Source organism: Myotis nattereri (assembly GCF_964212035.1).
Source record: "Myotis nattereri genome assembly, chromosome: 8".
NCBI lineage: Eukaryota > Metazoa > Chordata > Mammalia > Chiroptera > Vespertilionidae > Myotis > Myotis nattereri.
The window spans coordinates 33,855,190-33,993,808 of NC_138083.1; the positions used below are offsets into that span (position 1 = coordinate 33,855,190).

The 138,619-nt window shown below is 47.3% G+C and overlaps 5 protein-coding genes across 7 annotated transcripts; 2 read left to right on the forward strand and 3 right to left on the reverse strand.

Moving 5' to 3' along the window:
• Nucleotides 1-4,582: 4,582 nt before the first annotated feature.
• On the forward strand, nucleotides 4,583-65,690 carry TPX2 (TPX2 microtubule nucleation factor). Of its 2 annotated transcripts, XM_081098021.1 has the most exons (19): nucleotides 4,672-5,357; nucleotides 6,873-6,955; nucleotides 7,514-7,709; nucleotides 23,065-23,164; nucleotides 25,867-25,959; nucleotides 33,239-33,365; nucleotides 37,367-37,495; nucleotides 38,585-38,713; nucleotides 41,005-41,126; nucleotides 42,723-42,874; nucleotides 44,115-44,286; nucleotides 46,159-46,300; nucleotides 46,933-47,149; nucleotides 55,836-55,928; nucleotides 57,978-58,154; nucleotides 58,736-58,882; nucleotides 61,204-61,315; nucleotides 61,978-62,159; nucleotides 64,569-65,690. In XM_081098021.1, the coding sequence occupies exons 4-19, from the start codon at nucleotides 23,074-23,076 to the stop codon at nucleotides 64,677-64,679; spliced, it is 2,196 nt and encodes a 731-aa protein (XP_080954147.1). In that variant the 5' UTR covers nucleotides 4,672-5,357; nucleotides 6,873-6,955; nucleotides 7,514-7,709; nucleotides 23,065-23,073; the 3' UTR covers nucleotides 64,680-65,690. The 2 variants fall into 2 exon arrangements, with proteins under 2 accessions (XP_080954146.1, XP_080954147.1); XM_081098020.1 differs by lacking the exons at nucleotides 4,672-5,357; nucleotides 7,514-7,709 and adding an exon at nucleotides 4,583-4,669.
• A 14,366-nt stretch (nucleotides 65,691-80,056) lies between these two features.
• Nucleotides 80,057-93,575, forward strand: MYLK2 (myosin light chain kinase 2). The gene is made up of 13 exons (XM_081097648.1): nucleotides 80,057-80,154; nucleotides 80,249-80,348; nucleotides 80,806-82,549; nucleotides 83,418-83,719; nucleotides 85,610-85,715; nucleotides 86,239-86,332; nucleotides 88,678-88,787; nucleotides 88,865-89,006; nucleotides 90,422-90,492; nucleotides 90,605-90,733; nucleotides 91,297-91,449; nucleotides 91,602-91,734; nucleotides 92,630-93,575. Exons 2-13 carry the CDS (start codon nucleotides 80,297-80,299, stop codon nucleotides 92,708-92,710), a joined length of 3,117 nt encoding a protein of 1,038 aa, XP_080953774.1. The 5' UTR covers nucleotides 80,057-80,154; nucleotides 80,249-80,296; the 3' UTR covers nucleotides 92,711-93,575.
• A 9,117-nt stretch (nucleotides 93,576-102,692) lies between these two features.
• On the reverse strand, nucleotides 102,693-103,923 carry FOXS1 (forkhead box S1; the record flags this gene model as incomplete). Its single annotated transcript, XM_081096754.1, has 1 exon — nucleotides 102,693-103,923. One exon carries the CDS (start codon nucleotides 103,921-103,923, stop codon nucleotides 102,928-102,930), a length of 996 nt encoding a protein of 331 aa, XP_080952880.1. The 3' UTR covers nucleotides 102,693-102,927.
• Nucleotides 103,924-105,943: 2,020 nt separating this feature from the next.
• Nucleotides 105,944-114,872, reverse strand: LOC308523080 (interferon regulatory factor 4-like; the record flags this gene model as incomplete). The annotated part of the gene is made up of 8 exons (XM_081096751.1): nucleotides 105,944-106,840; nucleotides 107,079-107,197; nucleotides 107,792-108,163; nucleotides 108,868-108,933; nucleotides 109,037-109,148; nucleotides 110,170-110,267; nucleotides 110,577-110,766; nucleotides 114,639-114,872. The coding sequence occupies 8 exons, from the start codon at nucleotides 114,870-114,872 to the stop codon at nucleotides 106,748-106,750; spliced, it is 1,284 nt and encodes a 427-aa protein (XP_080952877.1). The 3' UTR covers nucleotides 105,944-106,747.
• A 2,540-nt stretch (nucleotides 114,873-117,412) lies between these two features.
• On the reverse strand, nucleotides 117,413-125,958 carry DUSP15 (dual specificity phosphatase 15). 2 transcript variants are annotated; one of them, XM_081096755.1, is made up of 8 exons: nucleotides 125,719-125,958; nucleotides 125,026-125,059; nucleotides 123,414-123,496; nucleotides 121,362-121,411; nucleotides 120,328-120,402; nucleotides 119,046-119,217; nucleotides 118,746-118,770; nucleotides 117,413-117,969 (listed from the first exon to the last, which is right to left on the reverse strand). In XM_081096755.1, the coding sequence occupies exons 1-8, from the start codon at nucleotides 125,737-125,739 to the stop codon at nucleotides 117,482-117,484; spliced, it is 948 nt and encodes a 315-aa protein (XP_080952881.1). In that variant the 5' UTR covers nucleotides 125,740-125,958; the 3' UTR covers nucleotides 117,413-117,481. The 2 variants fall into 2 exon arrangements, with proteins under 2 accessions (XP_080952881.1, XP_080952882.1); XM_081096756.1 differs by lacking the exon at nucleotides 118,746-118,770.
• Nucleotides 125,959-138,619: the final 12,661 nt, after the last annotated feature.

Here is a 138,619-nt window from a genome sequence, read left to right on the forward strand (position 1 = left end):
GTACAGCAACCAGAGTTATTTCATTAAAAGCAGAGAGTAAATCAATGCTCGAAATGCTCCCAGGACTCCCATTTCATTCAGAGTAAAAGTCCAAGTCCTTCTAATGGCCTAGTTGGTCTGCATCCTGCTCCAGAATATCTCTGGGCGCGTCTCCTGATAGTCCCGTCCTCATCCATGTGATCCAACCGCCCTGACTTCCTAACTACTTCTAAAACATGTTTGCTATGCTCCTGCCTTTGCACTTGCTGTTCCTTGTGCCTGGAACACTCTTCCTTCAGTTATCTGCGTGACTCACTCATTCATCTTCTTCAGGTCTTTGCCCAAATGTCCCTGTCCTGCCCTATGAAAATTACAAAACTCTTTTACAGAGATAATGGCAACGCAGTGATGGCTGAAATTGTGGGTAGGGTGGACCAGATGTGTCTATGCTTCCTTCAGCTCTAAAATTCTGCTTTGGTGGTTTCAGACCTCGAAGTCTCCCATTCACGAAGTATGGGAACTTGAGACTCAGCCTAGGATGTAATCGATGTAGAAACAACGACAAAAGAGGAATCCCTTGGATCAGGCTTACGTCTTGTTAATTTGGAAGGACTTGGGAAGTTCCTGCTCCCATCCTGTACTTCTGGCCTTGCCTCATTCACTCACGCACTGAGTCACTGAGCACCTTACGCCTCGTAGGCCCTGGAGAAGGACAGGTCTCATGACCTCTCACTCCTAATGTAAAGCAAGCTATCTCTGCCTCCACCCTCATCTCAGGCCTGGCTTCTCCGTGGTTCTAGAGGTCTGGTGACATTTGCTAAAAGTGGCAATCACAGCCCAAGCAGACCCTGCCCTCCCTTGGTCTGATCAGTCCCTCCTTCCTTCTCTTATTGTCATCCACCCTTCAGGGCCTGCGAGCAAATGACTTTGCATTTATCACCTCCCAAGACACTACATCATTTATTTATTTACCTGATTTAGGATCTGTCCTCTTCACTAGAATGCCAGCTCTCTCAGGTCAGTGATTTTTCTGTCTTTTCACGGCTGCATCCCCACACTTAGCACAGGGACTGACACAGGGTGGGCCCTCAATTGCTGGAGTGACTGTGCCTCTGTGCGAAAGCGGGGGAGTGTGTCTCTTGGAACGAAACCTAAGAAACAGAAATCCTAGGTCACAGGTATACGTGTTTTGTCATTTTAATAGATGTTGTCAAATTTCCCGCCAGAGCAGGGAACCCACCCATTCTCCCACCTGCTGAGTTACCCTGCAAATCCTGATACTTTCCAAATTTAAATTCTGGTCAATCTGATGGGTGAAAAATGGTACCTCTTTGTTTAAACTTCCCGTACTAGTGAGACCAAGCACCTTTTCCCATCTTTAATGGCCAGTTTTGTTTCTTCTTCTAAGAATTGGCTATTTTTCCAATTAAATTTTGTTTTGGTTCTTGTCTCAGGAGATTCAAAGGAGACTTTTTGTTTGTTCGCATTCTGGGTTCTAATCCTTTGTTACATGTGTTGGAAGTATTCCTCCTTTAGTCTTTTTTTTTTTTTTTTTTGTCAAACAGAATTTTAAAATTTTGGTTTGGTTGGTCTTTTCTTTTGTCTTATTTTTTTCCTATGTCTTACTTAAGATTTTCCTACCCCCATGTCATCAACATATCCTTTTAAACTGTAAAATTTTTAATTTTTAAATATCCTTAGGGTTTTAATTCCTTTGAAACTTGTTTTTGTAACTGGTACAGAATAAAAATCTATTTTCCCCAAATGAAAAGCAAATGTCCCAGTTCCATTATTTGTTTGTCTCTATCTGATTTCAATTCTATGCAGCACTTACTAAATTCTGATATGCATGGGTATTTTTCTATACTCTTAAACTCTTCTACTGATTAACAAATTTCTCTATGGCAATTCCCTACTTAAAAAACACACACACGTTTGTATAAAAATAAAACCAAAAAGACTTTTGCAAGCTGGACCTGTGCAGCTCAGTGGTTGAGCGTCAACCTATGAACCAAGAGGTCACAATTTGATTCCTGGTCAGGGCACATGCCCGGGTTGTGGGCTTCATCCCCAGTGGGAGGCGTGCAGGAGGCAGCTGATCTATGATTTTTTTTAAAATATATTTTATTGATTTTTTACAGAGAGGAAGGGAGAGAGAGAGAGAGAGAGTCAGAAACATTGATCAGCCGCCTCCTGCACATCCCCCACCGGGGACGCGCCCGCAACCCAGGTACATGCCCCTGACCGGAATCGAACCTGGGACCCTTCAGTCCGCAGGCCGATGCTCTATCCACTGAGCCAAACCGGTTTCGGCAATGATTTTTTATCATCATTGATGTTTCTATCTTTCTCTCTTCCTTCCCCTCTGAAATCAATGAAATATAATATATATTTATATATATGACTTTTGTGGAAAATTTCAAACATATATCTGTATATCAGTATGTGTATGCATATATGTCACTCAGGTTCAACAATAATCAATTTGTGGCTAATCTTGTTTCATTTATATTCCCACCTACTTTCCTCCCCTACAAACTTCCAACTATTATTATTAATCCTCACCTGAGGATATTTTTCTATTAATTTTTTAGAGAGAGAGGAAGGGAGGAGGAGTCTGAGAGAGACACATACTTCCATTGGTTGCCTCCCAACATGTGCCCCAACTGGGGTTGGGGACTGAGCCTGCCACCGAGGTATGTGCCCTTGACCAGAATTGAACCTGAGACCCTCAGTTGTCGGGCCAACACTATCCACTAAGCCAGCGGTTCTCAACCTGTGGGTCGCGACCCTTTTGGGGGTCGAACGACCCTTTCACAGGGTTGCCTAAGACCATCGGAAAATGTATATAATTACATATTGTTTTTGTGATTAATCACTATGCTTTATGTTCAATTTGTAACAATGAAATTGGAGTCACTACAAGATGAGGAACTATATTAAAGGGTCGAGGCATTAGGAAGGTTGAGAACCACTGCACTAAGCAAATCCGGCTAGGACACTCCCAATTATTTTGAAGTAAATTCAGGAGTCATTGTATCCCTTCCGTTTCTATACATATCTCTATAAGTAAGGAGTACTAAAAAAACCCCCCAAAAAACCAAATTGAAGCAAACAAAAAACCTTGCAGTTTATTTTTTTTGAAGAAACTAGATCTTTTGTACTCATCTGGATTTGTTGTTCTTGCTTATTTTTGTTTATCCTCACCTGAGGATATATTTTTTTAAATATACTTTATTGATTTTTTTACAGAGAGGAAGGGAGAGGGATAGAGAGTTAGAAACATCAATGAGAGAGTAACACCGATCAACTGCCTTTGCACACTCCCCACTGGGATGTGCCCGCAATCAAGGTACATGCCCTTGACCAGAATCAAACCTGGGACCCTTGAGTCTGCAGGCTGACGCTCTATCCGCTGAGCCAAACCGGCTAGGGCACCGAGGACATTTTTTCCACTGATTTCTTAGAGAGTGGAAGGGAGGGAGGGAGGAAGGGAGAGAGAAACATTGGTGTGAGAGAGACAAATCCATTGGTGGCCTCCAGCATCAGCTGACCTGGATGGGGATCAAACGGACAACCCAGGTACCTGCACTTAAAAAAGAAAAAAGAAAAAAAATAAAAAATCCAGAGAGGAAGAGAGAGAGAGAGAGAGAGAAACATCAATGATGAGAGAGAATCATTGATTGGCTGCCTCCTGCGCCCCACACTGGGGATGGAGCAGGCAACTCCGGCAGGCGCCCTGACCGGAATCGAACCCTGACCTATTGGTTCATAAGTGGACACTCAACAACTGAGACACGCTGGCAGCGCTTGTTTCTCTCTTTATTTTTATTTTTTTAAATTTACTATTATTATTATTATTTGGTTCTCTTTTTAAATAGATTTTTTAGAGCGAGAGGAAGGGAGAGGGAGAAACAGATGCCCAACCAAGTGAGCCACACCAGCCAGGGCCAGACATTTTTAATTCAAATCCTATCTCCTCCACTTATTACGTGATTAGACATGTGTACTCAACTTCTTTGAGTTCTTGTGGTTTTTCCTACAATACAAGGATAACAACACTCGAGACGTAGTTGGAATTAAAACTGAAAAAACAAGGAACCCAATAAGCCGCTGTTTAAACCAGTAATATCAGGTCGTGGACTGTATTAAGAATTTGAGGGCCTCCTTCATTGGCAGAGAAGCTGAGGGCGAGTCTATGTTGCAGGCAGGGGATTCCATATTAAAATGGAAGTGAATTCCTACGAATATAAGGCACAATGCACAATTACAAGGAGAAAAAAATAAAATTATAATTTTCCTCCGTAAAGGTTTTGGGGAGGTCCAGGACGGGCGCTGTTTTGTTACCTAACTCGACTCCCCGTCTTTTCAATTGGTACCACCTTCCCCAAAGACTTTGGAGCTGAGCATTCTGGGCTTTGTAGTAAATCCTTATTAGCCCTGTTCCAATGGGCTCCCGAAAGCTCCTGAGACTACATTTCCCAGGAGCCTTCCGGAGGGTGTTTGCTCTTCCCTTATCCTGACTTCCGGCATCAAGCGATTTGGAGGGCCAATCGGGAGGCTGGGATTGCCAAGTTCCGGCAGTCTGATTGGTGCATTCGGCTGGAGAGCCTGGGTTCAAATTTTCAACGGCATTGAATAAATCCCGCGGCGGTTCTTGCGGGCGCTTCGCCGTTACCGATGAGAGGAGGTGAGCCGTGGGGAGAAAAGGGAAGCCGCTGGGGCGCGGGGGTGCCTTTTCCTGATTTTCGAACGGCTGGAGGTTGCCTCCAAGCCCGCAGTTCGGTCCGCGTTGCTAAGCCCGGGCTTCTGGAGGCTTTTGTTGTGGGGCGCCGTCCAGGCAGGGGCGGAGTGGGAGCCGGCCTTCCGGCCACCCTTCTCCTTACCGGATTTCCCCGAGAAGCCTGCCTGGGCCGAGTCTAGCGGGCTGTGTCTGGAAGTGGAGATGGAGACCGACCGTGGGAAATAGGGGAAGAAGGATGGGCGGGAGGCCGTAGGCTGGTAGCAGTGGTGTCAGTGTTATTCCATACGTGAAATAAGCATTTACTGGGCTAAGCACTCTGCGTGCGCTTTCTCATTTAATTTCCACATCAAGCCAAAGAAGTGCTATTCGTTGCTCCGCCTGTAGAAGGGGAAACTGAGGCCCACAACCTAGACAAACGTAGAGAAATGGGTGAAACAAGAAGAGCGGCTTTTGGGGGAGGGAAATAGCGGTGGTCACAGACAACCACATTTCAAAACGAGATCATCGAGGTGGTGTGAGAACATACTCAAGGGAGAGTTCAATTCCACTTGGAGTTGTGTGTCTACTTGGGATTTTAAATTAATTCCGTACTATCTGCATTTGCCTGGCCATCCCCTTTGGATCTAAAAACTAGGTATTAAAGCCTTTCCAATTTCTGCCTCTAACCTAGGACATTTATAGGTAGGAGAGGAAAGAAGTGTGAACCAGGCTATAGTATGGTAGGATTGGTTTGCCCCCTTTTTCTTGATAATGTGGTTTCTTTTTATCACGACCGTTTTCGTAATTAAGTACCAAGGACTTACTCCCCAAATCAGTCCTGCTGAGGACAAGACGGCATCTGAGTGCTGTACTGCTTTGTATTGTAAGTGCCCTGGCAATTTAGAGGCGGGGGAGATCAATGAAGCTTAGAAATGGACAAGGGTGGCTTTGTGAAGCAGGTGGGACATACACTGGCTCTTGATAAGCACAGTTTGTGAGACAGGAACTAGAACAGTCTTGGTGCATAGAAATCACCCACTTAATATCTACTGAACTGAACAGGCAGATGGGCATTTTCTAAATTGACTATAAACAGAGAAGTCCAGACTTCTTCTATATCAGTGATGGCGAACCTATGTCACCTCTGACACGCGAACTCATTTTTTTGGTTGATTTTTCTTTGTTAAATGGCATTTAAATATATAAAGTAAATATCAAAATTTTAAGTCTTTGTTTTACTATGGTTGCAAATATCAAAAAATTTCAATATGTGACACGGCACCAGAGTTAAGTTAGGGTTTTTCCAAATGCTGACACGCTGAGCTCAAAAGGTTCGCCATCACTGTTCTATATCCATATTTTTTTTCTCCAGCCTTTCCTGGGTCTCTTCCCTAATTCTTTCTGACTTGCTGGGGAAGAAAGGAGGAGAGGTTCAAGTGCCCCTTGGCAGACTTCATTTTCTTTGCCATGGGTAAAGGTAGGAAGCAGAATTGACGACAGGGAGCAATTTTATGAATAGATCTGTGTTTGCGACAGGGACATAGAGATCAGCAGCCCAAGGTATTCTGTGAAAATCAAGGTGTAGAAAACTGGAAGGGGTTCTGCCTTTGTCTGTTTTGGTAGATAAACTTGATTAGGAGGGCATTAAAGATTAGTGAGAAAGGTGTAAAGTTGTATGTAGAAGCTTACTTTGGAAAATTTTAAAAGAATGCTAGTTCTACTTAAAGAAATCCAACACACCTAGGAAAAGTGTTTTTCATATTTTAAGTGTGCCTGCTGTTTGTCCTATTTGAATAGGATAGAAGTGCACACTACCACCCCTTGATGTCAATGTTCCTAAATTGCAGGTTTTGGGAAGTTGCTCTAAAGTGGGAGTAGGTAATATGAAAGACACCAGGAGACAGCAAATATGTCCTCCCAAAATTTAAGAACACTTTTACACTGATGGAACAACAGTCTGTTAAGAAGTTTGGTGTTTGGGGGATCCTTGCTATTTGGACCTTAACTCTCAGAGAACTCTGGTTTGGAGAGTGGGTATCCTTGATCTTAGAGCTCCTTCCTGTTCTCTGTTAACCTTTTTTACTACAGAGAACTTGAAACTGTTTCTTCATCTTTCTGCTTCTCCCAGGCTCTTGTTTCTTTTTCTTTATTATTATTATTTTTCTCTCAGGTTCTTGATAAGAAGTACTTGCTAGACTTCAAGATATCAGAAGAGAGGTGAAAGTATATTGCAACTTTGATTGGACTTAACAGGTAAGTTTGTGTCCACAGTGAATTACATTAAAAAAAATAAAGGAACATTAATATATTAGCTTCAGAAGCATTTAAGTAAGTTTAATATGTCTTTATAAAATAACATGTTTTGGAAGAAAATTTATTTAATATTGGGAAAGCAAAAGAAAACAATATAACCCATTGTCCCATCTCATAAACTGTGGCTAACATTTTGATAGATTTCTTTCCAGTGTTCTTTGTGCCTATGTTTGGTTTTAAAAAATTATTCACTGAAAACCTTTATTCTCCCCAACCCCCAATAGTTATGAACATTTTTTTCATGCCATTAAAATTCTGTAGAACATATTTTAATGGTTATGTGTTATTCCTTTGGTACATAACACCAAATTGCCTCATTGGAAAATTATGCTGATTCACATACCCACTGACAGTATATATCCATACAGGCACAAATTTATATTTTAAAAACATGTAATACATTTGCATTGTGCAAAAATCAAAATAATGTAAAAAGATTTGTAGTATTTAAAAATCTTTTGACCCTATCACTGTTGACCTCACTCCCTGTCACCTTAGATGATCACTTTTTTAGGTTCTGCTTCCCAAACCTTTTGAAGAATATAACTCTCTACAAGATGGAGTGATTGAGAATTGATGAGGATTACAACCTGCAACCCCACTGTCAATCCTTACAAACGCTTTCAGCTTCTTACTCTTGGAATATCAGAACACTAACATTTTACAAAGATTTGTGTCATTATTTGGCCTAGAGGTAAATGGCATTGAATTCTATCCAGGTTCTATTAGTCATATAAGAGTGGATTATGGTTTATAGAATCAATGGATAAATAAAGCAGAACTGAATGTACATCTTCAAAGAGAGTGATCTGAAACACAAGTTTAGGAGAGAAGTGATAGAAAAAAATATATTTGTTTGAGGTGTCTGGACAGTGATGAATTAGAACAATTGTCTGTGTATTCTGTGCTGATTTCAGAGTGCTTGGACAGGGAGGGATTGCCATTGGGTTTTAAATTGACCCAATTTTGGAAGCTTCATAGATCTGTTTCTGTAAATAGATCCAATTTCAACACAGAAATTAGTAAACATAAATGTGGAAACACAAAGTCCATTAACTTCCTTCAGACTTAGTTTGTGACTTAGATTAACAGTTACAATTGCACGCTGGATTATGTTCCATTTACTGACTCCTGCTGATCTCTTATGCACAAAAAAAAATGTAGGTGTTTTCTTTCTGGGTAAGATGAAAATAACTCAACTCTATTTAACTTGTGGTATGTAATAGGATATCGTATCCCTTGTGAAAGTAGGAGAGGGTGTCCCTGGGGAAATGGCACTGCCTGGGATGGGACCATCTTAACTAACTACGCTTCTAATAAAGTCTTGAGTTGCTCTGTTTACTCTATGATATTTCTATTTGTTTACCTCATGATTTTTCCTGCAATAGAAATAGGCAAGACACAGCTCGAAAGCTGGATATTGAGATTCTCAATTGAGAACATCTATCACACCAAAGTGTTTGTTTTACTTAGGAGCTGCCAGTTCACTATTTCAGCCTTGCTTAGAATGCACCCTTTTGACACTTCCTTCCACTCACTTCGGAACCTGCACCTTTTGATTTATAGAGCTTGTCAAGACTAGTTATTTTTGGTTTAGAGTGAAGAAAGGTAGACAGGAGGTAACAGAGGTTAATATCAGATGACTGTGGAAACAGGTAGCATTGCTTCTTTTGCAGTCTTCCTCAATTGTGTACCCCCCCCCCCCCCCCCATTTGTTTCCTCTTTCCATTTATCTCTTCCCCTATAAAAAGTCGCCATTCATCCTTACCCGGTAGAACTGTATTTTTTAGGTATCACTTCCACCAGGAAGCATGCTCTGACCCTTCTTCTTCTTCTTTTTTTTAATATATATTTTTATTGATTTCAGAGAGGGAGAGGGAAGGAGAGAAACATCCTTGATGAGAGAGAATAATTGATCGGTTGCCTTCTGCATGCTCCATACTGGGGATCAAGCCGTGACCTCCTGGTTCATAGGTCGATGCTCAACCACTGAGCTACACTGGCTGGGCTCTGACTCTTTTTTACTCTGTTATGCTTCTCTGCACTTCTGTAGTTTATCCTTAGTTGTTCTTGGTTTATCCCCTATTATAGCAAGGATCACACTGTGTTATAATTGTATTCTCCACTCAACTATGAGTTTCGTAAGGGAGGGCATTATGTATATCCTTTTAGTCTTTATTTTTTGGAAACAAAAATAAGGTATATGACATGATGGGTGGCACTTAGTAGGCAGTTTTTAAAAGGAAACTAGTTCATAACATACCGGAGAGGCTTTTTTCTCTATTGTAGGAGTTATTGGTCAGAAAGAGCTATTTTTTTCACTTACAATGTTCCTAGGTTTGCAGGACTCTGAAGCTATGGTGGATTTAGATAATTTTGAAATGTGATGCTGATTCTTTTGCTTGGCAGTTTAATTTGTTTGGGGGAATGTGTTTGACGCATGTGCCTCCCCCTGCCCCTCCCCTGTGAGACGTGTTGACAGAAATTCAATCTTGATTAAGGGGTGCAGGAAGGCATCCAGTTCCCACCATGTATGGGCTCTCTCATTTAAACAGTTGGCTTTAGCCCTGGCCTGCTCCATTTCCTCTAGGCTTTGTGCGCTTCAATTTTTGAAGGTTTTACATTCTGTATTTATTATTATGGGAGAGGCAGTGCGGTGAAAGTGGCAATAATCCTTCGTTACTTTTGACTTTGTTCATGTACTTGTGCTATCACCCTTGGTTGAGGAAAGTCAGACTTCTCAGTGAATGTGCATTTGCTTTTAAAATTTCACCCAAATAAAGATCAGCTGCCTCCTGCACTCCCCCTACTGGGGATCAAGTCCACAACCCTAGCATGTGCCCTGACAGGGAATGGAACTGTGACCTCCTGGTTCATGGGTTGACGCTCAACCACTGAACCACACCAGCTGGGCCCTTTGACCCTTTTTAAATTGGATTGTGGTTAGTTTGTTTCTTGGTGTTGAAGTTTATAAGTTATTTATAAATTTGGTATATTAAGCCCTTATCAGAACAGAATATGTTCTCTCATTCAGTGGATTGTCTTTTCATTTTGTTGATGGTTTCCTTTGCTGGGCAAAACCTTTTTAGTTTGATGTAGTCCCATTTGTTTATTTTTTCTTTTGTTTCACTTGCCCGAGGAGATATATCAGAAAAAATATTGTTACATGAAATGTCTGACATTTTACTGCCTATGTTTTCTTCTAGGATATTTATGGTTTTGAGTCTAACATTTGAGTCTTTAATCTGTTTTGAGTTTATTCTTGTGTATAGTATAAGAAGGTGGTCTAGTTTCATTTTTTTGCATATATCTATCCAGTTTTCCCATCACCATTTACTAAACAGACTCTCTTTAGCCCATTGTATGCTTTTGCCTCCTTTATCAAATATTGACTATAAAGATGTGGGTTTATTTCTGGGTGCTCTATTCTGTTCCATTGATCTATATGTCTGGTTTTTGTTTGTTTTTTAATATATTTTATTGATTTTTTTTTTTACAGAGAGGGAGAGGGATAGAGAGTTAGAAACATTGATGAGAGAGAAACATTGATCAGCTGCTTCCTGCACAGCCCCTACTGGGGATGTGCCCGCAACCCAGGTACATGCCCTTGACTGGAATCGAACCTGGGACCTCAGTCTGCAGGCTGACACTCTATCCACTGAGCCAAACTGGCCAGGGCTATATGTCTGTTTTTATGTCAGCATCATGCTGTTTTAATTACTAAGTTCTTGTATAGTTTGATATTTGGTAGCATGATACCTCCATCTTTTTTCTTCTTTCTCAAAATTGTTCTTGCTATTTGTGGTTCCATATGAAATTTTGGAATATTCTAATTCTGTGAAATATTGCATTGGTAACTTCATAGGAATTGTGTTGAACCTGTAGATTGCTTAGTATGGACATTTTAATTATGTTCATTCTTCAGTGTCTTATAATTTTCTGAGTACAGATCTTTTACCTCCTCGGTTAAATTTATTCCTAGGCATTTTATTTTGTTTTGAAGCAATTATGAATGGGATTGTTTTCTTAGTTTTCCTTTCTGATATTTCATTATTTGTGTATAAAACTGCAACTGATTGCCCTGCCAGCATTTCCCAGTGGTTAGAGTATCAGTTTGTGCACTGAAGGATGTTGAGTTCCATTCATGGTCAAGACAAGAGCATGTACCTGGGTTGCACGTTCTATCCCCCGGCCCTGGTCGAGATGAGTGCAGGAGGCAACCAATCGATATGTCTCTCTCATCTCTCTCTCTCTCTCTCTCTCTCTCTCTCTCTCTCTCTCTCTCTCTCTCTTTCTCTTCCTCTCCCCCCGCCCTTCCACTCTCTCTCTCTGAAAATCAATGGGGAAAAAATATCCTGGGGTGAAGATTAAAAAAAAAAGCAACTGATTCCTGTATATTTATTTTGTATCCTGCTACTTTACTGAATTCATTTATCAGTTCTAGTAGTTTTTGTGTGGAATCTTTAGGGCTCTCTATACACAGTATCATGTCATCTGCAAATAATGACAGTTTTACTTTTCCAATTTGGATGACTTATTTTTTCTTGTATGATTGCTGTGGCGACGACTTCGGTACTGTGTTAAATAAGAATAGTGAAAGCAGACATCCCCGTCTTGGTTCCAGTTTTAAGGGAAACACTTGTAGTTTTTGCCCATTGAGTATGATGTTGTTTGGGGTTTATCATATACCGGAGGCCCAGTTTGCGAAATCGTGTGAGACCCCAGACTCCGCTGTGCCACCGCAGGTAGGACCTATCAGTACGCCCCCTGGTGACGGGTCGTTTGGTCGTTACGGTGTTACGGCCACTGGCTATATATACATATATATGGCCTTTATTACTATGAGGTATGTTTTCTCTATTCCCACTTTGCTGAGAGTTTTTACTATAAATGGATGTTAGATTTTATCAAATGCTTTTTTTGCATCTACTGATAGGATCATGTGGTTTTAATTCTTCATTTTGTTTATGTGGTGTATCACATTAATCGATTTGTGGATATTGTACCAACCTTGCATCCCTGGAATAAATCCCACTTGGTCATGGTATCTGATCTTTTTAATGTACTGCTGGATTTGGTTTGCAATATTTTGTTAAAGACTACCTCGTTTTTGAAGAAATATTTATAGGAAAATCTTGCATGTTATAATAATTCCAGATTTTGGAATCCTATGGACCTGGTCTTAAAACTCAACACTGCTATACTAGTTGGTAATTGGAGTAGCTTAACTTCTCTGAGCCAGTTTCCTTATTTGTAAAATCGTGATGATGATGATGATGATAGCTACTTTCTATATTGTTTATTCAGTTTAAATGAGATGATTTATATGAAGTGCTTGATAAGGTGCTTGGCCTATAGTAGACAGCAGTATTTGAAATATATTATTACTTACAAATGGTTTTGTCTCTTGCTCCTTGACATTTGATATTGATCTATACAAATACCTATTTTAAAATAAATATGAAAGGTAGTGGGTGGTGCAGTAGATAAAGACATACCCTTTTGAGCCTGTCTGGATTCAGATTATGGTTCTACTACTTCTTAGCTGTGTTGTGACCATGAATAAGTAATAAATATCTTTGCCTCAGTTTCCACTTCTGTAAAATGAAGGTAATAGCAGTACCTACTTCATAGGGTAATTGTGAGGATTTAGTGATTTAATGTAAAACACTGCCAACAGTGCCTGACATGTCATAAATACTCAGTAATTAATAGCTATTATTATTTTTAGCTTTTTTCAAGTTTGCATACCTTTTTATTAAGTCATTGCCCGGGCCAATTTAACTTTTATACAGAAACATTACTAAAGAAAGAGAATATGTAACATTTGTATATGTGAGAGTTAGTAGTTAATTTATAGACCATGTAAATGGGAAGCATTATTTAAAAAAATCAAGAGTTTTAACAGTTATTGCTGGATTTAAGAATGCTTAATAAAAATTCCAGAAAGCCCTAGAAACATAGATTTAGGGGGAGATAAATACTGTTTAACTAGTTCTTTAAACTGAAATGGTATGCATTTATATAATAAAACCTATTCAGAGAGTATAAAAGTTCATATAATAGAAAGTCTTCTGACCCCAAACTCCCAGCTCTCTTCCCAGACCCAAAGACTGTTAACATTTTTGAGTCTCCTTCCACAACAGTCTGTATATGTACTAAGGTATAAATGAGTATATATTACTCTTTTCTCTCTTTTTGACATGAATGGGGGCACACATTTCTGCATTTTGCTTTTCTCATTCAGTAGCTCTTGGAGCTTATTCTGCACATATAATCACATATAAAGTTACCTAATATATACGTTTGTGCCATAGTTTATACAACAAATCTTTTATTGGTGGAATTTGAGTTTTCAGTTTTTTTGGCTTTTATGCACAATTCTATAGTGAATGTTCTTATACTTACATATATGCATAAATACATACCTGTAAGATAAATTTTTGTTTGGCAAGATCTCTCAAAAAGAAAAATGCAAATTGCCCTCCAAAGAGGTTAGCAGTGTAGCTCCATAAGTAAAAAAAGAAAAAGGGGTGTTAGGGGTTAAACTTGAATACTTTCCAGGTGGTTTTCAGCAGCATGCTTTGGTGGAATCATGGTTTTCAGGAGGGTAAGTGGGGTTGCTGCAAAATTACATTCCTGCCTCTTCCCTCCCCCAACTTTAGTTGTCTTCATTACATTCCTGCCTGGGAAGTGTTCCCAGTGACCTGGGTTAGGCATTAAAGATCATGGGAACCCAACATTTTCCCATGTCTTCAGCATGTTTGTTCACAAGAACAAGAAAACTTTCTCCTTGTAGAAGGGGAATTTTAACCACTGTCAGTCACTGGGGAATCTTTCAGTAAGGGTCCTTTGAATAGAAATCAAAGAGAAGAAAGGTATCAGTAGGTCAAAGGCAGTGATAATGTTATGGTAATATATTTCATAGCACTGGGAAATATCTTTTCATTTGTTTATGGGAAGTAGGTAGGCAGAAAGGTAGATGAGTTGCCCGTTGGCCATATACATCTGGTAAATGCCAAAGATGGCTAGATTTCTGGACTTGTATGTTACTTGGAATTACTTTCATCTTTTTGTGACAGAAAGTGTAACTCTAATGGCTTATACAAAAAACATACTACTGTCTGAGAGGAAGGGAGTGGGAGAGAGAGAGAGAAACATCAACGATGAAAGAGAATCATTGACTGGCTACCTCCTGCACCCCCCCCCCCTCCCGGAGATCGAGCCCCCAACCTGGGCATGTGCCCTGATCAGGAATCGAACTGTGACCTCCTGGCTCATAAGTCAACCCTCAACCACTGAGCCACACCGGCGCTGGGCGGTTACTGATATTTAGTCATCAGTGATCAGTAGCTCAGTGATATCAGAGCCAATGTTATATTCTTAGCCATCCACTCATGTGTACATGATGGGTGTTATAGCTCTAGTCATTTATATCTTCTTTGAAGGCAAGAAGGAGGGTGAACGAAAAGGGCAGGACCAGGGGCTGTAGCTGTATTAGGAAAAATAAGAATTTTCTTATGAATCTGTCAGCAGATTCTGACTTTTTCCTCATTGGCCAGAACTGTCCCATGGTTACTCCAAGCTCAGAAGGTGGCAGTATAGGTCAGCGGTTTCCAACCTTACGGACCTCCGTGGACCACCAGTTGGCAACTGCTGGTCTAGATGACTTCCATTATATTGTGCTTCCTACTGTTTTGATGATGTTCAATTAAAAATACTTAACAATGGCGTAAGTTATGTTAATCTCTAATTCTCTTTATATTTATAGTTCATACTATATAAATATTGTATACTGTTTTATTTATTGAGAGTATAGGACTTCAGCTACTGTCTAGATTTTTAAATTCCTTTGTGTCTGAGACTAGATCTATTTTTTGTATGAGACTTGGTGTTTCATCCTTGAATATTTTTGAGAAAGGAGCTCCGATATCACCAAAACCCACATCTTATGAACTACTAAGAAATAGCTTGAGTTAAATTGAATACTGAACGTAGAAATGAGTGAGAGTAAAAAAGTTAGACTGGGGTAATGAAGACTCTATTTAGGGTAAAAAACTATGGAGAATGGATCTACTTAGAAATAAATACAGTACTACTTTCTATAAAAATATAAACCTTAACTGCATTAATATGCTTCTCTAGTTCACAGGGTGAGAGGGAAGAATGATATGGAAAGAACATTTTACTGAAGTCAGGGACCTCAGTTGTAGATCTAAATCTGCTTTACATAACTGTGCTATTGGGCAAGTCATTTAATCTCTTTTACCTTCAGCTTCCTCTTCTGGGACCGGGATAATAATTGCAGCTTTACAGATTGTTGAGAGTATTAGGAATAGTACATATTTAGTACTTCACGGCACCTGGCATGTATAAGCACCTTTGGTAACTGTTTTTAACATGATCATTAGTATTAATTGTGGGGTTATTTTGAAGGACCCCTTTTTGCATCAATTAATTCTTATCTATAAACTGCAAAAGTTTATATCACAGCTTTTCTATCTATTGTCTACTGATGGGCACTTGGGCTGGTTCCAGATCTTAGCTATTGTTGTCTAAGATTCCTCCCAATTAAAAAATGTCGTGTTTCTAAACTAAGTCCTTCAACTGAGGCATTATTATAAAGGTTATCTGTGGAGGTCTGAGTTCATACGAGACCAGGGGAAGGTGAAGTTTTCTACTGTGTGGATTGATGTCAACATATAAACCAAATGTGTCAGAACAAATGTTTCTGAGGCACTGAAATACCTTCTGAATTATCCCAGGCCACTGAGAGAAACTAATGAAATGCTGACCAAACCACTGAGCATCAGTGAAATTGGGTGTAACTAATCTTATGCTTTCTCTCAGTGTATACCTATAGTGGTATAATATAGAGAAAAGGAGTACTGGGGGCTGTTCGTACTCAGAATTGGTGACAGTTTGGGGAACTAGCACACCTCTCTGGCAATGTAAGTGGGTATTACTTCTGAGGAACATTTCACAGTATGTAGCAAAAGGCAGCAATTCCATTTTTAAGAACTTATCTTAAGGGCGCAATTATGGATGTGTACAGAAATTTAGTTCCAAGAATATAGTACTATCTTTAACGTGAAAATACTGGGAAAAGCCTAAAAATAAGGAGTAAGTAAATTATGGTATAACCATCATCTGATTATATATCGATATTTATTGACATGGAAAATATGTCTGTGAAACATGCAAAATGTCAATGATCCTATTTTTATTTATTTTTTAAAATTTATTTTTATTAATTTCAGAGAGGAAGGGAATGGGAGAGAGAGCTAGAAGCATCAATGATGATTATCATTGACTGGTTGCCTCCTGCATCCCCCACACCTGGGATTGAGCCTGCAACCAGGGCATGTGCCCTGACCGGGGATCAAACTGTGACCTCCTAGTTCAGCCGTGGGCAAACTACGGCCCACGGGGCGTATTCGGCCCGTTTGAAATGAATAAAACTAAAAAAAAAAAAAAGACTGTACCCTTTTATGTAATGAGGTTTACTTTGAATTTATATTAGTTCACACAAACACTCCATCCATGCTTTTGTTCCGGCCCTCCGGTCCAGTTTAAGAACCCATGGTGGCCCTCGAGTCAAAAAGTTTGCCCACCCCTGATCCTAGTTCATAGGTCAATGCTCAACCACTGAGTCATGCCAGCCGGCCAAGCTGATCTCATTTTTAAAAGTTAATATATATATGTGATAGCAGAGACAGGCTGGAATAGCACTGCGTTTTAGATTTTTTTTAAAAAATAAAAGCTTTTTTTGTGCTCTAATTTTTATTTTTAAAAAGTCTTTATTGTTGAGCCCTAGCCAGTTAGGTTCAGTGGATAGAGCATCGGCCTGCAGACCAAAGGGTCCCGGGTTCGTACCTTGGTTGCAGGCTCCTCCCCTGCCCAGACCCTGGTCAGGGCAGGTGCAGGAGGCAACCAATCGATGTGTTTCTCTTACATTGATGTTTCTCTCTGTCTTTCCCTCTCTCTTCCACTCTCCCTAAAAATCAATGGAAAAATATCCTTGGATGAGGATTAACAACCCCTCCCCCCCAAAAATAAATCTTTACATACATATATTACATATGTCCCATTCCCCCCCGCCCCCCCCTTAATCCCCTCTAGCCCTTCCTGACCTCCACCCCAGGCCTTCACCACCCTATTGTCTGTATCCATGGCTTATGTATATATTCATACAAGTTCTTTGGTTGATCTCTTCCCACCCACCCACCCTCCCCCACCTTTCCCCTGAGATTCTGCACTCTGTTTTATGTTTCTGGATCCACTCTGTTAATCAGTTTATTTGGTTAGATTCCATGAGTGAGATCATGTGATACTTGGCTTTCTCTGACTGGCTTATTTTGCTTAGCATAATACTCCCTAGGTCCTTCCATGCTGTCTCAAAGGGTAAGAGATTCTTTTTTTACTGTTGCATAGTATTCCATGGCAAAAATGTGCCACAGCTTTTTTATGTACTGGTTTACTGATGGGCACTTGGGCTGTTTCCAGATCTTAGCTATTGAAAATTGTGCAGCTATGAACATAGTGGTACATATATTCTTTCTGATTGGTTGATTTCTAATTTCATTCCATTGTGATCTGAGAAGATGCTTGATATGATTTCAATCTTCTTGAACTTGTAGAGACTTGTTTTATGTCTTAACATGTGGTCTATCTTTGTGAATGACCCATTGCAGTTGAGAAGAATGTATATTCTGCAGCTTTGGGGTGAAATGTTCTATAAATATCAATTAAATCCCTCTGATCCAGTGTGTCATTTGAAGTCCCTATTTTCTTGTTAATTTTTTTGTCTGGAAGATGTATCCAGTGAAGTCAGTGGGGTATTAAAGTTCCCTACTATGACTATATTGTTGTTGATCTTTTCCTAAAGTCTTCTAGATGATTTTTTTATATATTTAGGTGCTCCTATATGGGGTGCACATATGTTTACCAGGGTTATAGCCTCTTGTTGGATCGATCCCTTTAGCATTATGTAGTGATCTTGTTGTCTCTTATGATGGCCTAAATTTTTAACAATAATTCTTTATTGTAGAAAGTATTACATATGTCCCCCCCTTTTCTCCCATTGATCCCCTCCAGCCCGCCCTCCCTTCGGCATGATGACCTTCATTTTGAAGTCTACTTTGTCAGATACGAGTATTGCTACCCCAGCTTTTGTTTTTTCCATTTTCTTTCTTTTTTTTTTTTTTTTAATATATTTTATTGATTTTTTACAGAGAGGAAGGGAGAGAGATAGAGTCAGAAACATCGATCAGCCGCCTCCTGCACATCCCCCACTGGGGATGTGCCCACAACCCAGGTACATGCCCTTGACCGGAATCGAACCTGGGACCCTTCAGTCCGCAGGCCGACGCTCTATCCACTGAGCCAAACCGGTTTCGGCCCATTTTCATTTGCATGGGAAATCTTTTTCCATCCCTTCACTCTCATCCTATGTGAGTCTTTTGTTCTAAGGTGGGTCTCTTGTAGACAACATATAATTGGGTCATGTTTTTGTTTCCATTCAACTACCCTGTCTTTTGATTGGAGCATTTAATCCATTTACACTTAAGATTATTGATAGGTATTTATTTATTGCCATTTTCATTCTGTATGCCTATGTTTCTTTCTCTATTCTTCTCATTACAGTAGTCCCTTTAGCATTTCTTGCAGTGCTGGTTTGGTGGTGAAAAACTCCTTTAGCCTTTTTTTTTTTTTATAATCTGGGAAACTCTTTATTTTACCACCTATCCTTGCTTTTCATTACCTTGAATACTTCATGCCATTCCCTTCTGGCCTGTAGAGTTTCTGTTGAGAAATCAGTTGACAGCCTTATGGGAGCTCCTTTGTAGGTAACAAATTGTTTTTCTCTTGCTGCCTTTAAGATTCTCTTTGTCATTAATTTTTGGCATTTTAATTATGATGTGTCTGGGCGTGGGCCTTTTGGGGTACTTTCTGCTTGTGACTCTCTGTGCCTCCTGTACTTTGTGCCAAGCCAGCTCAGCTAAGGGTTTGCAAGCCTGAGGGAGGGCGGTGAAGGATGAAGAAAAGACAAAGAGAATAAGCTGGGTCTAGGTCAGCGGTTCTCAATCTGTGGGTCATGACGCCTTTGGCGGTCGAACGACCCTTTCACATGGAACTACAGACATGTTAACATTTTAAAACTTAAACATCAAGAATAAAGCTCTGGCTATTAACAAAATAATGCCAGTGCAACACAGCAGTAAGTGAGAAATCAAACTACAGTAACATTTTTCTACTAAATGAAAGTTTCTTTTGCTGATTTACTCAGAGTTCTTGCTAACCAATGCTAGCATAGCCAGAAACATGATTGAGGGAGTAGCTTCCACATCTTGTTTTTCTACCATCTGTTGGGCCTCAGTTGTTAACTTCTTCATCTGACACCATGTTGGCACTTCAGTCCCTTGCATAGCCTTCCTTTTCTTCTTTTCTCTGCTTTGCTGTCATCGGGGCCAACTCTCAGTCTTTGGAACGAAGGGACAAGGAGCTTCTCTGGGTCCATTGTGGTGACACACATAATGCTCTGGTACCCAAATTGGCTGCACTGCTCCTCTGGAAAGATACAAAACACAGCCTCTTCCCCACGTCATTACTGATTCTGGTAAAACTCTTGTCTGGTTTGTGCATCCTTCCACCAGGCTAACCCAGCAGAGGCTATTGTACAGGAGGTCCGATGCCTTTCGGCCGCTGTACAGCTCTCTGCATTGTAATTCAAAAAGTTTAATGCTTAATATTCTTCTCCACCTTTTTTTTTGCATTTTATAGTTGCATTTTAAGAGTAGGATTGGCGCTTTCCACCATTGCCTGAGTCCTGATCCATCACCCCAGGAAGAACTTGCCAATCCTGTGCTTCCTGGGGTGGCATGATGATGGTTTACTGAGCCAGCTGGAAAGGCTGCAGTGGGGTTAAGGATAAGGCCCCTACTGTTTGGTGGGACCGGGGCTGGCCCCACATGAAGTTTTCCTGCCGAGGGGGCATTGGTTGCCACAGTTAAAGCAGCCTCCTTTCTTTTTCTGCTGACCAGCAAGTAACATCTCCTTTAATGAGGCAGCTAATACTGCTTCTTGAACATACGCTGGTCCAGTGTCAGCACAAACACGAATATAATACTTCCATAATAACTAGTCGCTGGATGAGAGACAAGCCTTTGCGACAATATTAAGCCTCTGGTAACCTTCCACTGTATAACGATCTCTAAGTGGTTTTCCTACCTTCTCCCATGTCTCTACATTTACCTTTCCTTCCTCAGAAAATCATGGGCAGGTTTTACTTACAAAATCCAACAAATCGAAAAGCTGTTGATACTTCACAGAACAGCCCTGTGCTTGGAGCATAGCCTTAAGCATGGATATGTATATACGATCCTGAATTTCTCATGTTTTACACCTAGTTATTACTAAACTTCGCTCCTTACCTTCCTTTTTACTTTCTGCACGTGCTTCACTGGAGCGTCCTTTCACCTTACAATTGCAGTTCCCCTGAACTCAGGCCCCGCATTGGGCGCCACATGTGCCGAGTCAGCTCAGCCAAGGGTTCTGGGAGCCTGAGGGGAGGGGTGGCGAAGGATGTAGAAATGACAAAGAGAATAAGCTGGGTCTAGGTGGATCGTCTTGTGCCTGTCTGAGGCCACAGAGAGAGATCCAGACAGCAAGCTGAGCCTTTATTTTATAGCCGGAGGTAAACAAGGTAGTGGTCACCATAGCCACAATGTTCTTGTGAGTTTCACTTGTTTTGGCAGCACTTGCTACATTTTCCTCAACCCATTAGCCACCCAGATAAGATCTAGGGAGCATCATAAGGTCAAGCCTAATTATGCTAAGAGGGCTGTGCCCTCTAAGCTGGGCCAACAGGTCAGTCCGAGGCTTAACCCTATATCTGCTCCCTACAGTACTTGAGTGACTTTTTCCTTCATGAGGTTAGGGAAGTCTGCCATTATTTTTTCAAACATATCCTCTATCCCTTGCTCACTTTCTTCTCGGGCACACTTACTACATTTTATGTTGTCCCATAGCTCCCTTAAGCTGTCCTCCTGTTTTTAAATTGTTATTTCTTTTTGGCTCTGTGATTGAGTAATTATTTTTCTACCCTGTCTTCTAATTCAGTGATCTGATCCTCAGCTTTCTCAAATACATCTGTGTTCTTTATTAGTCTATGTCATTCTTCAGAGTTATCTTTCTCATGCTGTTGAGCATCTTTGCCATCATTATTCTGAACTCTGTGCCTGGTAAATTTATTACCTCCATTTCATTTAGCTCTTCCTTTGGAGAATTCTGTTGTTCTTTCATTTCAGGCTTGGCTTTTTTTTTTTTTTTTGTCTCCCCATTTTAGCTGCCTGTTTGGGTTTGTGACTGTGTATTAGGTAGATCTGCTATACCTCCCAGTCTCTAGTGCAGGACAGTATCAAATGATGTTTCTGATTAATTGGCTCAGGCAAAGACTCAAAGCCTCCAGAAACCCGCCTCTGCCTGCAGACGGATTGGATTCAGTCTTGAGTAACCTCAGGAAATCATCCACAGGTGGGGTGAGAGGTTTTCCAACATAGTGGGGCAATTGATTCTGCCTGGAGGCTAAAATTGCTATTCTCAGTCTCTTAATGGCCTCAGAAACTCCACAGGGTAGGGTAGGGGGTTTTCCAATAGGATGGGGCAACTGCCACCCCTCCAGGCAAAAACCGCCTGGATAGCAAAGGTCTGCCTGGAAAAGATGTCCTCCACAGTGTGAGGGAATGACTCAGCACAGGAACCTGGGATGTCTGCCTTCTGAGCTCTAATCCCAGAGCCCCCAACCCTGGCTTCTGCTCACACAGCTCCAGTCCACTCTGCCCTCCCTCAGCTGGAGCCCAAGGTGAATTGTGCGTTGGCCTTTTAAGAGGGTGCCTGAATTTCCAGCCATCTGTCCCTGGTAGAGAACAGCCCTGCTGCTTTTCACAGCCAGATGTTATGCCAGCACCTTTCTCAGTTCTGGTGCTCTCTGCTGGGGAGCCCAGCGTGGTGTTTAGATTCCAGATGTTATTTTAGTTGTAATTCCAGTTTGGTCCTGGGAGTGTGTCAGTGTTACTTACTCCACCACCATTTTTAATCTCCTATATATTTTTAAATTCCCATTCAAGGATTTGTTTATTGATTTTAGGGAGGAAGAGAGAGAGACAGGGAAACATCACTGGGAGAGGGAAACATCAATCTGTTGCCTCCTGTACAGGCCCTGACTGGGGATTGAACCGGCAACCTAGGTATGTGCCCTGACCAGGAATTGAACCTGCAACCTTTTGTTGGATGATGCTTCAACCACCTGAACCACCTGGCCAAGGCTTATATATTTTTTAAGTCTTTTTTTTTCATGCCCAGGAACAATATTTTTATGAAAATAAGGAAAGAAAACCTAAACTTGGCAAAACTGTATTGAGCTCTTACAATGTATAAGATACTGTTCTAAGCACCTTGATGGATGAAGCATACACAAATGAGTAAAATCCATCCTTATCTTCAGGAACTTACAGTCTACTAGGAGAGACATTTGTGTAGGTTATTAATATAAAATTGGAGGGTTAACGAAGCACTGTGGCGTTGGAGAAGCAACAATTATGTATGATGGGTAGAAATTGGGAAATAATTTGTAGAGAATTGAATTGGACTTTGAATGATGAGGAAGATTTTGGTCAGTAGGTATGAAATTTAATGTATGCATTTCAGAAATTGGGCTTTGTGGGGCAGAGAGAGAGAGAAAATTGGATTGGGTTATTCAGGGCAGAGAGAGTAAATTGGGTGAGAAGATGGTAGATTGAGGGGGAAATAAAATAATGAATGTAAAACAACTAGCACAGTGGATGGCATGTTGTAGGTACTCAAACTTGGCCATTTTCTAATTCCACCATATTTATCTCAGGGAGTATTTTCAAGTTACCAAAAATAACTTGATTTGATTTGAAAAGTATGACATGTGCAGTCAAGTTTTTGAAACTTTCTTTACTTACAAGTTGACCTGTTGAGAAAAGTGACACTAATATTGGAAAAACCTGCTCTTCTGTGCCAAGGTGGGGACGATGTCTTACTCCTATGATGCTCCCACGGACTTCATCAATTTTACATCTTTGGATGAGGAGGAAGACCCCCAAAACATAGATTCTTGGTTTGGTAAGTGTCTGCTTTCTCTGCCATTTTAAGGGTTAAGTGGCTTGCTTTGTTCTGAAGATCTTAAAAAAAAGAAGGGTTGAAAGAAAATAACTAAAATGTAAATTCCTATCTGAATCAAGATACTTTGTCATCCATGATAGGAGAGAAATAATTGAAGTGCCCAGTATTTTGGGAATGAACTATCAGTATAAGACAACGTTATTTTGCAGTTAAGAATGACAAATAATTTAAACTTAAGGGATATATGGGAAAATCCAGAAATTCATATTTTCTTAAAATATGATGAAGCAAAGTTGAGTGAAACTCTAGGACTCAAAACCATGTCTATAGTGATGGCAGCCACCTAAAAATTTGCTCTACTTGTCATTGGACATAGAGTATAATATTACAGCTATGATATTGACATTGATAAAATCCACAATCTTGCTCAGATTTCCTATTTCACTTATACGCACTTTTGTTTACGTGTATTAAGTTCTATGCAGTTTTATCGCTTGTGTAGGTTTGTGGATCTACCACCAGTCAAGATACTGAACAGTTATAACATCACAAGGAGCCTTGTGATGCCCTTTTATAACTATATTTGTCTCCTTGCTAACCCTCCCCAATTTCCAATTTGTTTTTAAATGGGAAGGATTATGCTACTCAGAACCCAGTGCCTAAACAGAGATAGGATTGCCTGATATTGGGTCGTGTGATGTGGCACAAACCCTGAACCAGGCCAACAATAAGTAAGGATGATTATATTTTTATATTACTTTGGAGTAATATATGAGACCAGTGATAGTTGCTGGGGCCCCTTCATTTTATTGTTTCGCATGTCCTTTTTAGTCCTTAAGAGAAATCAGTGTTGATAGGAAAATGACTCCATTGAAGCTGTACTTAGCACTGATAATGCAGAATCCAAATATAAGGGCATAAGCCATTCTCCTGGAAAAGGACTTTAATGGTGTCCAATCCGGATTCCAAGATGAGAGGTTTCTTGCAAGTGGTATGGGAAGAAAGATAGACAAGAGTGCCAACTGCCCAACAGGGGTCTTTCCATACCTTTGCTCTACGGAAATTCTGAGGAAATGATTGAGTTGTCTGTTACCTCTTTTTCACAGTTTTTCTTTAAATCAAAAAAGGAAATACTAGTATAACAATACTTTTACATACTAGAGGCCCGGTGCATGAAATTTATGCATTTGCAGGAGGGCGGGCGGTGGTCCCTCAGCCTGGCCTGCACCCTCTTGCAGTCCGAGAGCCCTCGGGGGATGTCCTAAGCTGTCAGTTGGACATTCTTAGTGCTGCCGCAGAGGCGGGACAAGCTCCCGCTACCGCCGCTGCGCTCTCCAGTCGTGAGCCCGGCTCTGGGCTTCTGGCTGAGTGGTGCTCTCCAAGTGGGAGCGCACTGACCGTCAGGGTGCAGCTCCTGTGTTGAGCATCTGCCCCTTGGTGGTCAGTGCATGTCATAGCAATGGTTGTTCCGCTGTTTGGTCGATTTGCATATTAGCCTTTTATTATATAGGATAGTTGGGAAGAAAAAAATTAATCCCACTGTTTTTTCAAAACTTTAGTTCTTATATGTTGCTTTCTAATTTGTTCCAAGTAATCACATCTTTTTACACCAGAGGTCCTCAAACTTTTTAAACAGGGGGCCAGTTCACTGTCCCTCAGACATTCCACACATGTGCACTGTGGGCCCGGGACGAGTCTGCTGCTAAGCAGGACAGGCAGCGGTGGCAAAAACACCCGGCGGGCCGGATGAATGTTTTCGGCGGGCCGCATGTGGCCCGCGGGCTGTAGATTGAGGACCCCTGTTTTACACAGTTGCAATCAGTTTACGTGCACCATGTTTTTTGCTGGGGCTCACCACAATCTTTTTTTAAAATTATTTTTAAAATATATTTTTATTGATTTCAGAGCAGAAGGGAAAGGGAGAGAGAGAGATAGAAACATCGGTGATGAGAGAGAACCATTGATTGGCTGCTTCCTGCGCACCCCTTCCTGGGGATTAAACCCACAACCTGGGCATGTGCCCTTGACTGGAATCGAACCTGGGACCCTTCAGTCTGCAGGCCGGCACTTTCTCCACTCAGCCAAACTGGCTAGGGCATTTTCACCACAATCTTGATACTTCTGTCAGTAGACTAGGGTACAACAGGTGTTTCACTGCTATGTGCTGACTGTTAGGCACAGCAGAACCTAAGACAAGATTACTGCGTAAAGCCTCTTCCTTTGGGATATGGGGTCTATGAGAAAGTTCTCTTCATTTCTCACATACCCCATACTCCCCTCTCACTATTCTTAGTTAAGGAATAACCTCAACTCAGACTATAAGATTTCTCTTGTGAACCCTGCAGAGCTTGGTGGCTACAGTTTTCTTTAAAAGGAACATGATGTATTTAGGTGGTAGATAAGGCCAGTTCATGCTTGCATGGTCCTAACTGAATCAAGCCGAGACACGGAGCTTTTCACAGTGCAGTCTGTCCTTCTTTTCCAAAATGCATTGTCCACTGTTGCCAGTGTTTTAGTGATAGCTTTTACAGTCTCTGTCTCTGACGTATAATGTGTCCTCATTTTTTTTAACCACTAGAACTTTGCTTGTACTTGTCCAGTGAGTTAGAAGTGTACTGGTTGGGGGCTTTAGGCCCCATTTTAAGTGCATGGCCCTGACTTATTTTGCTTGTTTAGATAATGACACTCCTATCGTTTCACAGAAGAGAAGGCCAATTTGGAGAATAGGTTTCCTGACATGACACCTATGAGAAAAGCAAATCCTCCGCAAGCTATTGTGACACCTTTGAGACCAGGTAAGAGAAAATATTAGAAAAAAGCTTCTTTGCAGAATGGTGATACAGTGTGTTAGGAGCCTGAGGGGTCTGGAGGAATTACCTAAATGCTATATATATCCCTTGGTTTATTTTTGGTGAAATGGGCTAATTCATCATGGTGAATGTGAAATTAATGATGTGCTACACTTTTAAAAAAATAATCTCTTGGAAATTAAGCTAACATAGAATTATTTTTTCCAACTAGAATTTGTTTGCCCAGATATGTAACGATCTTTTTATGACAGTATTTAATGTAACATATGGGTCTGGCTCAGGGGTGGGCAAACTTTTTGACTCGAGGGCCACAGTGGGTTCTTAAACTGGACCGGAGGGCCGGAACAAAAGCATGGATGGAGTGTTTGTGTGAACTAATATAAATTCCAAGTAAACATCATTACATAAAAGGGTACGGTCTTTTTTTTTTTTTTTTTATAGTTTTATTCATTTCAAACGGGCTGGATCCAGCCCGCAGGCCGTAGTTTGCCCACGGCTGGTCTGGCTGGTAAATAAACCAGTAGGAGAGAAGAAGGTACTGCTCTATATTATACAGGAATTCTTTGAGTTGTCTGTCTGATTTTAAAAGATGATTGACATTTAAACTGGTGGTTACTAAATCTGTAGAATAGTCTATTTGATCAGAACAAAAGAGGCATCCTTTAAGAGGTCACAAATCTGTGGGCAGTGCTTTAGAGCTTGCCCACCCTCTACATCCTGGAGGCTGTATTAATTCCCCTCAGTTCACAATAAAGTCTTATGCTCACGTTTATACTTCAAAAAAAAGAGTCAGATCCTTAAAAATGATCTTTTTTTGAAGTCATAGCTATATTTAGACATAATTCACACATAGAATTCACCTACTTATAAAGTGTACATTTCCTGCTCTTTAAAAAAATATTTTATTCATTTCAGAGAGGGAGGGAGAGGGGGAGAGAGATAGAAACATCAATGATGAGAGAGGATCATTGATTGACTGCCTCCTGCATGCCTCACACTGGGGATCAAGCCCGCAATCCAGCCATGTGCCCTGACCGGGAATGGAACCATGACCTCCAGGTTCTTAGGTTGACTCTCAACCACTGAGCCATGTTGGCTGGGCTGTGTCCTTGTTTTTTATAGTATGTTCATAGAGTAGTGTGCAACCATCACTGCAATCAATTTGTCATTGATTTTCCCCCCCTATTTTTCTGTTTTCTATTTTATAGATTTCCATTCTGATCTTTAATATTTAACTTATACTTACTTTGGGCTCAATATGCTCTTTTTGTTTTATTAAAAATTGATTTTGTTTTAAATTGATTTCGGAGAGGAAGGTAAAGGGATAGAAACATCAGTGATGAGAGAGAATCATTGATCGGCTGCCTCCTGCGTGCCTCCTACTGGGAATGCAGCCCTGACCCAGAATCAAACCGTGACCTCCTGGTTTATAGGTCAGTGTTCATCCACTGAGCCACATGGGGTGGGTTTTTTTTTAGTGTCTTAAAGTGGCAACTGAAGTCATTATTTGAGATCTTTTTTCTTTTTTTACTGTGTTTATTGCTATAAATTTCCCCTAAGTACTGCTTTAGTGCAGCAATTTTCAACTTTTTTTTAATCTCATGACACACATAAACTAAATCACTAAAATTCTGCAACACACTAAAAATATATTTTTTGCCAATCTGACAGACAAAAAAGGGTAGGATTTTGATTGGTTTACAAAAAAAATAATAAATAGTAATTATCCTTTTTCCTCCAAAGTGACTTTTTAAGAAATCAGGTGCCTATCTTCTATATCTATAAAAGTCTAAGCAACTGGTTGACTGGCTGACCAGTTGACTGGCCAACCAGCCAACCTGCTGGTAGCTGTGATGCACAATGACCACTAGGGGGCAGATGCTCAAGGCACAGGCATGGAAACATGGAACAGACTGAATCTCAGAGGGAAGGGGGCAGTGGGGAGGGCTGGAAGAGATTAACCAAAGACCTTATATGCATACTAGAGGCCTGGTGCACGTATTTGTGCACTGGTAGGGTCCCTTGGCCTGGCCTGCGCACTCTTGCAATCTGGGACCCCCTGGGGGATGTCAGAGAGCCAGTTTCAGCCCGTTTTCCGCAGCCAGGCCAAGGGACCCTATTGGTGCACAAATACATGCACTGGGCCTCTAGTATATGTATATAAGGATTTTTGGTACCAAGAATTAACCAATCAGATGCAACCTTATTTTGTGAAGTAACTTAGAAGGTGCAGCTCTATTATGTGACTTATATATTTATGGGTCAAGACAGGGCATTCACACCAGATGGCTATTGTTGTGTTGGCTATTGTCATTTTTTTATTTGACAGTTTAAGGGAAAACAGGTCAGGACCCCTGACAAGATAGTCATGATAGTCAAATTCTTGCCGCACTCTGAAAATCATTGCTTTAATGGCATCCCACAATTTGATATATTGTGTTTTCATTTTCATTCCATTAAAAAGAGGCTGCCTGCGGCACACCCCCTACTGGGGATTGAGCACCCAGGCATGTGTCCTGACTGGGAATTGAACCATCAACCTTATGGTACGTGACTCCCAACCAACTGAGCCACACCAGCCAGGGCCCATTCAAGATACTTTAAAACATATATATATATATTGATTTCAGAGAGGAAGGGAGAGGGAGAGAGAGAGAGAAACATCAATGATGAGAGCGAATCATTGATTGGCTGCCGCCTGCACACCCCATACTAGGAATTGAGCCCTCAACCCAGGCATGTACCCTTACCGGGAATTGAACTTGTGACCTCCTAGTTTATAGATAAACACTCAACCACTGAGCCATGCGCTGGCAAGATACTTTTAATATTCCCTTTGATAGTTTATTTCACTCATTTTTTAAAATTGAGGTATAATTGACATGTAACATAAGTTTAAGGCGGACAACTTGATATGATACATTGATATATTGCAATGTGATGAACAATACACCAGTCTTACTCAGATTTTCCAATTCACTAGTACTTGTTTTTGTTTATGTGTAGTAAGTTCTATGCAATTTTATCATCTGTGTAGGTTTCTGGGTCTACCATCAGAGTCAAGATGTTGAACAGCTCTAACATCACGAGGAGCCTTATGCTGCCCTTTTATAACTATACTCACTTCTCTCTTGCTACCCCACCCCAATTCATTTTTATTTATCTATTTATTTTTCTTCTTTTTTTAAATGTATTTCATCGATTCTTCACAGAGAGAAAGGGAGAGGAATAGAGAGTCAGAAACATCGATGAGAGAGAAACATCGATCAGCTGCCTCCTGCACACTCCCCACTGGGGATGTGCCCGCAACCAAGGCACATACCCTTGACCAGAATCGAACCCGGGACCCTTGAGTCCGCAGGCCGATAATCTATCCACTAAGCCAAACCGGTTAGGGCTTTATTTATTTATTTTAAATGTTTTTATTGAAACATTTTTTTTGAGGGAGAGGGAAAGAGATAGAAACATTGATCAGCTGCCTCCTACATGCCTTCCTACACACCCCCTACTGGAGAATTAGCCTTCAACCCAGGCATGTGCCCTGGTAATAGAACCGGCAAACTCTTGGTGCATGGGATGGTGCTCATGCAACTGAGCCATACCAGCCTGGCTTCCTAATTAATTTTTAAAAAATATATGTATCTTTTATTGATGTCAGAGAGGAAGGGGGGGGGGGAGAGAGAGGGGAGAGAGAGAGAGAGAGAGAGAGAGAGAGAGAGAGAGAGAGAGAGATAGATATCAATGATGAGAGAAAATCATTGATTGGCTGCCTCTTGCATGCCACACACTGGGGATCCAGCCCACAACCTGGGCATGTGCCCTGACCAGGAATTGAATCGCTACCTCTGGTTTCATAGGTCGAGGCTCAAAATGGATGGATTATGCTACTCAGAATCTAGCCCTAAACAGAGATAGGATTGCCTGATGTTGGGTCTGTGATATGGCACAAACCCTGACATGAGACCAACAATAAATAAGGATGGTTATATCTCTTATGGATCTTATATCCCTTATCTCTGTCACATCACATAATTCTTTTCTGTTTTGAGAGCAATTAAGATCTGGTCTCTTAACAACTTTGAAGTTTATATACAGTATTGTTGACTATAATCTCTATGCTATGCCTAGATCTTCAGGACTGATCTACTAGTTGCAAATTTTACTTATATGTTATTTAGAAGTTTTAATTTCCAAATATTTGCAGGGGTTCCAGAATTGATTTCTTGATGGATTTAATTCCATTGTGGTCAATAATGGAATCCTTGTAAATGTATTGAGATTTGTTTCATGGCCAGAAGGTCTGTCTTGGTAAATGTTGAGTGTGCACTTCAAAAGAATGTGTATTCTGCTGTCATTGGGTGGAGAGTTACGTAAATGTTAATTAAGTCAAGTTGGTTGATAGCATTGCTTAAGTCTTCTATTTCCTTATTGACCTTCTAATTGTCCTATCCATTACTGAAAGTGGGGATATTGAAGTCTTCAGCTGTAATTGCTGAATTGCCTATTTTTTCTGTCAATTTTGTTAGTTTTGCCTTTATGTATGTATCTGGGGCGCTGTTGTTAGGTACATATGTGTCTAATTGTTACATCTTCTTGATGAGTTGACTAGAACATATTTATGTAAAAAGTTTTATTGGAATATAACTGTGCATATTCACGCATATATTATTTATGGCTATTATATTCTTACTGATTTTCTGTTAGCTTCTTCCATCAATTAGAGAAATACTAAATTTCAGACTATAATTATGGATTTGCCTATTTCTTGTAGTTTCTGCTTTGTGTATTTTGAAGCTGTGTTATTCGGTACATAAATACTTAGGTTGTTAAGTCATCTTGATGAATTGACCATTTTATCATTTTGAAATTATCTTCTTTATCTCTAGTAATATTCTTTGCTCTGAGATCTACTTTGATATTAACTTCAGTTTTCTTTTGATTAGTATTAGCATTTAGCACTGTCTTTATATTTCAAGTACATTTTTTTTGTAGGCAGTGTAAATTGGGTCTTTTTAAAATGTAATATCATAATCTCTTCCTTTTAATTAGGAATAAGTGTCTCTATTATAGCCTTGTCATAATCTATCAGTTTTTGTTTTTTTTGATGTCTTTATTTTCCTTCCAAAAAAATTTCTTTAGTCGGTGAGCCCAGTTACTGTCCTCTGGAGTAAATAATGCATGGAATCTGTTTTTATGGCCTTTTCTCCCCTGTCATACAGTTTTTTCTTTTATCAAGGCTCAGTTCATAAGCTGTACCATCAAATGCTGTTTCTTCCATGAAGCCTTTACTTGATTATTCCTTTCTCAGTATTCTCAGCACTTTTTCTCTGTTTCTGTTTCATGATGGCCATGGTGATATCTTGATGCTTAATAATAAAATACCTTCTTTCGCCATGACCGGTTTCGCTCAGTGGATAGAGCGTCGGCCTGCGGACTGAGGGGTCCCAGGCTTGATTCCGGTCAAGGGCATGTGCCTTGGTTGCGGGCACATCCCCAGTGGGGAGTGTGCCAGAGGCAGCTGATTGATGTTTCTCTCTCATCAATGTTTCTAACTCTCTATCCCTCTCCCTTCCTCTCTGTAAAAAATCAATAAAATATATTAAAAATAAAATAAAATAAAATACCTTCTTTTCTTTCACACCCCTATACCTAGTCCCATTCCTCAAATGCTTCATCTTTAAACTTTTACTGTTTTAAATTGTGGTTATACACATAATGCCTGAAAATTTGATTGTATCAGCAATATTTACATTATGTTTATGTAAATATTATTTGATGACAGGTCAGTTAATGTGATGTGCGGCTGCATTTCTTCTTGGCTCTCCTTGGTTCTCCACAGTTCCATTGTCAAAATCTGTGGGCCACGTAAAGATGATCCTGACATCAAGGTCAGGAAGATTCTCTTTTCTTTAAACTTCATCAGTTACGTAAATTACTGTCATACTTTAGCTTGCTTCATATTGGACAATATCCTTGGAAGTTATAACTGCTTTTTAAGAGAGGACATTATTTTTCCTAATATCTTTTGAGTATCTTTGCTGATATTTTCTGGATCCTATGTTTCTTTCTTATGCTCTTTTATTTGTCCTTCATTTTGTTGGAGTACATATTCTGGGAACTTCCCAAGATTAGGTGCAGGAGAAGAGAACTTTGAGTTCTCTCATGTCTCAAAATTTCATCATCCCACATTCATAATACAATTGGAAGTTTGACTTAATGTAGAGTTGTAGATTTAAAAAAGTTGTTTTGACTACTATGAATGAAGGCATTGTTTTTTTTTTTTTAAATCTTCTATCATCCTGTGTCACTGATGAGGAATTCAGCTTATCTTATTTTCCTTGCATCTCAGGTGTTTTCTTTTTCTCTGTGAAAGCTTTAACATTTTATCCCTTTCAAATATCATGACCTGGCTGGTGTGACACATTGGTTAGCGCGTCAGAGCATGAACGCAGGGGCCTCAGGTTTGATTTCCCGGCCCTGGGATTGGGCACTCGTGGGAGATTACCGCTCTAGGTGTCTCACATTACTGCTTTTCTCCCTCTCTCCTTCCTTCCACTTCAAAAGAATTAATGGGAAAAAATATCTTCGGGTGGAATTAACAAAAAATAAAAATAAATAAGATGTCATGAGGATGTGTTTGGGATTTTTTTTCTGAGGTGGTGCCTAAGGTCTTCCGTGGAACATTTCACTAGAACTAAAGGTTCAATTGCTTAGGGCTATATGTATACACACACACATAAAATTTTCAATCTAGAATCCTATTTTAAGCATATATATACATGGTGGGGGGGGGAGCGGGTTTACAGTTGTGAGTACGCAAAACACAGTGTATTCTTGTGTTATTAATTATTGCATTCTTTTTCCATATGAACAACTGTAAACCTACTTTTGCCCCACTGTTTATCTTATTTTTAACTTATTTTCTTGAGATTTGAGTACTGACTAGTTTTGTTTGTTTGTTTTACTTTGACTTATTTTTTTTAGAAAGAGGAAGGGGGGGGGAGAGAGAGAGAGAGAGAGAGAGAGAGAGAGAGAGAGAGAGAGAGAGAGAAAGAGAAATGTCCATGTCAGAGAGAAATATCACTTGGTTGTTTCTCGCATGTGCCCCCAACCAGACAACCAGACTGGGGATTGAACCCACCACCTGGGTACGTGCCTTGACTGGGAATTAAACTTGCCACCTTTTGGCGTACAGGAGGACGCTCCAACCAACTGAGCCACACTGGCTAGGGCTGAGTGCTGACTGGTTTTTACTCTCCTGCAGTTGACAACACTTACTACAAAGAGTCAGAAAAAGAAAATCTGGTGCAACAGTCCATTCCCTCAAATGCTCGTTCTGCCCTGGAAGTCAAGGGAACCACCTCAAGAAATACTCCATCTCTGCCTCAGAGGTAAGATTGTTTCAGAGTCAAAAGTGGTAGTTATATTAATGATGTTCAAAGAGTAGTTACTGGACAGAGCATCTACTAGGTGTGCCATACTTTATTAGACAATTTATGTTACTTTATTTAATCTTCATAACATTTATGAGATGTAGGTAATATGTTTCATTTATGATAATGGTTCAGAGGTTACTAAGTTACTTGTCTATGGTAACTTTATTTCAGAGCCAGGATTCAAACTGATCAGTTTGGTTCCAAAGCCCTTGCTGTTTGCACCACCAACACTAGTTGCAATTTTAGATTTATTTTTATGGCTATTTGACAGAATTTTTTTTTTTTTTTACACCACATTGTAAGGAAACTTTCTAAGGGCAACTGTAATGTATCTTTAATCCTTACCAGTGTCTGGCTGGAGCAGAAGCTCAATAAATTCTTGATGAATGCATGGGTGGGTAGATTAATCTGCAATCTTTACTAGCAATCTCAGAGCGTTCACCATCTAATAATTAGCCACCCACCCAGAGTTTAAATTGCAGGACTATTAATTGCTTTATACTTTGACATCACCTAGAATATCTCAAGGAAGAAGAATGGTAGAGTATTTATAATATTATTGCTCAGAAATAATGAAATTAATTACCTTTTGCAAAGCCTTATGCTGGCATAAGGGTATCACTTTTGAGGATATCACAAGCTTATACTAATCTTTTCTGGTAAAGAAGCCCATTTTAATCAAGGAATTCTATGAAATCTCAACCTTGTATGTATATATTACAGGCTGAAGAGATTGCTATTGGCTGATTCAGTGGTTTCTGTTCCATGTTTAGATTGTGAAGTAGGACTATGGAAAAGAGACCCAGTGTCCTATAGATTCCTTCAGAATTCAAGGAACTGTTAGTGTCTTGGCTTTTCTGTTTTGTATATGTATATGATTACAAAAATTGTTCCTCAACCTGACTGAATTCTAGAATGCTTTTTAGAAATGATGGTATGATAGAAGACAGCTTCTGTCAGAAGATCTGCCTGAATGTTTTTTTTCTTAGGGGCATGTACCCTCAGCTATTCAAAACCTCAGTTTATTGAGAATAAGGGAGCTAATTGTAAAAAAGGTCCAAATAAGATAATATGTACTTAGTAAATTATATTGCGTTATGAAAATGCATAATAAGCCCTGGCTGCTATTGCTCAGTGGTTAGATTGTTGGCCCATACACCTACGGGTCTCAGGTTCAATTCCCCATCAAGGGCACATACCTGGGTTGCAGGCTTGATCCCCAGCCCTAATTGGAGAGTGTGTGGGACATAACCAATTGATGTGTCTCTCTCACATTGATGTCTCTCTCTTTCTCCCTCTTCCTCCCTACCCTCCTTCCCTTCCACTCTCTCTAAAAATCATTGGAAAAAATATCCTCAGGTGAGGATAATAAAAAAAGAAAATGCATAATAAGAGGTAAAATGTTAGTGCCATTATCTCAGATCTTAGATTTAACTTAGAGATGCCCAATCTAGAAAGGAACAGCATATGAAATAAAATGGTGTAGCCCAGCGGTTCTCAACCTGTGAGTCGCGACCCCTTTGGGGGTCGAACGACCCTTTCACAGGGGTCGCCTAAGACCATCGGAAAACACATATATAATTACATGTTGTTTTTGTGATTAATCATTATGCTTTAATTATGGTCAATTTGTAACAACGAAATTGGGGGTCACCACAACATGAGGAACTGTATTAAAGGGTCGTGGCATTAGGAAGGTTGAGAACCACTGGTGTAGACAATCATACAAGTTCCCTACTATTTTATTTCACACTAGAGGCCTGGTGCATGAAATTTGTGCATGGGTAGGGTCCCTAGGCCTGGCTGGCAATCAGGGCCTTCCTTCCCCTGGCTGCCTGCTGTTAGCAGAGGCCTTCCTTTGTTCCATGCCGCCCCATGGTGGTCAGTGCATGTCATAGCGAGCAGTTGAACTCCCGGTTGGTCGAACTCCCGAGGGGACAATTTACATATTAGCCTTTTATTATATATGATGGTTTAGATGGATAGGCTGAAAGATGGCCAAAACTACTTTGACAGAGAAGTTAAGAATCAACAAGTCTGTAATAATATTTTTTCCATGGAGGTGTTACTTTACCAGTGAGACCAGTGAAATAGAATAGAAACTCAGTTTCCCATGTATGGGCATGGTATATGACAAAGAGAGTACTGCAGACCTGTGGGGAAAGTGGGTTTTTTTTCTCCTTTTTTAAGTTCCCTTAATTAAATACTTGGACAGTGGATATCCAAGTAGAATAAAAATGAAACTTGGTCTCTACCTCACTGTATATAAAACGGTCAGTTCTACGTAGATTACAGATCTAAATCTAAACTAAAGCTAAAACTCATATAAGGCAATATAGGAGAATATAGTTATGAGCTTATATAAGGAAATATAGGAGAATATAGTTATGAGCTTAGAATAGGGAAAGATTTTTTGACTAGGATACACATAGAAAAGCACTGACCATAATGGGGGAAGGGGTTGATGTATTTTGAGCACTGTTAACTAAATGATACTATAAAGAGTAAAAAAGCCAACCCCCATAGTGGGAAAAGATACTTGTAACATAACATTTACAAACAACTCATTTGTAGTATACAAAGAGTCTCTACTAATCAATTAGAAAAGGATTGATAACCCACAGAAAGCAGGCAAGAGACTTGAACTACTTAGCACTTTATGAAAAAGGTTAACCAAATGGCCAATGAACGTGAAAAGTTGCTCTGTCCACTGGTAATCAGGGGAAAGAAAATAAAACCACAGAGAAGTTCTACAAATCATTTAATATGGCTATAATTAAATCATCTGATAATACCTAATATTTAGGTGGATGTAGACTCTTATAAACTTGCCAGTGTAAGCATAAATTGATTCAAGCACTTTGGAAAAATGACTTGAGTTGTTTTAACCATTGTCCTATGACCCAGTAATCTTACACCTTAAGATATCCAACAGCAGCATGTGTACTCTGCACCAAGAACTTGAGAATCAACAGTAGACGGGATAAATAGTGGTACATTCGTGCAATGAATGCATCATTGAAAACTGAGTTAAAGCTACATGAATCAATGTGGATGAATCTCACAAACATAATGATGGGTGAAATAAACGAGACAGAAAAAAATACTTGCAGCAGTCTGATTGCATTACATAAAGGTTTATAGAGAAAAAGTAATGATAACTATAAGACAAGTCAAGATAGCTGCTTCCAGTGTTCTGTTTCTTAGGTTAGGTCATGATTTCATTTTGTAATCTTTTTTTTTTTAAATATATATTTTATTGATTTTTTTTTTTATAGAGAGGAAGGGAGAGGGATATAGAGTTAGAAACATCGATGAGAGAGAAACATTGATCAGCTGCCTCCTGCACGCTTCCCACAGGAGATGTGCCCGCAACCAAGGTACATGCCCTTGACCGGAATCGAACCTGGGACCCTTCAGTCCGCAGGCCGACGCTCTATCCACTGAGCCAAACCGGTTAGGGCTCATTTTGTAATCTTTTAACTTAATTTTTGTTTTGTGCATTTTTTTGGTATGTGTTATATTTTTACTGTGTGGCTATAAGTAAAAGGAGAAAATAAATACTATGGTCAGTTTCCAGGAGCTCTGATCTCTGATTTCAGTTCTGACAGCAGTTAGTTATGTAACAGGATTGGTCAAGTCACCTCATCTTTTTTTACTTTTCTCACTTATGAAAGAAAGAATTCTGCTAGGTGATTGCCAGTGCCTTAAAAAAATCTCAGCTTTATTGAGGTCTAATTTACAAGTACAAATGCATTTAAGTACTAATATTTATGATGAAATTTTTATAACTATCAGTAAAACAAGAGATTAGACGTTTAGAGTTGAAATAATACCACTAAACTTTTTATAGCTCTTTGTAGTTTGACATACTTTCACATTTCTGAAGAACATTTTATATATCTGTAGAAGATAAATTCATTTCAGATAAATTTTTGTCAATTCCTTTCCCATAGACGATCTGTTAGACTCTCTGCTCAGAAAGCTTTGGCACAGAAAGAAAAACACCATGTGAAAACGAAAGCCAAGAGATGTCCTACTTCTGTAATAATCAGTGAAACTCCACCCTCCAAAAGAATGAAAGTGTAAGTAGCCACAGCTTTTGACAGTTGGCATAGGTTTTACCTCTGTTTGCTCCTGAGGTTAATAGCAAGCAGAATATATGGTGCTCTTATTTTTATCAGTTAGGAATGCATTTTACCTGTTCAGCTAGAGTGGTTTACAGAATAGTTATTTATTTGCTTCACAGAAGTTTACTGTTGGCTTTGGTTCAGTGGTTGAACAATGCTAGGGCAGCATCTCTGTGAGTCAGCTTTTATTCCTTGCTTGTTCCTCAAGATGGCTGCTCTGTTTCTTAGCTTCTTCCTTGTGTTTGTTGCCTTGTTCCCACAAGATAGCTGCTATATCACCAGGTATCAAGAGAAGAAGGAGGCAAAGGAAGAGGGGCAGCACCACCTATATCACAAAAGTAAAATATTTTCCAGAAACTCTTGTTTTATCTTAGTTGCCCACCTGTGTCATGGATCCCTCCTAGGTGCAATAGAGACTATTGATGCAAGTACAATACTTTTGCCTTTTTCCATCGTCGCCCCAAACACAATTGGCGTTCTGTTAATAAAAAAGAAAATGGGATCGATATTGGAAGGCAACCAGCTGTCTGGCATTTGTGCATTGGATGATGAACAGTTGGAATCCCTCTTATCCTCTTGAACCTTCACCAGACAACTCTTATATTGATTTCTATTGGTGTTCTTAAAGTTTACTTCTTATAGATGATCTGATAACCACTAGTTACCTACCAATAGAAGAATCTTGTGGTTGAAGTATGCTTGTTGTCTTAGAGTAGTGGTTCTCAACCTTCCTAATGCCACGACCCTTTAATACAGTTCCTCATGTTGTGGTGACTCCCAATTTTATTGTTACAAATTGAACATAATTAAAGCATAGTGATTAATCACAAAAACAATATGTAATTATATATGTGTTTTCCAATGGTCTTAGGCGACCCCTGTGAAAGGGTCGTTCGATCCCCAAAGGGGTCTCAACCCACAGGTTGAGAACTGCTGTCTTAGAGAGTGAAAATTAAAGTCATATGTGATAGATTTGGGGAGGAGGCTAGAGCAGGGTATAATTTAGGGAATTAAGAGGATATTTTTTGTTCTTTTGAACTCAAGTTCTAATCAAAAGAAGTCAGAGGAAGAGAAAGATGGCATTGCTTCTTGTCAAGATACTTCTGGAAAGAGTGAGTCTTCCCCAGAGAAAGCCAAGGAGAGACGTACTATGCCTGGTATGCCACCTGTAAGGTATGCTGCTTTCCTGAATTTTTTTTTTTTTACCTTTCCTTTCTTTTCTTTTTTCTTTTTTTAAAAAAATATATTTTATTGATTTTTTACAGAGAGGAAGGGAGAGAGAGAGAGAGTTAGAAACATCAATAAGCTGCCTCCTGCACATCTCCTACTGGGGATGTGCCCGCAACCCAGGCACATGCCCCTGACCGGAACCGAACCTGGGACCTTTCAGTCCGCAGGCCGACCTCTATCCACTGAGCCAAACCGGTTTTGGCTGCTTTCCTGAATTTTAAACAGAGTCAATAGAAGAAAATTGCAAATGGGTACATCTCCAGTCTGTTTGTTGTACGTGGAGCTTGGGAAATGCTTGAGGCTATAACCACGGTGAGGTGAATTGTTTTATAACCTGGTGGGTACCCAAGTCTTAAACATTGGGAAAAATATATTATTAAAGCAAATTGATAGAAATATAAAAGGAAAAAGTAAAGGTTCTTACTATCCAACTTGAATAGTTTTATTTCACCAAGCTCCCTTCTAGTTTTATTCAAGTAAAATACCTATTTTCCCAATCAGTATGTAAACAACCTTTGGGTTTGCTTTATTCACTCACTATGAGACTTTACTTTATTTATTTTTCGGTACTACTATAAAATCTTTACATTTACCTCTTTTGGTAGATTGTTAATATTCTCATTATATTTAAACATTTTCTGTTGAAAATGTAGTTTCTAATTTTTTATTATTATAAGTAGTTAATGAACATCTTTGTAGGCAGAGCTTTTTCTTTAGAGTAATCTCAATGACTAGTTTTATGGTTATTCATATAGCCAATTTTATTTTAGAAAAGAATATATAAACTTACAGTGCCATCAATTTTGAATATTATTATTTCCTTGTCTCATCTGCATTGAATGTTTTTACTTTAAAAAATGTTCCTGCTGAAACCGGTTTGGCTCAGTGGATAGAGCATCGGCCTGCGGACTGGAAGGTCCTGGGTTCGATTCCGGTCAAGGGCATGTACCTGGGTTGCAGGCATATCCCCAGTGGGAGATGTGCAGGAGGCAGCTGATCGATGTTTCTCTCTCATTGATGTTTCTGACTCTCTATCTCTCTCCCTTCCTCTCTGTGAAAAATCAATAAAATATATTAAAAAAAAAAATGTTCCTGCCACCATAGCCAGTTTGGCTCAATGGCTAGAGCATTGGCCTACTGAGTGAGGGCTTCCAGGTTTGATTCCGGTCAAGGGCACATGTCTGGGTTGTGGGCTCAGTCCTCAGTAGGGGGCGTGCAGGAGGCAGCCGATCAATGATTCTCTCTCATCATTGATATTTCTGTCTCCCTCTCCCTCTCCCTTCCTCTCTGAAATCAATAAAAATATATTTAAAAAAAATGTTCCTGCCCTGCCCTGTGCGGCTCAGTTGGTTGAGTGTCATCCTGTGCACCAAAAGGTGTCTGTTCGATTCCCTGTCAAGGGGAACCCCGATCATCAGGGTGCATGTGGGAGGCAACAGATTGATGCTTCTCTCTCACATTGATATTTCTCTCTTGCTCTCTTTCTCTTCCTTTCCTTCCCCACCCCTAAAATATCAATAAAAAATGTTCCACATTTAATTGCTATATTGTTGATGGCATTTAATTATTTTAATTTGTATTTACCTGATTACATTGTAAACAACATTGTATTACTGTTATTGTAACATCTTTTCCATATTTCCTCTTGGGTGAATTTTCTGTTTCCTTTTTTGTTTGTTACTAAGAATGGCTACTCTAACTGGAATGTTTACTATGTGTCAGGTACACAGAAACATTATTTGATTTAATAGTTACAAACATTCTGTGAAGATGAGTATATTCCTCATTTTACAGTGGAGATACCTTAGGCTCAATGACAGGGCTGAGATTTGAACTCTCTGGCTTTACTCCTAAGTCTATTCTCTCTATCACAGTATATGTTCTGTATATATTATTAACCTTTGGTCATATTTGTTGCAAAGATTTTTCCCATTCTAGTGGCATTTTAATTTTAGCTTTTCTGGTGGCAAAAAGCTAATCATGACATAGTCCAATTTGTGGATCTTTTGGAACATCTTGTCTATTTTAGCTATTTTCTGAAAATTTGTTCAGTATTAAGGTATAAATTGTGCACCTGGATTATTTTTTTCCATAGGTTATCTAATTAAGTTTTTGTTTGGGTAATTATTGTATCACAGGTTTAAAATCTAATCTATATAATGCCTTTAGATTATTTTGAACCATTGAGCCTCTTTCTCCTCTCCTCTCATCTCCTTTATTGATTTGCCCTTTAGACAGAAACTTCTAAAAAGTACTGAGGAGCAAGAGTTGGAGAAGAGCATGAAAATGCAGCAGGAGGTGATGGAGATGCGGAAAAAGAATGAAGAATTCAAGAAATTTGCTCTTGCTGGAGCAGGTCAGCTTGGCTTTGGTTGAGACTGATTTATGAGGGGGTGCTTCTCATAATCTTGGTAGGGTTTTTTGAAGTCTCTGTCTTCCTTAGCCTTAGTTGGCATAAAATAACGTTTATTGAGAAGGCTGGACCATCTCTGTGATTATGCCCTATAACATGTTACATACATTGACCCTTTCTTAAAGCATGCTGTTCCTTCTCTAACTGTAGAAGTCACACCCATCTTTTTATTTTTATTTTTTATATATTTTATTGATTTTTTACAGAGAGGAAGGAAGAGGGATAGAGAGTTAGAAACATCGATGAGAGAGAAACATCGATCAGCCGCCTCCTGCACACTCCCTACTGGGAATGTGCCCGCAACCAAGGTACATGCCCTTGACTGGAATCGAACCTGGGCCCTTGATTCCGCAGGCTAACGCTCTATCCGCTGAGCCAAACCGCTTAGGGCAAACCTATCTTTTGAGACCTTTTCCCATGCCTTCATTTCGTCAAGTAGAATTGATTTCCCCCTCCTTTTTCCTACGAATTCTTTTTGTTTATAGTAGAAAAAGAGGGACTAGGATTAAGACAGGAGATAAAGCAATAGGGCAGGCCAGTTGTCCCATTTTATCCTTGGTAGAGGAAGAGGAAGTGGAATGATTTCAGTTGTGGCTATGGAGGAAAAGCATGACTGAGGGAACTGAAGGATCAGAGCTCTGCTTTGCTCTTGCATGTTTTGTTTTGTTTTTTTAAATATATTTTATTGATTTTTTACAGAGAGGAAGGGAGAGAGATAGAGAGTTAGAAACATCGATTAGCTGCCTCCTGCACACCCCCCACTGGGGATGCGCCCGCAACCCAGGTACATGCCCTTGATCGGAATCGAACCCGGGACCCTTCAGTCCACAGGCCGATGCTCTATCCACTGAGCCAAACCGGTTTTGGCTTGCATGTTTATTGGAGTTGAAGCTATAAAGCCCTGCTTACTGGGTTGAAGGAAGCACCCCTGGAGGTTATAGTGTTTCCTTCTTAGAGATGTTTAGTTAAGTGTGCCTTTTTAAAAAATATATTTTTTGGTTTTTACAGAGAGAGAGAGGAGAGAGAGAGAGAGAGAGAGAGAGAGAGAGAGAGAGAGAGAAACATTGATTGGCTGCCTCCTGCATGGCCCCCACCTCAGATCAAGCCTGTAGCCTGAGCATGTACCCTGACCAGGAATCAACCAGTGACTTCGTGGTGCATGGGTAGCCGCTCAGCCACTGGACCACACCAGCAGGGCTAGTTAAGTGTGATTTTAAAGTCAGTTGGGATCTTTGTCTATCAAAAATACTCCAGCTACACATTGTCTTCAGACCTATGGCCACACCTGGGAGATGGGGTTTTTCTTCCTGTCCTACCTTTTTAACAGTTGGCATCTGACCAAAGGGCCTCACCTCCACAGTACTCAACTTAATGAATAAGGCACATATATTAGTGTCCTTAGGACTGTTTCAAATATTGGGTTACATGTAAAGAGTGAACAAAGTTAGATCCATGGTAATAGACCAGAAAGACTGGATAAAGGGAGATTTACTAATGTTCTCTGTGTAACCTGAGTCTTTTGCTCTGCTCCTCACTCAGGACAACCTGTGAAGAAAACAGTGAGCCAGGTAACCAAATCAGTCAACTTCCACTTTCGCACAGATGAGCGAATCAAACAACATCCTAAGAACCAGGAGGAGTATAAGGAAGTGAACTTTACATCAGAACTGCGAAAGCATCCTCCATCTCCTGTAAGTTGATGGACTAAGTGAATATTCCTCTTACTGATTTAGTGAGGACTTTAGCTGTACCATTTGTGGTCACCACTTACAATAATATAATTGAATTAAGATCTGAATTCTCACTTTGCCTCCTGTTAGCTCTGTGATCTTGGATTAATTACTGTCTCTTTGGGAACCATCTTGCCAAGTTGCTGTGCAAACTGAATTGATAATATACACAAAACACATAGAATTATGGGTGGCAAATCATAAGCACAGGCTTGTTACAGTTTGTGCTGTTACAAAATTCTTGAAAAAGTTTTGTTTGCAAAGCTGTGTACAAAATATAATACCATTTATGGGGAAAATGGCTTTGGGGCAGACGACTCCAGTCCTATGCAGTGTTGTTACCAGAGCACTAACAAAAACTAACAATCCTAAATAAAAATTCTAAGAATCTCTACTTGCAATTTCAGTCATCATCATCATTTGTTGAAGTTAGTCTTTCAGTCTTAAACCCTGGGTGTGTTCTTTCTTTGAGATGTAGGTTCTGGAAAAGTGTTGTTTTCAGTCAGAGACCAATTTAATCAAAATCAGCGTCCCAAGGAGGAGGCTTCTTCACTCAGTTTTTGGGAAGGGTGTATAAGAGTCTGATTCAGACTTTTACACACTTGACCTGATCACTCCCAGAATCCTAATCAGTTTTTAAAAAATGGATTAGGGATAGAGTACCTTTTAAGCATTTTTGGTTCCTTCTAATTCTAAGAAGATTTGCTCTTGATTGCTTTAAAAGATTAACATACTTGTAAAAGATCACTTTATGTACTATTGTAGAACAATTTGCTAAGTGCTAGGTTATTTTATTTTTTTTAAATATATTTTATTGAGTTTTTACAGAGAGGAAAGGAGAGAGATAGAGAGTCAGAAACATCGATGAGAGAGAAACATTGACCAGCTGCCTCCTGCACACTCCCCACTGGGGATGTGCCCGCAACCAAGGTACATGCCCTTGACCGGAATTGAACCCGGGACCCTTCAGTCCGCAGGCCGACGCTCTACCCACTGAGCCAAACCGGTTTCGGCAATTTTATTTTTTTTAAAGATGGGAATAGACTGGTAACCTGTGCTCAAAGACTGACAGATTTAAGAGTAATAATTCTTAAGGTTTTACACGAGCTCTTTTCCTTTTGATTCTCTGCTGAATACGTGACTTGTGGTACATCTGAGCTTCTATAACGTTTCATTTGGGGAACAACTTCTTTCTTTATAGGCCCGAGTGACTAAGGGATGCACCATTATAAAGCCTTTCAACCTGTCCCAAGGAAAGAAAAGAAAATTTGATGAAACAGCTTCTACATATGTACCTATTGCACAGCAGGTCGAAGCCTTCTATAAAGGAACTCCTAACAGATATCACTTGAGGAGCAAGAAGGATGATATTAGTAAGTTTCTTACCGATATCATAGCTGGCTGGAGTCTCCCCTCGAATTCCTTTTGCTGCATCTTAGGCACAAATTTGCCTTTAGTTGATATCCTAGTTTTTGAACTAAAGTATGATATGTACCTATATGCAGACAACTAATTTGTTGAGCATTTTCTCAAACCACCCAGCTATCTGTCCACTTATGCCTATCAATCACTTGATCCTTCTGGTCAGTAATAAGGGGAATCAAGGATATCTTTGCTATATATTCAGGTGTCATGGTGCATTTATTTACTGATAGAAAATGAAGGCATTCCATTCATTCAAGGTTGTGTGCTTTTTGTTCAGTGATTCAACAGTTTCTTTTACTACTACAAACCAAGTACTTTGTTGGGTGTTGAGGGTATAGAAGTGAACAAAATGTACGTGGTGCTACTCAACGTCAGGTTCTAATTCAGTGAGAGAGATGAACAAATAGATCACTACAAATTATTCTCAATGCTATGAAAATGAAAGGAGATGTCAGAGTTAAAAGATGTGGAAGATAGGTAGAGTGTGCCTGCGTACTAAGAAGTTCCTGGCAGAGAAGTTGAAAATAGAGGAGAAAAAGAAGATAACCAATGGATAAATCCCTGCACAGGCAGGTAGAGGAGGAGTACTATCATAGCTCTCGTTCTTTGAAAGGAGGATGGAAGAGTGAGAAGAATGAGTGCAAATGCTGGTGGGTGTATAGATTTGGTGGTGAACAAATGAGAGAATTCTAATCTAATAGTTTCTATTTTTTATGAAAATAATTTCTATAAGAAGGAAGGTAAAAAAAGTTTAAAAATAGTGGTATAAAATAGTGCAGTGTATAAAGCTAGCATTATGGATAAAGCAGAATCTGGTCATTTTGCCTTTGAAGGTCTCAGTTTTTTCTGCCCTTACATAGGCATTGTGTAGTGCTGTGTCAGGTAGCCAGACAAGCTTAATACTGCTCATTTGTCAGATTTTATATTAATGAAAATAATAATTTTTTTTTATCCTAATGGAAATTTAAATATTAAACATGACTTTTCAAATAATATATGACTTTTAGACTTGGATATGTCCTGCTCTTATAATCTCAGTACTGACAAATTACAGAAAGTAATTTTTATTTAAAACTTTTTACAGTGATAGCTAAATAATGGTTATGTATATACTTGAAGCCTGGCTTCTTTATAAAAGAAATATATTTGGTTTCTACCTTCTTATCTTATGTGATAAGTTCTAAATTAGAGAACTCATTCTACATAATAAAACTGACATGGTTGCCCCTGACCCAGCAAATCAGTATTTTCTATGAGTAGTAACAACGGTCTTTTTTAAATTTTTATTTTTATTGAATTTATTGGGGGAACATTGGGTGATGGTCTTAATATTGATGCTTTGACATAGTTTACTTTGTCCATTTAACTTTCTGTGCGAGGTAGTCTTGATACTTCGATATAGATGCTTTTAGGGAGTTTATAAAATTGGGAATTGTTACTTGGTCTTTAGAAAGGCCTTATTTTTAAAGTGGGAATAAGTAAAAATCTTACTTGTCAATTACAAGCAAAATAGTTGGCATTGCCAATAGAAAGGCAGTATAGCCTGTGCAGTGATAAGGAATTCATCAGACATGGGTGGTTTTTAAGTTCAGAAGACAATAGAGTTTACCAAAAGTTTGCCTTCATCAATCATACTCCTCAGTAAAGAGTGATAGGGAGGAAGGGGCTGCATATTTGTCAGGTTGCCTAATGTGAACTGAGCTGAATATGGAGGGCCAACCACTCTGGTTGGGCCTCTCTGGGTTGCCAAGATGAGGTAGCACCTACAGGTAAATGGGGTCTTGAGGAGCCAGGTGAATGTCTCTGATCTCGGTTTACAGCTCTGTTACCCACCAAATCTACTGTGGCCAAGATTGTCACAGAACCACAGACTCCTGTGTTGCAAACCAAACAGCGCACAAGGCCTGTGACCTGCAAAAGTGCAGCGGATCTGGAGGCCGAGGAGCTCGAGAAACTGCAGCAGTAAGTACCACTGGCAGTATTTGAGGAAGAGTTTAAGAAACCGCCTGCTCTCTTTTCAGTTCTATAAGGGGACAGTTGCTATTTTTCATGCCATGGGAATTTACAGCATTTGAGTTACCAGCTCTGTAGGCTGTGTCCCTGCCTCTATGATTAGTCCTGAAAGTGGGAATATGGAGATGCCCTGGAGTGTAAACTGATAAAAAGCTAATGCAGAGGTTGGAGTGGGAGAACTTAGTTATGATTTCAGTTAGGGAGTGTCCTCTGAGGTTAGTTTAGGTAGATCCTACTCTTTCATGGCTACCCAAGGGATTGTTCATGGGAGGAAACTGGAACTTAATATGGTTAGCACTGGATTTGTCTCCTGTATCCTCTTTCCATTTCTTTTGTACTTTTGAGAAGGGGGAGCTTCCCCTGTGAAGAGAAACCCCAATCATTAAAGTGGTGGGAATGTTAGGATTTTCTTATTCTTTGCTCTAGAGGTAGAAATAATGGCTATGGAGAGAAATTTTGCTCTGCATGATGGCTAAGCTTAATGATTATTGTTTTTCTGTTTGGCCTACTTTGTTGTTTATGTATTTTTTTTTAATTATTAAAATTTTTGGGGGGATGGCATTTAAATTCTCACCTTACAGATATAAATTCAAAGCAAGGGAACTGGATCCCAGAATTCTGGAAGGTGGGCCCATCTTGCCCAAGAAACCGCCTGTGAAGCCACCCACTCAGCCTGTTGGCTTTGATTTAGAAATTGAGAAAAGAATCCAGGAGCGAGAGTCAAAGAGGAAATCGGAGGATGAGCACTTCGAATTCCATTCCAGACCTTGCCCGACGAAGATCCTGGAAGATGTTGTGGTAAGAATGGTTGAGGCCCTGCATGCTGACAAAATTGTCCTGCTTATGACCAAATATCTACCCACGTATACATATTTGAATATATACTATGATCAGGGCATCATATTAGGAGTTGTAGGTGATAAAGAGACATATCAGAGGTAGATTTTGTTCTCAGGAAACTTAAAGTCCGATAAGGGAGACAGCATATGTGTAAGTAATATAAAATGAGACAGAAGCGTTCTCCGAGAGATGGCAGTTAGAAGAATTATAGGAATTCAATGGAGATAATGATTTCTCCTAGGTGAAAGGTTCAGGGAATGATTTTGGGAGGAAGAAGCATTTGACTTCATCCTTGACAATATTGAGTAACAGTCATCCTCATCATGTTGTCACTGTTGTAGTAGCTGACACTCAGTATGTGCCAGGCACTGCCCTAAGCCTTTTTCGTATATTAAGCCATTCATGTTGACCATGGCCCCTCCAGGTGGTTTAGTCTAGTTATCTTTAGTTTGAGATGAGGCAGTTGAGGCCCAGAGAGGTTGAGTAGCATTCCTAGGACACTCAGTAAACAGTGGAGCAAGGATAATAATTCAGGCACTCTGGCTCCAGAGTCTGTGATCCTAAACTGTCATTATATTGCTTCTCCATTACAAGGTAGAATTTGTACTTACAGAAATGCAAATGAACTCACGAGGCATTCCAGGCAGTGGGGGTGACAAAAAAAGCCTGAAGGTAGAAAACGGGACAGCTACTGGAAACTTGGTGGGTCAGTTAAGCTGGAAAAAGGAAGTCTATATATTAAGAGGAGCAACTGGAAACTAGATGTGAAAAGTGGGTTACTTTATTTTGATGGTGGGGAAGAGATGCCACAGTCCAAGAATAAGTAATGGAGGTCAGCACCGGCTGAAGTGCAAAGATGGGTTTTAGATGAATTTCCGTGCAGGTGAAGAAGCACCCTCTTCCCTTGGTTTGGACCTACTTATGTTCAGGTGCTAAACATTGTTCCCCTGTCCTCTTTCTTGTTTACCCTTTAGCATCACCGTGGTTTCAAGTGAAACTGTTCACCAGTGTTTATTACCTTCCACTTTTGTTTATTCTGTTTCTTAGTACTAAGTCAGAAGCAATTTGAAGTTATATTTTCCAGGCTTTAAAAAGCATGATAATGCTTAGAAATGGTTCTTCCCCTCTTCCTACGCGATGTCTTTCAGTTGAGAACTTTCTGCATGAGACCTCTTTTCTACTCACAGTGGTTGTTATTTTTTTCCTTTTCCTTTTTTTGGTATGATGCACATCTATACTATCTATACTAATAAAAGGGTAATATGCTAATTAGACCAGGAGACTTTCTGGACGTCCTTTCGGACAAAGCCATGGTGGTGGGGCCAAGGCAGAGGCAGTTAGGGGTGATCAGGCCGGCAGGGGAGGGCAGTTGGGGGCAAGCAGGCTGGCGGGGGGGCTGGGGGGGCGCAGCAGTTAGGGGTAATCGGGCCAGCAGGCAGAGTGGTTAAGGGCGAGCAGGCAGGCAGGCAGGCAGGTGAGTGGTTAGGAGCCAGCTGTCCCAGATTTCGAGAGGGATGTCCGACTGCTGATTTAGGTCCGATCCCGCAGGGATTGGCAGTCGGACATCCCCCGAGGGGTCCTAGATTGGAGAGGGTGCAGGCCGGGCTGAGGGACACCCTTCCTCACCGCGCCCGCCCCCCCCCCCCCCGCACAAATTTTGTGCACCACTAGTTTACTACAATGTCAAACTCTGTCACAAACTTTATTTTACTTTTAAATAATTCTTTATTGTTGAAAGTATTATATATGTCCTCTTTTTCCCTCATTGACCCTCTCCAGCCTGCCCCCAGCCTTCACCACCTCTTGTCTGTGTTCATGAGTTATGCATATATGCATACAAGGTCTTTGGTTGATTACCTCCCACCCTCCCCGCCTTCCCTCTGAGATTCCACTCTTTTCCATGCTTCCATGTCTCTGGATCCACTCCATTCATCAGTTTATTTTGTTACTTAGATTCCACATATGAGTGAGATCATGTGCTACTTCTCTTTCTCTGACTGACTTATTTCACTTAGCATGACACTCTCCAGGTCCTCTAAAGGGTAAGAGATTTTTCTTTTTTTACTGTTGCATAGTATTCCATGGTATAAATCTACCACAACTTTTTTATCTACCCATCTGCTGATGGGCACTTGGGCTGTTTCCAGATCTTAGCTACTGTAAATTGTGCTGCTATGAACATAGGGGTGCACACATTCTTTCTGATTGGTGTTTTGGGTTTCTTAGGATATATTCCTAGGAGTGGGATCACTGGGTGAAATGGCAGTTTCATATTTAATTTTTTGAGGAAACTCCATACTGTTTTTCATAATGGCTGCACCAGTCTGCATTCCCACCAGCAGTGTTTCACAACCTTTAAAGAAAACTTTCCAACCCGAGGACTAGTCTGTAAGAGCTGTGCCACCGTGGTCATAACTGCTGAGCAAACAGTGTTCTGACTAGAGCGGGGGATGCGGATTTACATGCAGACTGCAGAATCTTAGCGCCGGGTGGGCTGGCTCGGTGCTTCATTCACACATAGAAAACTGGGGCCTAGAGGAGAAGACGGCTTTCCCAGGGCTTCTGTCACCCTCGTTTGTTACCCTGCTCCTCATACATCGTCTCCTAGGCTCCTGGCTTCCCCTGCCACAGGTTTGTTGTTTGTTTGTTTTGTTTTTAAATATATTTTATTGATTTTCCACAGAGAGGAAGGGATAGAGAGTTAGAAACATCGATGAGAGAGAAACATCGATCAGCTGCCTCCTGCACATCTCCTACTGGGGATGCGCCCGCAACCCAGGTACATGCCCTTGACCGGAATCGAACCTGGGACCTTTCAGTCCGCAGGCCGAAGCTCTATCCACTGAGCCAAACCGGTTTCGGCAAGTTTTTGTTTTTTTATTTAATTCATATACTACCCTTTCAATTTTTGCTATATCCTTATATCTCATACACTAGTGTTGACTTTATATATTCTTAAAATCAACTCATTTTTAAAAAGAATACATTTTATTGATTTTTACAGAGAGAAAGGGAGAGGGATAGAGTTAGAAACATTAATGAGAGAGAAACATCAACCAGCTGCCTCCTGCACATCCCTACTGGGGATGTACTTGCAACCAAGGTATATGCCCTTGACTGGAATCAAACCTGGGACCCTTCAGTCAGCAGGCCAACGCTCTATCCACTAAACCAAGCCAGTTAGGGCAAAATCAACTCATTTTTAAAGTGATTTTAAAGGAAACATTTAAATCATCATGTAAGTGGAAAACCAGTACTTTTTGCCATGAATAGCAATAGTAGCTACTAATATACAGCTTATTATGAGCCATGTTTTATTCTAAACTCTTTATATAATACTTAATTCTCATAATAACTGTATGTGGTAAACATTATTGGTAGTATTATCCATCCATTTTATGGTTAGGAAATATAGAGGTTAAATAACTTGCCCTAGATAATAAACTAGTCAATGCCCGAGCTAAGATATAAATCTAGGTAGTATGGTTCCAGGGTCCATACTCTTGGAGCATCTATATACATAAAACCCTAAGGCAGTGATTCTCAACCTGTGGGTCACGATCCCTTTGGGGGTCAAACGACCCTTTCACAGGGGTCACCTAAGATTATCGGAAAACACATATATAATTACATATTGTTTTTGTGATTAGTCACTATGCTTTAATTATGTTCAATTTGTAACAATGAAATTGGGGGTCACCACAGCATGAGGAACTGTATTAAAGGGTCTCGGCATTAGGAAGGTTGAGAACCACTGCCCTAAGGGATCAGGTGACCGGCTGGTCGCTATGACGCGCACTGACCACCAGGGGGCAGAACACAGGAGCTGCCCCCTGGTGGTCAGTGCGCTCCCACAGTGGGAGCACCACTCAGCTGACTGTTGGGTTCCAGAAGCCGGGCTCATGGATGGTGAGCGCAGCTGTGGCGGCGCGAGCTTCTCGTGCCTTTGTGCAGCACTACCAAGAGGCAGCGGCAGTGGCTGGTGGGGGCGGGGGGAGGGGGGCGGGATAAGCAGAGCAGCAGGCCTGGGCTTGGGCTCCTCCCCCGCCACCTGCCGATTTGCGCACTCTACATCCCTCGGGGGATGTCGGACTGCCGGTTTTGGGCCAAAACCGGCAGTCCGACATCCCCCGAGGGGTCCCGGATTGCAAGATGGTGCAGGCCAGGCTGAGGGACCCCACCAGTACACGAATCCGTGCACTGAGCCTCTTGTTCTTGAATAAAATAGAAGGTTCTTAAGGAAAATATGTAATTATTAAAAATTAAAAAATGACTATATCCCATCTAACATCCTCTTCCATATCACCAGTCATACCTGAACTCCACTTTTGGAAACATTGATTTAGGAAATTGGTTTGGCAGTTTGTTGTGCTTTGGAGATAACTCGGGAGAAGTGCTAATTGGAGGAGGTTGACTAGAGTTCATTAGGAGTTAGTTGAGATCTTAGAGTAGTGTTGTACCAGGTTATGCCTTGTTGAGAATTCTGGATAAACAAATCAGCAAAGCACTAGGTTAAGCAAGTATGCAACTGAATTGAAGTGCTATGCTGCAGGAAAGTGTTTGCCAAATCCAGCTAGTTCTCAGAATCCTCTGGGGATCTTATTACGTAAACAGATTCCTGGGCCCCACCCCTGGAGCTTTTTATTTGTTAGGTGCAGCAAAGATTAGAGCCCAGTGAAGAATTTAGTGTCTGACACACTAAAGCAGTCACATTGTTAATAGTAATAACTGTTTTATTGTATGCATACATTGTACTGAGTGTTTTTTTCCTGAGTGTTTTATGTCGATTATCTTATTTCTCATAACTCTTTAAGAGGTAGGTTCCATTTTTTAGGTGAGGAAAGAGACACTAAGAGGTGTCTAGTATGCAGAACCAGGATTTGAACGGTCATATTTTTAAAAAATATATATATATATTTATTGATTTCAGAGAGGAAGCGAAAGGGAGAGAGATAGAAACATCAATGATGAGAGAGAATCATTAATTGGCTGCCTCCTGCACACCCCCTATTGGGGATCGAGCTCACAACCTGGGCATGCGCCTTTACCAGGAATTGAACTGTGACCTCCTGGTTCATAGGTCAACTGAGCCACACCGGCTGGACTGAACTGTCATCTTCTTAAGCACTGTCATCCTGCCCCACATGCTGTTATCATTGTTAATTTTGGCAAACACAGTTTTTGAGTTTGATGCTAGCTGTTTTCAGCTCTCTAAATTTCCAGTGACTTCACTTTAACTGATGGTTTCTAGAGAAGCAAAGCATAGGGAGATGTTAGATGTATTCTCTTTCACTCTTCTTTGCTTTTTAGAAAGGGAAGCTCTGGAAGAGGAATGTGGCTTGCCGGTTTTTGGAAGTTGTTAGCAGAACTGAGATTAGGTCTCTTAATTCTAGTCTTGGACTTTTATGATAGCACAAAAGAGCCTGCCTTCCAGAGCCCAAATGCATCTTGTCTGTCTGCCACCATTGTTCCCCATTCATGTCCTCTGGGTGCTTAAGCTGCACCTCTGTCTCCTTATGGTATTTCTCAGGCGCTCCCGCCTATGGTTGATAGGTGGCAAGGAGACAGCGGGCTTGGGCAGCAGTGGGCCATGAGGCAGAGATGAAATAACGGCTCTTGGGAGAGAGGTGGAGTGATGAAAGCCTTGAGCTCCAGGGTGTGAAATGTGAACTTGGTGCCGACATCTAGTGGGAGAGCTGGGGCACCACAGAGGTGGATATAGTGTCAGTGAGGCCAGTGAGTAATTTTAGCAGTGATATTTTAGGGATGACTTGGGGAGACCAGCACAATTTCACCCCTACCCCCTCTTATCCCTGAAATAACATTGCTTCACAGTAATTTCCTAACTGCTCTGGGACAGGCCTGAGATCTTGTCCTAGGGGCTTGGGGGGCATATCCTGCCTTACAGAGACATGCTTACCCCCATTATACTTTAGCTGCATTCCTGCTAGGTTTCTTTATAGTACATGTGAAAACCTGGAAATAATTGATTTATTACTTTTTCATTCTCTTTCTTCCACTAGAATGTGAGTTCCCTGAGAGTAGGGGCCGTGAATATCTGTACTGTTCACTTCTGTATCCCTAGAACCTAGCATCACAGCATAGGCACTCCAATGTGGATAACTGAGTGAGTGACAGTACAAGCTGAAGTGCTCCAGCCTGTGTTTCTAGTGTGGTAGACACTGGGAATTCAGAGATGGAATGTGAAACAGCCCTGGTCCTGATAGCTTTCAGTCTGGCTGGTAGAGCAGATTGACATGTAAACAAATTAATCAACCTTGTGTTCATTGAACAATTACTTATGTAGGTTCCTTGGAGAATGCAATTGGCGACCTCCCTGCCCTTAAGGAATTTATAACTAAAAAAACTTAAAATGGCAAAACAAGAAGCCTTTGTTTCTAAAAACCCAGTTTTCTTTTCTTTATTTCTGATTGAGCCCCCAGTTGGCTTTGATTGCAGTGGAGAATGGGGTGTGGGTAGATGGTTGCTGCGAAGTTGATTTTCATAAATCACCTTTCCCTCTCTCCCAACAAATTATGAGGATTGATCCCATTGGTAAACATCTCTTTCATGGCTGACTTGTTAGAGGTTTCCATTGCTTTTCTTTTACAATGCATGTATCTCTGGTGGGTGGATTCAGAGAGAGGGGGAAAATAGGAAAAGAGACATTATTTTAGAACGAAATGAGTCCTCAGATATTTATTTCCAATACTTTGTTTAATGAAAAGAAAACAAATAATCTGAGGTCTGAGGCTATGTGATGCACCTAAGGTTACAGCAGTTGGAATCAGAGTTGGGTGAAAACAGATTTCTGGCTCCTTGTTCAGTGTTCTTATTCCCATATGTCATAAGTGTGTTTAGGCAAGAGGCTGGTGTTCACATGTCCAGGATGTTGTACAACAACAGATTTTGTTGTTTATGGTAAGCATTATTTGAAAATCCCATTTCATGGACTTTTGTCACTCAGATACATTGGATTTCACTGTGCTGGAGATCTTGACTTTATTTAGGAAACATAAGAACCTTCACATCAGAATGAGCATTCCCCTTGTAGTGGTCACCATAGGAGGGTATACATTTTTTCCAATGATTGATACTGTGCAAAACATTTTGGAAAAGCCACTTGTCTTAGATCCTGTGGCACAGTCTTTTGGATCTCTTCAGGGATGGCAAATCTTCATATTTCAAAGATTAATTTGCTTTTAGAAGCTGGTGTAAAGTTATTTGGAACTAGAACTTCAGAGTAGTCCAAGATAATAGGTCTGGAAGCAGTTTTGTTTAATTAAAAGTAAAGATTGAGTTCTACCTTGCTTGGTCCCAAAATTGGCTTTGAAAACCACTCAAGAAAGATATTCCAAAGATGTGTTGAGCAGTTGCAGCATTGTTGGAATTAAGGAGAAGTCTCTCAAGATGTAAATTTGAGTCCAGGTTATAAATTCTGTTATTCTTACTATATTCATTCAACAAACATTTGCTGAATGTTTGGCTTTATACTTGCCAAGGTTAGGGATTGATGAAATGCAAGTCCCCACTCATGGAGCACTCATAGGCTCACACAAGCAGATGAACATCTATATAAACAAGTGCAATGAAGTTCTGTATGTACTGTGATAGAGCTCTACACAGGGAGAGAGTGCGTCAGTTCTGTAGGTTCTGGGAGTTTGAGTATCTTGAAAGGCTTTATGAAGAAGAGATGCTTCTGTGGAGGTTTGAAAAGAAGGGTTAAGTACTTCAAAGCGGCTGAGAGAGAGTGCACAAGGAAAGACACTGAGGTGAGAACCAGTGTTAATTTTGGCAGTTGCCAGTAGTTCATTCATGAGTAGGAGGGTCAAGAGATAAGACTGGAGAGTCAGGCAGGGTATCAGATTATAAAGCACCTTGTACTTCATGCCAGGGCATTTGTTATACTGTTGTAGGTAAACAGTAAGAGGGAGCCATTAAAGAGTTTTAAGTCAGGAAGTAATATATCAGATGTGTTTTGAAAAATAATTCTGACTATATACAGAGGATGGATTGGAGGAATGAGATGAGCTGAAAAGCCTCTTAGAAAGCTGGTGAATGGTATAGGCAATTGATGATGTGGCCTGTGGTAAGGCAGTGAAGAGTTAGAGAGGAGGCAGAGTAGAGAGCTGATGGGCAACATTAGCATGTGAGAGGATTTTTTTTAATTGATCTGGTTATACATTTCGTTCAAAACAACAGCCCAAGAGCTAACATTTTGTAGTTAGTATTAATTGCCAGATTTGTGATAGAGTATAAGTGCTTATAAAAATGAACATTTTTAAAAATTTTGTTTTTGAGGGATTGGGGTATAGAAAGGAAGAGACACATCAAAACATTGGCATTAGTTTGTTTTCTGTTGTCAGTAGTATTTTTCATAAATTCAAAAGTAAGATTTTGATGAATTCTGTTTTTACTGAATATACAACTCAAACTAGGTCCTTATTGCCTCTCTTCTATTGTGATATTCCACCTTTGGAGTGCTACTGCAGATCCTTTGTCTTAGTTGGGTAAATAACGACATACTGAAACACTAGCTTTTTTTTGATTCCTGGTTTTGTGAATTTCCCTTTAAGACAAGGATTTAATCTTAACTAGTGGAGATTGTCCTGGGATGTCTAATGGAGTTGTTTATTCCTTCCAGGGTGTTCCTGAAAAGAAACTACTTCCAATCACTGTCCCCAAATCACCGGCGTTTGCATTAAAGAACAGAATCCGAATGCCCATCAACGATGAGGTGATTCCCTGGGATGGGGATTCCTTCTTCCTTCTGCATCATCAATCTAAGCATTACTCTTTCTTAAAGCTTAATGGAACTCAAAGGCAGTCATTCTTGTCCGGAGTTGTCTTTAACAGTGGGCATAAACATTTGATCATCTCTTTTGCTCCTCCAAGAGCAAAGTAATTGGTGTGAATTTTCTGGCTTGCAGTGGTAATTCTTTGCAACTTATTGGAGGCCTGTCCATTTGTATAACATTGACAGTTAGCCTACCATTGTTACATGGATTAAAAGTTGCTGATCCCTGTCCTCTATTTTGCCTGAGTTGTTGTCACCATTCACTGAGGGACTTTTTAAAAATTTATTTATTTATTTATTTATTTTTAGAGAGAGAGAGTGATTGTTCCACTTATTTATGCATTCATTGGTTGCTTTTTGTATGTGCCCTGACCGGAGAGTGGACCTGCAACCTTGGTGTATTGGGACCGACACTCTAACCTACTGAGTTACCCTGTCAGAGCACTGAGGGACTTTAAAATTCACACCAGGCCTAGGGATTGGGGTATAGAAAGGAAGAGAAACACCAGGCTGTTAACATTCACCCTGTCCTATCTCCATTAATCCAAGGGTTGCAAAGGTGACTGTGTGATGATGGATCATGAAACTGGAATACATAAACTGTCATTGATCAGGCTAGTTTCCTGTTACATCTTCATCCTATATAATAAAAGCCTAATATGCAAATCGACCAAATGGCTGAACGACCGGTTGCTATGATATGCACTGACCACCAGGGGGCAGATTCTCAACGCAGGAACTGCCCCCAGGTGGTTAGTGTGCTCCCACAGGGGGCGTGCCACTCAGCCAGAAGCCAGGCTCACGGCTGATGAGTGCAGTGGCAGTGGTGGGAGCCTCTCCCTCCTCTGCTGCAGGTGGGTGGTAAGAAGCAAGGGGTCCCAGACTTCAAGAGCCCCGGACTGTGAGAGGGATGTCTGACTTCCAGCTTAAGCTGGCATGCGGACATCCCCCGAGGGGTCCTGGACTACAAGAGGGTGCAGGCCAGGCTGAGGGACAACCTCTTCCCCCTAACCCCCTTCCAGTGCACGAATCTTGTGCACAGGGCCTCTAGTTTTATTAGAGGCATGGGTAGGGTCCCTAGGTCTGGCCTGGCAATCAGGGCCATTTGGGGCCTTCCAGCTGCTGGCTGGGGCCTTCCTTCGTTCCACGCAGCCCCCTGGTGGTCAGCGCACGCCATAGTGAGCGATTGAACTCCTGGTCTCCCGGTCGAACTCCCGAGGGGACGCTTTGCATATTAGCCTTTTTTTTTTTTTTTAAATATATTTTATTGACTTTTTACAGAGAGGAAGGGAGAGAGATAGAGAGTTGAGGAACATCGATCAGCTGCCTCCTGCACATCTCCCACTGGGGATGTGCCCGCAACCCAGGTACATGCCCTTGACCGGAATCGAACCCGGGACCCTTCAGTCCGCAGGCCGACGCTCTATCCACTGAGCCAAACCGGTTTCGGCTGCATATTAGCCTTTTATATATATAGATATCCAGAGATGGGGTAAGTTCATAGCAGATCTCAAGCATAAGCCATTTTATGTGAGTTCATTTGAAACTAAAATACACAGTAATCTTACGTTACCAGTTTGAACCCAAACAACTTACTTGGTCCTATTCTGGGTTTGACGACTCATTAACTCCCAGTCACATGTTTTAGTGGAGTCTAGATGGAGGGTGGGTCAAAGAGGAGGCCAAGGTGTGTGTGTCTTCTGTTCTTCATTTTATTCACACTGATTGATCTCATTAGTTTTTACAGCCTTCCTGTGAAAGACTTTACATCTTTACGAGTAATTGTGTTAGACCTTTATCAAATACTTTCACATTGGTCTCACCCCAGTGAGTTGGTAGGTAACTTTGCTACATAGGAAACTAAGACACCTAAGAGGTTGAGTGACTTGCCTTAATTAATGACTTCTGTCATATAATGTCTTCCGACTCTCCATTCTGAGGAGGTAAGAGTGAGCAGTCTTGTTTTTAAACTGCATATTTTTCTTGTAGGAAGAGGAACCAGTAGTGATAAGAAGAGCTCAACCTCGGGCACATTTGGGGGTACCTTTTAAGCCCCAAATCCCAGAGGCAAAGACTGTGGAAATATGCCCTTTCTCATTTGATTCTCGAGACAAAGAACGCCAGTTACAGAAGGAGAAGAAAATAAAAGAACTGCAGAAAATGGAGGTAGGTGTTTTCATTTCTGTAAGTAGCTTAACACTATTCTTTGATCCCTCAAAGATAATCTTTGATGTTGCATTTTTATAAAAATCACTGACTTCCTTTGATCTCTTCATGACAACCTTATGAAGTATAAAAAGGGCAAGTAATTTTAATAAGCTTTCTGGCTCAAGGGTGTTAAGTGACTTGCCCATGATTATGTTCCCATTGCAGGCAATACCAGTATTGGGAGGAAAACCTGGGTTCCTTTTAAGCCCATTACTCTTTATTTTTTTTAATATGTTTTTATTGATTTTAGGAAGAAGGAGAGAGAGCGATAGAAACATCAATGATGAGAGAGAATCATTGATTAGCTGCCTCCTGCGCACCCCCTTCTGGGGATCAAGCCTGCAACCTGGGCATGTGCTCTTGACCAGAACTGAACCCGGGACTCTTCAGTCCACAGACTGACGCTCTGTCCGCTGAGCCAAACCAGCTGGGGCCCTTTTCTCTTTTTTAGATTTAGATTCATCCAAATATTCTGGTGTAGCTATTGCTTTCTGGCTAGAAAGGCCTTGTCTTAAATCTCATGTTTTCTTTTATATCAGGTGCCCAAGTTCAAGGCACATCTTTTGCCTGATTTTGACACTGTTAACCTGCCAGAGAAGAAGGTGAAGAGTGTAACCCAGACTGAGCCTTTCTGCTTGGAGACTGACAAAAGAGGTGCTTTAAAGGCACAGACTTGGAAGCACCAGGTGAGGGGTTGGGACAGCAGCTAATATGTAAATGGTTGTTTGTTGGTTTGTTAGAACGGGTAGGCCCACTACATTGAAATTCATCTCAGAACTAACACACTGAATTATTTCAGAGTCTCTGCTCTAAATTGGGTCAGCAAACTTTTTCTATTAAAAAAAAAAAAAAAGATTGTAAATACATATTTTAGGTTTTGTAGGCTGTATACGATCTGTCATATAGTGTGTGTGTGTGTGTGTGTATTTTAATTCTTTAAAATTGTAGAAACCATTCTTAGCTCAAAGAGGTTGTAAGCTGGCTGAAGTTTGCTGATCCTGGCTCTAAGTGCTCATCTGGGGAATGTGAGAACTGATAGGCTTTCTTTGCATCTGGAGTTTCTTTATATATTAGACTTGTTTATTACACGTTCACTCATTTCTGTGGGTGCTTTGATAAGAAATAGAATAGTGAGAATAGATTCTCAATAGGGTGTGCTGTTTTGTCAGCATAGTGTGCTCTTTGCTCTTTATAGATGACAGATAGTTAAAAACAATCAACTGGTTGTTGGCTGGTTTAGTTGGAATCTAATTCTGCCCTATCTGGAAAAAATTTTTCCCTGAATCCCTGAGTTTGTTGGTATTTTTATATTGTCACTTATCTTACACTCTGTCCAAAAGGAGCTCTGGACTAATTTTTTATAGGAAGTCACCCTTCTTGAAACCCAAGAAATGTGACTGCTAACCTGACTGAGTGAGCGTAGGCCTCTTGTTGTTGTTATATTCTAGGAAAACTTGAGACTGTTGCTTTGAAAGTACTAGTGAATCTCTCTTTCAAGGTCCGTGACATAGAATGTCTGTGGGGTTATTTTCCATAATAAAAATTTTTTTCAAGTTTTTCAGACATATACAAAGTAGAATAGTATAATGAACTTGCATTAACCTGTAACCTGGTGCTATAGTGATCAAAACATAGAAAATCTTACTTTATCTATGCTTCTATCTACTTATCTCTACACTGGATACTGTTACCTACACAGGGTTACTTAGAAGCAAATCCTCATCTCATTTCTTTTTAAAAAAAATATATCTTATTGATTTTTTACAGAGAGGAAGGAAGAGGGATAGAGAGTTAGAAACATCGATGAGAGAGAAACATCGATCAGCTGCCTCCTGCACACTCCCTACTGGGGATGTGCCCAAAACCAAGGTACATGCCCTTGACCAGAATCGAACCTGGGACCTTTCAGTCTACAGGCCGATGCTCTATCCACTGAGCCAAACTGGTTAGGGCCCATCTCATCTCATTTCGTCCAAAATACTTCAGTGTGTAACTTTAAAATATAAGGATTAAAAAAATATAATCACAATATTATTGTAGTAAAACATTAACAGTAATTACTTAATAATGACAGGTAGTCAGCATTTATATACCTTCAGATCTCATAGTTTTTTTCAAGCAGTTGAATCGCTCAAATCAAGATTCAAATAAGGTCCACATATTACAGTTGTTTAATAAATCCAAATCCCTTTCAATCTATAGGCTTCTCTACTTGCATTTTATTTGTTGAATAAACTGGATTATTTGTCTTACTGGTTTTCCATAATCTGGATTTTGGTCATTGCATTCTGTGGCGTTGCTTAATATGTTTTTCTGTCTCCTGTGTTTCCTGTTGATGAGTAGTTATATTAAGAGACTTGATTAAACTCTGCTTAGGTTTTTTTTTTTTTTTTTTGAGGGGGCTTGGGAGGGAGAATACTTTACAGATGATCACATCTGAGGCTATATAATGTCTGTTTTGGGGGTAGGTGTTAAGATAAGGTCTTAAAATTACAATTGATCCTTGAACAACACTAGTTTGAACTGCACAGGTCCATTTATGCATGGATTTTGTCAATAAGTACTGTGAATGTATTTTCTCTTCTTTATTTTCTTAATAACATTTTCTCTAGCTTAATTGTAAGAATACAGTATTTAATATATATAACATACAAAATATGTGTTAATTTACTATTTGTGTTATTGGTAAGGTTTTCAGTCGAGAGTAGGCTATTATAGTAAGTACATTTGGGAGGAGTCAAAAGTTATATGAGGTTTTCAACTGTGTGGAGTGTTGGTGCCCTAATCTCCATATTTTTCAAGGGTCAAATGTATCATAAAGATACTTTCTAATTCTCAGTGGGTTTAGATGTTGTCATTCTGATCTACTCATTGTAAAGGGGGTTTTAATTGGGGTTTAGATGAAATCATTTGCTGTCTTTATTGATGAAACAGTTAGAAACACTAGTACTTGAGTCATGGAGGTGGTAGTCATGGCACGTTATCTGACAGGCTTTCTTTCTAATAGCTGGAAGAAGAACTGAAACAGCAGAAAGAAGCAACTTGCTTCAAGGCTCGTCCAAACACTGTCATCTTCCAGGAGCCCTTTGTTCCCAAGAAAGAGAAAAAATCCATGACTGGTAGTATTATATGTATTCTTGGGGGATTGGGGCAACATCGTCAGTCTTCCCAGGGGCATTGCCTGGGACTCAGTTGTGTCCGTATAATGCTGTGGCAACCAGAAGCATTTGTCTGTAGAGGATCTAGTTTTTTCTCTCCTTGACCCAGACTTTTGCCTTTGTTGAACCCAGCAGCTATGTTGAGTTTCAGAATATGTTGGGGCCAGATTCATAGAGCAAGATCCTGGGCAGAGGCAGCTGGCATTTCAGTAATAGTTATAGGCTTTGCCCACCTAAAGAGTACCAGGAAGTGAGGGAGGGATAGCCAGGACCTCTTTCTGGAGTTCACCCTGAAGCAAGCCTTAATTACAAAACATTTGCTTCCTTAAGCACTGGGTAGGTTGTCAGATAATTGGGATTCTTCTACATCTATCTGTCTTAAAGTCACAATGTGGTTTTAAGCAAGCTACTTCACCTATGTGGGTCGTGCTTTTCTCCTAATTAGTTGATTTTCAGGGGCCCTTCCATGTTTTAAACTTCTAAGACTCCAACTTTCAGTAAGGCTTCCTTAGTGCTTAGCCGTTCTATTGACATGCATGTCTGTGCCTCTTGCTGGCTCTATGGGGGCCAGGTTTATGCAAGTCCTGCTTGTGTGCCAATATTCTCTCTGTTTCTGTACTCAGAGAGCCTTTCACTAGTTCAAGAACCTTTTCAGCTGGCCACTGAGAAGAGAGCCAAAGAGCGGCAAGAGATGGAGAAGAAAATGGCTGAGGCAGAAGCCCAGAGAGTCCAGAAGCTGGAGGAAGTGAGGCAGCAGGAGGAAGAGCAGCAGAAGGAGGAGCTGGCCAGGCTACGGAAAGAACTGGTAACGGGGCAGCAGGAGTGCTGACTAACCCATGATTGTCTCTGCTTTGTTTTCTCTGTACCTTGTCTTGTTTCAGAAAGAACCTGCGGTGGCTACAAGGACACGTCAAAGACAGGGGAAGCGGGAAACCACACAAATCAAGGGTGATGACAAAGTGGAGATGTGAATGAGGCTTAAGATCTGTACATTGTGATCCATGTATCTGCTAATTTGAGTCATAATTTTGGCCCTTTTTAGGAGCCAACCTGCCAGTTACATAACTCACAATGTTCATGTGATAAAAGCAAGCTACTTGTTAAACAATACATTTATCCTTAGTATTGCACTCAGATTCTTCCAGGGGTCTTCATAAGGAGGAAATCATGGCATAACTGTTCACAGTGATCATTAGCTTATTTTTATTATTTAAGGCTTAAGAGAACCAATGTATTTTACAATTAGACAAGAATACATAATTAGGGAAAGACTTGAGAATTGGGCAGTAACTCTATTTTCATTTTCCTCTTAATGCTTGACTCAAATTCCTTGGAGTTACAGTGCATATCGGTTCACATGAACCTCTGTGCTAACACTAGCATAATGATTTAAATATTAGTTACCCAAAAAGAAAGCTTAATTCACATTTAGGACCCTTTCACTAGAAGGGCAGCAAGTCACATTAACTGCATCAGTGAGGAAGAAGACAGTTTTAGCTGAAGCTTCATACGATTAATAAAAATGACTATGGAAATACATAAATTGTTGAGGTTTTGTCTAAAAGTGCTAAGCCAACAGCTGATACAGCAGTTGGCAGAGGTGACTGTGGCTGCAGGAAGGGACTAAGCACAAACTATTAAAGGGACTAGCTTCTCAGCGAAATTCAAGCTACCATTTTCTGATTGAATGAAAAAACAATACATTCCCCACTCCAGATACACTCACAGAACCAGCCTTTCTTCCATCCTCAGGCTCTGTGATTTTTCTTCAACACTTGGTTCCTGCTGCTTCTGTTTGTCCCCATCATGGAGCTGTTTCTTACTGAGTCTCAGTGTAGGCTGAGCACGCTGTCAGTGTAGTTAGCTCTCTGTTAATCTGGCTTGATGTAGGATTGATTGTAGACGAACCATGTTAAACTCTCGGTCCACAACGAATATTTTTGCGGCCCAGCCAATATAACGGTATATAAGAAACATTTTAATAAAAATTTCGTAACTTAATTTTTACAATATCCTGTTACACATAATTATTAACACATTGTTTGCGGGTAGTTTTTATCACGTGCTAACAGGTGAGGTGGCGCGGGCCATTTTTGCAGTTGAATAGATTGATTACCGTTATACCTGGAAGTACATACATAATTCACCATTGTATGTGTTAGAGACCCACATTTTGTCCTTTGGAATTCGTATATCTGCATGTTAGCATCCCTTTAGAGCAATAAAAAAGTATAAAAATAAACGTATTTATACGTTACCCGCATTCTACCGCTAGTCTATAAAAAACGTATTAATACGTGTCCCACGCTCTACTACCAGTCAACGTAAAACGTATAAATACGTTTCCCGCATACAATGTGTTAATAACGAACTACAACATTTGCTAATGACTGGTTACTATAATTGTGTTGCATTCATTTCCCTTACGCGAAGGCGCACCATTTCTCTCCACTAATACTAGCAGCAAATATTTGAGCAGCTGATTGCCACGTCATTAGTCTTGGACTAACTTGTTTGGTGTGCGCAACAGCAAATGTTTCGCTTTCAGAGAAGAAGAAAAATAGGTTTATTTGCGTTATGCTTATTAATTTGTGCAGTTATTCAGTGTCTCGTAGGTTAATGTTCAAGAAAAAATATTAATTTTTATTAAAACGTTCTATTATTTTATGTCACCAGTTACTCATTTATTTCAGCCCTTTGCATTCAGCATGTCTCTATCAAAATAAACCTACGTTTCTATGAAAATTGAAGCTTTTTTTTTTGCGGCCCACATAAGCTGAAACCTTATTTGGCTTCTGTTAGCCTTTGAGTTTGACATGATTGTTGTAGACTGCCCAGAGGATAACAGGACCAGGCATTCTTTCAGCAACCCTTCTTGGTTACTGTTTTTTGTTTGTTTTTGTCTGTGCTTTTGGCGAATATTAAGACTCAGTAAGCTTAAGGCTGTACTTTAGCCAATTCTTAACATGTATCTCTTCTCTGCTACAATTGAGTACTGCCCCATTACATCCTAGCAGTAAACACTCAAACTGGAGATAGGCCTGGCATTCTTTAGTGTAAGCTGAGGGATGTAGCAAGACATGAACAGAAACCTACTTGGACTCCAAAGCTCATGTGCTTTTCCATTATACTGTGTTGCCTCCCTGCCCCCCCCCCCCCCCCCCCCCCGCCGCCCGTCATTATCAGTGATGATTTTATTTTCCTTACTTTGCAGGTGCACAAGGCAAACCCAATACGCAAATACCAGGGTGTGGAGATCAAGTCAAGTGACCAGCCTCTGACCGTGCCTGTATCTCCCAAGTTCTCCACTCGATTCCATTGCTGAACTCAGCTGTGGGCTGCAGACACTACCTGGGAACAGGAGCTGCCTTTTCCATCAAAGCTTTCTTTGTCACAGTGGTATGGAGAGGACACATTTCTTCAGACTTTACCTACCCATGCCCGACAGAGCACACCTAACAAGTGTGGACTCTGATGTTGAGAATTGTTATCTTGCATTATGGAGGCAAATAATGAGGCTCAACTCACATATATCTCGATCAGACTCCATGTAGTTATTTCCTTTGGACCATCAGTTGACCTTTAAAATGGGTTTTAACTTCGACTAGAATTTAAAGTCTTTATATCAGCACTATGTAATTTCTATTGCCCCCCCCCCCTTTTTCTTTTCTATTTTATGTCAGAAAATAAAGATAGTTAATTACTGAGATAGGATTTGAGTCATGGCTTCAGTGAGGTACAGTCAGTATATCAGATTCCTCTTCTCTGCACAAAATGAATTTCAAGTTGAGCCCTTTGCTACAAGGGCAAAGGAAGAAGACGGTGTGGACTGCTGGTAGCCATCAGCAAGCTTTGGCAGAGCTGCTGCTATGAAGGCACATTCTTCCCTTATCGGTGCTGATAATAATGGCAATGCCGTGCTGCCCACGTTTTAAGTCCTTCAGTAACCTGGACTGGCAGAAATGTTTGTCTTCCCCTCCCTGGTTCCTTATAAGTGTCAGCTCAAGTAACCTTTTTTAAATAAATCCTTCCTTGACCTTCCCAGATAAGGATGATCACTTATTTTTTAGTGCCTCCCAAACGTTCCTTGTGTATATCTCTAGTACAGCAATTACACCACTGAGTTACTTGTACTTGTTTACAAACTAGCAGAGACACAGGTTTCTAAAATTTCCTTAGTCATCTCTGTATTTCTTGTAGCTGGCACAGTATTTGCTAGGTCCATGTTAAATAGTATGTTTTCTTTTAGACTTGACATTATTTATGAACTCTGCTCTATACCAATCATATTCTGTCCAGGCCAGTCCTAGGTACCATATTAAACCTTATTCCTTTTATTTATTCATTCAGTGAGCATTGTGTACAAACCATTATAGATTCAGTAAGATATGATTTGCAGGCCCACTAACTGATGCAAAATATGGTTCCTTTATTCACTTAGACGCATATGGTATACAGTTCCATAACTACTTATGTAGTTCATTTAACAATATTAATTTGGTACCAACTACATATAACTTGGCATTGTGCTAGTCTCTAGAAATATAGCAGAGACCAAAAATTGGATGTGAGGGCGATCTGGCTGCGACATCTGTCACCCCATTGATCGCCAGGGTTGATTCGGCTGATCTGGCTGGCTAGGCGGGTGTCCCCCTCCTCCCTCACCGATCCATGTGCGTCCCTCCCGAAGCTGCGCGCTCGGTCGAAGAGGACGACCTTCCCCCCCCCGAGGAGAGGACCGGTCTTCGGTCAAGGGTATACGAGTAGCTGCGCTCCCCTGCTAGAACCTCCAAACAAGCTCTCAAAAATAGAAGACCTTGCCTTCATGGAGCTTACCTTTTTTCGAGGGGAGACGGACAATAAGCAAGTAACTGTTCTGTCAGGTGAGAAATGTTTCCCTGACTGACTGACCACTGTGTGGAGAATAGACTAGGGCAGGGAGCGGGGCATGTGAGAAGGAAACAGGAAAGTTGAGGTTCTTGCTATAGTCGAGGTGAGAACTGATAGTGGCCCCCGGGCTTACATGGTAGCAGTGGAGGTGGTGAGAAATGGTTGTGTTCTGAATGGATTTTGAAGCTGTAACTGATAAGACTTGCTAACAGATTGGACCTGGAGAGTAAGAGAAAGGGGAGTTAAGGAGGACATGCAGGTATCAGCCCCAAACAGTTTTCCATCCCTTGTACCCAGAGAAATCCAATTCTACCCAGTCCTCATATCTCATGGATTTTCTGGGGGCTTTATTATTATTATTATCATTTTTTCTAGTCACCTCTTGCTTTGGTTTTTAACTTTTGTTCATCTCTTGATCCCCTCTCTGTCCTGTGGAGCTTTTCTCCCTACCTACACCAGCCTTTCCTTTCTAACAGTTCACTATCCTTCATATAGTCCCATCTGGTATCATTTCTGTTGTTGTCCATTTCTTGCTATTGGTTGTTTCACGGAGAATAAATCTGGCCCTCAAGTTGAGGGTTTTGGAAAGAGCATTATTGAGAATTAGGGGCCTGTGGGATCATTTTATCCCATTTACTTCATTCTGGATTACCTCCTCCAGAAACACCTTGTCAGAGTGGTAATGTGTTTCAGAAGCAAACAAATAGCTTGAAGTTGAGGCACAGATATCCATTGCCTCTTGCTTCCCAGAATTTCTCAATTTTCCAGTGGCTCTCTCTTCTCCTTAGCACTGCCTGTCTAGTATTGAGTCCTCTCTGAACTACCTCACATGACATTCATTTTTCTAGTACAGTCTCCCATTTTCCCTGAAACTTGCCACTTTGATTTTACAGAAAAATTCAGGTTCTTCATCCCTTCAGGCCATGTCCTAGAAGGAGCCTCTCAACACTCCAAAGTCACTTCAGTTTTTCTAAACAAAGATCATGTCCTCTGATAGGAATTCACTGATTTCTGAGAAATCTGGCTGTCACACTTTGCTCGACAATTTTGCAAAGTTACTAGCACCTATGCATTGTTGGAATTCCCACAATTTCTGGGACTAACTCTGTTTTCCATACTGTTTTGATTTGGTCATGGTTTCCCATTGCTAATAGTCCTGCGCTAAGTTCACACACTTAGGAGGTTATTGTTCACTCTTTAGTTGATCGATTTGCTTTTGTGTGATTGCTTTGTTGCCATCTTGACTGCTATTTTAGTTCGTACTGGTTATTTTCCACAGAGTTTGTCCCTGGAACGTGGAGTTTGAGTGGTAGGCAGGCTGCAGTCTCAGTTGCTCCATCATTTAATGGAGATGAGATCTGTACACGAGGCATTGTAATGCAAGATAAGATGTGATTGAGCCATGTGAGACAGACGAAACAAATGCTGAGGGAGATTCTTGTTGAAGGTGCGGTTGCAGGGTTTTTTGTTTTGCTTTTTGTTTTTTTTTTATTGATTTGAGAGAGAGAGAGAAACATTGATTTGTTGTTCCACTCTTTCCTTGGTTGATTCTTATATGTGCCCTGACCAGGGATTGAACCCTGACTTGGCGAATTGGGATGATGCTCTAACCAACGGAGTTACCTGGCCAGGGTGAGGTTGCAGTTCTTTTTTTTTTAAACATATTTTTATTGATTTTAGAGAGGAAGGGAGAAGGAGAGAGATTGAAACATCAACGATAAGAGAGGACCATTGATTGGCTGCCTCCTGCACGCCCCCTCCTGGGGATCAAGCCCACATCCCGAGAATGTGTCCCAACTAGGAATTGAACCATGATCTCCTGGTTCCTGGGTCGACGGCGCAATCATTGAGCCAGGCCAGGTGGGCTCTTTTTTCTTTTTAAAGTAAAAATCACAAAAGTAATACTGCCTTTGGAAATAAAACAACAATGATTATATCAAGACACGAACATCTCCTCCCCCTATTCCCATTCCCCGGGGTAACTCACAGTTAACAATCGTGTGTTCTTCCAGAAAGCTTTTTATGTCCACACAGATTTATAGGGCACTTTTCTTTTTATAACAATATGACATAGCATTCTACATTTTTATTTTTATTGTTCTTTGAAAGGCTATGCTTTCACATGGTTCAAAATTCAAAAGCTCCCAAGGTAAAGGTTCCCACTTTCTCCTCCAGCTGCTCCCTCCCCAGATTGGCGCTGCCAGGTGTGTTCCCCTGCGGAGATGGCTTCTGCATGTACGGATTCCTGTCTCTAACCTTTTATTTTTAGACAAAGTGTCCTACTCTACACTCTGACCTCACTCTTTTCATATGTTCTACCCTGAATGATGTGGTTCAGCTGCTACTTTGGGCAAGTGCTGGCTTGCTCCCTGACTGAAGTAAGAAGCCTCTAATGAGAATCTAGTGACATGGAAACAGATCTGGAGTGGGGTCTAGTTCCTCTACATGATGTCCTTGGCTAGTGACCTGAGGTCCCAAGGACTGGAGGGCAGGTCAGTAACATCTGGTCTTTTTTAGCTCCTGGCTTAGCTGAGCCTTGGGTGCTTATTGGCTTGCATATTTGGTCAAACCTGTGTATCCCTTTAGATAAATCTTGACTTTGCTTTCCTCTTAGTTCTCTTCCGAATCTTGTCTGCTGGAGAAGGCTCCTCATTGCTGACAGTAGCAGTTAAAAAAGCCATCGGCCACGAGGCTGGCTCCTATTTCTGCACAGGCAGGCTGAGTTTCAGCTTGGTGGTGTGGGTCCAGGTAGGAATTGGTCAACATTCGGAATCCTGAGCTGCCGTCTGCCCTGCAGCCTGCTGGGATGCTCAGTTTAGACAACATATAAAGTTTCCTGGATACGGGACAAGCCCAGGCCTATGGAAAGAGCAGGGAGGTTAAAGTGTGGGGTGCTTTGAGCAGTGACGAAGGCGTAACCAGGGAGCTGACATGTTTGCTCTGTCGCCAAGAATTCCAGGACAATTTGTTATCCAGCTGAAGCCAGTGTAGTTGCTGCAAAAAAGAAGCCTGGGGACAAAACCCTCCTTTTTCCTTGTTGCATTCGCTTTCTTGCATACCCACTCTTCAGTGCTGTAGTGAAGTTAGCCGACATGGAAATGTCTGATGGTGTTTACTGTTCTCATGCAAGATAATAAGAGGCTGGGCTCAGGCCAAAGCATGGCTTTTATGTGCGGAAGGTGTCAGCTTCCTGAAAGGGCTTGACAAATGCAGGCATTTCACTCCCAGAAATCATAGTTGGAGGGGCAGGGGTAAAAAGCTGAGGCAAATACTAGGTTTTATTTAGGAACTATTTCACCAGACTAAGTCTAACTTGAAGGTATCAATTGCCCTCTCCCTTTTATTAAAAAGGAAATAAAAACCGGGCCTGTCTGATGTGCTGAGACCCGTGTAGTTGTGGGGTTGGCATCCCAGAACCGCCCAGGCAGGTATGCGAATGTGCTAAGAACTGTAGCCAAGCGCCGCTGCCCAGCTTGTTTTGGCACCGGTGGTATTTCCTCAGGTCAGGGGTGGGAGACATAGTTTGCAGTTGGTCAAGATACTAAATGGTGAGTGGTCGTAAATTGTAATATGAAAAGCGGTCTGGACAGCACTGACAGACTTTCACTGGTCGGCACTCATGTACACAATCTCTCAGAAAACCCACGACGTCGCTAGAAAGTGACTTTAAATCTGCTGTATGCAAAAATCTCACAGCATGTTATGTACACTTTTCATTGTTAGTTATATACAGTTTGGAATCTACCTGGTAATAAGAGGAAAGAAAAATAAAATCCATGGTCCCATCACCCACCTTGAACACTGGTATTACTTTGTATAATCTCTTTTTCTCTTGTGTAAAACTTTTGTCTGTTTTTCTACATTATAGGGTTTTTCTGTATACATATTTTGTATTCTATTTTTTAAATTCAGCATAGTAATGATCAGGTATTGTTCCTATGTCAACACGCACTTTGTAAATACCAGTGTCAACCACAGCGCACTGCTCCCTTGTTTTGTCTTTGCTTTTCTTTGTTGAAAATGCTTGTTTTGCAAAGGATTTTTCTAGACTTGATTTATAGGACAGATTTGTCTTGATTTGCTCCCCTCTAATGTATCATGTCTGTCTCAACTTGAAGTGACTGTTTCAAACCACTTAGTCAATCTTTGTTATTAAAATATTAAAAGGAAATATAAGCCCCTCCCAAAAGCATAGTTAGTGACGTTATTCTGGCAAAATGGGAAGCTCCTTTTAGCTGGCTTGGTCTGTGTTACTGGCACTCAGGCCCAGTGAAAAAGTGTATTGGTCTTTAGCAAAGCCGTTCTGGAGAGGACTCTAGCTAGTTATTTTAAAGTCTTGGAACACTACATCTTCAGACAGTGGATTGTTGTCTCTAAGGTCAGGTTTGAAAGAACACTATTGGAGCTGTGGTGACTTTGGGGAAGAATCGGAGCAAGGATATCATCTCACTGCTGTCCCTGACATGCTAAGTGACGCTTAACAGGTCACTTCCCTTTTCTGGACCAGTTTCCACATCTGTCACATGAGGAGATTGAACTAGAAAGATTAACAGGGCTCTTTTCAGCTTGAATATCTTCAAAATTTTTTTCTAGGCAATTTGTTTTCATTACACCAGTCCTACGTTCGTGTTTTTGTTTTTTTAAAAATATATTTTGTTGATTTTTTACAGAGAGGAAGGGAGAGGGATAGAGTCAGAAACATCGATAAAAGAGGAACATCGATTAGCTGCCTCCTGCACACGCCCCACTGGGGATGTGCCTGCAACCAAGGTACATGCCCTTGACCCGAATCGAACCTGGGACCCTTGAGTCCGCAGGCCGACGCTCTATCCACTGAGCCAAACCGGTTAGGGCCCTACTTTCGTGTTTATATTTTTCTATAACCAGTTGCTCAATCACTGTGAGAGGGCACCTCTCGCAAACTCTCCTGCCCCTGGATTTTCATTTGAACTTCAGTGAAGTATGTTGGAGACCAGTTATCTTGTTGAGGACTTCCCAAGGGTTGTTCTGGAAATGGGAATCTATCCCAGATCACTCCAAGGGACTAATCCCTGAATACTGTCCCCTGACATACACACATTTTCTCATGTTTCTCTTGACCTTGGAACTGGTTAAAGACTGCACAGAATGGATGTTCAGTGAATTCTTACAGACTACTGCATGAAGTCCCTCCCATGCTTGGTATTTCAAGGTGTGAAGTTGTCTCGAAGTGGTTATTGTAGATGGTTTAAGGCCATCCCAGTCAAACTGATGCCTTGCCTTGCTGCTCTTCTGTCTCCACCACAGTTTAGTTTTAACTGTGTCCATGATCAGAGGGACTTAGGTTGTTTTGGGACAAATGTCACAGGGTTTAAGAGGAACACAGAATTACTTAGTGGGATGAGCCCTAGATTGGGAATTGGGAGTGGTTTCTGGCTTTGTGACCTTGAGCATGTCGTTGGAATCCTCTAGGCCTCAATTTCCTCGTCTGAGAAGTTACAGGGATGGGTCTAGAACAGCCTTGGGCAAACTACGGCCCGCGGGCCGAATCCGGCCCGTTTGAAATGAATAAAACTAAAAAAAAAAAAAGACCGTACCCTTTTATGTAATGATGTTTGCTTGAATTTATATTAGTTCACACAAACACTCCATCCATGCTTTTGTTCCGGCCCTCCGGTCCAGTTTAAGAACCCATTGTGGCCCTCGAGTCAAAAAGTTTGCCCACCCCTGGTCTAGAAAGAACCTTTCCTCCAGCTGTGAATGAGGCTCTTCCAGCATTAACATGACTCAAATGTGCTCTGGGCAACAGTGATGACTGTCACCCTGGGCACATATTTATCCCTGTCGGCCAGTGTGACTCAGTCATATATTCAGTACTAATTGTTAGTGGGTATGTGTCACTAGGGGTGGCCAGAAGCCCCTGCTGTTTACTCAAACTAGCAACCTAACAGGACAGGGCCAGCAGCTGCTAGTTAACAGCCAGCGAAAGGTGCTGGGAGATTTCTCGGGGAGGAGGGTACTGGGAGTTTGTGCAAGCAAGAAAGGCAAGGGATTTGAACTGAGCTTGTAGAAATCTCGTTCTCAATGGCTGGAGGTTGGTGTCTACACTGTAAGCTAGCTGATCTTATTTGCTCATTAGCCTTTTTCTCATAATTTGTTACTGCAAAATTGAAATTGAATACAGGAAGCTACACAGAGCAAGTAGTTAGAAGTTGGAAGGAGCTGCTACTACCACCCCCATTCACCAAACAGTTTGTGTTTTTGTGCATCTCCCTTTCCTTGAACATCAGCTGCACTAACAGTGGGGTCTGAGGGTTTGTGTTTTCCTCACACAAGTGCCTAAACCCTCCTACCTACCCAGCGGCCTCATGAAAATGGGTAGGGATTGCCAGGCTGGAAGCTCAGCAAGTTGGTCTGGGACAGTGGTCCTCAGAGTCTGGTCTGGGGACCAGCAGATCAACATAACCGGGGCTAGAACGGCAAATTCTCCAGCCCCGCTCCAGACCCCTCAGTCATACACTGTGGCAGCTATGTGTGTTTTAACAAGCCATCAGGGGACTGACGCATGCCCGAGTTTGAGGACCACTGTGCCGGGAGAGGGACCTGCAGGTCTCCCAGCTCAAAGGTCTCTACGGGCAGGGAGCCAGCAGCCATTCTCTCCTGTGACCCTCAGTGTCCAGACCAAACGAGCCAATCTGGAGGGCGGGAACACCCCTCCTGCCCAGAGCTCCCTGGGAGTCGGCTTTGTGCAGTCTGTCGTGTTAACAGGAGAGCCGCTGAGTTTGAACAGGTATTTATTTCCTTAACCAACATTTTATGATCAGAATGAAGATGGAGTGAAAAATGCTTTTTCATATGTCCTCCCACTGAGCAATATGACAAATAAACCGAGGCTCAGAGTTTAAGTTACTTTCTGAAAGTTCTCCGTGCTCGTGAGTGGCAGAGTCAGAAGTCGGATCCAGGTCTCTCTGCCCCCAAGTGTCCTTTCCACCACATGCATTGCATCTCTCAAGTAGAGCTACCTGTAGGGAGTGGTCATTCTTTCTCACCAGGGGTTGCCAGGAGGTAACAACCTAACAGAACCAGGCCAGCAGCTGCTCCTTAACAGCCACCAAAGGGAGCAGGGAGACGGCCACATGGGAGCTGGCATTCTCCTGGCTCTTTTTATCTTTTTTAAAAATATTTTTATTGGTTTCAGAGAGGAAGGGAGAGTGAGAGAGAGATAGAAACATCAATGATGAGAGAGAATCATTGATTGGCTGCCTCCTGCATGACCCCTACTGGGGTTGGAGCCCCAAACCCAGGCATGTGCCTTTGATCCGTTTCAAACCCAGGACCCTTCAGTCCTCAGACTGGTGCTCTATCCATTGAGCAAAACCAGCCAGGGCCTCCTGGCTCTTTTTAGAATTGAGTGACTCTTGATCAAAGACCCCTGGGTGAAGAAGAGGTTGTTTTTGCCACCCTCCAGGACTGGCGACTCTGGCCTTTGGAGCAATTGTCTTGTGAAGGTTGCAGATTGGTCTGGGGCCTGCACTGAACTCTTGACCTCGCTTCGGGAACCTCCAGCTAAGCTTCCCAGGGGCTGGGAGGCTGGTCCTCTTCTCACTTTCACACAGCGGACATCTCAGACCATTCCTGTCGGGGATGTGGTAGCTGCCAGTCAACTAAGTCACAAGCCTCAGGGGGCCTAGGTGATAGCCAAGGTGGTCAAAGTGCCAAGTGTCTACAGGCAGGAGGCGTTTGGCCCAGCCCACTCCTCATCCTCAGCCTTCATTTGGACGCCCCCACCATCCCACACTGGGCCCTTTCTCCCAGCAGTCACTCAGAGCTTGCCTCAAACCCCCTGGTTCTTAGGACAACTTAGTTTAGCAAACGGACCTGAAGTTTTATAAACAGCACTTGTGGTGGGCGGGGAAGCCGGCCTGTGCGGGGCAGAACACGCATTCCCTGCTTTTTGAGCCATTTCCTGGGATCGTGTGACTGGAGGGACTTCGGGTGCAGATAAAGTTGAATTACACTCAACTCCCAGGTCTCTCCTCCGCTCGTGGATCCTGCTTCTGCTCTTAGATGTTCGTGCCCGCCCCTGCCAGGCCGCCTTCCCGAGGTGGTGCTCCAAGTCTGCTCCTGGGACGTTTCCTGTTCTTGGAACAGCTGCGCCAGCCTGGGGTACCCTCCTGCTACTTGATCCTATAGGGAGGTGTCCAGTGGCCACGGGCAGTTTTCAGATGACCTTGTTTTTCTGACGTCATTAGATGGCTATTTTTGGCTTTGCTGTTTATGCTGCAGAGAGTTGGGCTGAGATAGGGGAGAGGGAGAAAGAATGAAGGAGGGGCTGGTCTTGCCGGCCCGTGGTCCCAGGGCCCTACCAAAGTAGGAGCATTTATTTGTCGGCATTTTCAGGGCACCTATTGAATGTCAGGCCCCGGGACTTCCAAATGGGTGACACAGTCATCTCCTCTCGCTCACAGATGTATTTTTCAGCGTCAAGCTTGAGAAGCACAGCCCAGAGGGCTCGGGAGGGAGATGTGCCCTGGAATCCCCATGGGCTGCACCGTGGGGCGCTCAGGCGTGCCCGCATAGCTGGCCCTCTGCGTGGGGCTTCTCACACTGGGTGTGCAGGAAACCAACCGAAATGCTGGGGCCCGGGCACGGAGAAAGCCTGCACTAGCCATGCCTGTGGCTGAGAGCATCCCTGACCATAGTCTTAATGATTCCTCCTCTGAAATCCCAGTGTTTTTATTTCATGTGTCGCTCCTACCATTTTCTGCCTTGAATTGTAGAAATCTGAGTCCATATTGGTAGCTTTTAAATTATTTATTAATCTGCTCAATTTCAAATGGTCACTTCAAAAAATTTTTGCAAAATTCAAAGAGTGAAAATTGTCCATACTCCACACCTGTTCATATGTATATTTCTATTCCTCCAGACATTTTCTCTATAAATATTTTTAACAAAAAGGATCCCAAACTCATGAATGATTTTACAAGCTGTTTTCACCTAAAAGGCACTGTGTGGTGATTCTTCTTTTCCCCAAACCCCATCTCTCTGTCCCCAAAGTAACCGGTTTAGTCCTTGCCAGAGAGGAGAGCACTCAGTAAGTTATCTATCTTTGCAGTAAAACTACAGTTCTGGGAGGGAACAGCGTGCCACTTGTCCAGGTGGCTATACAGAGTGCGTATAGATCTCCGCGGATACTGCTCTAAGGACAGCAGTCTGGCCCAGGGCTTTCCCAGAGGCCTGAGAGCTATGCCACAGCCCTGGGCTTGGGGCCCAAGGTGGGAGAGGGCAGGAGAAAACATCCCTCAGCGGCTCCCACTCCAGGACCGGAGGAAAGCTGTGAGGGGACTTGGCTGCTCCCTTTAGAGTCAGAAGGTCATTGCTCAACTCCCTAGATTTTCCATCACAGCCGAGCAGGGAGGGTGAGGCTGGGAAATGTCTCCTCTGAGCAGGTCCTTTTAAAAGCATCTTGGCTGGATTAATTTCATCCCAAGAGCCAGGGAAGCAGTGCCCGGCTGGAGTTAACCCCTCCACTCCCAAGGAAATCTCCCAGAAATGGGTGAGCCTGGGAGCCCAGGCTTCTGGAGTGCAGAGCCATCCAGGGCAAGAGGCCTAAGGAGCCGTGAACTCTGGCTGGAGAGAACTTCCCTCTGGCCTTGTTAAATCCACAGGCATAATTGCATCCTGCTGACCTTAATTCCCCTGGCAGGTTTAATTGGTTCTGGCATGGCCCCACTTCCTGCCCTGCCCTGTAGAAGCAAAGAGGGTGGCTGTACAGCTGGTGCCGGGTGGGAGAGCCCCCTCTTCAGGGTGGGCAGGGGCTCTGGCAGCCCCCAGCTGGTGGAGGGGGTTTCCCCATGCCCCACCCCCCTGCCTCCAAGGGAGAGCTGAGAAGAAGCTCAGGGACTCCCAGGAGCAGCTGGTCAAGCTGAGCTCAGCCTGGGTGGCCAGAAGCCGCAATCCTGTGGATCCGGAACCAGTCCAGTTTCATCCCAGCTGGAAGGGAACACGAAGGAGCCTGCAGGGACAGCTGAGCCCTCTACCTGGGATGTCCACATCATTATGGAGACCCCACAAAATAAACTGATGAACGAAGTAGATCCAGAGACACAGAAGCATGGAACAGACTGTGGAACCTCAGAGGGAAGGCGGGGAGGGTGGGTGGGTGGGAAGAGACCAACCAAAGAACTTGTATGCATATATGCATAACCCATGGACACAGACAATAGGCCTGGGTTGGGGGGCGGGGGCATATGTCCCCCCACCCCCCATTGACCTTCTCTAGGCCGTACAGTGCCTGGCACTTGGATACCTGTGCTCGCTAAACGGTCCCAGCCACCCCGGGAGAGAGACCACAGGCAGAGTGGTAATGAGCTGAGCCTTGGATTAGGTGGTTCAGACCCAACTCTGTGAGTTTGCTCTGGGACTCAGTTTTCCTGTCACACCTTTGAACTGGGGTTGAAATAGCTGACGTTTATAATGCACTTACTATATACCCAGGCCCTATTCCTATATCCCTCCCCCTGAGAGGAGGATGAGGAGACAAGCAAAGGCATTTGCCCACGCCTGTTATTAGTCTCAGCTTGGCCGACAGAGCTCCTAACCACGGAGACTGTACGAGCTGAATTGAGGACTCTCATGAAGTTGCTTATCCAGGGCCTGGCCTGTTTACAGAAGAGTTCAGTAAGTGCTAGTTATTATTTGGGACTCATAACCGTGACAAAGGTAGCAAGTGAAGCCCCTTATGTTGTCTAAGCCTGGATTTTGGTTTCATCAGGAGGCGGCTCTGGATTCGAATCTGGGAAATTTGAAGCTACTCCACAGAGACAAGCCTCTTACCCTTTCTCAGCATCAGTTTCTGCGCCATTGAAATGGTCTAACATTTGGCCCCTGGAGTCCCTTGTGAGGATCCAAGGAGCTGGGGTGAAGCCTTTGGCAGAGTCAGGCCTGGCCCTCACTGGGCCCTCAATCAGTGAGCGGTATTGACAACCACACTAACAGCAAGAGGATGTCAGCAAGCGCCATCATGGTAGAGAAGTTCCACAACCCAGTCCAGGCCCTTGCTAGTCTCACCAAACACTGAGCATCATACAGCCCCTGCCCTCGAGGGCTCCCAGACCGTGTTAACAGTGGGTTCAACCTGGAGTGGAAGGAGGCCAGAGGAGGGAGGTCCAGCATTCCAAGCTAAACCAGAATCTGCTACGGGGACAACCAAGTGGAGGGCCAGGGGCTCCCAATAGCAGGTGCGGACAGGAAGCATTTCAACCTCCAGAATGCTGAGACCCCAGCGGGGACGGGGCGAGCACAGGCTGGGAAATTTTATGGAGGAAAGAGAACTTTGGGTTGTGAAGAAGGACATTTCTGGCTGGACTCCCTTACTTGTGGAGTGAGTTTGTGCAAGTTACTCAATTTAAAAAATATATTTTTAAATTGATTTTTAGAGAGGGAGCAGGTGAGAGAGAAACATCTACATGAGAGAGGTGAGAGCATAACGCCAGTCAGCTGCCTCCTGCACACACCCTACTGGAGATCGAGCCTGCAACCCAGGCATGTGCCCTGACCAGGAATCAGACCGGCAACCCTTTGGGGCACTGGATGACGCCCGACCAACTGAACCACACTGGCCATGGCAAGTCACTCAATCTTTGGATCTCCCTGTCTTCATCTAGAAAATAAGATGAAAGCTCCCCACAGAGTTATCAGATGATGTTTTAACCCTGGCCAGCATTGCTCAGTGGTTAGAGTGTTGGCCTGCACACTGGAGGGTCGCAGGTTCAATTCCCGGTCCAGAGCACATGACTGGGTTGCAGGTTTGATCCCCGCCTCCGGTTGGGGTGCATTCGGGAGGCAACCAATTGATGTGTCTCCCTCGCATCGATGTTCCTCCTCTCTCTCTAAAAATCATTGGGAAAGTATCCTCACTCCTCAGGTGAGGAAAAAATAAAAAAGCCCGATCGGTGTGGCTCAGTGGTTGAGCATTGACCCATGAACCAGGAGGTCATGGTGTGATTCCCTGTCAGGGCACGTGCCTAGATTGTGGGCTCAATCCCCAGCAGGGGGTGTGAAGGAGACAGCTGATCAATGATTCTCTCTAATCTTTGATGTTTCTCTCTCTCTCTCTTCCTCTCCCTTCCTCTCTCTGGAATCAATAAAAACATATTTTTTTAAAAAAAAAGATGATGCTTTAAGACAATATGGATAAAGCTAATAATAAGCACTCAAAAAAAAGGGAGCTCCCTTCCCTTCAGAGAGCCTGGGTTCAAGTCCCAGCTCAGTCCCTTACAAACTTAATGACTTTGAGTAAATTATTTAACTTCTCTGTGCCTCAGTTTACCCATCTGAAGTTGTACCTACCTCATCGGATTGTTCTAAAGATCACATGAGTGAATCAACACCAGAGCACCAAGAACAAGGCCTGACACATATGGCAAGTACTAGGCAGGATCAGTATTATTTTTGTTTCTAGAAGAGGCGGGCTGTCAACTGGACATTGAGGAGAGAAATGGAGGAGGGGCGGGGAGGGCCAGGAAGAGCAAAACTTGTCAAGAGTGAGGGAGGAGCTCCAACTCTGTTTTTTTTCTAGCCAGTACCAACCTCCTCAGCATTTTCTCACCTAAAAAAATATTCACTCAGTCCGGCCGGCGTGGCTCAGTGGTTAAGTGTTGGTCTATGAACCAGGAGGTCATGGTTCAATTCCCTGTCAGGGCACATGCCCGGGGTTGTGGGCTCAATTCCCAGAGTGGGGCCTGCAGGAGGCAGCCGATCAATGATTCTCTCTCATCATCTTTGTTTCTCTCTCTCTCTCTCCCTTCATCTCTGAAATCAGTAAAAATATATTTAAAAATATTCACTCACTTTGAATAGTAAACTGTTCACGTAGCTCATGGTTCAAATAAAAAAGTTAAAGGGGCCCTAACCGGTTTGGCTCAGTGGATAGAGGGTCGGCCTGCAGACTCAAGGGTTCCAGGTTTGATTCCGGTCAAGCGCATATACCTTGGTTGCGGGCACATCCCCAGTAGGGGGTGTGCAGGAGGCAGCTGATTGATGTTTCTCTCTCATCGATATTTCTGACTATCCCTCTCCCTTCCTCTCTGTAAAAAAAAATCAATAAAATATATTAAAAAGAAAAGAAAAAAATATATATATAAAGTTAAAGGGTAGCCCGACTGGTGTGACTCAGTGGTTGAGCATCGACCCATAAACCAGGAGGTCATGGTTCGATTCCCAGTCAGGGCACATGCCCGGATTGCAGGCTTGATCCCTAGTAGCGGGCATGCAGAAGGCAGCCGAGCAATGATTCAAAAAAGATATTTTCAAAAGAAAAGGTTTTTAGGCCCATGGGCATGTTGAGTAAGAGCCTCTGAGACAATTTCTTACCCAAAGATGGTCTAAGTAGGTCCAATTGCCAGGCAGAGCTCATGGGCACAGAGCTGGGCACTGGGTCCAGGGTGATTATTTCTGGGCCTGTGTGGCTCTAACCAGGTTCCGGGGGGCCCAGGACATGTGGGAGGCAGGTGGGCAGAGCCAGGGCCCCGTCTGGGAGCCCCTCTTCGCCCAGGCCCCTCCCTGATCCTGTTCAAGCCAAGGCCTGGGAAAAGGCTGCTGCCCCGTGCCCCGGGGCCCCAGGTGCCCCCTCCTTTTTCTCTTCTGCTTGTTCCAACACCACTTTCCCCCACCCCCACCCCGTCCCCCCCTCCCGTCGGTCCGTGGGAAGAATGCTGTGTCCTCTGAATGGGGGCCAAGAGTGACAGGTGGTGGCAGTCCGAGCTGCCTGGCCCCTGGTGTAAGAGATCCTCTCCTCCGTCCCCGCCTCCCCTGCCTGCGCCCCTGCCTCCGCCTCTGCCCACCCGGCCCAATCCCTTACAACTGCCCCAGGACGGCTCCTGGGCAGCCGCTGCAATACAGACGGCACGGGTTGCCCCTCTCTGCTCCAGGTACCTCTCTCCCCTCCGTCAGCTGGCCCTGGCCTCTCGGCCTGACAAGAGGAGGACTCCCACTGCCTGACACACCCCACGCTTCTCTCTGCAGCTAGAAAGACCTGAGTTAGACAAGCGGAAGCGGACGCCTTCCTACCTCATGGCGACAGAAAACGGAGCAGCGGAGCTGGGAATCCAGAGCTCACCAACAGGTGCCAAGCTGGGGCAGGAGGCGAGGGAGGAGCTTGGGAAGGGGTGTTTGACTCCAGGTTTGGGCCAGTTCTTCAGTGGTAGTTCTCTATGTGGTGCATGGGGGACTCAGAAATCCGAATTTTCTCTGGGTAGGACTGGGCTGCTCAAGAGCTTACATGAGCTCCTCCCCAGAGAAACTAGGAAAATGTGGAGCTCTCATGGATGGCACTAAATCCAGGGCAAGGAGTGACGGGGCGTCCAGGCCCAGCAGAGGACTGGGAGCCCTCTATACAGGACTCTGAGATCCCAGCAGCCCATCTCTACAGCCCATCAAGGGGCCCTAGAGGCTCAGGGGGACAAGCATTTGCAAATCTTTGCCTTAGTGGGGACCTGGCCCAGAGCTGGTCTCTGGGGAGCCTGGCTGGGGAGAGAGGGGAAGGAGGGTGAATCCTGACTGGTGTCTCACCTCCTCTACAGACAATGCACCTAAAGGTGCAGCAGACGAAGGACCCCCAGCTACAGAGAAAGACCTTGCCCCCCCAGACCCAAAGAAAGAGCCTGCCCCCCCAGACCCAAAGAAGGAACCTGCCCCCCCAGACCCAAAGAAAGAGCCTGGTTCCCAAGAACCAAAGGAAGAAACTGCCCCCTCAGATCCAAAGATGAATCCTGCACCCCCAGACCCAAAGAAAGAACCTGCCCCCCCAGACCCAAAGAAAGAGCCTGGTCCCCAAGACCCAAAGAAAGAACCTGCCCCCCCAGACCCAAAGAAGGAACATGCCCCCCCAGACCCAAAGAAAGACTCTGGCCCTATAGACCCAAAGAAAGAGCCTGTCCCCCCAGACCCAAAGAAAGAAACTGCCCCCCCAGACCCAAAGAAAGAGCCTGGTCCCCAAGACCCAAAGAAAGAACCTGCCCCCCCAGACCCAAAGAAGGAACATGCCCCCCCAGACCCAAAGAAAGACTCTGGCCCTATAGACCCAAAGAAAGAGCCTGTCTCCCCAGACCCAAAGAAGGAACATGCCCCCCCAGACCCAAAGAAAGAGCCTGGTCCCCAAGATCCAAAGAAAGAACCTGCCCCCCCAGACCCAAAGAAAGAAACTGCCTCCCCAGACCCAAAGAAAGAAGAACCTGCCCCCACAGAACCAAAGAAAGAACATGCCCCCCAAGACCCAAAGAAAGAGCCTGATCCCCAAAAACCAAAGAAAGAGCCTGGTCCCCAAGAACCAAAGAAAGAACCTGCCCCCCCAGATCCAAAGAAGGAACCTGCTCCCCCAGACTCAAAGAAAGAAAAACCTGCCCCCCTAGATACTAAGAAAGAATCTGGCCCCCCAGACCCAAAGATGAAATCTGCCCCCCTAGATCCAAAGAAAGAAGCTGCCCCTCCAGACCCAAAGAAAGAAGCTGCCCCCCCAGACCCAAAGAAAGAAGCTGCCCCCCCAGACCCAAAGATGAAACCTGACCCCCCAGAACTAAAGAAAGAATCTGTCTCCCCAGACCCAAAGACAGAAACTGCCCCCCCAGACCCAAAGAAAAAGCCTAGTCCCCAAGAACCAAAGAAAGAACCCGTCCCCCCAGATCCAAAGAAGAAACCTGCTCCCCCAGACTCAAAAAAAGAAGAAACTGCCCCCCCAGACCCAAAGAAAAAGCCTAGTCCCCAAGAACCAAAGAAAGAACCCGTCCCCCCAGATCCAAAGAAAAAACCTTCCCCCCCAGACCAAAAGAAAGAAGAGCCTGCTCCCCCAGACCCAAAGAAAGAGCCTGCCCCCCCAGAACCAAAGAAAGAGCCTGTCCCCCCAGAACCAAAGAAAGAATCTGGCCCCCCAGACCCAAAGAAAGACTCTGGCCCTATAGACCCAAAGAAAGACTCTGGCCCTATAGACCCAAAGAAAGACTCTGGTCCACTCACCATGAAGAAAGGTGCCAAAGCCCCTGCCCCAGAGAAAGGGAAGGGTGGCCTGGCCCAACCCTCAGCTAGCAGCCAGGGGCCCGAGGGAGAAGGCGCCTTGGGCAGTGTTGGGCAGCCAGCAGCCCTGCCCCAGCAGACCCAGACGGCTGAGGCCAGTGTCAAGAAGCCCAGCGACGACGATCATCAGGAGTCCTCGGGCAACCAGGATCCTGGAGAGGCCAAGGAGCGAAAGAAGGCAATAGAGAGCCAAGCAGCGGCCAGGAGGGGCTCCCCGGCCTTTCTACATTGCCCCAGCTGTCCTGCTGCCATCTCCAGGTGAATGCCCCTGCCTGGGGTCAGGGAGGGGACTCTGTCCCAGGGGTCGTGCTGAGCGCCTCTGTCCTGGGAATCATTGCCGTCACATTCAGAGCTGGATTGGGCAGGCCTGATGTTCAGCTACCTCTTGCATAAAGCAGGAATTTCACAGAAGCCTGGAATGTCAGTCAGAGAGGTCCTCAGAGACCGCTCAGGTGGAACTCTTCTTCTCTGGGCACCTGAAGTTCAGAGTTCCCCTTATTCTGTGAACTTGGGTCGAGCCAAGGGTGGAGCCGAGATATCAGGAGGAAAGGAAACCCCTCTTCTTAATATAATTATCAGTATAACATGGAAAGTTGACTCATAACAGATGGGAGATACTTCCTAACACTTTCATAACTTACTAATACTTTTCATAATAAAGCATCAGTCTTATGATGTAATCAATTACACTTACCTGAGTGCTAATCAGATTAACCAGGTCATTAATGATATGTTGTAAACCACAATAAATAATAACACCATATCAACTTAAATTTTATATTAACATCAATTGCATTGCCACTGTTTTTATGAATCAAAAGCTATGTTACCTCCCTAATTATATCCATATAATGATTGCTCATATCACTAATCCTATTAATGGTCAGTTATTATCTATTAGTGTGTTAATAGTCAAGGTAATGACCACAGTCATTTATGATAATATTAACATCCCTTGATTTTGCATGAAGTGACTTGGGATGCATCACCCCATGCGCTTGGGGTGGGGGGAGGGTTATATTCGCTCCAGAGAGCAGAGATGAGGCTTCGGAAGCCTGAAGGCCGGCCGGAGGCCACAGGGGGCTGCGGCTGCGAAGGGCATCACTTCTGTGTTCTCACCTTGTAGCCCAGAGCAGCCGCTGGCTGAGAAGCCCCCAAATGAGGCCTTGGAGCTCATCTTTGAAGGGGTGCCCGTGACCCCCAGCCCCACAGATCCCGTGCCAGCCAAAGCAGCAGCAGGAGGGGAAAACATCCCGCACGGCAGCCAGAAGGAAGCAGGAGAGAAGGCTTCCGGCCAGGCTGGCCCGGCTGAGGTGGAAGGGGACACCTCGAGGGGGATCGAGTTCCAGGCTGCGCCCCCGGAGAGGTCGGAGGCGGGGCAGCCCCTCTGTCTCACAGCCAGGGAGGAGGACTGCTTCCAGATTTTGGGTAGGCCAGGGGTAGGGGTGGGCTTGGGGCTGCCTGGGGGCCCAAGGGAAAAGGGGATGGGGATCCCCAAGTCTCCCCACTTTAGAGGAACTGAATTGCTCTGAGCCATGTCTCACCCAGGCTGATTCATCTGAGTGCCACACAACTCCAGGCAGTATGAGTTTCTAGACCAGCGGTTCTCAACCTGTGGGTCGCGGCCCCTTTGGGGGTCGAACAACCCTTTCACAGGGGTCGCCGAAGACCATCGCAAAACACATATATAATTACATATTGTTTTTGTGATTAATCACTATGCTTTAATTATGTTCAATTTGTAACAATGAAAATACATCCTGCATATCAGATATTTACATTACGATTCATAACAGTAGCAAAATTACGGTTACGAAGTAGCCACGAAAATACTTTTATGGTTGGGGGTCCCCACAACATGAGGAACTGTATTAAAGGGTCGCGGCGTTAGGAAGGTTGAGAACCACGGTCTAGACCCTTCTGATGGATGGGGAACTGGAGGCTCAGCTACAGGAAATGGCACGAGGGCCCCCAAATCCACAGCGAGGACAGGACCTGCACCTCTCAGGGCGTCCTCACGCCAGAGCTCCGTCTGGCTTTCTTTTCCTTTGGCTGATACGCGGCTTTGAAAAACGTCAGGCAGGTCATTGGAGCAGCACCAGCTCCCTGGGCCGTGCAGTTGGGAGTCAGTCTGTAGAATTAAAACGCCAGACTTTGGTCCTTAAACCACTTCGTGGCCGGGGTGGGGCGGGGTCCTGCGCCGAGGAGCACAGGTGTCTGTGCGGAAGCTGTGGCCACGGAAGCCGGCACGTGAGACGGGGCAGGACCGTGGCGTGGCCTCAGCTGTGACCAGACCAGGAGCCCCGGCTTCGCCAGCGGGCCAGGGAGCCACTGAGCATGCGTGGGCTTGGCCGCTGGCTGAACAGGCTTGGGCCAGGGTACGGCGGGCTGGGGGTGGGGTGAGATGGGGTCAGGAGAGCCCAGAGTGTCCTGACACCCTCCCCCCGGCCAAGGCGCCCTGGGAGCCTCGCCAGCCTGCCTAGTGAGCGGCACAGTGCCACCCAGACAGGGTGGGAGGGCCTGGCGGCTGGGCGGCGGCCAGGAGCCCTGCCTCCTCCTGAATAGGGCAGAGACCTCCGCCCCGCCCCGAAATCACATCCTCAGGGCGACGGGGCCTGAACCACCTCCAAGGCCTTTGATTTACCACCAGCCCGGCTTCCCTGCCGCCTCTGGCTATTTATAAAGAGCTTTCCATTCCCGATGGTTCAGCCCGCCGCCGCCAGGGCCCCTGCTCACCGTTGTCACTAGGTGGCAGCCTCTCCCTAACAAACTCTGTCCCTGCCTCTACTCCCCCCCCACCCATCCACCCCTCACCACCCCGGGCCAAGCACGGGTTAGACACCCATTCCGCTGGCCTGGCCAGCCTGTGGTGCTATTTGAGGGGATGGTAGGCAGATCCCATCACTGCCCCCATCAGACATAGTAACCCCTATCTGGCCCCTTTTTCTTCAATGGAAATGCAGATGGCTTGGGATGCAGGTCGCTTGGGGGGGTCCCCGGGGTCTCATGGGCCATCCCCATGGTGGTGCCCGGAGTAGGTGAGCCTCCCTCTGTCAGAGGCAGAGGCCTCCCAAGGCCATTTTGTGTGGTGGTGGCAGAGCTGAAATTGGGAACCGAGTCCCCCAGCCCCTGTCCTGGAGCCAGCTGTCCCCCAGGTAGCACTCAGTGAACTTCTCTGGGTGCGCCCAGGCCAGGCAGGGGTGGGGTGGGGGTGAGGGGTGGGGGGGGAAGTAGGGAGTTTTGGGGGGGGATGTGGAGTGCCCGGTGGATCCTCAGCAGCCCCTGGCACTGACTCTGATGGCTCTGCTCTGCCTCCAGACGATTGCCCGCCACCCCCCGCCCCCTTCCCCCACCGCATCGTGGAGCTGAGGACCGGGAATGTCAACAGTCAATTCAGCATGAACTCCAAGGAGACACTGGGCGGGTAAGAGGGGGCCCCTGGGCCCCTGAAGAGCATCGATGCCCCTGAGGCTTTGCATCTTCCCTGAGCAAGGCCCAGCCACACCCCACTGGATGTGACCCAGCGAACACATCGCTTCTGGTGGCTGCACCTGTCATGTGCAAGCTGCCACGTGGCTGACGCCTAGACATGTCACTGTCGCTCACAGACACATCGTCGGCCATTCAGTATTTCCTATAGGAGCGACAGTAGTTTCCTGTCGTCTCCGGTGACTCCTGCTTTGTAAAAAGCCCTGAAGGTTCCCTCCCCTGGGGCCCAGAGCTCCAGGTTGTCACCTCTGGGACCACTCTGCGGATCAGCCTGTCCTTCCTGTGCCCGCGGTTTGTGTGGTTCAGCCATTGTCCCTGAAGTAGAGCTTCAGGAGGGAGTGAGGGCTGGCTGGGACGAGGGCCCCATCTCACGGTGGGGATCCAGATGGGCACAGAGCACAGGCCCCCTCGGCCCTTGGCCCTGAAACCCCGTCACTCCCAGCCTTGTCTCTCTCCAGCGGCAAGTTTGGAGCGGTCTGTACCTGCACAGAGAAAGCCACCGGCCTCAAGTTGGCAGCCAAGGTCATCAAGAAGCAGACACCCAAAGACAAGGTAGTGGGGGTGGGGGCTTGGTTATGTGAGAGGCGGGATCTTTGGCGTGTGGGGCCTCTCACCTCCCTCTACCCATGTGTCTGTCCAGATGGACAGATAGACAGCCCTCCCACTGGGGCCTGATGACCCTAAACGGAAACCAGACACCCCCGTTAGTGAACGTATCCCGGGACTTCCCATTCTAGGCACAGGGTATCCATGCCCTCTGTTTTGCTCACTTCAACAAGCACTGATGAGTGCAGGCTCTGGGCCAGGCCTGTGCTGGGCACTGGGCGTCTGGAAGTGAAGTGAATGTGGCCCCTGCCCTCAGGCAGCACCAAAGTGAACAGGCCTGGTCTAGAGTTCTGCCTCCAGCACCCAGCCCAGGCCTGGCTCAGAGGAGGCCGAGAGCAGGGCTTGCTGAGGAAGGAAGGGAGGAAGGAAGGGAGGAAGGGAGGAAGGGAGGAAGGGAGGAAGGGAGAAGGAGAAAAGGAGGGAGGGAGGGAGGGAAAAAAGGAGGGAGGGAGGGAGGCAGGGAGGGAAGGAGGAAGGCAGGGAGGGAGGGAGGGAGGGAGGAAGGGAGGGAAGAAGGAAAGAAGGGGAAACAAGTGAGGAAGGGAGGAAGGGAGGAATGCAGGCAGAGGCTCACGTGGAGCGTGGAGCGAGGGAGTCGGTGTGTGAGGAGGTGATGGCAACCTAGCCACCTGGTGTAGTGAGAGCTGTCACCCGGGAAAGCTAGGGCAGGGCGGCAGTGAGAAGAGGGCAGAGGAGGCTCCTGTTTCAGCCTGTGGGTCAGGGAACCTTCCTGGGCTGCTGTCGTGAAGACTATGAAGAAGGAGGGACTGTGGGGAGAGAGGGCTGAGAGCTGGAAATAGCAGGGAACTGCTGGGACCCTTGAGTCGAGGCAGAGGGAGCTGAGAAGTGAGCCATGGGCATTCCAGGCAGAGACCGCAGCACCTGCAGTGGCCTGGAGCCCAGGAGGAGCACGAGGAGCTGCTCGGAGAGCCCGGAACTCCCGTCGTAGCTCTAAGCACACGGGGGAGGCATGTATTTTCTATGTGACTCTGTCTTTCTCTGCCTCTTCCACTTGACAGGGCCTGGATCCATGTTATTGACGGCCAGGTCCCCAGGCCTCTATCATGGGCCTGGCTCAGTGTAGATGCTCAATCCATGTGTGCTGCATACATTCACTGGAGGCAGCTATGGATTAATTAATTCCCAAGCAATTTTTGGTGTGCCATTCAATGTGCAAAGGAAATGGCAGTGAACTCAAAGAGTCCCTGCCCTTATGGGTTGACATGCTAGAGAAGAGAAACAGACAACTAAAAAGCAAAATGCAACAAAAACCCTGGTGCCAGGAACTGAGAAGTGCTAGGAAGAAAAACAAAGGCAGGTAAGAAACAGGGAGTGCGGAGCTGTGAGGGGGTGTGCAGAGAGAGGGGGGCGAGGTTAGGCCTCTCTGAGGAGTGTGTGTGAGGTGAGACACGAATGGAGGAGTGGAATGAGAGAGCTGAAGTGATTCAGGTAGAGATACGATGTCCTGGGGGGGAAAGTTCAGGGAGAGGCCTGATTTGTGGCATTTGCCAATTTCCGTGGTGTAAATATTTCTACCATAACTGATTTCAAACCACCAATGTGACAACTGGCTTGCAAACTTTCTCAAAGTGACAGATAATGGTGGCTTAGGCTAGGAAGGCAGAGGTGGAGGAGGTGAGAAGTCATTGGATTTGTAATCTAGTTTGAAGGTAGAGTCAGAAGATCTACTAACGGATTGGATATGGGGTGTGAGGAAGCAAGATTAAGAGAAGAAGCTGGGATTGCTCCTAACTTGTAGTCCTGCACACCTGGGTGAAGAGTGATGTCCTATTGCTAATGGACAAGCTCAAATGTGGGGAAGGGGTGGTGTCAAGGGTTTCATTTTGGACTTGACAGAGCTGAGATGCCTCTAGACATCCAAGGGAAATGGCAGCTGGGCAGCTGGAGAAAGGGGTATGTTGAGTTCAAGGGAGTGCTCAGAGGTGGAGATATGTATTTGGAGATTGCTCACATTCGGGTGGAGTTATCTAGTCATGGGGCGTGAGGAGAAAGCCCAGGGAGAGAGTGTAGGGAGGGGAGTGATGAGCGGGGAGGTCTGGGCCCTTGGGTTCCCAGTATTCTGCCAGGAGGCGAGGAAGAACTGCAAAGGAATGGTGTCCCAGCAGGAAGGACCGGGGGTGGTGAGGACACAGGCTTGGGGTGGGCAAGGAGGCCAGTGAGGAGGAGGCTGGGCAGTGGTCCAGGCCAGGTTCCCGTCAGGGTGCAGGTCTGGAGGGTGGAGGGCAGGGAGTGATGACACTTGGATGGTCCCCGACTTCCCTGGTCCCCAGGAAATGGTGATGCTTGAGATCGAGGTTATGAACCAGCTCAACCACCGCAATCTGATCCAGCTCTACGCAGCCATCGAGACCCCACATGACATCATCCTGTTCTTGGAGTAGTGAGTGCCAGCAGTGGGGGAGGGGCGGGGGGTGCCGCGGGCCCAGAAGCAGCCTGTAGAGGGGTCTGTGCACGCAGCATCGAGGGCGGCGAGCTCTTCGAGAGGATCGTGGACGAGGACTACCAGCTGACCGAGGTGGACACCATGGTGTTTGTCAGGCAGATCTGCGACGGGATCCTCTTCATGCACGAGATGCAGGTTCTGCACCTGGACCTCAAGGTACTGGGGCTGGGCCTCCTGGGAGGGGTCGGTAGCAGCATCTGACCACTTGAAATCAGCGTTGCAACCAGCCACCATCCCTTCTTCTCTCCCTCCCACCTGTAGACTCAAAAAGGGTTTACTGAGCACTTACTAAATACCAGAAATAAAGAATGAGGCAGAAAACAAAGCGAAGGTCTTGGTCCTAGCTCTTAGGAGCTTCTAGCATCTAATACCAGATACTTTTGCAGCCCTGTGATCCCCAAGCGCAGTGCCTCCCACAAAGAACTTACTGATAAGTGTTGCAAAAGCACTTACTTCTGTGCTGGGCCCTGGAAGACACTGCAGGTGTTTGTTTATTTAGTCAACAAATACTTGTTGAGGGCCTACTCCACGCCAGACAGTGGCCCAGCAGGTGGAGATCTAGGGGTGAACAAAACAGACAAAATTCCAGGAGGGGAGTCAGAAACACAGATCAGTCAGTATAGCGTCAGTGCAGCAATACACACACAGTAGGCGCTAACAAAAATGTTTAATGGAAGACTATTGATATCCCTCTTCCGACCTTGCTCAGTCCTTGTAGATAGCAGGTTGGGGGAAACGATCGATTTTATGATCAACTGGTAGTGTCCTTGTGTTATATGGAGAGCCAGAGTGGGGAGGGACTAGCCTTGCAGTAACTTCACTCACATAGGATCCTGGGAGCCGTGGCTGAGCACCCATGGGTGTCTTTGTTCCATACTGAGGGAGGGGAGCAAAGGGGCCGAGGGAAGACGGAAAGCACGCTGTGTGCCCGGCCCCTGCCCTGTAGCGTGCGCTGTGGGTCTTTGCTGGCTGGCGGCGGGCAGATTGATATCAAAAGGCCAGCGCACTTGCTGGGTGACTGTAGCCAAGTCACTTCTGTGTCTGAGCCTCAGGTTTCTCAGCTGTGAAATGGGGACGGAAAGTGACAGTCTCTGCCTCAGAGCTGCTGGGAGGACTGAGGAGCTATGCCGGACGTTTGTAGGTGTTGTCATCATCCCTAACTGGGAGACATCATCTCCGTACCAAGAGGCTTCTTCTGAGGGCCCTGAGCTAGCGTTTTCTTTCTCTGGTCCCTGGAGCCCCACGTACCTGGCGGTGGCCCTGCACTAGCCTCTCACCAGGGCACAGAACCACTCCATCCTCAGAACTGCTAGCGCCTGTTCTTTCATGGCCTGAGATGAGGGCAAGTGCCGTCTGCACCCACCCAGAAGCCTGGTGCTGCGAGGCCTCCTCCCAATCCCTCTCGGGCTCAGGTCCCACGTCTGAGCTGGAGCAGGCGGGTCTGGGGTCTTGGATGGGCTGCTAACTCTGGCAGCCTGGGACTCTGGCTGGACCTGGGACTCGGGTGGACTTGAACGGGGAGGGAGGGTGAGCCGGGTCAGAGGCCAATCCGGGCCACCCCTTCTCCTCAGCCAGAGAACATCCTGTGTGTCAACAACACCGGCCATTTGGTGAAGATCATTGACTTCGGCCTGGCACGGAGGTACCACCTGGGGGGGAGGCCAGGGCCAGCCTCTGAGGAGGGCAGAGGGCGAGGGAGAGGTCCAGGGTGCCTGGCAATGGGCTGTGCTCTGAGCATTTGGTCTCACCCCCAGGTATAACCCCAAGGAGAAGATGAAGGTGAATTTTGGGACCCCAGAGTTCCTGTCTCCTGAGGTGGTGAATTACGACCAGATCTCCGACAAGACAGACATGTGGAGTATGGGGGTCATCACCTACATGCTGTGAGCCCCAAGGGAGCGTGGTGTTCCTGGGGTTGGGGCGCCTGTGTGGGCAGCTGAGGCCCAGACTGGCCTTGGGGTCCTGGTGAGGTGGTCTCACCTCACTCATTCACTCAGTCAGGCTTTTGCTGGGTGTTGGGAGTGTTAGGGAGAACCAGGAAAGGGGAACTTTGCACCCATCTTACAAGTGGAGAAACCAAGGCCCCTAAAGGCGTAGCATCCCAGCCCAGGGCTCTGGACCGCAGATCTCTGATGACCCCGGGTGGGGGCACAGGGGTGCTGGACATTTTTGTGCACTCACCATTCCTCTTCTTTACTGTAACCCTGGGAAGCTGGGATGATTATGCCCATTTTACAGATGAGAAGAGTGAGGCTCAGAGAGGGGAAGTGACTTGCCCAAGGTCACCCAGCCAGATTCAAACTCAGGTCTGTCCCCCGTGAGAGGCTGGGGGTCTTTTCAGCATCTGGTGCTGCCTCCTAGGATCTATCCCCACCCCCCAAACCCTCCAAGGTGACTTAGCATCTCTAGTCTCACCTCGCTTCCCTCTACCATCCCCTCCCTCCAGGCTGAGCGGCCTCTCCCCCTTCCTGGGAGATGATGACACAGAGACCCTAAACAATGTCCTAGCTGCCAACTGGTACTTTGACGAGGAGACCTTCGAGGCTGTGTCAGATGAGGCCAAAGACTTTGTCTCCCACCTCATCGTTAAGGAACAGGGGTGAGGCTCACCACAGGACACGAACCCGAACCCCACTGTGCGAGCCCAGTGCATGCGTGTGCAGGCTGGGTGGGAACTGGTTGGAAGGCCGGCTGGGCTCCAGCGCCTGTGGGCACACCACCCACCCTCTCCACGCCGCCCCCTCCCCGCAGGGCCCGCATGAGCGCCGCCCAGTGCCTCGCCCACCCCTGGCTCAACAACCTGGCAGAGAAAGCCAAGCGCTGTAATCGACGCCTCAAGTCCCAGATCTTGCTTAAGAAATACCTCATGAAGAGACGCTGGAAGGTACCCCTGGGCTGGGGGTGGGTGAAGGGAGGGGCTGCAAGGCGGGAAGAGCTCCTGGCACCAGGTTCGGGGCCCCAGCAGCCCTGCCTTGGCAGGTTCCGCCCACCGGGCCTGGCCCTGTCTGGAAAACAGGGTTGGCTTTCCTCTTTGTCCTGGGCTGGCTCCTGACCTTCCACCCACCCCCTCCACCCTGAGGAGGGGGTCCATCTGGGGCTCAGGGTCAGGACAAGGTCTCTGACCTCATCACAGGCTTCCTTCCTTCCTTTTTCAAATATTTATTGAGCTTCTACTACCTCTAGGCACTGGGGACACACAGTGGGTAAGACACCGGGATTTCAGTTTTTGTGGACTTTCCGGTGGTGGTGGGTGTTGGGAGATAGGAGAAGGGTGAAGGACGGGCTCTGGAAAGAACTCAGGAGAGGCGAGGTAGCACTTCTAAACAGGTGCTCAGGGAGGACTCACTGAGAGGGAGAATGTGAACAGAGACCTGAAGGGGGTGAGGGGTGAGCGTGTCCCAGGCAGAGGGAACAGCCAGTGCAAAGGCCCTGAGGCAGAAGCATGGCTGGCGAGTGTGAGGAGCAGGTAGGAAACCAGGACTGATGAAGAGTCAAAGGGTGGGGGAGTGAGCGCAGAGAGGAGCGGGAGGTGGGGTGTGGAGGGACTCATTGGCCATGGCGAGGGGTTCATCTTTTACTTGGAGCACCTTGACAGAGCGCTAGTCTGGCTGACAAATCTGTGGAAGGAAGGAATCCTGGAGGATGCAGTCATGGCGCCTCCTGTGGCCATTTTGAGCACTGCACCCTCCCTGGCATCTGGCCCTCCTGCAATAAAGGGGACTTTAGGAGACACTCAGCTGCCCCGGTGCTGACTGGGACCCCTCTCCACCCTCCCCCAGAAAAACTTCATTGCTGTCAGCGCTGCCAATCGCTTCAAGAAGATCAGCAGCTCAGGGGCACTGATGGCTCTGGGGGTCTGAGCCCCAGAAGCGGCGGAGGCCTGGATGCAGCTCCACGGTGGCCGGGGCTGAGGCCTCACAGCCCAGAAGGCCAGGGCAGAGGGCCAGACCCCAGGGTGGGCTGGGCAGGACAAGGTTGCGCCAGGCCGGGAGGCTCGGGGCTCCCCACGCCCCCACACGGCGACCGCTGCCCCGATGAGAGCTGCCTCGGATGTGGCCTGGATCCATCCTGCTAACGCCTCCCCAGACGGGCTCCGGCCCATCGGCCGCCGCCCAGATGCCACAGGCCCCTTATGCCTTCCCTGGCTCCCCCTTTGGAACTGTTGCCTGGTGACCCTGCTTGGCCCCGCCCGGGCATCCCTGGCCTGAGCTTGCTCTCAGCTGAAGTGGGAGGCTGGGGTCCCAGCGTGTGGGGCTCCCGCGGTTGTGGATGGGAGGCTCTTGGTGGGGCAGGAAGGCAACCAAGTCGAGCCCTGAGGCCAGCTGCCGGGAGACAGAGCCGGCTTTGTGAAAGAGGAGCTTCGCGCCACGCCTGCCTCCCCACACCCAACAGATAAGGCCCAGCGCACACCATCTGGCCAGCTCCAGCTGCCACCCACCTTCCTTGCCGACCACCAACACACAGGAACTCTGAGTGAGAGAGAGGACGCCCAGCCCAGGCCTGGCGGAGGGGGCAGGGAGGGGCCTGGGGGACACCGAAGACCACCCCCGAACTTGCCTGAGGGCCTCCCTGGCTCAACCCAGCCACTGTGGGCCCCCATCCCTGCCACGTGGGCCTCAGATGATGGAGTCAGCAGGCCCCGGAGGATGGAGTGCAAAGGCCGCGGGCAGCCCCCAGCCTGCTCTCAGCTTGTGCCTTGTAAATAAATGTACAGGTTGGATGTGGCCTCCTCTCTGCATTCATTCAGATGAAGGCACAGGCGACCCCCATCCATTGAGAACTGCTGCATGCCAGCCAGTTAGCGACGTGTCGGTTCCCAGTGTAGTCGCTGCCGGTGCAGCCTCGGGAGCCACACTGCCCAGTGCGTAATCTGGGCCAGTGGCTTCCCTACGTTGTGCCTCAGTTTCCTCATCTGTGAGAGGGAGGCCACAGCACCCGCTAACGCTTACTGGGTGACTACTGTGTACCAGGCTCTATCCAAGCACGTGTATGTGTATTAGCTCATTGACTCTTCTCAGAAAGGTGAGGTGGTAGAGATTATTCCTATTCCTTTTACCGAGGGGGACACTGAGGCTCATAGAGGGGAGGAAACTTGAAGAATACTCAACAGGTCAGAAGCTGGGCCTTGCTATGAACTCTCTGTCTGCCAGCTCAGGGTTCTGCTCTGCGCCCACCCTGCTTCTCACCAGAGCAAGGCGTCAGCAGAGAGCAGAGCCTTCGCTGGGCCTGCAGAGAGGGGGGTCTCCCAGGAGGCCTCGGGAGAGAGCTGTTCTCTGCTGGACCCCAACCTGCCTCACCACAGGCCTGCAGTGCAGAGGAGGGGCCCAGCTGCTGGGGGTGGGTGGCAGGAGAGCTTAACCCCAGAAGGGTGCAGCCTTTCTGGTTGTGAGGACATTGGTCAGCAGTGGGACTGACCTAAGGAGGGCAGCTGGTCCACCTGCTGGAGGCATAGCTCTGGGCCCCAGCGGGAATGGCAGTGACAGCAGTTCCCGTACACGGAGCATCTTCTGGACCTGGCCCGGCTCTGCGCTCATGATCGCATCCACTGCTCACGGCGGCGCTGCATGGCTGGCGTTGCGTTGTGTCTGTTTCTCAGAAGGGAAAGCCAAGCCTCAGGGAGGATAGGCCACTTGCCCAGGGTCCTACAGCTGGTCAGTGGCAGAGCCAGGATTTGTACCCAATCTGGGCCCAGAGCCCATGCCCTTAACTGCTGCGCTGCCGGCCTCCGGAGCATCTTGGCCTTGCCCACAGACCGAGACCACGACAGTTCATCCCCTCCCGCCCCTGCCTCTGTGATGAACGCTGGTCCCCTGCCTCTGGGCCTTGGCCAAGCCCACAGTGACCACCCCATGGGTGAGGCCAGGGTCCTCGCCGCCACCCCTGCCCTCTTCCAGCAGTGGGTGCAGAGTCCTGCTGCGGCAGGTGCCACACGGAGTGGGTGACTCTGGGGTCTGAGCCTGGTGGGTGGTTAGTCAGGGCTCGGAGGGGCTGGGAGCCTCGCTTGGGCTCTTGGTGGGAGATGAGTTTAAGAGCAGGGCCCCCGTGGCTGAGGATCCCTGCTGTCTGCCCACCTGCCACCTGCCAGCTGGGCCGCGCCTGCGGTTTCCTCTGAGCTCTCAGCCTCGCGGCCCCCCCAGGCAAGCTCTGGCCACACAGCGTGGTGATGAGGATGAGTCACTGCTGTGGGCTGGCGGGGAAGGAGTGAGGCCCCGTGACCGCAGGGATGTAGGGCCGGGCCAGCTGTGGGAACCGGGGCCAAAACGAGGAAGGCTCCTCAGCAGAGACAGCAACAGCTGGACCGAGAGCCCAGGACCCCTGGCTCCCGCACAAGCCTCACTCTCCTCCTTCCGAATATGAACCCTCAGCTCTGCTCTCCTCTGCCATTCCTAGGGCCACGGTGACAACCAAGATAGGGGGCTGGTGCTCGCTCACTGTATTTCACAGGTTCAGGGAGGGACAGTGACTGGATCAAGGTCCCATAGCAAGCTGGTAGATCCTGGGCCAGAAGCCCACCCAGACGCATGGAACAGGCTGATCGCTGCCTCCGTCCCCATCCCTTCCCGGGAGGACATCTTAGGAAGCTCTTCTTCATTCATTAGGTACCTCCTTTGGGCCTCCCCTGGTGCCTGGAGGTAGCAATATGGATAGGGAAATGGGGATTCAGAGAGATTTTGCTCCTTCCAGGCCACAGAGCACACCCAGGAAAAAGCTGGGGTGGCAGCCCCTAAAATGGGACCAAGCCTCTGCCTCTCTGCAGGCCTGGCCTCGGCACCCGGCATTGGAGCCCCCATCCCAGCAGCCTCGGGGTGGGGGGAGCCCCATCCCAGCAGCCTCGGGGGGGGCCCATCCCAGCAGCCTCAGGGGAGGTGGGAGCCCCATCCCAGCAGCCTCAGGGTGGGGAGCCCCATCCCAGCAGCCTCGGGAAGGTGGGAGCAGCCTTTTCCCCCGAGGAACCACTTTATGGAGGGAATGAACCCTCAGCTGGTTTGGGCCTGCCAGCTGGGGCCAGGCCAGGGCCAAAGCTTTGGGTCTGCAAGTCCCGAGTGCTAGGCTATGACTGTCCCCTGCCCCTTGCTTGAGGTGCCCTGCCCGCCATGGTGCCTGTGTGTGGGCGCCTCCTGCATGGTGCCCAGCACAAGGCTGATGCTGTGACCTTCCCTGCAAGGTGCTCTGTGCTTCATGGGGCCTGAACCACCAGCTTCCTCTGCCCCGTGCTCTGGCCCCCTCTGTGGGCTCAGAAGGGTTAACAGCCTCAATGGGACCTCGCCTCCTGGCTGGTCCCAGCCCAGAGAGCTGTTCCTCCAAGACTGTTTCCTGCCTCTGGGCCTTGGCCAAGCCCACAGTGACCACCCCATGGGTCTGAGGCTGCATCTGGTTTGGATTACACCAAGGCTGGTGACGCTGCCTTTTCCTGTCTGTGTCCACTGGCCTCAAATTCCACTGGCCACCTTGGCCGCAACAGGGCAGCGGTGGGAAAAGATTCAGCCAGTGGCAGGGCTGCCTCGAGCGTGTGAAGCAGCCAGGGCTGTCCTGAAGGAGGTGCCCGCCTGGACCACGCTCCCACGCGCGCAGCTGCCCACCGCCTGTTCCTTCCTGCACTCTAACGGGCGTCTTTACTGAGCACCAGGCACCGCACCAAGCGATTCCACGTATGAGCTCATTTCATCCCCACACTACGAGTGGGCATTTTCATGACCAGCTTTGCACAGATGAGGAAACTGAGGCACAGGTCCATGGGCTCCCAGCCAGTACATAGTGGAGTCAGGATGCAAAGCCGGCAGTCAGCCTTCCGACACATCCAGTCACCTCGCGGCTAATTGCTGAGTCCCTGCTCTGGGCCTGGCCTCAGTCCCTGGCGAAGAATTAGTCATGGTCCCCGCGCTTGGGGAGGTCACAACCTCTGGGACCCCCGTGGGTAGGAGGCTGGGGATGACAGTGGAGCAGGAAGGATGTGGAAGAAGACACTAACCCCTATTTTCTCTCCAGTGAAAGTGACAGCCAAGCCCAGGGCAAAAAGGAGCCGGGTTTTTCCAGATCCAGGGAAGAGGGCGTTCCAGGCAGAGGGGTCACATGTCCATAGACTTGGAGCTGAGAGCAAGCTTGTCTGGGAGCGTTTCAGTAAGGCTCTTGCATCTGATGAAGCAGGAGATAAGTCTGGAGAAGTTGGCAGCCTCCAATGCCAGCCTGGATCGGGGCAATAGGGAGCCATGGAAGGGTTTTAGGCAAAGAAGGGACATGTCAGATCTGTGGTTCCGAAGGGCCTCTGCAGCCAGGGAGGTCAGTGAGTGGGAGAGGGATTGGAGACAGGGAGGCCAGAGAGAGGCTGAGCCATGTCTGCCTGAGGGGCTGTGAGGATGTGGGGACAGAGGCGGGAGACACGGAGCTCATACACTTCTCGGGAGACAGGCTGGCGGCAGACACTGGGTGCCGGTCAGACAGACGGGGTTCCAATCTATTTATTTGCCTTCTCTGAGCCTCAGAGTCCCGTCTGTGAAACGGGGTGATAATAGCACCTTCCTCCCAGGGCCAGTATAAAAGTCACAGGAGATGTGGAGGGCGGCATCGGCTGCTGACATCCTCGTCCCACAACTGCTTCTCCAGCTCCTGTTACGTTCCAGACGCTGTTCTAGGTTCTGGGGACCCGCAGCCCATTGACAAAAATCCCCGGCCTCGTGAAACTTCGTTCCAGCAGGAGAAGTCTGAAGGGCAGGAATGAATTTAGAAGGTGTTGGTGGGGTGGCTGGGATATGGCCCTCAGAAAGGGCTTCTCTGAGGACGTGAGTCCTGAGGGGTTCCTGCAAGGCTGTTCCAGGAAGAAGGAAGAGCAAGGGTGAAGGTGTGTGGAGTAAGGGGAGGGCAAGAGGAGGGGATCCAGGTCACACGGGCTCCTGAGGACTTGGGCTTTTGCTCTGAGGAGGCCAGGGAGCCCTCTGAGATTTAATCCACGGCAAATGGATGAATGGCTGACCACCACTCCACTTGTCCACTCTGCAAACCTTTATTGAGGGCCTGCTCTGTGCTGGTCACCGGGTTAAGGGAGTGGATACAGTGATTAAGGCAGACCCGACCCCTGCCTCTTGAAGCTTACATTCTAAGGAGAAACACGATAAAAGTGAATACACCAGAAATGCATACTTCCACATGCAGCGGAGGAAACAGATAGGGTGCAGAGAAAGAAAATGGTCTGGGGGCGTCTCCTCAGACCCAGGGGAGGGGGCTTCTCTGAGGAGGGAGATTTAACTTGGGCTCTGGATGTGCAGGAGTCCGCCAGTGGGGAGTGAGCATTCCAGGTGGGGGGACAGCGAGTGCAAAGGCCTGGAGGTGAGAAAGACACCTCACCTGGAGCAGGAGGATCAGACTCCTGTTTGTATCCGAGAGACAGGTGCACCCCGAGGACTGGAGCAGGGGGCCTGGCCTTTCCAGGGAACACCAGGCAGGGTTCTGGCTGGCTCTGGCCTGCTTTTGGCCTGGAACTGCTTCCGTCAGCCCTACCAGCTGCCTCTTTGCATCACCAGCCAATTACCAGTGGGAACAGGGGGCCAGGCACCTCCAGACCTGCTGGGAGGGAAGTTCTGCCGCGGCGCTGAGGTTACAAGACCTTCCGGGGGGCTGGTTTATGGTCCAGCTTTATTCTCATGGACTGAATGCTGCACACATTGTGCGGGTTTCCCACATACCAGTCCTGGGAATTGGAATCATTGTCCCCATTTAACAGATGAAGAAACTGGAGCTCAGAAAGGTGAATCCACACGCTCAAGGTCACAGCCAGGAGGACGAGGTGCCAGGAGTTAAATCCAGAGCCTTGTCTGCATCACAGTCTTTCCTCCCCTGCATCCTCCCGCCTCCACAGCAGCGTGGCCTTTCCTTGGGGGTAAATCAGTTTAAGGGGACATGCCCCCAGGGCCCAAATATTTATTTATTGTACTTAACAACTATATTGCAGCTTCCATGTGCTACACTTTATCCTAAGCACTTTGCAAATATTAGCTCATGTAATGCTCACAACAACCCCATGGGGGTAGGTACTGTTAATGTCCACATCCTATATAATAAAACCCTAATATGCAAATCGACTGAATAGTGGAATGACCGGTTGCTAGGATGTGCACTGACCACCAGGGGGCAGACACTCAACACTCCCACAGCGGGAGTGCCATTCAGCCAGAAGCCAGGCTCATGACTGGCGAGTGCAGTGGTGGTGGCGGGATCCTTTCCCACCTCTGTGGCAGTGCTAAGGAACAGCGAGCTGAGCAGGAAGGAGCAGCGAGCAGGTGGGTGGTAAGGAGTGAGGGGTCCCAGACTGCGAGAGGGATGTCCGACTGCCGGCTTAGGAGATCCTAAGCCGGCAGTCGGACATCTCCTGAGGGGTCTTGGACTGCGAAAGGGTGCAGGCCAGGCTGAGGGACACCCCCCTCCCTCAGTGCATGAATTTCTTGCACTGGGCCTCTAGTTTTATAGATAAACACAGAAACACACAGAAAGGTAAAGCAACTTGCCCAAGGTCACACAGCTAGGAATTGACAGCTCAGATCTGAACCCAGGCAATTGGGCTCCCAGAGCTCCTGCTCTTAGCTGTTGCACCTACTGCCTCTGGCAGCTTAGCTCTTGGGGAGATGGGAGCCCGTGTGGGGAGGAGATGTTTTGGCTGAGGCCTGGATTCCTGGGTTCTGTACACTCCCAACAGGCAGACATGCCAGGCTGGCTGCCATGGCCTCCCCCTTCCTTCTTCCTCATCACTTGGTGGCGTCTGAGCACCCGCCCTCCAAGGGAGAAGGTCTCCCCACCCCTGGCCCAGGGGCTGCCTGGGGTGTGGGAAGGAGTGTGAACTCTGGGCAATGGAATGCCAGAAACCAGGGAAGGAAACGTGGGCGGGAGAGCAGGAGGGGAGATAAGATGTGGAGGGCGGAGGAGCTGCTGAGGAAGGCCCGGCCCTGTGGGTGGGGGTGGCCGCCTTGGGGGCAGGGAGAGCAGAGCCCAACAGACCAACAGGTGAAGAACTTCCTGACAGCCCTTTGGAGCTGCCAAAGGGTGCGGGTGCCTCTGAAGTCAGGGGCTCCCTTTTCCTGGAACCCCGCGTGGTATGCACTACTTGGTGCAGAGAGGATTCAGAAATTGAGCGGGAGACGCCCTTTCAACCCTGATATTCCAAGAATCCGAGCTGCTGTGATTAAACACTCTGGAACATCCTGAAATACCACTGGTTTTACCGTTTTCAGTTTGGACTTAGCAAGGTGACTCAGGACCCTTTTTGCCCTACCCTTCGAGGAGGAGTGGGGGCTGTGACCTCTTCCTGGTTCAGACAAGTCCGCAGTGGAGAGGGTCCTTGAAGCAGTCAGATGGGATGGCCCTTATCCCGAAACAGCTTACAGCAGCAGAGGGGAGCCATGGGTGGGTACAGAAGGCCCTGCTGCGTGGCCTTGGGAACGTCACTTCCCTTCTCTGGCGGATCTCGTCATCTATGCTGAGGCGCACTCTCTGGTCCGCCCAGCGTGGGCATTCTGAATCTCTGCTAAGAACTGTCTACCCCCAGGTGGGGGTGGCCAGGCAGGAGCCAGAGGGTGTCTGTTGGTCATGGAAAGAATGTGAGGGCAGAAGGCCCAGTGGGTGGGGTCCCCAGGCTGGGCAGCAAGCAGAGGGCAACGTGAGATCATGATGTCTGGGCTTCTGGGCTTCTGGGCCAGCACCTGGGGGGATGAGAGCCCCTCCAGGCCACCCCTCAGGTCACACCCTCCCCTGGGACACAGACTCAAAAAGTCAGGCTGTTTCCCTGCTTCCCTGCTTCCCCAACCCCCTGGGGCAAAGGGAATGAAATCAGGGCCAGAGAGGTGGGCACTGGGCCAGTCTCACACAGCGAGTCCAAGGCAGGCTCTGAGCCCAGGGCCCTGCTGGGGACTGGGACTGAGGGGCCCGTCTTCACTTCTTGGCTATGTTGGGAGCCAGAGAGGGACGTGGAGAGCGGGCTCATGCCCAGAGCTGAGTCCATGCTCCTGGGTGTGGGTGTCCCCAGGGCAAAGGGGGGGGGGGGGAGGGAATGCAGCATTCTTCTCCCCAAGCCCCCACCCTCAGTTCAGAAGCCAAACCTCCTCAGGGGAGGGCTGGGCAGGATGCAGAGGCAGGGGCTCCCTGAGGCAGGCCAGCCTCCCCATCCTCCTACGAGCTCAGGACTCAGGCTGGGAAGGAACTGGGGTCACCAGGCCTCCAGAGGAATGCACCACAGGGAACAGTGCCTGGCCGAGGCCTCCTTCCCTGAATCTGCTTGTCCTTGTCTTGTAACTGTCTCTGTGCATCACACACACACACACACACACACACACACACACGCTTTGAGACATACTGGCCCACACAGACACACACCACCTACGGACCCACACAAGAGCCTCCTGCCCCTCTCCTCACCCATGTCCCCACACACAGGGCCTTTCTCTCCTCCCCTTTCAGCCCTGAGGCTGCCCGAATGGGACAGGCTCGACCCTCTCTCCTTCTCCCCATCACTCGATGGGTTCCAGGCTGGGGTCCAGCAGACATGGAAGGGAGGGCCCCCACAGCTGGCCAGGCACTCACTCAACCCCTTCCGGCCTCAGTTCGCCCCCACCCTGCAGGACCCCTTTCCACCCTGGCCCTGGAGTCTGTGGGAACCAGACAGTTGGGGCTGTCCAGCCAGGCTCGCTTCCTCCCAAGCCCCAGGGGACCTGCTGAGGGAGGAGGGAGCAGCAGAGACTGAAGGCGGGTGGCTGCCTGCCCAGGAAGCGCCTCTGCAGGGGCCTGGGCTGCCCGCCCAAGGAAGGGGTCTCCAGCCCCCTGGGTGTCACCTTGGGGTCTGTAAGACCCTCCAGACCACTACACCAAAGACGGGAAAGGGGGTTCCTCCGTGTCCTGGCCCTTCTCTCCCTACACCCGTGATCCAGATGGGGAAACTGAGGCTCTGGAAGGAAGCCTCAGCCACTCTGACATGAGGGAGTGTGGGACAGTGAGCTTCCACACCCTCAGTCCTTCCTCTGATGGGAGCACAATACACCCATTTCTCCTGCTTCCCTAAGGGGGGCCCCAGAGAAGGCCAAAGGCCAGGGCTCTGTCACTTCTGGGCCGTACCTGGGACAGCCGCTCCCCTCCCCCCAATGAGAGAAGTCACCAGGAGAGCTCAGAGAGCTGGGACCCAGGAGCCCCCCTTCTGGCAGGAAATCCAGAGGGGGCACTGGTACCTGCCTCTGAGCCTTGAGAGGGATAAGCGGTGCCCTTTTACCACTGGCATTTGAACCCTGCTGCCCTCCAGCCCCGTGAGCTCCGTCCCGGACACCGCCAGCTCTGCTCCTCCCCAGCGTGGCGTCCTCTCACGCTGCAGGCCAGGCCTGGGGCGGACACAGACCCAGTTTCCATTTCCCCTCTGCCACTCCGGTGCCATCTGGAGTCGAAGCTAGGACCCCAAACTCTCCAAGCCTGCGACTCCTCCATGTCAAATGAGGATGTCACCCCATACCACACAGGATTGGCGAGAGGATAGCTGCTGGGATGGAGTAGATGTCACGAATGGTCACAGTGATCCTGACCCATCGTGATGGGGGCAGCTGAGTCACAGAGTTTGGGATCAGAGAGCCAGTTCCTCAGGCCAGGCCAGCCTCACTCCCTGCCTGCTGTCTCTCATGGTTGCCTCCCTCCTCTCTCTACCCCATTCCCTGCTCCCCCTTCCTCTGCCTGCCTGGGAAACTCCCCGAGAAAGTCCCCAGCAGGAGAAGTCCTCATGTGGAGTATGTCCACCCGGGTCTCTCACCTGCCACACAACCCCACCCCACAGCCACCCCACACAGACCTTAGCCCCCAACCATCCAGCAAGCTGACCCTCATCATCAACTGGCTTTATTGGCTCAGAGCCACAGAGGACACCTCACGGGGCTCTGCTTCCCCTCCCCCCGAGTCTGTCCGGAGGTCCTGGGGGCGGGTTGAGTGTTCACACTCCCATCTTGGCTTCCTGTCGCAGTTGTCGTTGCCTTGCCAGCCCTGAGTCCTTTGAGAGCTCCCCGATCCTACAGCCAGGCTCAGCCTGGAGGTGGAGTGGCAGGGACTGCCCAAGGCCAGGCCGGCTTCACTCAAAGAAGAACATTCCTGGTGTCCGGTATAGGCAGGGGGTCAGCCCCAACGGGAAGCCAGAGCCTCCCTGGACAGGGAAGCTGCCTGCAGCCCAGGGCTCCTTGGGATCGGCTGTCAGGGGCAGCGGGGCCCGCAGTGAAGCGGGAGGGGTGGGAGGCGCCGGGGAGGGCGCTGCTGAGGCCAAGAGGTGCTCCAGGCCGGGGTCGGTGCCCATGCAGAAATTCAGGGCCTGCAGCCGGCACTGGTAACTGCTCCCAAGGCCCGCCTCGGGGCTCAGGATGGGCGTAGGGGCCTTGCTAAAACCCTCAGCCTCCGAGAAGCTGGCAGGAAAGCCAAAGGCCGGGCACGAGGAAGATGAGGTGCCCATGGGCAGCTCCCCTGAGCCTGCAGGCTTGGGTGTGGGCATCTCTTTGGGCTCCGCAGATGGCCGGGGCCTGACCTCGGTGGTGGCCGGGCACATGCTGGCTGGCAAGGTCCCCACCAGTCCCCCAAAGGTTAGGCTTTTGGGCTCTGGCAGCTCCGGCAGGAACGGGCACTGCCTGCCCGTCGTGGTATCGGGGACTCCGGGGTCCTCCTGGCTGGTGGCTCTGAGGGGCCCTCGGCGTGCCTTGGCCAGGCCCGTGGTGCCCTCGGCACCTGCTCGCCGGGTGAAGCGTCGGCGTCGGCGCAGGAAGCTGCCGTGCTCGAACATGTCGTGACAGTCGGGGTCCAGTGTCCAGTAGCTGCCCTTGCCTGGCTTGCGGTCGTCACGGGGCACCTTGACAAAGCACTCGTTGAGTGACAGGTTGTGGCGAATGCTGTTCTGCCAGCCGGGCCGGTTGTGGCGGTAGAAGGCGAAGCGGCCCATGATGTAGCGATAGATGCCGCTGAGCGTGGCCCGCTGCCCCGGGGAGCTCTGGATGGCCATGGCGATCAGGGCTATGTAGCTGTAGGGGGGCTTGGTGGGCTCGGCTGCAGGGGCCAGGGGCCCGGGTGGGGGCTGCTGTTGCATGCTGGCTGGGCTGGCCGGGCTGGCGGCTGCCAGGACCACGGGAGCCAGGCACTGCGTCCAGGGCTGGTGTCCGGCACAGCCCGCCCAGGCTGGTTAAAAGGCCCACTGGCCCAGCCTCCCAGCCTGGAAAGGCAAAAGGGGGTGGGCCCGCCAGGCTGCCCTCCCTTCTCCCCTCACCCCCTCCTCCAAGGCCCAAGAGGGCGGGCAGGAGGCCTGGATTGGGAAGTTTTGAGCAGCTGCCAGGGGTAAGAAGTTGGGAAGGAAGGGACTGAGTGAGACCCTCAGCCCACATGTGCTGTGTGGTGGTGGCTGGTTGGGGGGAGGGTGGGGGGGGCGGGGAGTATGATGTGAAACAGAGGGAGACAGAGACAGAAATAAAAAGAGATAGAGGCAGAGATGTAAAGAGACAGAGACAGACAGAGGTAGAGATATAGCAAGAGACAGAAACACACAGAGAGATAGAGGCAGAGACATAAAGAGACAAAGATAAGACAAAAATACACACACGTGCACACATACACGCACGTAGTATACAGAAAAAGAATCACTGAAATAGAGAAAGAAACCTACAGAGATAGAGAGAAAAAGGAGGCTACCGAGAGAGACACACACACAAGACACAAGAGAGGGAGAGGTAGAGAGACAGAGAGAGACAGTCATCCCTGATGAGAGGGGAGAAGTTAGAACCTCAGTGCTGAGCTAGGGAACTGGGAGTCTCCGTGCGAAAAGCCACCAGGGCTTCTCCAGTCCCCGCCTCCAGTTCCCCTTTCCTCCTCTCCTCCTCCCAGGCCGTGGTCTTCTCCCCACAGTGCAGAGCCCTTGAGGCCACACTGTTTATTCCCTGATCTCCTCTCAGTGGGGTGGATGTGGATGTGGGGTGGGGCACCTGGGATGGTGATGAGAGCCAGCCAAACCCCGTCGGCTGAGCCCTGGCGCCCTCTAGTGGTGTAGGGAGGACAGACATTTGGGCAGAGATAGGCCCTCTCCCTTGAGGTGTCCCAATCAAGTCCCTGACCCTGGCTGAGCCTCAGTTTCCCATCTCTAAAGTGGAGCTGGTGACTCTTCATCTGTTCGGGCTGCGGTGAGGAGGCAACAGGCTCCCTTACATAGTATCCAGCACCCTCTGCGAGCCTAGCACAGAGTAGGACATGGTTGAGGGCTGTCACTCTGAACTGAGCTCCCCACCGGCTGCAGCCTTGGGCCAGGGGTACAAAAAAAGCCCAGCACAGACACTCAGGCCTTCTGGAAGATGGGGCAGCCTCCTCCATGTTCTCTGAACCACAAGTAACCAAGTCAGAGGGCACCTACTGTGTGCCACTTTCCGTGCCAGGTCCATTCACCTCCCTTCTCCACATTTACTTCCAGACCAAACCTGCTCCAGAGGCCTTCAGAGCTGCTATTGGAGAGATGAGGACTCTGAGGCTTAGAGAAGTGCAGTGACTTGGTTAAGGACACAGCTAGGGAATGAAAAGGCTAGGATTTCAACCTAGGTCCTAGGATTCTGTAACTCCTTAACATCACCTCTTCTGTGAGGGGCAGGGATAGAGAAGTCCCTGGGGCCCCACTGGAAAACAGGCTGTGAACCCCAACAGAGTAGGGACCATGCTGTTTTGCTCTATCCCAGTGTCCAGCATTGGCTTGGAACAGGTGTTCAACCAACATTTGTTGAATGAATTTAAAAAACAGTGATCTGATTGACTTCTGTCCTTTGTTGAATCATAGTCCCTCCCCCCATAAAAGTGACTTTTTATATATATATATATATATTCTTATTTGTTTCAGAGAGGAAAGGAGAGGGAAAGTGGGAGGGGGAGGGAGAGGGAGAGGGAGGGAGGGAGGGAGAGAGAGAGAGAGAAACATCAATGATGAGAGAGAATCATTGATCGGCTGCTTCCTGCACACCCCACAGTGGGGATCGAGTCCACAGCCTGAGCATGTGCCTTGACCAGGAATCAAACTGGGACCTCCTGGTTCATAGGTCCACACTCAACCACTGAGCCATGCCATCCGGGCAACATGTGACTTATTAATGTATCACCGAAAGAGATTTATTATGACGCCATCTGTAAAAGCAGCCCTAACAAGTCGGAAATCAGAAAAGGGGCAGAAAACAGTGACTTACTGACAAAGCAGGGTCAGCTGCCCTCATGGTTGAGGGGCTCCCTCCCAATCTCAGGAATTTCCTACAACTTACAGTTTGTAGAGTTTGGGGCTCGGGGAGGGGCTGGACTCCTCCTGGTTCCCACTTTGGCTTCTGCCTCAGGGCTCTGCTTGGGGGCCTGACTCAGTTTCTCCAAAGAAAGTGTCTCCTGGTGCTGGCGGTTTAGTGGTTAGCATCCAGAGTCCCAGGGTCAGGCCAAGTCCTCTGTTTTGGGACCCTCTCCCCTCACCCCAAACCCAGGTAGGAGGGAGAGTCTGGAAACTCAGAGCCCCTTAGAGGTAAACGCAGCTTTAAGCAAAGCTTATCATGGATCCATCGCAGGTAAGGTCTGCTTTAGATGAACTGTTATAGGCATGTTGGGCTCGCAACAAAGAAACGAAGTCTTATTTCTTCTGCTCTAATTGCTGTTTCTGGAATCTCAAGGTCCAGTTCGGTCCCGCCTGACACCCTGGGCCCAGCTGTGAGGCCATCCACTGCACACTGCGCTCCAGGGCTGCACCTCCGCAGCTCAGAGGCTGAAGCCTGTGCTCGGTGGGGGGTGGGGGGAGGCCCAGGTCCACTGGCTCCATTTGGGCAGAGCTGGGGTGGGCTCTGCCTCCCGTGGGGCTGACTTTAGAAGGTGTGAGGAAGAAGTGGCTGCTCAGGGCTGACCCAGCTGCGTCATCACGGGGTGTGGGGACGGGGCCTCGCCACCGGGGCACTGTGGTTGCGGTGCTTCGTGTGCAGGAGGAGCTCTCGGGCAAAGACTGGCTCCACCTGCAGGGGTGGGAGGTGAGGCAATGAGCCGACTTTCTCCGTTACCCACCTTCTATGTTCCCGTGGGAAGTCACAGCCCTAATGATGGCCCCTTCCCCACACACATTTTACATGCAGGGTCATAGCGATCAGAGGGTCATAGAGCAGGTCAGGGGCAGAGCTGGGACTAGACGGAGCAGTGAGGGGCTGTGAGGAGGTGACTGGAGGTTGTGGGGACTGGAGAGGGGAGGTGACTCACGTGGGCCATGATGAGCCGCTCCTGGGGCTGGTCCGGGGGGCCCGGGTACTCCTCGCCAAAGCACAGACGGATCTGGTACTCGGGCTCTGGGCGACCATCCTGCAGGTGGGCCCGCAGTTCTACGGGCACTGAGACTGTAGGGGCTGGGCCAAGATGGGACATCCCACCTGGTGCCCACCTTGTGCTCATATCCCATGCCCATGTCCTATGAGCCCACATCCCCATTGTGTACACCATGCCCTATGCCCACTTCCACATCTATGCCTACATCGTGCCCACTTCCAGTGCTCATGCCCTATGTCTTGTGCCCCTGCGCTCACTGCTCTGCCTTTATGCCCATCCATGCCCATTGCACTCCCCTAGCCTATCTTGTGCCCAGTGCCCCTGTTGCCCACCCTATGCCTAGTGCCCTGCCCTATGACGACACACCTGCCCACGCCTCTGCGTATGCCCCACACCCAATGCCCCCAGCCTGTTCCCGCCTATATCTCCCAGATGTTTACATCGATAACTGTGCCCAGCTCTCCTGATGGCCATATTCGTTCCCACTCCCGGTGCTTCTGTGCCATGTCCTTTGTTTCGATGTCCACCCCAGGCCCAGCCTCCTGAAGCCCATGGCCCTGCCCCCACACCTCGTGTGCCCACTCTCCTCTGCCCACATCCCTCTGCCCACCCGTGTGTCCAGCAGCCCCGGCCCCACCCGCTCCACCTACCAGCGAGGAAGCGGCGCGTGTCCAGCAGCTGGCAGGTGCGCTCCCGCTCCAGCTTGTTGGGCTGCGCGCGGTGCGGGGCGAGCGGGCCGCGCCAGTACACGCGGCCCTGGCACAGGCGCTTGGCGAACACGCCCTCGGGCGCCACCCACAGCAGCACCCCGCGCTGCAGGTGGGGCAGCAGGCGCCGCAGCACGCGGGCTCCGGGCGGCGGCTCCGGGAAGCGAACCTGCGCCACGCCGGGCGGCCCCAGGAGGCGCTCCGCCGCGGAGTCCACGGCTGCGCGCGGGCCCAGACGGCAGCCCTCGGCCGTGCGCGCGGTGGCTTCCCGCACCAGCTCCGCCCCATAGAACAGCCGCACGTGCAGCCAGCAATCTGCGGGGAGGGGCCAGGAGGCGCGCCAGGTGAGGGTGGCGCCAGCTCCCACCTGCCCCCCTGTCACCCCTCAACAGGGCAGGGGCCCTGAGGCGCTCCCACCCCCCACCTCAGGAAGTTTGGGCGGTTCCTCCCGAGAAGTGATGGCAATCATTGTAGCAGTGGCGGTGGTGGCAAATAATCGCAGTTTCCAGTATAAACGAAATGGTGGTTGAGCTTCAGAAGCAGAGTCCGGGACTCTCTGTACAATGGGGGCATCGCTCTGAGGCCCTCCAGCCCCAACGCTGGGATTTTAGGAGCTTCCTCCCAGCAAGTACATGAATGCCGGTGGAATTAACCACAAAGCAACAGCCGCCCCTGTGAGGAGCCAGCAGTTGCTCAGTGGTTAGGGCTGTGGACTCTGCAGCCAGGCCCTGGGCTTCGACTCTCTCACTGGCACTTAGGAGCTGTTAGGGACATTCCCAGGCCACTAGCTGTGTGACCCTGGGCGAGGTCCTTCACCTCTGGCTTCTGCCTCTGAGGCTCTCTCTCTCGGGACTGTGGGGAGAGCTTAGAAGCATGCCTGGAAGAGACGAAGCCCTCAGCAAAAGCTGGCTGTCGTTAGTGAGAGTCTGGGCTGGGTACTTTGGGTGGGAGACAGAGGCTAACTGGCCCCAGCCCGGACCTGCACAGCGGTCAGAAAGGAGAGCCTTTAGATTCCTTACCGGGGTTGCTGACGTCCTCAGAGGACAAAGGGCTCCAGAAGTGTGAGGGGTCCTGAGCCTGGTACCCTGGGGACGGAGGGAACGCACTCAGGCACCACCTCACCCTTGGATCAAGGTCCTGGAGGAGGCCAGGGAGGATGCAGGGTGGGTGAGGAAGCCCAGTACTTACTGTGGTCAGCCAGAGGGCCCAGGAGCAAGGCAGCCGGTGCCAATGAGCCCTGCTGGGCCAGCCTGGGGGGCTGCTCCCTGTCCTCAGCCTCGGTGGCTAATCCGGAGCCAGCCTGAACACCAGGAGAGAGGGTAGTGAGGTGGGAGAGGAGCTCCCAGACTGTCTGCTGTGGGGCAGAGGGAGGTCTGGGTAGGCTGAAGGCCACCTGGGGTTGACAGGAATTTGAGGTTTCAGGGCTTAAGACCTTTCCCCCATAGAGGTAAAAAGAGAGTTGATGGGGTTGTTGGAGGTGATGGGGTCAGAGATGAAGCTCACTATGATAGGAGGAAAAGTGCTAGGAGTGAATGGGGAACAGAAGTGATAGAGATAGCGGGACAGAGTGATGGAATGGATGCTGATAGGAGCACTAGAGAAAGTGGAATGGATTAGACTGATGGGGGGGGGGGGCGGGCTGGGGACAGAGCAATGAACCACTGATGATGGGAGAGGTGATGGGGTGGAGATAGTAGGGGTGATACAGACAGTGATGGAGATGGAGATGATGGGGTGAGAGAGCTACAGGTGATGACAGTGAAGGGAATTCAGTGGTAGAACTGGATCTCATGGGGTGACTGGGGTCAGAGGAATGGACCCACTGATGAATAGGGGTCAGGGAGTAAGCTTGGAGAAAATAGCGTTGATGCAGACAGTGATGGAACTGAAGATGACGGAGGTGATGGGCACAGTGAGGGAGCTACAGATGATGGAGGTGATGGGAACAGTGAGGGAGCTACAGATGATGGAGGTGATGGGAACAGTGAGGGAGCTACAGATGACGGAGGTGATGGGAACAGTGAGGGAGCTACAGATGATGGAGGTGATGGGAACAGTGAGGGAGCTACAGATGATGGAGGTGATGGGAACAGTGATGGAGCTGAAGATGACAGAGGTGATGGGAACAGTGAGGGAGCTACAGATGATGGAGGCGAAGTGAATAGAATGATGTAGTGGAAAGTGATAGCAGAGGTGAAGTAGAGCTGATGGGAAGAGTGGGCATGGAGGGGGCGAGAGCATGTGTTAGAGACCAGAGAGAGGCTGGTTTGGGTAAAAGGTGGCAGCTGACAAGGCTGTAAGGCCGCAGGGGACACACTGACCTGGTCTGTCCTGCAGGTGGACTCCATCACTTCTCTAAGGGGCTCCTGCTGGCTCTGGAGAACACCCTCCTCTTCAGAGGAAGCACGAGTCCTGGAAACTAGATGGAGTAAGAGATAGACTATTGTTTCTGGGCCCCAAGGGGACCCCCCCTCAACTGAGATGATCCCAGACAAGAGTACCCCAGCTCACTGCGTAATCTCAGGCAAGACCCACCTCTCTCTGGGCCTAAATTTCCTCCTTTTCACACGGGGAGATTAACTGGTTGGTCTAAGGGTCCTTCTCTGTTTACCTGCCCATGAGTTTAAGCTCAATAAGCCCACCATTTCCCATTTTATGACGTGCAAAGTGAGGTTCTTATTGCCCAGAGAGCCATTCTTGGCCACTACCTCCAAGGGCAAGATGTTACCTGGGCCATGGGCACTGTCCGAGACAATCTGGTAGACCCTGTAGGGGTTGGAGATGTCCAGCTGGCTGCGCTCACGCACCTCACGGAAGTCCACACTCTTGTTGAGAGCACAGCGAAGCCGTGTCTTCCAGGTAGAGGGGTCCTCCTTGTCAGTGCCCTCCAGATGCTTGCCCTTGTGTATGGCCCAGGCCTGGGGATGAGCAAGGATATTTGGGCAGGAGTATCCTGGGGTGGGGGGACTGGTGTTACAAAAAGGAATGAAGGCCTCTCTTGTCCCTTGCCTCCCACCCTTCTCTCTCTCCCTCTGATCCTTTGTCCCTTCACCTCTCCATCCTTTCCTTTCTCCTTTCCTCCCTCCCTCCATCTAGCCCATATTCCTTAGCTCCTACTATGTGTCAGGCCCGAGTTAGGAACTGAATGGGAAACAAGACAGACATGGTCCCTGCTCTCCAAGAGCTCCAGTCTGATGGGAAAAGACAGCTGCAAACAGCTCAGTGGTAATAGCTATATTCCAGATTATGGATTGTGATACATAATAAATAAATAGAATGACAGGATATAAAATAATGTGGTGAGTTGCTACCTGGAGAACCACAAAATTAAATCTTAACCTATTGCCACATACAAAGAGCAGAATCCAGAAGATAAACAAACCAAAAGTAAGAGGTAAACGTATGAAATTAATAGAAGATAACATAGGAGAAAACCTAGGAGCAGAGAATGCTTGTAAACAAAACCTCAAAGGCATGACCATAAGGCAAAACAAATTGACCATGGCTGAAATTAGCAAGGGGCTAAATCTGGAACATACAAAAAACTTCTGCAAATCAACAAGAATGAATGATTTACAGAAAAAGGAAACCATAAGCCCATGAACATATGAGTATTTAAATGCATTAGTGTTAGAGAAATGCAAATAAACATAGAGATATCACTTGTAAGCTGACAAAATTTAGCCAGTTGGTAATGTCAGGAGTTGATTGCGACGTGGGCAGAGTTGATGGGCGTGGAATGGGTGCAGAGTTTCTACATGATCATCTGGCATGCCTAGTTAAATTAAGTAGAAACATACCCTGTGAGTAGAAATTCCAACTGAAAAGGAGTTCTCACAGAGGCTCTTGAAGGTCCCAAGGATATCTACTGCAGGAATACTGTGGTGCTATGTCCATCCCTGGGAAAGTGTGTGTGTGTGTGTGTGTGTGTGTGTGTGTGTGTGTGTAATGGATATCCACTATAGAGTCTAGGCAGCATCTAGAAGCATTTTCATCAAGTGATCAATAATTCTGTTTTGTGTGTATTTCCACAGGATACCTTATCTATATACCGGTATATAAAACCCTAATACGCAAATAGAATGAACAACGGAATAACCGAAAAACATGCACTGACCACCAGGGAGCGCTCACAGAACATGGTGGGCATCGGCCGGCTATGGCAGAATGGTGGAGCAGGTAAGTGGGGGCGACAGACCACTGTCATGGGGCAAGCCTCTGGTGGTTACTGAAAATTCTTTGTTCCTGTGCCGCAGTCCCGCCCGGCACCAGCCTGATCACCCCAAAGGGCTTCTCCACCTCCCCCTGCTCCTGAGGGGCAATCGGGGAGGCACCCGCAGACCGGTGATGGGTGATGGAGCAGCTCCTGATCGCCCCTGAGGGATTCTCCACCTCCAAATGCTGGGGTTGCAGGCTCGATCCCCAGTAGGGGGCGTGCAGGAGGCAGCTGATCCATGTATTGTCTCACTTTGATGTTTCTCTTCTCCTCCTCCTCCTCCTCCTCCTCCTCCTCCTCCTCCTCCTCCTCCTTCTTTCTCTCTCTCTAAAAATCAATAAAAAATATTTTTTAAAAAGAGTACAAAAATATTTAAAATGTGGCACTAAATAGACTAAAAAAGGATATTTGTTTATCGCGTGAGAGCCGAAACAAGAAGGCAGACCTGTTCAACCTCAGCTGGGAATGTGCACGCCCAGGGACTTAGATTGTTCCCTCGTCTGCAGGTGTGTCTGTAAGCGGCCACAACACTGCCTGGGTGTTGATTTGGGGTTACAGATTTCAGCGAGTGAGTGAATTTGCGAACATGAAATCCACAAATAATGTATGCGGTGGGAGAAAGGTGGAGAGGAACTAAGGAATAGACAAGCTGAAGCTGGATCATGAATGTCCTCAAAGGCCAAGCTGTAGCCCCTGTGCTTTGGGCACCAGGAAGGTGTGAAACCAGGGAGTCACATGTGTGTGTCAGTGGTGGGTTGAGGGATGTTCAAAGCAGCCAGAAGGATGGGGCAGGTCAGCCTGCAGAATCTCTCTCCTCTGAACAGCAGCAATAAGGCCATGCAAACACTTATTTAATACTTACTGAGCACCCACTGTGTGCCAGGCTCTGTGCTCGGTGTCACCAGGCACTTACAATTTCATAGGAAAGTGGTTTCAGTGGGGGAAGCAGAGGGAATCAGGGATGAACTGGGAGAAGCTCTGAGTTAGACGTAATACATGCATTAAATGAACGCACCGGGGAAGACTCTTGAGGAAGAAGCGTTTGAGCTGAGCCCGATGACAGTTGGCAGGTGAATATGAAGATGAAGGTGCTCTAGCAGAGGGAACAACAGGTGCCAAGGGCCAGTGGTGACAGAGCCATGAAGCATTTGGAAACTGAAAGAACTCTCGGGCTGGGTCTCCAGCTGGGGGAGGGCGGGAGTGGAGAGAGATGAGGCCAGGGACGAGCAGTTCCTCCAGGGCTTTGAGGCCACGATAAAGCGTTGAGACTTTACCACAAGGGCAATGCAGAGCTATGGGAGGATTCTGAGTAGGGGAGTAGCAAGGCGAGATTTACATTTAGAAAGATCCCTCTGGAGGACTGAGGGGAGAGCTGAGAGACAGGGATGGGGGGGACCAGGGAGTTCAATGCGGCCACAGCAGATGTCCTGGTGAGAGATTGTAGAATGGGTCCAAGTCGATGGATGGAAGAAGGTTCTGTGGGAAGAGCCAGCAGGCCTTGGTAGTGGAGAAGAATGAGATTGGAAGGGAGGAAGGAAGCCAGGGCTCAGGTCCCTGGCTCTGGGGTCTGGGTGGCAATGTGTGCAATATTCCATGTCGAGAAACGGATGCTGGTAGGGGCAAGCTGATGAGCGTGGTGTTGAGGATATGCTGAGTTTGAGAGGTCTGGGGACTATGAGACCAACAGGCTTGGGCTCCATGCTGAGGCTGTGGAAGGGGAGAATGGGACATGAAGAGGAAGGTCCAGGAGTGGATGCTGAGAGCCCCAAAATAGGAGAGGAGGGGTTGGAGGCTGAGAAGCAGGGGCCATGAAGGTAGAACAGTGGAAGGCAGGGTGTGTGTGTGAGGGGGGGCGGGGAGGCAGAGATTCTGGAAACCAAGTGAGTGTGTTTCAAGGAGGAGGGAGGGTGCCCCCGATCCAGGACGCCTCCCCTCCCTCCACCAGGAGTCAAAGAAGATGACAGTGATGGCATCCTTAGATTTGGCACCTAAAAACATTAGCAGGAGGGACAGAAGCCAGAAGGGGCAGAGGAGGGGGAGAAGGAACTGGGGGGCTATGAGTGAGGGAGTTGGTGGCCAGGAGATGGGCAGACCAGAGGATCGGGAGCTAGAGACAGTGCGGTGGTGTTTGGGGTGCTGGTGGCCTGATATGTGGTTGGTTGGTTCCTTATTGCGTACAGGAAAGAGTCTGGACCTTACACGTATGGGAAAGTACGAGTTCGGAGGAAGTGAATGATGACTGAAGAAAGGGAGGCAGCCCTGGAGGGGTAGGCCCCTGAGAAGGGCTGGTGCTGGGAAGCATGGAAAATGTCCCCAAGCGGAGGGCGTTCCCATCCATGGCACCTCATTTCACGCAGTGGAGAGGGGGGAGAGGCCTCTGTGAGACGTAGGGTCGGTGGGGTCCTGCAGCCATGGGGCTTCTGTTTTAAGAGGGAGTCCGAGGGTCTCCATCCGTGGAGAACACTAGAGGCGATCGAGGCTAAGGGCCAGGCCAGTGGCCCAGGTCAGTGCTCTAGGCGTTGGGGTTGGGGCCGAGCTCGTCCACAGCCCTCCCGGCCAGCCCCTGCCCCTTACCCTGAAGAGCGCCGCGTCCTGCCGCGCCTGGTACCCCTGCTTGGCCGCGTGCTTCCAGGGGATGCGGAAGAGGGTCTTGCCCTCGTCCTCCCAGCACAACCCAGGGTAGCTCCCGCTCTCGACCTGCAACACCAGCCAGTCACGGAGCCGCAGGGGACCCCCGGCCCCCGCCGTGTGTCGTCCGTCGTCGTCGGGGACCTTCCCTTCTTCCCTCCGCCAGGGGTCGCCGGCCATCGGGGATGCAGGGCTGGGGGCCCGCTCTGGGCCCGCAGCGACAGGGCCCCCAGCGCGAAGGGCAAGGGTGAAGGGCGACAGCGGGGCCACCTGGGTGGTGCGTGGAGGCAGCGAAAGTGAAAGTCTAGCCGGGCAGGTTTCACTTTCCTTTCTGTCCCTTCTCCCGGGAGGCCCTTTGCTTTGGTCCCTCCCCGTGTAGCCTGACCCAGAGGGCGTGGGGCCACCTGCACAGGTCTGCTGGAGGGGCCAGGGACGCCAAGACCCATTGGGGGCAAGGTGTGGGACAGCCAGGGCTCTGCCCCTGCCCAGGGGTGTGTGCGTGTGCGTGGGGGGGGGGGGGGCTAGCGTCCCTGGCCCCTCCGCTGCACCTGCTTTCTGCTCTTCCCAGCCAGCCGGCCAGACAGTGGTGGGCCCCTTTGCAGAACTGGCCCGTAGAGGCTGGAAAGGTGTTGTGCTTCTCAAACTAAGTCCACCTGGACTTGTAGAATGTGATTCTGATCCAGGGGGTCCATGGGCCACACGTGGGCAGCGATTTCCTTAAACCTTGGGAGCCCCCTTTATGGATGCTCACCGGTGTGGCCTGCGAGAGCGGTTCCTGCAGTGACCTGGGTTGGTGTTTGAGGCAGCTTGTGAGATCAGTATAATTACCTCGGTCTCAAGGCTAATAGGTGGGGGTGTCAGGATCCAAACCTGTGTCTCTGAGAGCCCAGGAGCCGAAACAACAGCTACCCCCGGAGTCTAGGGGTTCCTGGTGGGGTCTGTGATCCCCCCGAGTGTCTCTGCATTTTTCTAGTTTGTATCTGTCATTAAATTGTCACCTGGGGTTTGTGATCTAAAAGAGGTCAAGTAGCTCGGACGGCTCCCCCGCTTGCTGTGTACATGGGGAAACTGAGGCTCCAAGAGAGCAGCCACCCCCTCTGCAGTGAGTGTGCAGAGCTGGGTGCCCAGCCACATTGGCGAGAGGCTGGTAGCACTGTCCTTCATGTGACCCTGTGAGAGGGGCCTTCATGCTCCCCACCCTCTGTCCCCATATTCCAGCAGCCACCCAGTTCGGACACTTCTAGCCATACCAGGATTCAAACTCGGGCCTGAAGCGCTCCTATGGGGCATAAAGCATTTCACATGATTAAATACAAAATTATTTAAATAATACAAAATAATTGCACCAAAGCAGAGGCCATTGGTGTGTCAGACAATCCCTTCATTTGCCTAAGTGGCCGATTGTAGGAATTAGGAGGGTGGGGTCCACAGCCAGACTGCCTGGATTCAAATCACAGTCCCACCGCTTGCAAGCTGGTGACCTTGGGCACCAAGGGTTCCCTCCTAGGGTTGCTTGAGGATTAAGCGAGATACAGGTAAAATGTTTAACACATTGCCTGGCCCATAGTGAGAGTCAGTATGTGACTGGTACTATTATTGTTGTTGAGTCACAGTGTGGTTGGTGAATGTAATGATGGAAGCCGGGGGAGCATCATGAAGGACCTGCAACATCAGATCAAGGTGTTTGTTTTGTCCTATGATAATGGGGGGGGGGGGGCATAGAGATTTTAAGTAGGGGAAGGTACCGATATAAATAGAATGGTGTTTTTAACCCAGTGGATGGTGACACCCCCGCCCCCCCAATTACCCAGGACTACCACAGGCTCCCTGCACTCTGCTGAGTCCAGCCATCTTGCTTTCAGACAGGATCCTTCCTCAGTGCCTTTTCACTTCCTGCCCTCTCTACCTAGAGTGCTTCTCCCCAGAGAGCAGAACAGTTCACTCCCTCACTCCCTGACTATGTTCCTTTAGTTTATCTATCTATCTATCTATCTATCTATCTATCTATCTATCTATCTGGCGTCTTTCCCACCAGAATATCAGCAACACGAGGGCACAGTGCATGGTCCATAGTGAGCCCCATGCCAGTGGCTATATTATTGCAGCTATTTCAGAGCCCTCTCAACTCGGGGTTAATTTTAGTTGAGGAAAAGGCAGCTCCAATGACCCCTGCTCATCCTTGAAGTCAATGTGCTGCTTTATGGGGCTGCCTGGCCTTTAAACTCTAGGTGGGCAGGGTCACTCCCACCAGCCGGGGGTGGATGCCCCTCCCCAGTAACCACCCAAACCAGAAAGAGCCGCTTCTCAGCAGCCCTCACGCCGGCCGCCCCTCCTCTGGCCGCGTGGCCCCTGGCGAGCTGCCCGCCCGCCCGGGATTAAGTGAGCTCGGGTATGGAAAAGGCCAGGCGTGCGGGGGGCAGTTACCAGCCAGTGTCTGTGAACAGGGAAGGGGAGGGAGTCGGAGGGGAAGAGGGGGCTCAGGGAGGAGAGTGGGGAGGGGAAGGGGATTCAAAGAGGAGGGAGGCCGAGGCTCGGGGAGAGATGGGGGGAGAGTGTCAGAGAAGCAGTCAGAATTCAGCCCAGAGGCCTGCAGTCCTACCCAGGGGGCCGGCTCTTACCCCAGCCCCCCCCCCCCCACCCCCCGTTTCCTGCAGGCTCCCGGCCCCGGGCAGAGTCCTGCCGCCGCACCTCCGCTCAGTAACTGGGAGGCACTCAGAAAGGCCGCTCTGTGTGTCTTTAATACCCTGCGGGCCCGTCCGACCGCACGCCCTCCGCCCCCAACCCCAGGCCTAAGGCACCAGGTGACTGCAGCAGGCGGGCCCCACCCAGAGGAGCCGGGCCGGGGGCGGGCGCACGGCCGCAGACCAGCGGGGCGGGCAGAGCGGGCAGGAGCAGGGGGCCGGCCGCCGCGGGGCGCCCCCCGGCGCTGGGCGCTCCTGGAGGCCGCGGGCGGCCCAGACAGCCCCCGGCGGGGGAGCGCCCAGGAGGAGGAGGGGCGGGCTCCTCACTTGCCGCCTCGGCGGGACAGGCACCGCGGGAGGCAGGAGAAAGTCTGCTTGACGCGCGCCAGCAGCGGCAGCGGCCCGTGGGCTTCGCGCGGCGCCCGCGGCACCAGGCGCTGCAGGGTCCCCTCGGAGGCCGAGGCCTGCGGCGCGGGGGGGGCGGCCGAGGTCGCGGAGCCCTGCCGGCAGCGCCTGCACAGCGGCAGCAGCGAGCGCATCTCCTCCTCGTCGCGGAACGGGCTCTCTCCGAAGCGCTCCTCCAGCTGCCGGCGAAGCTGGGGTGGGATGTAGGGGTTCGGTCGGGGCCAGGCAGTTGGCCCGGCCCCTCCCCAACCCTGGGGCGAGCTCTCCCCACCTCGCTAGGCCCCTCCCCTTCCCGAATGTCCTCTTAGCCCCCCTTCTGCGCTTCCATGCCCCTTACTGAGCCCCTCCGTGAGTCCCTCCCTCCCCCTGAACCCACTTTCCTTTAGGACACCCCATCTTCCAGACCTGCCAGCGTGACCCTCCCCCTGCACAGCAACTCCACTCACACGGGGCCTCTTCTGTGCCTGCCTCTTCCCTAAAGCCTTGCAGATAAGCCTCTGGATGCCAGCCTGCCACCTGCTGGGAGCCTTCCTGCACTTGCTGCTTCTCTCTCTCTCTGTCTCTCTTCCCCGGTTGCCCCGAAGCCTCATTCCCTGATATCTCCATGTGCCATCTGCCCACTGGGCAGAAGAGAAGGGAGTGCTTTGGCCTCATCAGGGATGCAGCGGGGAGTAGATGGACATTTCTCTCCAAAGGGGCCCACACGCTCAAATGCCCTTCAGGTTCCAGGCAGGTAGAGCAGGGAGTTCTGGGACCTGATCCAATGGGAGGGTCCAGAGTCTGGCCCAAAGGCGTTCAAATTCTCAATGAAAAAGAAAACATCTAGTATCCAAACAAAATACACCCAGGGACGATATTAGCTACAGGGCCATGAGTTTGAGGCCCTAGAAAAATCTTCTGCCAGGTCTGAAGCAGAGGCTAAATTCTTTTTTTGTGTTTTTGTTTGTTTGTTTTTGTTAATCCTCACCCGAGGATATTTTTTCCATTGATTCCTAGAGAGAGTGGAAGGGAAGCGGGGAAGAGAGGGAGAGAGAGAGAGAAACATCGATGTGAGAGACACACATCGATTGGTTGCCTCCCACATTCTCATCAAACCTACAACCCAGGTACATGCCCTTGACCAGTAACCGGGCCCATGACCCTTCAATCCATGGGCCGGTGTTCTAACCACTGAGCAATGCTGCCAGGGTTCAATTCTTTCCAAGCAATGCTCAGCTCAAGTGGGAAGAGCCTCCCACCCTGCCCCAGCCCCTGCCCCAGTCCTTACCTTCCGGGAAGTGCCCCAGCCAAATTCTTCAAGCTGCTGCCTAAAGCCTGGGTTGGGGTTAGCAATGGGCCGGGTGGACTTGATGGCTTCGAGCACTTCCCGCCAGCCTAGTCCCGTCACAGTCATCACATACGCTGTCACGATGGTGGTGCTTCGAGAGATGCCTGCAAAGCTGATTACCCCACCCCAAGCTTCAGGGAAGGCCCAGTCTTCTCTGTGCCCCCCAGACATCCCATCCCCACGTCCACTCTCCCACCCTTGCCTCCTGAGCTCCAACCACAGGACCTACCAGGACCTATCTTCCCACCTCCAGGCCTTTGCCCATTCTGTTCCCTCTGCCTGGAGCATCCCCAGGCATTCCTCCACATTAAAGTCCTGAGTGAAACATCATTTCATTCGTTCATTCAACAAACATTTACTGATCATCTGTTATTTTTCAGATACTGGGGATCCCGTGGGAAGTAAAACAGAGATGGTCTCTGTCACCCTGATACTTAGTCTGGTTGGGGGAGACAGACACTAAGCAGGGAAGCAGCTCCAGGTGGTGACAATGAAGATGAGTCGGGGCCAGGAGGTGGTATAGGAAGAGACATTAATCTAGAGGGGGGATGGGGAGGATGAGGGCAGCTGTTCCCAGGGAAGTGACACCAAGCTGAGTCCTGAACAGTATGGAGGAAAGACCATGAGGTGGGACCTGGTGGGTTTGAAAAGCAGGGAGATGGCCAGTGCACTTGGAGCAGGGAAAGGAGGGAGAGAGGGTGAGAGACAAGGCTGGGGGAGCTGTTCCTGCGGCTGGGGCTCTGGCACAGGGTTCGTGCTCAGTGAGAAGTTACGAAACGAGTGACATATACTGGGCTAGGGGCTCCTGGGAAGCCTTGGGGGTCCCGTCTCCCAGCCTGGGGTTCTCCACTGCCCTGCACTACTATGGCCTCAAACGCCTGGAGGGGAGGGAGCCAGAACTATTGGTGGGTATTTGGTTACCTGCATGACCTCACCTGTCCCTCCCAAGAGCCCACCATGGCAGCATTCTTTTCCCCATTTTACAGATGAGGAAACTGAGTCTCAGGGAGAAACAGCTAGCTGGCCTTGGCCTCACAGCTGGTGAAGGACAGCGCCCTGATCTGAGCCCCCTTGCAGCTTCTACCAGCTGAACGGTGGATTGTCAGCCACTGTGACAGCTGGACAAGATCTGCCACACGTTCCTCCTTCCCACTGGATGAGTGCGTGTCTGGGGAAGAGGACAGCCACCTACTTCCTTTCTCCCCAGCACCCCGTTACTCACCAGTGCACAAGGCAGTTCCCCCCGTTGAGGCGGCAGCAGTGGATGAAGTTGATACATTCTTTGAAGTGCTTTTTGCTAGAGAAGAAAGCGATAGGGAGGGAGCACTGGGGGGGGGGGGTGTCTCCCAGTTGTCCCCCTCCCCATTTATGGGATGGCAAGAGACAAAGAGCCTGGGGGTCCCTAGGTCAGCTCGTGCGTGCAGTGAGTAGGGGCCAATGCTGTCATTTGAGGTGGGGATGTGTGTGAAACAATAAAGAAAGACCAGTCGTGGCAGATCCCGCTACAGAGGCCGGAGAACCTCCCCAATGTGTCCTGGGCACCCTATTTCCACAGGGGAGGAGGCATCTTGATTTTTCAAGGAAATGGGTGGGAGGAGACACAGGGGGCCCCCTGCTCTGGGGGTCTGCAATCAAAGCATCCGGGGACAGTGATGGTCTACAATGGGGCTGACAGCAAGATTCCAGAGGGGCAGGGTGCCTTGTCGGGGCCCCTCCCAGGCTGGAGGCACGGCTGCTAACATGAACAAAAATCCTGGGTTCGGAGCCCCCATTATACTCCAGGCCTCGTCCTGGATCCTCAGCCCCTGCCACCTGATCTTGGAAAGCCCCCTTGATGCTGATCACACCCCCACTGTCCCTCTCAGAGAAGGGAAGTGACTTGTCCAAGGTCACACGGCAAGTAAATGGCAAAGCCTGGCCAGAATCCAGATATCTTAACTCCAAGGCCAGGAACCAGCTGAGCCTGACCTTTGCAAACCCGCTGGTGCAGCTGACCCTGTGGGACGGGGAACTTTCTCCAACTCACAGCAGCAGGGACTCAGCGCCGGTAGGTTAATGGTCTTGGTCAGGGGCACAGACCAACGCGCGGCTGAGACAGAGTCTAACTTGGGGCTGGTGACCATCGGAGCTGAGGTCCTAGGGCAGCTTCCTGGTCTGAGTCCTCTCTTTTCCCCCTCACACCACTTCCCTTCCTCCCTCCCACCACCAGCGGAGGCAGCTGTCTGTCCATCTGTCGGTCCATCCCAGGGAACTTACATGGGTACCTCCGGGTTGTCGGCTACTGGGATGCGAAGGTAGGTTATGCCCTGAAAGTACAAAACACACACAGGCAGTGGGAGGGGGCTTGCTTGCACCCTCTTACCCCAGCCCGGGCCCCGCAAGCACCTCCTGACCCCAGACCAGTTCCTGCCCCTCTCTGGGCCACAGTTGTCCTCTCTGTTCAAAGAGGACCTCCCAGCTCTGACCATCTGTGATTCTAGAACCTTCTAAGAAGTTGATAAAAAGGATCCAGGGACCTTTCTTTTAGCCAGGAAAGGGCCACTTAGAGTGACTCCCCTCCGAATGAGGATTACAAAATTACATAGTAAGAAGGGCACCGCAGATTTTATTTTCTTGAAAAGAAACAAAAATTATGAAAGTGAGTTTACACTTCATGAATTGTGGTTATAAAATTTGTGCTAATTATTAAAATAATCAAGGAGTGGACTGTCACTAGTTTTTCCAATGAACTTGTTCCAACATCCCTCACTTCGTGCTTCACCTTCACACAAGTTCATAAAGATGATTTTTGCCCACATTCCAAGAACCTCATCACCTTTCTCAAGGACTTGTCTTAATCACTTGATATTCAAATGGCTCTTTTCAGGTGCCTGGCCCACCAATGGCCAGTGGCTAAGGGGCCCCAGCCAGATCCTCATTTGTTACAGGCTTCATGTGAGAGCCCAGCCTTTCTCTAACTCACTTTCACCAAGGTCACTCAGCCCTGCATCTTTTGCAAGGCTTGCAATTTCATTTGCAACACATTTGGCCTTGCATTTTCAGGGCATAATCAACCTCTGACTGGCAAATTCACTGATGGATGGAGCAGGAGAGACGCTTGGGAGAAGAGGGGAGGGCTGTTGGAGCAGGGATTCATTTTACAAGCAGTCATTTCATTAGTAAATATATTCATGACTTCACAACCTTCCCCACGCAATCTAGTGACTGCATACTCTAGTTACTTCAAAACAAGCCTGCACTATAAAGCAAAATCAGACTCCATTGACCTGAAAATTTCTTCTTTGAATGACACTGAGGATCATAGATTATTGGATGTTGCTCTCAGAAATAATCAAATCGGACACACGGGGAAACTAAGGCCCAGAGAGGGGAAGGATCCTGCCTAAGGCCACACAGCAAATCTGTGACAGAACGTGGTCTGAATCTCAGATCTTCAGAGCCCTTCCCCACCCCCAGTTCTTTACCTCCAGATAAGGAGGAAGGGTCTCTGTTCATGCGATGAGGATGGTTAACTTTGTATTACATCAGCTGTAAATTGTTAAGCACCTATTGTGTGGCTTGCAACAATTCAGTGAGGTCAGTACTCTCATAAAATCCCCTTTACAGATCAGGCAACTGAGGTTCAGAGAGGCGACGTCCTGTACCCAGTCCTGTACCCACGGTTATAGAGCGTAAGTGAAGGTGTGAACTCAGGCCTCCTGACTTCAGCACATGTGGTCGGGATTGCCTGCTTTCTTCCTCTGGGTCAAAACACCCTCACCTCCTTTTCCCCAGGAAATAATACTCGATAATACCAGCACCAACTGCTCCTGTGGGAGCCACGCTTTACAGTGTGCAAGGCATCCTCACCATCCTGCAGCCCATTTGCCCCCCTCACAACAGCCCCCTGGGGCAGAGAGAGCTGAGGGACCAGAGGCCCAGGGAGGCAAAGCCACAGCACCGGGTCCCAAAACGAAACATGGAGCCCAGAACCATCCATTTGGGGTCATCTATTCAGTTGGGCAATGGGAAGCCATGTGGGGGCCTTGTTATGGCTCAGTGGAGGCACTGGAGCCAGATGGCCTGTGTTCAAATTCTAGCTCCTTAACTTCCTGGATGTGTGAATTTAGGCACATTACTTTACCTCAGTTGGCAACCAGGGATGCTAATGTAAAAGAGGCCAATTTTCAACCAAATGAGATACATGGGTCAGGAAGGCAGTAAAGGACTGGCACATAGTAGGTACATGATAAATGGGCTTGGGGGTGGGGGGGTTCTCAAGCCCCCTCCCCGATCTATGCGCAGCCCTGGGATGGGGGTAAGGAGTACCTGTATCAGAGGCTGAGGTGACTCATGAATGGAGATGATGTGAGTGATCTTATTTCGGCCCAGCTGATCCGGGTCTTTGGCATCTGAAAGAAACAGGAATCTTGAGCCAGTCTGGCAGGTGTGACCATGTGTTCCTGATGGCCAAGTGAGAGGCGACTCCCTGCCCAACTCTCCTTCTCACCTCACCCTCTCCACCTTGGTGGACCCTCTGCCTGGTCCCGGCTCCTAGGCCACCTCCTACTCCTAGCATAACCGGTCCTGCCACACCCCTAGGCTTCAGTCTTGTCTCTGGGGCACCCCCAAGTAATAGCCCGGCATCTCCCCCGCCTTCCCTGTGCTATTCTTTCCATCTCAAACACTCCTTCCTGGCATACCCTTGACCCAGTAATTGTACTTCTAGGAATCTTGTCTACAGAAGGGTTTGTTCACATGAAGTTTTGTGTGCAGGGGACGATGTTCTCTGCAGTGCTGCTTAAAACAGTAAAAACATCAGAAATAGTTAGAAGTGGGAACAATCTAAGTGTCCACCAAAGGGAGCTGGATAAAAAATGGTATATTCACACTTGACTACTATGTAGATCTTTATGTGCTGATGTGCAAGGATGTCCACAATATATTATTAAATGGGAAATACAGGTGACAGAACAACATGCAGAATAGGTTTCCATTTTTGTTTTAAATCTAGTATCTGTATCGACAAAGAGATGAAAAATGACCTGGGGGCAGGCCCCACAAACTGGGCTATCAGAGGTCATTTCTAGGGGCTGGATTGCCAGTATATACAGACCTTTTATAATCAAAGTATATGGCACAGATCTCCTCTGTCTCCATTTGTCCACATCCTCACCCAACACGTTTACTGAGTGCTCACCAAGCTCAGTCTTGGCTTCTGCCCTCACGGGAATTCGGGCCTTATTTAGCCAAATACTCAGAAAGCAACGTGCATGTGCTGCTGAGGTGGCTCCAGGGAGGAAGGGATCAGGGCTTATGAGAGGGGCACCTGAGCCCTTGGGGGACAGGGTGATGGGGAAGGCCCTATCCCAGTTCAGATGCCCCTCCCTCTCGGAAGCTTTCCCTGACTCTGCAGATGGAAGTGACTTTTCTCACCATGGGCCCCCCAAACCCCGGACCAGCCTGTCTCTTAACACAGGCCCGGGGCAGGCAGAGGGCCAAGGCCTTGGGGCACAGTGGGCAGTGCTGACTGACCAATGGAGTTTCTGAGGTAGAGTCCAGTCTCCAGGACTGCTCCTCCTCTGAGGAGGTTGAGGGGGGCGGGGGTCTCCAGCTTCCCAGCTAGAAGCAAACCTGCAAACAGACCTCACCCCAGCACCTTTAGGGGTGCTGGTCTGGTGCTGGGGGAGAGGCTAGGCTCCCAGCAGCTGCAGACTTGCCCAGCGCCCAGCATTCTGAGCCCTTTGCCCCGGAGACACTTCCCCACCCGTGTACCTACCCCTCCATCCTCATGAGCTCTTCCCCCTCCCAGCCTGGCATCACTTCCCGGCCCCCAGCCCCATTTCTGAGCGCCTCCAAGGTGCGTGGGCCAGAGCGTGCATGACAGACGTGGGCCTGGGACAGGCAGAGTGCCATGGCCGGGGCAGTGGGCAGTGCTCACCAATGAAGTTTCCGAGGTAGAGTCCAGGAAGTACCTGCAGGAGGGACAGGCAGGGTGAGCCGGCAGGGTCAGCGGGGTAGGGGAGCCTGCCCTTCCCACCCCTGCAGCTGGAGGCAGCAGGAAGGCTGTCTGAACCTCAGGACAGAGGGGCCCTGTCCCTCTGGGGGCCTGGACCCTGTGAGAGGGGTTGGGGAGGCACCAGGGGGCACAAGGCAGGCTGCCTTGGGTGGGGGTGGGAGGAAAGCGGAGGGAGGGCACGAAGACCAGGGGGAGGGTAGGAGCAGCAGGGAGAGGGAAGGGGGAGGTGGACTTGCCAGGGTGGGTGGTGGGGAATTCTGAGGAGGAGGGAGTGGGAAGGCAGGAACAGGAGGAGGCAGAGAGTCCAGAGTCAGAGACGAGAGAGAGAGAGAGAGAGAGAGAGAGAGAGAGAGAGAGAGAGAGAGAGACTCCCTGACACGGAGAAACAGTCACAGAAACAGGCAGATACAGAGACACACCAGGAGACAGAGACAGGAGAGAGAGAGAGATACAGCCCCGGAGAGACACACAGCGAAATCCGATCTGAGAGTCACAGGGAGAAAGAGACAGACACAGGGACTCGGCGGGAGCCGGAAGGTCAGAGGCGGGCGGAGCGAGCGGGGCCGGCGGGGTGGGGGGGCGAGCAGGTGCGGCCGCGGGCCCCCGCCCACCTACCTTGGTCATGCCATTCCCCATGATCCCCGGGCCGGGGGTCCGGCCGCACCCCCAGCTCGCAGCCCCGACAGCGCTCGGGTCACAGCTGCCGCGATGGCCCAGGCCCAGCGCCGGCGGCCTGGCGGGGAGCAGGGGGCCCGGCGTCCGCGGCCGCGCCCAGCCCGGCCCAGCCGCCGTCACCGCCCGCCGACCCCCGGCCACGGAGGGAACTGATGGAGCCGCCGCCGCCGCCACCGCCGCAGGCTCCTCCTACCCCCTCGGTCATGTGGGGGCCCCTCCCGCGGGTCGCGGCGGGGACTGGACAAAGCCCCAGTGTGCCGGGCCCAGGGCCCACGGGACAACGGCAGCTGGTGGGGCCGCGTGGGGCCGAGGCCTCCGGAGGCGGGGGCGAGGCGCCCCCCCACCCTGGCACCGGCAGGCTCGGCCGGTGGGGGCGAAGGAGCCCGCACCAGGGGCTTGGAGACCCAGCTCCCCGCTCCCCTCTGCCCCGACTTCCCAGCGGGCCCCGGGGCGCAGCACGTTGCTCCTCGGGCCTTGGGTTTCTAGCCGAAAAGCGAAAAGCGATGGGGCTGGACTTGGATTGCTGGGGGTCCTGTGTTCTTCGGCTCCTGTTTGAGACGAGAGAAGTGGGCGATTCCTTCCAACTGTAGCCCCCTGTCCCGCCACACTCCCCAGGCAGGCATCCTAACAGCCAGCCCTCCTCCTGCCCCACTCACAACCATCTGTTCTCCCATCCTTCGGCTCATTCATTCACTGACTCATCCTCCCATCCATTCATTCATCCTCCCATTGACCCTCCCATCTCTTCATCCCAACTACTTTGACCTCTATGTGGATGGTGCCATTTGGGTCAGTTCTGCTGGGACCGGGCACATCTGTCCCTGCCGCCCCCCCCCCCCCCCCCAGAAGTCAGAGGTGAAGGGAGGTGAGGAGAGGGTTGCAGTTACCTGGTCCCCCAGAGTAAAGGACACGGCAACAGGATGTAGTTGGAGGCAAGAGTCCTGAAAAGTGATTCTGGAGACCAAGGTTCCAGGCCCTATTCCCCTCTGACCTGCTGGGTGACCCTGGGCAAGTCCCCTGGGAGTCCCAGCTGCCCTATCTGTGTGCTCAGTGTGCTGAGGGGAGCCCTTCTGCGACTAGGACCAAAGCTGGAGAATAGAAAGTGATGGAGACCAGACACCTCTGTGCGACGGAAATAGAAGCAGCGGAGCCAGCTGTCCTCCCCCATCTACAGCAGCAGGTGACTGTGCCGGGAATGTCAGTACAGATAAGGACAGAGGACTGACAGAACCTGTTGGAAACGCGATGACTGGAGAAAAAGAAAACCTTTGTTTTTGTGTTTCTTTATTCCTCAAATTCACAGCATACCTGGGGCCTGTGTCAGTGTTCTCCGAGCCCAGCGTTCTCATAAAAACCAAATTACTCAACAAGTACTCGCCGAGTACCTATACATGGTGGGTACTGGGAGCACGCAGGTAGAAAAGGGAAGCAGTTCCTATCTGCATTGGCTAACAGTCTAGAACAGCGCTGCCCAATAGAAATAGAACATGAGTCACATGTGTGACTTAAAATGTTTTAGCAGCCACATTAAAAATGTAGGAAGAAACAGATTGTTAATGATGGTTTAACCCAGTATAGCCCAAGCATTATTATTTCAACATGTGGTCAGTATTTTAAAATGATTAATGACATTTTACATCTTTTTATGGTAGGACGTCTTTAAAATTCAGTGTGTATTTTACACTTCAAGCACATCCCAATTCAAACCAGGCACATGTCAGTTGCTTCACAGCCATATCTGTCCGCTAACTACAGACGGGACACCTCAGGTCTAGGAGGGCGTCCGAGCAAAATAAGCAAGGAGACAAATAAAGCTTTTACAAATGGTCACAATTTTCTATGAAGGAAACAAAAGCGAAAAAGAACCTCTCTAAATAGGTGACATTAAAGTTGAGACCTGACATAGAAGAAGGACCCAGCTATTTAAAAATTAGACAGAGGTGTGTGTGTGTGGGGGGGGGGGGGGGGGAGTAGAGAGATTTCCAGCAGGAAAAAACAGCAGGGGGAGGGGCAGCCAGCATTGCTCAGTGGTTGAGCATTGACCTTTGAACCAGGAGGACACGTGTGGTGGATTCCCAGTCAGGGCACATGCCAGGTTGTGGCCTCAATCACCAGTGGGGGAGGGGGTGCAGGATGCAGCCCATCAATGATTTTCTCTCATCATTATTGTTTCTCTCTCCCTTCCTTTCTGAAATCAATTAAAAAATGTTTTTAAAAAGAACAGCATGGGCAAAGGCTCTGAGGTGGGAAAAGGCTGGCCTTTGGAAAGAGCTGGTGGAACTGGAGGGGAGGAAGCCAGAGGGAGGTGGTAAGAATTAGGCTGAGAGGAGAGAAGCAGGGAGTGTGCAGGATCATGTGTGGCCATAATTGAGGGTGTAGGGTTTTCTTTTCGGTATGATGGAAAGCCAATGGGAAGATGTAGCTGGGGAAGCCATGTCACCTGGTTTACATCTTAAGTCCATCACTTTGGCTCCTCTCTGGAGTGTGGATTAGAGAGCAAAGCAGAGAGGCCAGGGAGGAGGTTACTGTGCCCGCTCGGGCAAGAGATGATGGTTTTCCCACCTTGAAAATCACCACCTGTGCCACAGAAGTGAAAGCAGGGTTATTCATTCATTCAACAAGTACTTACCGGATGCCGGATTATAAGTGAAAAATTGCACCTAAGATGTACTGATACCTGACTTGAGTTCCCAGAATGCCCTACCCATGGATGACATAAAGAACTGCTGCTGAGTGGGCCTGAAGACTAGTCCCTCACCATGGCCCTGGCCTTAGCAGCTCTGTGAACCTGGGCAGGCAACCCAATTCCCCTGGGCCTGTTTCCTCATCCATAAAGGCGAAATTATAACAGTCTTTTGAACTCCTACTTGGTTGTTGGGAAAATAATCAAGTCACCGGTACAAAAGAACTCTCTGTTGGGTTAAAAGATCTGGAAAAACAAACACCCAGATATACTTATTAGGTTGAACACATTTAATAACTATTAACTGTTTATCTGTTGAAAGTGTTAAGTTGTTGCAAAGCCCAATTTGCTGTCAATAAGTCATGAAGTGACTGGTTTATAAAGCCAATAACAAAAGGATACTAAAATGCAGGCCTCATCTTATCATTTTCTTGCTAAGAACCCTTCAGTGGCACATGATGGTAGGAAAAATAATGGATCCCCAAAAATGTCCATGCTCTAATTCCTAGACACTGTGACAATGTGATGTTACATGGGAAGGGAGAATTAAGGCTGCAGACGGAATTGAGGTTGCTAATCAATCAGCCGACTGTGGATGGAAAGATTATCCTGGACTATTTGGGTGGGCCCAATGTAGTTACAAGGGTCCTTATAACTGAAAGGGGGAGGCAGGGGAATAAGAGTCAGAGGGTATGCGATGAAAGGAGCAGAGGAATCGTATGATTGCTGGTTTTGAAGATGGAAGGGGGCCATGAGCCAAGAAATGCAGGTGGAAAAGCAAGGAAACCGATTCTCTCCAAAGCCTTCAGAAGGAACCCAGCCCTGCCGCCACCTTAATTTTAGTTTAGAGAGGCGCATTTCAGACTTCTGGCCTCAACACTGTAAACTAATACATTTATATTGTTTTAAGTCACCTTGTCTGTGGTAATTACAGCAGCAGCAGGAACTTAATACACTCACCAGTACCCCTAGGAAAAAGTCCAACCTGCTTAGCATAGCATACACGGCCTTGTGGAATCTGGCTGATGTCACTGTGACCTTGAGCAAAGTCCTTAATTCTATGGGCCTGTTTCCCACCTGTAAAATGGGAAGGGAAAAATCCCTCTAGGTCTGTAATGAGATGAAATGAGAGGACTCATTTAAGGTGCCTGCTGGAGTCATGGCACAGCAGTATAATTATCATGGAGCAACTGACAGGGAGTTAGGAGGCCTGGGATGTATGCCCCTTGTTAGGGCTCTGTTTCCACATCTGTAGAAAGGAGACGAACACACACAGGTTTAGCATCTTCATCTCTCCCCTCTTCTCCACTCTTTCCTGGCCATTGATCTGCTTTTCCTTCCTCAAACAGGCTTCACTTCTGTGACTTCTGATTTTGCACAGGCTAGTCCCTCTGCCTGGAATGCTCTTCCCATCCCCTTCACCAGGCTAACTCCCATTTCCCCCCAGCAGTCCTTGTTGACCCCAGTTAGAGTCGGTTAGACCCCACTGTTATGTGTTCCCAGAGCATCCTAAACTTCCTCTACGGTAGTACTGATTTTCTGTCATTACTATGGCTTGTGTGTTTTTCGTTTGGAAAAAACAAAAAACAAAAACAAACAAATCCAGATAAGAATACTTTGGCCTATTTTCTCCAAGTGTGTTGTTTCAATAAAACAAAACATTGCAAGTAAACTTGAAGTAGTTGACGTTCCCTTTCCTCTCTCCTCTTTCCCAGAGGCAGCCACTATTGTGAATGTGGTGTGTAGTTTATCAGTCCACGTTTTAATTTTTTTAATACCTATATACCCATAAATATATAGAATATGCTTTTATATGTGTTTATAATGAATACAAGTTGCAACCTTTAAAATATTTATCATTCTACAACCTTCTTTTATTCACTCAAAAATAGGTCTGGAGCCCTAAGCGGTTTGGCTCAGTGGATAGAGCATCGGCCTGTGGACTGAAAGGTCCCAGGTTCGATTCTGGTCAAGGGCATGTACCTTGGTTGCGGGCACATCCCCAGCAGGAGTGTGCAGGAGGCAGCTGATCGCTGTTTCTAACTCTCTATCCCTCTCCCTTCCTCTCTGTAAAAAATCAATAAAATATATTTTAAATAATAGGTCTGGAGGATATTTTTTTATTGATATAACCTGAATCTTTCATTTTTTATCACTATGTAATATTTTGTTATTAGAATATACCCCATTTTATTCATCCATCACCCTAGTAATGGACATTTAGCTTCTATTAATTTTCCACTATGATAAAGAATGTTGCAAAGAACATATTTATACATATGACGTATGGACAAGTGTGAGAATTTCTTTAGAAAATGTCAACCTGCACTTTTGTGGCAAAAAATGATAGGTAGTCCATGGGTTGTATAGCTGTATTTGGAGAGCTAATAGCCAATAGCATAGAGTTGGTGCTTAAGCACTGAAATCAATGTGTGTGCATTTTCAACTTTACAAAATATTGCCAAATTGCCTTCCAAAGTGTGAGTGTACCAGCAGCATATAAAGGTTCCCATTTCCCAATATGCTCACAAACACTTGGCATTGATATGTGTTTTTATTTTTATATAGCTGGTCATAAAATCACATCTTATAATTGTTTATATTTACATATCTCAATTTGCTTATTAGCTATTTAAATTTATTCTGCTGAAACGTCTTTATTCATATCTTTTACCCATTTTTTTTTTTTTTGCAGGTTGGAGGCAATCTTTCTTTTTTTTGACTTTTTATTTTATTTATTTTTTAATTAAATCTTTATTGTTCATATTATTACAGTTGTTCCTCTTCCCCCCCCCCCCCCCATAGCTCCCAACACATACACTTTGTTATTTTGGTTTGACAAGAGCTCTCAAAATTCCTGGTTGGATTTGGGAAAATACACATTTTTATGTTGATATTGAATCTTCCCATCCATGTATATGGTATATCCCATCCATGTACATGGTATATCCTTCCGTTTATTCAGGCCTTCTTTAATGTCCTTCAATGCTTTGCAATTTTCTCTATGAGAATACAAACTCCACAAGGGCAGATGCTAGTTGATTTTGTTCACTGCTGTATCCTCAGAGTCAAGAATGGGAGATAACATAGAGTAGATGCTTAATAAGAATTTGTTGTTTAATGAAATATCTTGCATACATTTTGTTAGACATATTCCTACCTCACATATTTTTGTTGCTATACAAAAATAACAAAAATTTAAAAAATAGTTCCTAATCAGCTATGATTGGTATATAGATCCCCAGGCGGGGGGTGGGGGGGGGGGAGGGAAGGGAAGGACAGGGAGCCAGTACAGAGTGCACTGATTAATAAGTTGCCACTTCAGGTTATATGCAGGGGAGAACGAAGGTCGGATTTGTGTTTGAAAGAGCTCTTTGGCTGCAGTGCAGAGAACGAACCTGGAATGGACAGGGCAATAGCGGTCACTAGTAGACCGGCCAGGCAGGCGGCTCCTGCAGGCGTTGAGGTGAGCGCCGGCATACAGTCGGTGCTCAAGAATTACAGCGTGGCTGGAGAGAGCAGAGGTGACTGGCAGCGTTACCAACTGAGCAACTAACTGACCAACTAACTGACCAGGGGACTTAGCAAGGGCCGGAGTAAGGAAACAGAACCATTGCATTTTCCAAAAGCTGACAACTTTTCAGACTCAGCGCTCTCAGGTCAAGCGGAGTTCAGCTGGAAGGGGCTCTGGGCCGTGAATGCCCGCGGCAGACTCCGGCCGGGAGTGTCCTACGGCTTCGGAGGCGTGGGGCTGGGAGAAAACTTTGCGGGAGTGGAGGGGTCTGGGCCACCGGGGCGTGCCATGGCTTCCTGCCTCTCGGATCCGCCGACCCGCTCCAGAAGAAGTGCTCTTGGCTCAGCCAATCAGAGCGGCGGATCCGGGCACCCCCTCCGTCGCCTTGGCAACAGGACGCAAAGGCTCCTGCCGGGTGAGGTGGCGGTTTGAATCGGGCCCTGAGGAATCGCGTCATGTCACGACCGAAGGTAGGAGTGCAGCTGGACCCTGGTGCTTTCATCGTCCCTAAAGAGAGGGAGGGAGGGATTAAAAAGGTAGGCTCCTCGCGGAAGGAGGCCGATGGAGTGAGCGAAAATTATAAATTCAGAGAAAAGACCACCAGTCCCGGCATGCCGCGCGCCATCGGAGCCTCTGCGCATGTCCACCGAACCAGACTGGCTGGCGGGAAATTTACAAAACTGTAGGACTCGAACTGTGCTCAGCGATTTCTGTGACTCGGAGGAAGCTCAGAATTTCGGATTTCCTGGCTTGGAAAAGCTCTTAGAGATTTGTTCGCCCCATCTCCCGCTTGCCTGCCCGTTCATCTATTCATAACCCACTCATCCTTCCATCCATCCATCCATCCATCCATCCATCCATCCATCCATCCATCCAGTGGAACACAGCGCTGGCCAGTGGGGACACAAGGTGAAGTCCTGATCTCTAGGAGTGCATAGGCCATCTCCCCCATTTTAAGTGAGAAAAGAGAGACCCAAAGAAATGAAATGAGTTACTCTAGAATCCAGCACTTCCTACCCCAACCTGCTTCTTCCTATCTCGTGTTCCACCTCTCATGAATGGCAGCTCCTTTCCTTAATTCCTTTTCACAACTAAAAATGAGTAATTACATTGGACCTCCCCCAGGTAATCCCAAATAATCCAGTATAATCAATATTTTAAAGTCAGTTGGTTAGTAACCTTCACTCTTTAATCTGCAACCTTAATTTCCTTTGCCATAGAATGTAACATATTTACAATAGCATCACAAAAATCAAATACCTATGAAAAATTCAAAATGTTCAAGACATACACTGAAAGCTAGAAAACATTGTGGAAAGAAATTAATGAAGACAAATTAATGGAGAGACTGACCATAGTCATGGATTGGAAGACTAAATACTTTATGATGTCATTTCTTCCCAAAACAATCTTTGGATTTAATGCAGTCCCAGTCAAATCCCAACTACTAGCCCTGGCTCAGTGGTTAGAACCCGAAGGGTCGAGGGTTTGATTCTTGATCAAGGACACCTACCTGGGTTGCAGGTTCATTCCTCACCTCAGGGCACATTTGGGAGGTAACCAATCGATGTGTCTCTCTCACATTGGTGCCTCTCTCTCTCTCTCTCTCTCTCTCTCTCTCTCTCTCTCTCTCTTTCTCTCTCTCTCCCTCCCCCCCCCTCCCTTCTACTCTAAAAGCAATGAGAAAATATCCTTGGGTGAAGATTTTTTAAAAAATCCCAAAATACTATTTTTTTTTTTTAGAAATTAGCAAGCTGATTTATATGGACCCCCAAATTACAGACAATCTTGAAAAAAAGTTTGGAGGACATGCCACCTGATTTAAGATTTACTAGAAAGCAACAGTAATGAAGACAGTGTGGTAGTGACGTTCAGATAGACAAATCAATAACCAGAACAAAATAGAGACTAGAGATTGACCCACATCTATAGTCGATGGAATTTTGACAGAAGTGCCAATGCAATTCTGTGAGGAAATGAAAAGTTTTTCAATCAAAGACTGGAGCAGCTAGGTAAACATGGAAAATGGAATTGAAAACATGAGAGAGTATAAAAAATGTAATAAAAAAAAATGAGGACACTTGACTAGTTCTGGGTAGTTGGAGGGGCTTGAATGGATGAATGGGATAAGACTTCACTGATTTCTGTGGGTAAGCTTATTACTGCCAATTTTGTAGAGCAGCCTCCTATTACCCTCCTCCAACAGCTCTTTGAAGGGTGGAATGGTGTGGTAGGCAGAATTCTAGATGCCCGCCCCCCCAAGATTCGTGCCCTCAGCGTACACACCTTTTGTAATTCCCTCCCCTTAAGTGTGGGTGGAGCCTGTCAATTTGATGGGATAGTTACTATCATAATTACAATAGGTTATATGAGACTCCATTGTGGCTAACTTGAAGGGACAAGGGTTGGAAATCAGAGGACATGCTCCTATTGGCCTGGAAGAAAGCAAGCATTCCTGTTGTGAACTGCGTCTGGGGACCAGCACTCTCTAGGTCCGGAGCTGAGAGCAGTTCCCAGCCAATGGCTAGCAAGTAAACAGGGACCTCAGTCCCACAACCCCAAGTAACTGAATTCTGCCAAACAGTTTGGAAGAGGACCCCAAGTCCTGGATGAGAACCATAACCCAGGCCATCATTTTCATTGTGGCTTTGTGATACCTGAGCAGAGGATCCAGCCAAGCCGTGCCCAGACTCTTGGCCCATATAAACTGCGAGATATAAATTTGCACTGTTTTAAGCCATTAAGTTTGTGGTTATTTGTCATCTACACTAATAAAAGACAAAGATGCTAATTGACTTTGCTATGCCCATCAGCCAACCAGAAGAGTATGCAAATTAACCCAACAAAGATGGCCATTAAATTTGCATACTGCAGGCGGGGCTGGACAGTGCAATCCACCGCCTACCCTGCCGCCATCCGGGCCTGCCATCTGCGACCCAGGGAGGCGGGGCAGGCACCGTGGGATCGGGCCTGCCATCTGCCATCTGGGGAGCGGGCCTAAGCCAGCAGGTGGTTATCTCCCGAGGGGTCCCAGAGTGTGAGAGGGCACAGGTTGGGCTGAGGGACACCCCCCACGCCGCCAGTGCATAAATTTTTGTGCACCAGGCCTCTAGTAGAGTAATAAAAACTAATGCAGATGACAAGTCTGTCCAAGCTGCAGAGGTGACCCTGCACAAGACCAGTTCTGATTCCTTTTCTCATATCTGCCATCAGTCATACCAGGGCTGCGGGCCAAGCTGTATGGTAGAGGCAGGATAATACCCACCACCCTTTGAGAATTGGAAAGGTCTATTTTGGGGGGAAGAAATTAGCTTTTCTCTGAGTCTTTGATCCAGCCCCCTCCTGAATCATGGATCTAATAAAACATTCAAGGTTGGAGTAGTAGAAGGTCTTCTCACAGAGATGGCTGAGCTCAGCCCTCAAAACTTGGGTTCAGGATGGACTTTTGGACCATTGAAAACTAGGTATTCACTCTACTGGTCATTCCTGTGGAGAAAGTCTAGAGTGAGGTGGGCCTTGGGTGCTTGGGGATTCATTCCCAGGACCAAGTTGCTGGCCACATGGTGATCAATGAGAACTGGGCCAGGATGACCTTACTGTCTCAGGGTCTGGACAGTGTTGAATCTGATGCTTTGAGAATGTAAATATTTGCAGTAAGTGGAACTGGGAAGGGAAGGTGGACATGCAAAACTAGTTGTATCACTTTTCCTTTCTCGTTGCAGAATCAAAACTACAAGGGCTATGGATTGTCAAAGGGAAAAGAACGGTGAGTGGCCCAACCCAATTTAATAAACACAGAAATAATTTCCTTCCTTCCTTCCCCCTCCTCCTTCTTAACTTCAATAATCATAACGATGATGATGATAATAATAATAAACATAAACAATTATTGAGCATTTACCATGTGGTAGGCCCTGGGCTAGTCACTTCACCTGAATTATCTCATTGAATCCTTACCACAATCTTTGAAGTAAATGCTACTATTATGACCACTTTATAGATGGGGAAAATTAAGCTCAGAGAGGTTATGTAACTTCCTCAAGACCACAGGATTAGTTAGTAGCAGAGTTTGTTGGACTCCAGGTCCCATGTTATATGTAACTACGCCTCCCCTCCTCCTTTAACAACCATGAGAAGTTGACTTGATAACTCGAATGTCAACTCCGCCCTGATCTTCTGCTTCACTCTGCGTCAGTAACCTGGTGCAGAACTCAGCACCTCTTCAGACTTCCTAAATAGAATCCATTTGCACAAAGCAGGAGTGAGCAATGTAGACTTTGCTGAAGATTTGTGTGGGGAATTAGAAGAGGCAGTTTACTTGGTACACACCATGGCAAATATTTTGGATATTTCTATTCTTTATTTCATTATATATTTGTGTTCTCTCTCAAGTCCCTCCTGGCTATACCACCATCGTGTCGTCTTCTCTCATGCAGCAGCCATCTTTGCTTCTTTCTCTCCATACTAACTCTATCCCATCAATTTCAAATCTCTCACTTTCTTATGCAGAGCGATTCAGCTCTGTTCTAGATCCTGGCCCTAAACTGATACACCTACTCCTACCCCCACAAAGCAAAGAGCGCTTCAGTTAACAGGATCCACCCACATATTTTATTAGGGCAGATATCAATTAGAAATGTGTTTAGCTACAAGTAACAGGAAACTCAACTAATAGCAGCTTTAAAATATTGTACTTTTTTTCACATAACATAAAATCTGGAGGGCTGGTGCAGTAGTTCAACAATGTCAGAGCTGGTGTCTCTGTGATTGTCTTGATCTTTTCCTTATGGACACCAAGTGGCTGCTACAGCTCCAGCCTTCATGTCATGATCAAGATGGGAAGAAGTGGGGAGGGGAGACACACTACCTCCCCCACCCTCCCTCTTCTCTTTCTCTCTCTCTCACACACACATCAAAACATTAAAAAAAACAAAACAAAATCCACAACGCTTCCTAGGAACCCACCCTCCTTATCAGCCTTATATATTTAATTTATTGACCAGAACTGTGTGACATGGACACCCCTAGCTGCATGAGTGGCTAAGAATACAAGTCACATAGTGGCATTATACTGTGACTATCACACATCCTGCTTTTGTAACCCCAAATCATATTTTCAGTATTTATCATATTTGTGCATGTAGGTCTGATACATTTAACTACTCCATATGTCCCATTGTTTACCACAAGTTATTTATCTACTTCCTGTTAAAAGGCATATAGGTTGTGTCTTAGTATTGGTTTCCTCCAGACGCAACCCTGAGCCAAGGATTCGAGGACAAGTCGTTTACCTGGAAGGTGATTTCAGTAAGCACTGGCAGGGAAGTGAGTCAGCTAAAGGAAGGAAACCAATAAAAGGTACATATTGACAGGCTATTCCTGTGGGTAAGTAGGGCTCAATCCCACTGGGACTCCTAGGAGATAGCATAGAACACACTGCAGACGTCACCCAACTAAATGATGGGCGAGCTGGAGGACTTATCCATCAACTCCAGCCATCATTGCTTATATGCTATTGGGGGAGGGCAGTTAACTCCCTGGTACTTCAGTTCTGCTCCAAGAACTAGCAGAGCAGACTCTGGAGAGCCAGGAAAAGCCCTTCAGCAAAGAGCTACAGGTGCTGGAAGTGGAAAGCCCTCTGACTGGCATGCGCAGGAATGCGAATGTCCAAGGGATAAGGGCGGACCACCAACAGTATATGCTGCAGGTTAGTTCCATACCAAATACTAACAAGGAACACCCTTGTACATATATTGCTTAGAACATATGTAGGGTGTCTATCTAGGCAGCCGTGGGCAAACTACGGCCCGCGGGCCGGATCCGGCCTGTTTGAAATGAATAAAACTAAAAAAAAAAAAGACCGTACCCTTTTATGTAATGATGTTTACTTTGAATTTATATTAGTTCACACAAACACTCTATCCATGCTTTTGTTCCGGCCCTCCGGCCCAGTTTAAGAACCCATTGTGGCCCTCGAGTCAAAAAGTTCGCCCACCATCGCTTCTCGGCCTTTTGGCTAAGATCAAGTGTAAAAAGTTCGCCCACCCCTGCTCTAGGGTATAGAGCTAAGATGGAATGCTGGGTGCAGAGTCAGTGCATGGTTAGCTGTACTAAATACTGCCTCGTGGTTCTCCAAAGTGCCTTCGACCAGCAGGGGAGGAATTTCCATTTTAGTGCACTGTTGCCAGAACTTGGACTTGGAGATTTTTGCCATTCTAATGTGTATGAAATGGTATGTGATGGCTTTCATATGCCAAATTGCTCTCCAAAGGTTCATCCAATTTACACTCCCATCAGCACTGTAGGGTAATTACCATTTCTCCACGTTCTTACGAACACTTGGTATTTGTCAGTTTAAACATTTTGTTTTTACCTCTGGGATCTAGGAGGCAAAATAAAAATACACCACGCAGAAAATTCACCACCCTGCTGTCCTGTGGGTCCTAAAGTCCCTAGCTGGTCTACCTTCTTCTGTTCATCTTACACAGTCTTCTCCTGTGTGTTTGTTTTTATCCAGTGTCCTGGGTTTTAGCTGAACTAGAGAAGGAATGGGGAAAAGCACATCTGCTCCATCTTTCAGGATGAGCGCCAGAAGAGGGGATTTGCAAATACTCACCATTAGTTATAAGGGTTACGCACAGCAC

Coding starts and splice junctions, on each gene's coding strand:
- DUSP15 (XM_081096755.1), bottom strand. CDS start 125,739: ATGGGGAATGGCATGACCAAG. Junction 121,412..123,413: donor CACCTCAGCCTCTGATACAG/GTACTCCTTACC, acceptor TTGTACTTTCAG/GGCATAACCTACCTTCGCAT. Junction 118,771..119,045: donor GCTGGGGCACTTCCCGGAAG/GTAAGGACTGGG, acceptor CACTCTCTCTAG/GAATCAATGGAAAAAATATC.
- MYLK2 (XM_081097648.1), top strand. CDS start 80,297: ATGGCGACAGAAAACGGAGCAGCGGAGCTGGGAATCCAGAGCTCACCA. Junction 85,716..86,238: donor TCCAAGGAGACACTGGGCGG/GTAAGAGGGGGC, acceptor GTCTCTCTCCAG/CGGCAAGTTTGGAGCGGTCT. Junction 91,450..91,601: donor CTCATCGTTAAGGAACAGGG/GTGAGGCTCACC, acceptor CCCTCCCCGCAG/GGCCCGCATGAGCGCCGCCC.
- TPX2 (XM_081098020.1), top strand. CDS start 23,074: ATGTCTTACTCCTATGATGCTCCCACGGACTTCATCAATTTTACATCT. Junction 41,127..42,722: donor ATTTGCTCTTGCTGGAGCAG/GTCAGCTTGGCT, acceptor CTCCTCACTCAG/GACAACCTGTGAAGAAAACA. Junction 61,316..61,977: donor AGAGAAAAAATCCATGACTG/GTAGTATTATAT, acceptor TTCTGTACTCAG/AGAGCCTTTCACTAGTTCAA.